At 37.2% G+C, this 123,168-nt stretch overlaps 1 protein-coding gene across 4 annotated transcripts; it reads left to right on the forward strand.

Annotated features, from left to right (window-relative positions):
- The first annotated feature begins 40,600 nt into the window (after nt 1–40,600).
- Nucleotides 40,601–121,194, forward strand: GLS (glutaminase). Of its 4 annotated transcripts, none has more exons than XM_049887709.1 (18): nt 40,601–41,262; nt 54,638–54,734; nt 55,082–55,203; nt 60,106–60,235; nt 61,022–61,101; nt 64,659–64,822; nt 71,149–71,207; nt 79,395–79,427; nt 79,519–79,577; nt 84,731–84,797; nt 85,363–85,413; nt 87,577–87,753; nt 90,235–90,366; nt 91,443–91,535; nt 114,131–114,192; nt 115,083–115,159; nt 115,266–115,329; nt 118,224–121,193. In XM_049887709.1, the coding sequence occupies exons 1-18, from the start codon at nt 40,877–40,879 to the stop codon at nt 118,378–118,380; spliced, it is 2,010 nt and encodes a 669-aa protein (XP_049743666.1). In that variant the 5' UTR covers nt 40,601–40,876; the 3' UTR covers nt 118,381–121,193. The 4 variants fall into 4 exon arrangements, with proteins under 4 accessions (XP_049743666.1, XP_049743668.1, XP_049743667.1 ...); XM_049887713.1 differs by lacking the exon at nt 40,601–41,262 and adding an exon at nt 41,269–41,820 and having other exon boundaries at nt 118,224–121,194; XM_049887711.1 differs by lacking the exons at nt 114,131–114,192; nt 115,083–115,159; nt 115,266–115,329; nt 118,224–121,193 and adding an exon at nt 104,786–105,179 and having other exon boundaries at nt 40,608–41,262.
- Nucleotides 121,195–123,168: the final 1,974 nt, after the last annotated feature.

Below are 123,168 nucleotides of genomic sequence, written 5' to 3' on the forward strand. Positions count from 1 at the left end.
CCTATAGGACAGAGTAGAACTGCCCCATAAAGTTTCCAAGGAGTGCCTGGAGGATTCGAACTGCCGACCCTGTGGTTAGGAGCTGTAACACTTAACCACTATACCACCAGGGTTTCCTAGATTCATATCAGATAGTATAATTTCTGCTAGAAATCAATACTTACTAAGGTAGTTTCCTGATTCATAATGATGACAATAACAACAACCTGTTGCCGTCGAGTCGATTCCGACTCACAGTGACCCTGTAGAACAGAGTAGAACTGCCCCGTAGGGTTTCCAAGGAGCGCCTGGTGAATTTGAACTGCTGACCTTTTGGTTAGCAGCCATAACGCCTAACCACTATGCCATCAGGGTTTTGAATAAGATCTTTAAAGTTACTCACTACTAATAGAACTTCAGTTCTCCCTGTAAATGTATGCAAATGATGTTTCAGTTAATGGATTAATTTTAGCTTATGTTTTACCAGTTAAAACTTAAGCTCTTTTCATTAAAGGCAAATTTCCACAATATTATCCTGCCGCAGTTAAAAAGGAGCCCTGGTAGTGTAGTGGTTAAGAGTTCAGCTGCTAAATAAAAGGTCAGAAGTTCAAAGCCACCAGCTGCTTCTTGGAAACCCTATGGGGTATTTCTACGCTGTCCTACAGGGTCACTATGATTCAGAATCGACTTGACGGCAATAGATTTTTGTTTCTGGTGAAAGATTTTGTTAATCCACTAATGGGAAGCACCCTATCTTCCATCGCATAGTCGCCCCTCTGGTGAGCTAGGCTTAGTAGCTCTAGTGTTTATGGATTCATTGCCTGGGTTCACATCCTCGCTCCATTGTCTTCTGTCTTTGTAATCTTGGGCAAGTTAGTTAGCCTCTCTAGGTCTCATTTCCTCATTTTTTAAATAGAGATAATAATTAATTGCCTATAGACCTGTTGTGAAGATTAGTGAATTTATATAGCTAAAACCCATGTAAAATATTGTTAAAGATTATTACAGTAGTTAGTGGCGCAGTGGTTAAGAGCTATGGCTGCTAACCAAAAGGTCAGCAGTTCAAATCCACCAAGTGCTCTTGGGAAACCCCATGGAGCAGTTCTATTCTGTCCTATAGGGTCGCTATGAGTCAGAATCGACTTGATGGCACCTAACAACAACAGCAATAAGAACCTGAATAATTTCTCCTCAAATTTGAGGAATGATTCAGATTAAAACGAACCTCATTTTAAGGTAGGTAAGCCGGGCTTAGTAAGGCTTACCTAAACAAGATACCCCTAAGACCTGAAAGATATTTCATAGAGTGGAAATCTTATCACAAATCTTCATTCCTTGTTGTAGTTGTGTACAGTCAAGTTGATTCTGACTCATAGAAATGCCATATGACAGAGTAGAATTGCCCCATAGGGCTTCTTAGGCTGTAAATCTTCACAGGAGCAGATTGCCAGGTCTTTCCTCCTATCGAGCCAATGGTGGGTTCGAACTGCCTGCTGTTCGGTTAGCAGCAAAGGGCTTAACCATTGCACCACCAGGGCTCTTGCTATCTCTCTTTACTTCCCTTTAACTCTTTCTATAATATCCCTGTTTCAAGTGCTGAGCTCATTCGGAATCAAATTTCTGTCCGGAGGGAGAGCTGCAGTGTCATGTAACAGATCTATAAACCTATATAACATATCACTTCCCTGATCTCCTGTGATTCTCACTGAAAGTTAAAAAGGGAAATTGTAGCTATACTTTCATTAGTAATACTCACATGGCTTAAGTGGAATTAGTGGAATCTTTTAATACCACAACCATGCTCTCTCATGTGTTTACCATACAAAGAGGACCACATGAATGACGATATTAAATTAACTGATTTAAAAAACATTATATAAAAAAAGAGGTTTAGCCTAAAGGAAGTGTTGAAGATGGAAGTAACAGCAACTGAGGTGTCTATCTTGCCTCATTAGGCACAGGAGAGGAAAAGGGTCCCTAATTTCCTGGGAGGCTAGTTTCCCCAGATGCCTCCCAATGTTTCTCAACTGCCTGGCAATAATCAGGGGTGGGTTATCCAATAGGCAAGGTAAGCACCGTGCTTACCTTGCTTACCAGATCATCTGTAGTGAACAATTTCACATTTTTTCACCACATCAAAGGTTCTGCTTCTAGGTATGGCTGGCATCTGTCACTCTTCCAACCCCACAACACCTTCCTACAGAATCAAAGCCTCTTTTCAAATTTACAATTCCTCATAGGACAGATGACCCAGTAAGCATGGGCATACTTGTGCTTACTTATCAATCTGTATTGAATAATTTCACATGGGTTCACCACATCTGTGATGTGAAATTGTTCACTACAGTTGATATTGTAAGAAAAGTAAGCATAGTGCTTACCTTGCCTATTGAATAATCTGCCCCTGCTTGGCATGCTTCTTAAAAATGTCAATTTCTAGAACCTAAACCCACCAGATTAGGAATTCTTCCCAGGTGATTCCAATGTCCCCAGGTCTCCTCATGCTGGCTGGTTTCTCAGAGTGATGAACAGGACACAAAAGTGTTGTTGCAGAAATACGGAAGAGGAAGACTTAAAGGTTATCTATAGTTCCTCCTTTCCTCCAATTCGGGGGTTGCATTTACACTTTCTTTACACTTTACACAAGTACATTTACACTTGTACTTTAAAGTATAAAATTTTTTAATTTTAATAAAATTTATCTATTTTTTCTTTTGTAGAATATAATTTTGGTGTGATATTTAAGAAACTATTGCTGAATCCAAGGTTACTAAGATTTATGCTTATGGTTTCTTCTAAAAGTTTTATAGTTTTAACACACTTACATTTAGTTCTCTGGAGCCAGGAGCATGGGTCCCTGCACTGAGAACTTCCTAGACCCACGGAAGATTGATGCCAAGGCACATGGAGATCTCCAGACCCACAGATGTTAAAAGGAGACAAGGACCTTCTCCCAGATCCAACAGAGAGACAGAAAGCCTTCCCCTAGAGCTGATGCCCTGAATTCAGACTTATAGCCTCCTAAACCGTGAGAGAATAAATTTCTATTTGTTAAAGCCATTCATTTGTGATATTTCTGTTATAGCAGCCCTAGATAACTAAATAGTCTGGTGTTACTATGGTACTATAGAAATGCCTAGTTATCCATCAACCATTCTCCTAATGGCTTTAACAGGTAATTTTGTTACTTGTTATCACCAAGAAGTCACCTGTTGCCTCATGCGTAAAATGGAGGGGTTAGAAAAGATCATCTCAAATGTCGCTTTCAACTCTAGTATTATTTTATTCTCTTAGTCTAAATGTTGAATTTATTTGGATGGAGCCATATCCTGTTTTCTTCAGCAGTAATAAAACAAGACTGATACTTCAAATGACAAAGAGAGTGATGATATAGCCCCAGGAAAAGGGTAGCTGTCCCTTGGTGAATGACATTAATTTTAGGGAGACAAACTATTCTTTTTCCTATTTTTGTTTTGTCCTTCTATTCTTTTATTGTGACTGCTCAAAAGACTGATGTGATAACAGCCTTGGTTGGAGAGTTTCATATTTTAAGGTCATGGCACTAAAACATTTGTGGTGCCAAGTCTGACTTCCAGAGAAATGTAGAAAGCTGCCTTTTAGATGTGTCAGCATTATAACTGATAGAGTTTTTGTTAGGGCTTTCCTGAAGCCTTGGAAACATTTCATGGGGCAAAGACTGGAAAAGACTTAGGAGGAACAAAATGACTGTTTTTAAGAATCTAGAGGAAACAGACCTAACCTTTGCTGAAGTAAAGATTTAAGACCAATGGGTAGAATTTACAGGCAGGCAGATTGCTGGTCAATATAAAGAAGCTCTTTCTGAAGTAAAAGCTGTTCAGAATAGAACAGGCTGCTGCCTTGTGAGGGTCTGGAAGGGCTCCAGCTGAGGCTGTTAGACCAGTATTCCTGAATACTATGGACAGGACTCCTACATTAGGCCAGAAATGAGACTTAACAACACCTAAGTCTTCTTCTGCACTTAGAGACCTGGGAGTCATCTTCACCTCCTTCCATATCATTAAACCTACCTCCTCAACATCTCACATATTTATCCATTCCCATTTTTAGGCTCACTGTCCCTACTGTGTTCAGGCCATTCTCATCTCTTGTCATAACTATTGCAATAATAACCCAGGACTGAGTAATTTTTTCTAAACTATGATTGTGTCACCTACTTAAAACTCTGCAATGACCCTGAAGCATAAAGTGGTACATAGAGGCAAAATTCTGTCCTCTGTCACCCACTGCCTACTTGGGTACAGTTTGCTTAGTGGTTAAGAGCTGCAGCCCTGAAGGTCAAGCTGCTTCAAATCCTGTCTTCATCACTTACTAGCCATGAGACCTTAGTCAAATTACTCAATCCCTCTAAGCGTTGGTTTGCTCCCCTGTTAAAAAAAAAAAAATTTTTTTTTTTTTTTAAGCAGGTATAATAATAGCACCCACTCCCAAAGACTTGTTCTGAGGATTAAGTGAGATGATCAATGCAAAGCAATTTTCCCAGTGACTGGTACCTGCTAAATAATACATGCTAGCAATTTCTGTGATTATTCTTCAATCTAATCTCCTACAAATCTTCTATATAAACTCCAAGCCTGAGGAAGACTTTATGGGAGTCATTGCTCCTGCCTCCTCACTTGTTGTGAATTCCATTATTTATCATCAGTCAGCTAAAAATCTCCTCCTCAGGAAGCTTTGCCTTACCCAGTCCAGGAAAATCATTCACTACATCCACTGAACAAAAAAATGCCTTGCATGTACTTCTACTATGTACTCATCACTCTATATTGCAATTTTGTGTTTACACATCTGGCTCCCCCACTAGATGATAACCTCCTCCCAGGCAAAGATCATGTCTTACCTTTGTATCACCTGCACCTAGAAGAATGTTTCCTATAGAAGTTGCTCAACAAATATTTGGTGAGCAAATAAATGTCTTTGAATTATGGTGTTAGCAAAAACTACTGAATAGGCCATGGACTGCCAGAAGAGCTAACAAATCTGTCTTAAAAGAAATACAGCCAGAATGCTCCTCAGTAGTGAGGATGGCAAGACTTAGTCTCACATACTTTGAACATGTTATCAGGAGGGATCGGTCCCTGGAGAAGGACATTATGCTTGGTAGAGGATCAGCCAAAAAGAGGAAGACCCTCAACAAGATGGACTGACACAGTGGCTGCAAGAACGGGCTCAAGCATAACAATGATTGTGAGGATGGCTCAGGACCGAGCAGTGTTCTCTTGTAAGCAGGGTCACTCTGAGTTGTAACCGACTCAATGGCACCTAACAACTACAAATAAATCAATGAATGAATTATTGGGATTCTATGTTCCTATTAAGAGTTATTATAATCACATGATACATTTGAGGATGAAAATGGAGTTTTTGATGACTAAAGTCAGGATTTTTATTTCTAAACTAGTACTTCTTAGGTTTAAAAATTTTAAGTTCCTCACCTCTCCCCATGAGGGGATGAGTTTGCTATGGGATGACTAAAAGGAAGAGTTGACTATAACAGTAAAGAAGAAAACAAAAAGGTTTTGCAGTGGACTTTTGGCTCTCACAAGGCCCTATCTGAAGAATTAATTAATATTCATGAGGAAGAGAAAAATCAGGAAGTGCAAAAGATAGCTTTTGATGAATGAGGTGAAGAAGAGAGAAATAGTAAAGAACACATGGGCAGGAGAATTTAAACATCAGAGAACAGAGAGGGTGACCCACAACTTTGGATTATACATACCAGTTTCATTTTTGTGGCACACTTATTAGAAAGCCTTGTTTAGAGGACTCTGAGAGTTCTCAATCTGTGGTGAAGAATAGAGCACAAAGGGTCACAGCCCTGCTTCTGGGAAGGTTTTATAAAGATCAGGCAGCTTAAAGATGTGCGCTAAAGAAGGAAGCTCAAACGGTTGAAGCGAGGTTTTATGCCCCCTTCTGGCATAAGCAGACTCCCTTTGCCCCTTTGCCATGGGAGATAATTTTTGGCTCTCTTGGCTAGGACCAGTCTGAGCAAAATTTGGGAAGTAGGTAAAATTTTAAATTTCTCCATTTTTCTTTATACAGCCTCTGCCACCTTCTCCATTTTTCTCTAATTCTTCCATTGCCCCTTAATTTTACCTAAGCAGCCCTCTCCCCAGTCTGTGACACCCCATCAGGGCAACCCAGTGTTCCATTCTCTGGATTGTATCCTCTCCTAACCTTCCCCAATGGCCATGGAACCATATCCATTCCCTCTGACAAATCTGCTTGACCTGTCTGAGCTAAATTGTTAATGACTGATAATGGCTTTGGTTCCTAGTGTGTTATTCTTCCCACACACACATTCTGCAGGGATCTTCAATAGTTTAATCAAAAAAAATCAAAAGGCAGAGTAAATATCAAACAATAAAGGAAATCTTTTGAAAAGTTGAACCACACTAAGCCTTGTGTTTAAAATGGAGGTCTCGCCCTTAAGGAGCTTGGGCTGTTTAAGAAATAGGTTTTATACTTCATATTTCATTAAAAGAAACAGGACACACAGTACTTGAGATTTTCATTTCACTCTAAAGATTTGATAGGAGCTGTTATTTGGGGAGGAGTGTATTTGTCTAAGCAGTTAATTATCCTGTGTTCCCCCCCACCAAAAAAAAAACCAGAATGTAAGGGGAATTTGGAAAGCTGCCCAGTATGCTTTTCGAGAAGTGGATGGCAATGGTTGACAGACATCTCTTTTTTGTGCCACTTCCTAACACTCCCTCACAGGGGCACACCCTGGTCATTCTCTGGGCGAATTGTTGTCTCATACTTCTGTGACACAGGAATGTGTTGTCTCCAGACTATACTGAAGGAGAATCAAACGAAGCAACCACTAATTCTTAACTGCTGCTCTTCTGAACCTGTTCTTCAAGAATATTAACACTGGTTACTTCTAACAGTGGCTGGCAAAACTTTCTTCTGTGTTAAGAGATGGGAAAAGAAAAAAAAAAAAAGAAGAAGAAGGAAAAAGGAATAGAGGAAGAGAGGGAGGGAGAAAGGAAGAAAGAATTACCCCAGCTCTCTACTGCTAAACAGTTCTGTATAGTCGAGATGTCAACATTTTGAAATGAAAATTTTAAAATATCATTTTTCCCAAGATTTTGGCCAAGGGCCTTGCTTAGCAGTACTTGCTTACTTTATTTTCTAAATATTTTTTAATCATCACTTACATATTTCCCTGTTTCATCATATCCCCCTGGGTGGCCCCATGTGGGGTCATCTGAAATAACTATTTAAAGCATCAAGTTTTTTCCCCCCTTTCTTTCTAAGGCTATCTCCACTGAGTCTCTTTTTGCCGTTGCCAACTTTGTTTTGACATTATTTAAAAAAAAAAAAAAGCTACTTGCATCAGTGGACACTTGAGACTATGTTGTCATCTCCTGTCTAGAGGGGAGATGGGAGAGTAGAGGGGGTTAGAAACTGTCAAAACGGTTAAGAAAGGAGAGACTGGGAGGAGGGAGCAGGCTGACTCATTAGGGGGAGAGTAAGTGGAAGTATGTAGTAAGGTGTGTACAAGTTTATATGTGAGAGACTGACTTGATTTGTAAACTTTCACTTAAAGCACAATAAAAATTATTTAAAAAAAAAACATCTGTTGATGGGTTTTGTGGGGGGTGAGCTGCGGAAATGGCTTAGGATTCAGGAGTCAACAAATTATGGTCCTTGAGCCAAATCCAACCTGCTGCTTTTTTTTGAAATAGTTTTACTGGAACACAACCATGCCCATTTGTTTACGTATTGTCTTGGTAGCTTCCACGCTACAGCAGAAAAGTGGAGTAGTTGTGACAGACACTGTATGGCCTGCAAAGCCTAAATTTTTTACTATTTGTTCCTTTACAGAAAACGAATTTGCTGACCCCTAAAAAAAAAAAAAATTTTTTTAAGTTATAGGTCCACAGACTGTAGCTGGTCTATAAAGTATTTATTACTGGTTTACAGTGATGTGAGTAGCTTGCACCAGAATAAAAACCAGCTATGTCAGTATGCACACAATTTAATTCAGCCGACATTAGTCAGTAAGTTGTTAGGTGTGGCATGGATAGTCTCTGGCATAAGATGGCAGTGACTCAACTGCTAAAGATTTCACCCTTGGTGAACAAGGAAAAATGTCCTAGTGAAGGAGAATTTAGATTAGGGTATCAAGCCCAAAGTCCCCTTTTCCCTTTTGCTTCTATGCTGTTTTCTCCTTGCCTTCTGTGAGGTATCTGTCATACCTTTTGTGAGATGGGAGCAGATCAGAGGTGAGCTCATGGAAAAGTCCCCAATCCTATCACTCTCCTACTGGCTGCCTCATGCAACCAGACAAATCTTGAATGGTGAGTCAACATGCTCACGGAAAAAGGAAAAAAAATACCAAGAATTCCATACAGAGTTATTCACTTTTAGAAAAAATAACAGAGATAAAACTTGGACATTGTTTAAGAAAAAAGCAAAAAAAAAAAAAAACTAAAACAGGCCATTAAAAGAACCCTAAAGCGTGGGAAAAAAAATTAAACAAAGGTTCTTTGGAAGTTAAAAAAAAGTATGAATGACTGACAAGAGAAGTTGCTATAGGAGGAAAGACATCTTTCAAACGATGAGAAGTTTGCCTTCACAAGGTAGCACAGAAGCATATTAACTAAAATTTAGACATGTCAAAAAAAGAATTCAAAAAGTACACTTGAGTGTCTTGACGGACTCAAAGATCAATACCAACAGAGTTTTAAAAATCACTAAATTGGATAGTCCAGTCAAAAAAACAATATAAGCACAAATTTAATTAATGTTTTGCTTTAGGAAGAGATCAGGGAGCCTCCCAAGCCCAAATTTTCTTCCAAACAACAAACTAGACCTATTAGATCAAATCATGGTAATACTTAGGTCTTCTACAACCAATAAGCAAATCATTTGTAGGATGAATCCCTAGAAACAAATCTTTTTCCAAGATTTCACCACTTCCATTAAGCCTCTTACCAAAGGCTATATCTAGTCCTTATGGCACCTTCTTGAGAAGGAAAAGCTGTCCCTTCTGGAATGTCAGCTTTCACTCACCCTTATGAAGGGCATAACCTTACTCCACTCATATCCTCCCTCCCTCAGCAGATGAACTTACCGCCTACCTCACAAGGAAAATTGAGACCAAGATTTGTGAACCCCTTCAACTTCTGTCCTCAGGCTCACCTCTATCTTTGGTTGTTCCCACCTCTTCCTAGGCTTATTCCATCTGCCCTGGCTCTTCCTCTTTCCCTTCAGGGCTCAGTTATACTCTATGCACACTTTTACATCTTTAGTCCTGTGCTTTCTATGCCTTATTTTCCTCAGCCTCCAAGTGGGCTCAACTCTCCTTATTTAAAAAAAAACACAAAGGCTTTCTCTTTACTCTGTCACTCCTTCAATGCCAAGCCACTTGAAAGGGAACCATACATCTTTATCCTTACCCTCTTCACTTCTCGTTTACTTCTCAGCCTTCTTCACTGCTGCATCTCACCTCATCACTCCATTCAAAGATGTTCAAAAATGTCACTCTTGGCTCTCTAAACCATAACCATTTCTTTTCTGTTTTTATCCTTCTTGACAGCTCTGCATCATTTGATTCCATTGACTTTCCGTCTTGAAACTTTCTCCTTCAGTGGCTTCTCAGAGATGTCTACCTCTCTGACTTCTCTGTCTCAATTTATTCTTCTCTAATGATTTTAAAAAAGGCCTAGTCTCTATCTAAGCTTTAATAATGGAATCTACCATGAAGGGTGAGGTCTCTGAGGCCTTGCGCAAACTTCACATATTGATAGAACATATATTTTATTTCTTTAAGGGGAAATTGTATTCAACTACTACGTTAGACTTCTTTGAAAACAATGAAATATCTTAAAGAGGGCGTAACAATAACTATGTAATTTTTAAAAGTCTTTAACAACATTTTATACTAAAAACACTTAAACGACAAAAATCACCATGGAAAAAAAATTGTGGATAACGAATTGTTTTAAAAGCACTAAGTAAGGGATAAAGATAAAAGGCAATTTGCACGTCTAATCAGTGCATTGCAGAAACGCAAACTTGTAGGATGTAAGCAGAAGAGCAACTTTATTTTTTTCTCCCATTGCCCATTGAAATTTAATTAGTGGGTCTAGTCTTTCCCATGGCTTTCTTCAAAAACTTGACTTTTCTTCATACTCTTGCATAATAAGGGTTCACTTTGCTGGTTCATGTTAAATCCTCTCTTGACTTGAAATAAAGGGGCAGGTGGTATCCCACAGCTATTTCTCTCTCTGAAAAAAAAAAAATGCACCTTTACGAATCCCCAGTAATATCACCCTATTTATTATACCCTTGATTTGGGTCAGGGCTTTAAGAGCGCTGTAACTATTTTATTGAACTCTAAAATCCTTAAGTTCACAATTCACCTAGATACACGATACCTTCCATGCTAGAATCCCAGCGGACATTTCTATTGTAACATTTCATTAGTCCTGGATGGACAGATTTAAATAGTGAGATACACCAGGGGTAGGCTCTAAGGCGTTCTTCTGTAACAGTTCAGTAAATGATTCAGAGGTGAACATATGCATAAAATCTCCAAAGTGGCATATGACACGGAACTTCCAGTCAGTAAAATGCCAAGTCAATAGAACAAACTGCAGGAGGATCATACCAGGCTGGGCGAGTGGGCTGACAAGTGGCAGATGAATGTTCAAGGACAAGATAGCAGATGCTTTCCGGACAAATAATCTAAACACCACTCTCAGTGAAATGTCTCCAGGGTATCAGTCATGACGACCTTCTGGGAAGCATGGGCTTCAGGAATGCTAGTACAAACCTGCACCAAAATAAGGTTCCTATTTACAGTTTTAACGTCATTGGAGTCTTTTGCACACTTGAACTAAGGTTCTTTATCTCCATTCAAGTCATTTCTTCCTTCAGTGAAGGACCAAGTGCTTGAATTTCAGAACAAGTCATGAGTTTCAGAACAGCATTATATAGCAGAAATTTACCTTCAGCCAATATTTCTATGAATATTTGTAATTGAGATAAAGTTTTTAAACCTAAATTTATTATTCTTCACATAGAACTACTTGGAAGGCCTTTATTATAAGTGTGCTAATTTATTTTCCTTTTTGTTTTTACAAAGAAGTGTGTATGTCTTCAGGAGACTCTCTTAAGACCTTTTTTTTCTCCATTGAGCAGGAGAGACATCGGATAGCTGGTACCATTTCCACTAATAAAAATAAATGCCCTTCAGACAGGAACTAGATAAGCCACTTGTTTTACAAAAGTTGAACAGCAGCCAGTCTTGTACAAACTCGTTTCATAAATATTTCTCTCTTCAAAAAAGAATTAAGAAGATGGATGGATTCAAAATTTTCCAGAAAGGTACTGAGAATTCTGTTTATGCTTGTCTCGGGGGTGAAGTTTCCATCTGTTCTCTCTCTAATAGTTTAGCTTGCACTAATTGTTCCATATTTCTTAATCAAGACTTTGAAATTTCTGCATAAGATCAATATTTTCTCATTCCCCTCTTTTATTAAAATACTACATTTATATGAAGGATGGTTGCTCTGCTCTGTTGCTTACAGTACTGTTTTAGGGTGGAGAAAACATTTTGAACATTTTGTGACAAAGGAAGATTTTATGACATCTCTATGGCTTATGTAAATACATATATATATTTATATTTTTAAACTTCTTGATTGATCTTGATTTTGGTCTATCTCAAACGCCAGCTGATTTCTTTGCCTCCCTGAAAAAACCTTTTTCAGTCCTTGTATAACTTCCTAATTAATCCTGCTTCCTGGCCTGTGAAGTCACCTTGAAAATATTATTACCTTTATGTAATGATTAGATGCAAAGCCTAAGCAGCACCTAAATGATTTCACTATGAAGCGTGACTATAAAACAATGTGAGTGATTTTCAAAGTGAATAGGCATTGAAGACAGTTCAGAATCTTTTGAACAATAGCAGTAGCGCTGGACTAAGCACCTAACTTTTTCTGCTGGCTCCTTTGAATATAGAAGTGCTGTAAAATTTGTTTACAAAATCAATCACACTGCTTATAGTCTCACTTTATACTTGGTATTAATATGCTATACTCTGTTTTCTCTTTAGAATAAAACTCTTTCTCACTTTAATACTCATATTAATAGCTCTTATAACAAAAATGGGTAGATTTTAATTTTTAACAGTGCCTTGTTTTTCTTCATTATACCCTGACATTTAAATATGAAAGATACGAAATTAAATGTCTGGTAGCTCACTGTATGAGATTTTTTTTTAATTAGGGAATTTTTTTTTTTTTTTTTTAATTTCTGGGCCTATTCATGGTTTTAAACGATTTGTTTGGACTTTTCTTTTGCTTCAGTTTCCCAATTTAAAAAAAGAAGAACAAGCAGCAAAGTCTATATGAAGGCACTCTGAACTCCCATGGAAAGGTAGTACTTTATAATAATGCTTTTCTGAAGGACTCCTGTAATTTTCCATCACAAATTAGTATTCTATCTTCTTTCAAGCGGACACGTCTTTCATATGCTCTAAATACAGGGTTGACATGGGGGTGGCAGTGGAAACCAGCCCAGATCACACACACTCTCCCATTTTCTACTCCAAACAATTTTAAAGGAGAACATCAGGTTAAAGGAAATCAGCCTTAAAGAAAAGAATGCGGAGGTCCCAATAGAGCCGCGTCCATTCTAGGGGGAGTATGTGCAGATAGGGTAAGCTGATCAAGGCAATGGCAGTAGGTTGAACTCACTGCATGAAAGTATAAGAATTAACCCCCCTCAGGTCTGTTGAGGACATCAGGTCTTTGTGGTCCTATGAAGCAGGTAGCATAATTATCCACATATTTTACAGATGAGAAAACTGCATTTCAGGTCTTTTTTAGCACCAGTTGAGGAATTGGCCAACTGCCTCAATGAGTCATGGCCCAGCTGCTCAACCCTGCAGCCACAAGGGCCCAAGACAATTATACAATGTTTTTGGTACTCTTTGCTTTAACTGTGCCCAGGACAGATTCTGAATATTTGCTAATATATGCTGAAAAATGACTCCATATTGTACTGATTTTCATACCAATATCTGTGTTAATGAATATTTACTTTCAGTATTTGAGTCACCAACTCTCATTTCAACGCTGATTTTTATTACGCCATTTGTGCCAATATAAAGAAGCATTGGCACGGATATTGGAAGTGGGCAATTCGCCCACCCAGCAGGATCATACTCCTCATACAAATGAGCCAAACGCTGAAATGTGCTGTCACCTCATCTCCTAAAATTAAAGCTAGAAGTGAGGGACACTACCACCAGGGGGCAAGCCATATCTTATCACATGGCCGGAACCGAGTTGGTGGCCAGAAAAGAAGAATGTTTTATTTGGTTCACACAGTTTTGTTGACTTGTTCATTTTAAATTTGAGTCAACATTTAGTATTCTGAAGAGCTCACATAAAAATATGGATTTTCAGTTTTTCTTGAAAAATCAGAAAATCTAGTAATTACTGGCTCCACAGTTCCTCAAGGTAACAATTGGCTATAGCTGAATCCAGCTGCTCCATTTGAATAGCCAGGCGCTCTCTGGCTCTCCATCCGTCACACAATACATGCACATTCACTTCCACGTAGGCTGTTTCAGGTTACCTGTCTGGCCTCTGTGGTATTTGAGTTTGTGAACCCCTCATCCAAATAGGAAGTATGGTTACAAGAAAGATTATATTCACTAACTTTTTAGGCTTAAGTAAAAATATTAATTTTGTTATTAAAAAATAGATGTTGTACCATCAAGGAACACAATAATTAAACAATGATTAAGATATTTAAAAATGACCAGATTTTAGGTATAATCTAATACATTTTTCACTAACCCTTAACTACTTTAAGTTGGCTTATTCTAGTTCTGTTGCTATCCTCTGACCAAATTAGAAATTTGGATTTTCATCCTGAATCCGCATCTTGGAGGAGTCAGGATCCTCCTGGAGATGTTATCTATTTCGCAAATCCAAAACAATTTGGCATCTGAGCATTCTCTTAGTTGCAGGTAAAAGCAAGAACCCTTCAGCTTCCACAAGGAGCTTGTTTAGACAGCAGTTTCTCATCTTATCTCTCTATCTCATTTTTTCTCTAGAGACAGAAGAAACTGCAGGAGAGGTAAGAAAGACAGCATCCTCTCCCAATTTGCCTTATCCTCACTCTTCTTGCCTTCACTCACAATCAGAAGCAGGTGCAGAGAACGGGATGGTCTCCATGGCCAAGGATGTCCTTGGCTGTGAGGATGCTTCTCTTGAAAGACTCCTATACTGTTCTCACTTTTTAGGGTCAAACAACTTTTTGGTTTCATAGAGAAGCTACTGCTGTTAATAGAGGCACTTTGGAATGGTGGACAGAGTTCTAAGTTTGACTAGGGAAAGCTAAGTATCCTAGGACAAGTAACTTACCTTTTAGTTGTATTCTGAGTCTCAATTTTCCTGACTATAAAATGGAGATGATACTATTCGCCCTTACACTTTCCGCATGTTATCACAAAGACTCAAATAAAATAATACATGAGATAAAAACAAAGTATAGAGAAAAAAAATATAGCACGGTATAAATATAAGGTTGGCCTTTATGTTTATAAATTTGGAAAATGTGTCTCGGAGGTAAGCTGAGCTAAGATGGCTCCTTTTCTAGCCCTGCAGATTTAGTAATTAGAATGCAGGTGAACAGGGTTCTTCTAGAGAAGGAGACTCTTCAGTGAGAGTTAGTGAGTCCTTGAAATTCTATCAACTATCTGAACTTAACTCTGTAGAATGACGTAGACTCTGAAATGCATCAGATCGTAGGACTTCCCTGTCATGTGGAATCTTCATTGATCAGTAATCGAGTAGGCAAATTGAACCTTAGAAATAGGGTTCTTAAAGTACAATCTCTATCAGCTCAACTGGAACCGGACCGGAAACTTTGTTACTAAAAAGTGAAAATCGTTCAGAATTATAAAAATCAGATGATACTGAGTTTTTCTTTCACGTTCAGATCGTTTCTTAGCAAAAATCTTCATCAAACAAATATAGCTTCTCTTGCATTATACTTAATATATAATCATAAATTTAGGGATTTCAAAACAAACCTATAGCAAAACACGCTTTGCTGGCATTACCGGGAAGTATTTATTACCTTCCCTCCCCCCCTTAACTCCCCCACCTCACATTTTAAACACATAAAGAAACTGAAACACACTATCTCATTCTGGGATAAAATATGATAGTGCATCATAAATAAGCCCTGTTGGCAAAGGCTGGTATCCAAAAGTTACTGCTGAGATATTTAAAAACTTGATATTGGGGATATAAGAATTCTGCTAATTTCTGGAAAAATGTGTAAATTTTAGTGGAGACTATTAGGAAAATAATATTTTCTTTTGGTAATATCAAACACTGTTTCATAGCACTGAGGTATCAAAATGAGACAGGTGCACCAATATGATGGAGGATTTGGCCCTGCCTTTCTGGATCCTCTGTTCCCTCTTAGGCCCCATCCAGGACTGGGTAAGGAAGAAGTCCGCCTTACTCATAGGCTTCATGTCTAATTTGATTCAGCCTTTTCTATCCTGCTCAGAACTGCCTCCCAGGGGATCAATCCCGTAAAATAAAGTATTAGCATTTCAAATCCAATTCATTTTCCTAGGAGAACTGAAATTGCTGTTGTACTCTGATCTGGCCTTGAAATTTATTTAGTTTTTTTATTTATATTGTTCATCGTGATTCTTCTCTTTCTCTCATGCCTCATATCTAATCCATCAGCAAGTCCTTCTGGCTCATGCTTCGAATGCAGCCAAGCCCACCCTCCTCTCTCCATTTCCACCATTGACACCATCATCTCTTGTCTAGGACTTCATCAACACCCTTCTAACTAGTGTCCCTGATCCCACCTCCAGCCTTCCCTAACACATTCTCCACCAAACAGTCCTGTCAGATCACATCACTACCCTGCTGAAAATCCTCCAGGGGCTTCCCACTGCACAACTTCTTAGGCTAGCCTCTGCCTCTCCCTTCCTTGTTCACTATACTCTGGGCACACTAACCTTATTTCTGCCACTGAAATACACCAAGCTTGTGATTGTCTTCACTTGCCGTCCCTCAGCTTGAGCGTTCTTTCTATGGTGTGTGCCTTGTAACATCCTAGGCCTCACTCTAATGTTGTCATCTCAAGAAAGCCTTCACTCACTATTCAGTCTAAAGTAATGTTCCCCTCCCACTACCACATGTTTGCTTCCCTTTATGGTACTTAACCATTCTCTACAATTACTTTTTTCATTTCTTTGTTTATATGTGTATTGATGTTTCCGCCTCCATTCAGTGAGAACTCTCTGAGAGCAGGATCTCTCTGCCTTTTTTATGCCTGTTTCTCCAGCATACAGAACAGTGCTGCCACATGGTTGTTGTGCTATTATTGTGTGCCGTCTAGACGATTCCAACTCAGAGCTACCCTATAGAACAGAATAGAATGGCCCCATTTGGTATCCTAGGCTTTCCCTTTACAGGAGCATGGTAGGGATTCAAAAATCATTTGCTTGATGAATAAAAGAAAATCAAATTTGATTTTGTTGTTAATGAATGCAGGGGCCATATTCATACTTTATCCCCAGTGTCTGAGCATAATGCCTAGAGTGTAGAAGGCCCTCGAAGGGGTGGTTGAATTGAAACGTATTTACTCTTTTCTTCCAGTGTGACAGCCACAGCCTTTGGTGATTCTCCTCCTGAACCATACTCAGCACAACAAACTCTGATTGCTAATCGCTAGGAACGTATTTATTGTGTGCCAGACACAAGATGACCATTATTTCATTTAACTATGAAATCAACCTCATGGCATGGGTAGTATCATCATTTTTAGATGAAGAAATTGAGTCTTAGAGAGGTCAATAAATTGCTCAGGATTACATGGCACCAAAATGCAAATCCAGGTCTCAAAGACCTGGACCTATTTATTGAGTTCCTATTACGAGTGAGGCACTGAGCTAGAGGGTGGGGTTAGAGACATCCCTGAAAGGAGCCTCTGATCTCTACCGAGGGAGCCACGTAAACAAGTCATTCCACTCAGTACTAAATGGGCTACACAGAGGCTGGCAGTTTGAATCCACCAGCCACTCCTTGGAAACCCTACGGGTCAGTTCTACTCTGTCCTATAGAGTCACTATGAATTGGATCCAACTCCACGGCAATGAGTTTGGTTAGTAAAATTTAAGGAAGAAGGTGCAATTACCTGAATTTAGAGAATTTTTGACAATGATAAGAAAACCAAACCCATTGCTGTGGAGTCAATTCTGACTCATGGCAACCCCATGTGTTGCAGAGTAGACCCGTGTTGCATAGAATTTTCATGGCTGTGACCTCTCAAAGCAGGTTGCCAGGCCTATCTTTAGAGGCACCTCTGGGTGGGTTAGAGTGGCCAACCTTTCATTTAGTAGTCAAGCAGGTAGCTCAAACAGTTTGTGCTTTTCTACTAACCTAAAGGTTGGTGGTTCCAACCCACCCAGTGGCAGGCACCACAGAAGAAAGGCCAGGCAATCTAGTTCCATAAAAGATTACAGCCAAGAAAACCCATGGAGCAGTTCTACTCTATAATACATTGGGTCACCATGAGTTGGAATTGACTCGATGGTAACAACTTTTTTTTTTTAAGTTTATATAAAATGCAGACAAGTTGTGCAGGTTGAGCAACACCGTCCCATCTGGTGCCAAACAATCCTGTCCCTGGATCCTAGTTCTCTTAGGGCAACTTTATACTGCTTATGAGTATTTGGTGGGTTAGCAAGTGTATATAGAACAGAACTGCTAAGTGTGTCAATGTTTACCTGCAATGCCCCCAATAAAGTTCTTATAGGATAGCTGGACTTCACACACTACTCCTACCGACTTGGAAAGCATCTCCCTGTTATTTCTGAGAGCCACGGAAGGGGTGTCTTATATGTAGAGATAAGTGATAAGCCAAGCCCTTCCTCTCCTACTTGGATTATCTTTTGCCAATGTCCACTGCCCTTGAAACTTCCTTAAGGAACCTTACTACTACCACTGCTGAGGATTAGTCTTTCAAACAGTCCATTATCCACGCTAAGGATACCCACTTCTAATTCTCCCTAAACTGTCTTCCTAATTCTGCCTAAACTGTCTTTGCCCAGAAGAGCTGTGGGAGCTGGGCAGAAAGCCTCACTCTGTGTTTCTTCCATGCTGTCTGTCTGTCAGCTGTGCTCCAAGGCCCCACTGCTAGCACCCAGTGTGCGTCACAATAGACTTTCTTCCTGTCTTCAGCACCTTTAAGCAAAAACTTTTCCCATCGGGAATAAGAAGCGACAGTTCTCCAAGTGTTCCATCTTCCATTTATATACATCCAAGAAAAATGTTTTCTTTCCCTACTATTAAAATACAAGTAAACACACATACACATAGAGGACTTGAAGATAAAAGTCTGGGCCAAGAGCTACACAATCTGATGTTTCCATTGCCGAATCAGAACGCTTAATACCCCTTACAGGTTAAGGGGTACTTGTTTTATACTCGAATAACCAAAAGAAACCATTCTGGGTTTTTTTTTTTTTTTTAATCTAAAACAAAGAAACCATTTAAATTAAAGGTCAGTGTTCAATTGTAGAGACTGAAAATAAATAAGCCAAAAAAAGCTTACAAGTTTTAAAGTTCAGCCTCAACTGAACTCCCAGGTAAAGAAATCAAGAGTAGAGAAGGTTAAATTTGGTGGTTAAGATCATACAGGTAGTAGGAGAGCCAGGCTTAGAATCTAGGTTTCCTGATTCCCAACGGACTGCTCTTTCTTGGGGGCAGGGAGGGAGGAGAGGGGACAACAGAGGAGTAGTTTGAGCCCAGAAGGTGGCTCACTTTTCCTCTCTGGGAGAAAGAAGAATGGATTCCTCTGTCCTGCCTCAGTTAGTTTTTGGTTAGTTTTGGGTCATTTTCTAGGTATGTGCCATTTCTGGCCCTCACATTTTCAACACAGCAGACTCCTGTACACTGAGCTCAGAGTCTCAGTGGTTTTCTGGAATGTTCAAATGAGCCTCATTCAAAGGGGATGTTTCACAGGCTGTCTAAACCTGGCACAGCCCTCCTTATTCTAAAAATACACGGTCTGTTTAGGTTGAAATGGTTAAATTACTATTAAGGCATGTTTTATTATAGCTTGTGTTGCATCTGAATTCCTTTCTTTTTCTTTTTTTCCTTTTTCAACTTCCTGTGTTTTGGCCCATCTTTCTGCCTTTACATTTTTATCTTTGAACAAATGGGCTATTGTATGCTCCAAATAGCCTAGAATTATTTACTTATGCTTCCTAATACATCTGTTTCTCCAGATTTTTGTTTATGTTCAAACCTTTTCCCTGAGAGTGGTTGCCTAGCTATGCTGCTAGAAGGCCTGGAACACGATTACACCAGTACTAAGTACAGTATTAATATTCTGCTCACTCACGCTCTCTCTCTGGTCCAGGGAGCGGCTCCTTTTCCTCGTCTTCACCCAGAACCAGAAACCCACGCATTTGTCAGCTTCATTAACGCCCTTGGCCACTCTGAGTGTGAAATGGAAAAAAACCTGTTGGGGGTAGGGTTGTAGCAGCTGTTTTACCACATTCCTGTAAAAATGCCTACAAGCATGGACTGCTCTCCTCCGGCACAAAAAGGCCTTCTCTTGCCCTGGTAAACCAATTAGCTTATTCCGTTTAGAAGGCAGGGTCTTGGACTTCAGTGTGTGAAAGAACCTCGTGGAGGCGCAGATTCCTCAACTGTACCCCCAGGCCTTAGGATTCTGTCCTTCTTCAGTAGAACCCTAGGACTCCTCAGCAACAACCTAGGTGATTCTGATGCAGGTGGTGTGCACAGCATTCTTCCTACAAGTGCTGATCAGGGTTTTAGAATTAGGCTTATTAGCCTTTATAATTTTCTTTTCTTAGAAATGTGGATAAATGGCCAGTTTTGAGGAACGCACTGGAGAGGACTGACAAACAGATGGGGAAGTAGATCAGATTTCTCTAGTCTGTTCCTTTTCACCTCCGAGATTCAATGATTCTGCACTTTTCCAGATTATATATAGTACATCTGAATCCTTGGAATTCAGGCTTAGTCTAGAGAGATTTCTTGGCATCTTTCTTTCCCTATTGAAGTTCCTGCAAGGTGAAGGATTGCACTGAAATGTAGGAAATGTGTGCACAGAAGCTTTGGTACCTTTCAGAAGTGATTCTTTGCCTATTAACTAAACAAAACAGTTTATGGTCTCTTCCCATTCTCACCTCCTGGGCATGATTAGCTTGGTTTTCCAAGATTGGGACTAAAGTGGGCAGCTTCTGTAAATAAGAGAAGATGGGGAACGTGCTCAGGGACTTGAGAGGGTCCTTAGAATCTAAAGTGGAAGGTTTGGAACACTGTGGCAGGGCAGGGCTCACTTATGGGAGGAGCAGGCAGATTTTATGAGGTGTGACTTCAGAGGAGACAAGGACACATCTGTTTGAAATTCCTGTACAGAGGTAAAAGTGCTGAAGAGGAGTGACAAAGCCTTGAACTCTGTTAAAGATAAAACATTAAAGACACGTGCTTAGAAGATGGTTTCTTAAATTCACACTATTACATCTAAAGGACTTTGTCTTAATTCCCTAGTGCTGCTGTAACACAAATACCACGAGGGTGTGGCTTTAGATAACAGAAATATACTTTGTCACAGTTTTTCAAGCTAATGGTCTAAATCAGGGTTTAAGCCATGTAGCTCCTTTCCTTGTCAACAGCCCTGTGCATTCTTTGGTATCTTGGAGATCCTCATATGGACTCTGTCTTCCTTTCTTTGTATAACTCAAAAGTGATTAGATTTAGAACCTGCCCTACTCAGGCATAAAATATTTAATGTAACAAAAATCCTCTTTCCAAACAGGATTACATTCACAGGTATGGGGGTTAGGATTACAACACATATTTTGGGGGATACAATTTGATCCATAACAGACTTCCATAAAAATTTCAAGGAAACTGTTTTTAATGAGGAGGGGGGAAATTGAAAAAGAATGCAAACGAACTGGGAGCATAAAAATAAGTCTTTGCCAATATGACAGTTCTTATTCTGCTTATCTTATTTAGGAGGCAAAACACAATAGAACACTGGGAAAAAAAATCCTAATTGTACGTCAGCCTTAAATACAAGGAAGGAAAGAAAATCTGAATAAACCTAAAGCACAGAGCCCTTGGCCCTGCCAAAACAGATGCTCTGCATTCTTATACTTCAGAGTGGGACCTCAGATTGTGCTTTTAAATGGCAAATATACGTTTAAATACAGACATGAAAATCTCTCCAAGAACTTTCCTAGGAGTTACCTTTCACATGCCAACAGATGTTGTGGATTTCTGAACAGGGATATTCTAAAGGGGAGTGTGAGATCAGGCTGGAGAGAAGAACTTTTAAGAAAAATCGAAACCTGATAAGAAGAAAGGAAACCTGGTGGCGTAGTGGTTAAGTGCTATGGCTGCTAACCAAAGGGTCTCTAGTTCAAATCCTCCAGGTGCTCCTTGGAAACTCTATCGGCAGTTCTACTCTGTCCTATACTATCGCTATGAGTCGGAATCGACTCCAAGGCACTGGGTTTGGTTTTGATAAGAAGAAAGACTAGAAGTAGACAATAAAATTCAGGAGAGACTTTTAATCTAGACAGTCTACAAAGGACAAGAATGCAAAAGGGATGGCACCTAGCACAGTGCCTGCCACTTTGGGACACTCCATAAATATCCACGGAATAAAAGAAGAGAGGACAGGGTTTCCTAGTAAAAGCTTCCTAAGTTGTTGGAAGAAGTAGCTACCAAGAGAATGCTCTTGTGAATCTAGAACCCAAAGAGAAAAGGATACTAGTATTTCTTTCAGAGGCCAGTGCGGAAGCACAACTCAGGACAGGAAACTAAAGCTCAGCTCAGCTTATCAATAAGTGATCTAAAGGCATGTGTAACAAAGAGGAACGATGAAGGTTTCAGGCAGAGGAAGCAGCATGTGCAGAAGCAGTAAGACAGGGAGCAAAGGCCCCGAGATTGGAGGGTGCCTGTTTGAGAAATAACGAAGAGACTGTTGTGGCTAGAGGAGAAACAACTAAAAGAGAAATAGACTGTACTACCAGGGAGGTAATAGGGGGTTGAGTGTGGAACCTAGAGACTTAGTAAGACAAGGAACAGAGGGACCCCCATATCTGCAAACAAAGTAACAAGAAATAGGCCACGGCGCAGAAACAAAGCCATTCCCCAGAATAACGGGGCAGGGTATCTAAAAACAGCCCACAAACTTCTTTAAAGTTGCCTTTCAGAAGCAGCTGGAGAAGACCAGGCCCAGGGACATGCACAGAACATCCGCCTGTGGCCACTGTGTGACCTTCCACCAGGGGCAGTAAGAGGCTACAGCCCCAGCTATGGAATTGAACCTGGGGAGTAAGAGACTGCGCAGGTGTGACACCCTATAATAAGTGCTGCTACGGATCCCAGAGGCCTCCGGGACAGGAGCCACCTTGGAAAGCTGCTGCACACGCACCTTAGTTGACATATCCCCGCCTGTGTCTATGAATAAACGTGAATCTTTTCCCATCTTAGAACTTTTTAAAAACGTGGGCCTGTCTTTTGTTCTGTGAGATGAGGGTATGCGTTGCTCTAGGCCCTCTTCATCTCTGCTTGCAAGCCTCTTCAATAAAGCTTTGCTCGTGTGGAAAACTACGTGCCTTATCTGCTCATTCTTGACCAGTGAGAGGCAAGAATCTTATTCTGGTAACAGCAGCAATAGTTCCCAAATTACAGTTTAGGAGGGGCCTACAGGCAGCAGAGGAAACGCTGGTGGCCTAATGGTTAAGAGCTCGGCTACTAACCAGATTGTCGGCAGTTCGAATCCACCAGGTGCTCCTTGGAAACTCTATGGGGTAGTTCTACTCTGTCCTAAAGGGTCACTATGAGAATGGACTGGATGGCAACGGGTTTAATGGGTTTACAGGCAGCAGATGGAACCATGGTGGCACAGCGGTTAAGCACCCCTTGTTCAAAGGACACACTCAGCTCCTGGAGGTGCTTTCTTGGTGGTATGAGGTCCCCAACTCCCTGCTTGCTTCCCTTTCCTTTCATCTCTTGAGAGATAAAAGGTGGTGCAGGCAATACAAGGAAGGTCAGCCTAATTGGACTGGACTAAAAGCAAAGAGGTTTCTGGGATAAAATGAAAGCTTCAAAGGTCAGCGGAGCAGGGGCTGGGGTCTGGGGAACATGGTTTGAGGAGACTTCTAAGTCAAAGGGCAAAATAATTCTATTATGAAAACATTCTGCATCCCACTTTGAATTGTGGCGCCTGGGGTCCTAAATGCCAACAAGCGGCCATCTAAGATACATCAATTGGTCTCAACCCACCTGGAGCAAAGGCAAAGGAAGAACACCAAGGCCACACGACAACTAAGAACCCAAGAGACAGAAAGGGCCACGTGAACCAGAGACCTACATTATCCTGAGACCAGAAGAACTAGTTGGTGCCCGGCCACAATAGATGTCTGCCCTGCTAGGGAGCACAACAGACAACTCCTGAGGGAGCTGGAGGCCAATGGGTTGGTGCCCGGCCACAATAGATGTCTGCCCTGCTAGGGAGCACAACAGACAACTCCTGAGGGAGCAGGAGGCCAATGGGATACAGACCCCAAATTCTTATAAAAAGACCATACCTAATGCGACTAGAGGAATCCCAGAGACAATGCTCCCCAGAACTTCTGATGGCACAGTACAGGAACCATCCCCGAAGACAACTCATCAGGCATGAAAAGGACTGGTCAGCGGGGGGGAGAAAGATGCTGATGAAGAGTGAGCCAATTAAATTAGGTGGACACCGGAGAGTGTGTTGGCAACTCTTGACTGGAGGGGGGATGGGAAGATAGAGAGAGAGGGAAGATGGCAAAATTGGCATGAAACGAGAGACTGAAAGGGCTGACTCAATAGGGGGAGAGCAAGTGGGAGAAGGGAGTATGATGTATGTAAACCTACATGTGACAGGCTGATTGGAATGGTAAATGTTCACTTGAAGCTTAATAAAAATTAATTAAAAAAAAAAAAAAAAGTGGTGCAGGCCACACCCCAGGGAAACTCTCTTTACATTGAATCAGGGAGGTGACCTGAGTAAGGGTGGTGTTATAATCCTACCCTAATCCTCTCAACATAAAATTGCAATCACAAAATGGAGGACAGCCGCACAATACTGGGAATCATGGCATAACCAAGCTGATACACACATTTTTGGGGAGACATAATTCAATCCATGACAGTATGACCATAATGTACTTAGGGAATTTTACAACAAAACAGTCAGTGAGATTATCTTGGTGCATCGCATGCACTAACTGCAACAATAAGAAGGAAACTATGCTTGTTTCCTTGCTCTATCTGTTGACTCTGGGCTACTTAAATAACCTCAAAGGGCCTCAATTTCCTCGCTTTTAAGATGAGGACAATAGTACTCACCTCTCAGGGCTATCGTGAGAATTGAACGAAGGAATGCATGTGTATTGTTTAATGAGAAGCACATGCCGAAAGTCAGCATATGTTAGCTCCCTGTCCCTGACAATCCATTTCTGTCCAGGAGCCAGAATGATCTTCTTAAACTATAAATCGGATCATGTTACCCTCCAGCTTAAAACCCTTAATGGCTTGCCACTACACTTAGGACAAAATTTAAAAACCGTAACATGCCCTACAAGGCTTCATCTGGCTCTGCCTAAATGTCAGCACTATCTTTAGCCAATCTCTCTCTGAAATTCTATGCTATGCCCATAGTTGCCTTCTTTCAGTTCTCCAAATATCCAGACCTATGACTCCTACATAGTAGGAGCACAGGAGAGATGGAGGGAGGGGTTAAATATGTACCAAGCCCATCTCCCTTGATATGCATAATTGATATTTTATAAATCTTATGTAAAATGCTATGCACACCACTCAGAGTCAGATTGCTGCCTTTACCAAACCAACACATTGCTGTAGAGTCGATTCCGACTCATAGCGATTCTACAGGACAGAGCAGAATCCATAGGGTTTCCAAGTGTGTAATCTTTACCGAAGCAGAATGCCACATCTTTCTTGGGCGGAATAGCTCGTGGGTTTGAACTGCCCACTTTCCAGTTAGCAGCTGAGTGCTTAACCACTGTGCCACCGTGGTTCCATCTGCTGCCTGTAAACCCATTAAACCCGTTGCCATCCAGTCCATTCTCATAGTGACCCTTTAGGACAGAGTAGAACTGCCCCGTAGAGTTTCCAAGGAGCACCTGGTGGATTCGAACTGCCGACAATCTGGTTAGTAGCCGAGCTCTTAACCATTAGGCCACCAGCGTTTCCTCTGCTGCCTGTAGGCCCCTCCTAAACTGTAATTTGGGAACTATTGCTGCTGTTACCAGAATAAGATTCTTGCCTCTCACTGGTCAAGAATGAGCAGATAAGGCACGTAGTTTTCCACACGAGCAAAGCTTTATTGAAGAGGCTTGCAAGCAGAGATGAAGAGGGCCTAGAGCAACGCATACCCTCATCTCACAGAACAAAAGACAGGCCCACGTTTTTAAAAAGTTCTAAGATGGGAAAAGATTCACGTTTATTCATAGACACAGGCGGGGATATGTCAACTAAGGTGCGTGTGCAGCAGCTTTCCAAGGTGGCTCCTGTCCCGGAGGCCTCTGGGATCCGTAGCAGCACTTATTATAGGGTGTCACACCTGCGCAGTCTCTTACTCCCCAGGTTCAATTCCATAGCTGGGGCTGTAGCCTCTTACTGCCCCTGGTGGAAGGTCACACAGTGGCCACAGGCGGATGTTCTGTGCATGTCCCTGGGCCTGGTCTTCTCCAGCTGCTTCTGAAAGGCAACTTTAAAGAAGTTTGTGGGCTGTTTTTAGATACCCTGCCCCGTTATTCTGGGGAATGGCTTTATTTCTGCGCCGTGGCCTATTTCTTGTTACTTTGTTTGCAGATATGGGGGTCCCTCTGTTCCTTGTCTTACTAAGTCTCTAGGTTCCACACTCAACCCCCTATTACCTCCCTGGTAGTACAGTCTATTTCTCTTTTAGTTGTTTCTCCTCTAGCCACAACAGTCTCTTCGTTATTTCTCAAACAGGCACCCTCCAATCTCGGGGCCTTTGCTCCCTGTCTTACTGCTTCTGCACATGCTGCTTCCTCTGCCTGAAACCTTCATCGTTCCTCTTTGTTACACATGCCTTTAGATCACTTATTGATAAGCTGAGCTGAGCTTTAGTTTCCTGTCCTGAGTTGTGCTTCCGCACTGGCCTCTGAAAGAAATACTAGTATCCTTTTCTCTTTGGGTTCTAGATTCACAAGAGCATTCTCTTGGTAGCTACTTCTTCCAACAACTTAGGAAGCTTTTACTAGGAAACCCTGTCCTCTCTTCTTTTATTCCGTGGATATTTATGGAGTGTCCCAAAGTGGCAGGCACTGTGCTAGGTGCCATCCCTTTTGCAACCTACTAGACCGTGAGAAAATAAATTTCTCTTTGTTAACAACATCCACTTGTGGTATTTCTGTTATGGCAGCTCTAGATGACTAAGGCACATACCCAGAATGCAGTGATCAGGGAAGGGTTAATAGATGTTTTTGCAGCAAGGAAGCTTATGATTCGGGCTGCTCATCTGAAAACTACTGTATATAGCCACATATAATGGAAGTTATTACAGGGTTTCGCTCTTAAAACCTCTCTTATCATTGTTGAATGTGCTAAAGACCTCTTTTCACTGTTTTGATTGTTTTGTCAGGTTGTTTTCCAGGAAGTGGTTGCTAGGAGTGCAAAGAGTTTTATTATTTGAGATAAATGGAGCCTAGACACTGCCCCCCCCCCTTAAAAAGCTCTAGGAAAAAAAAAAAAACCCATCATAATCGACTTGAAAATTATATTTGCAACTCCATTTGTACCAGTCCATCTGCTTTCTATTTACTTGTGGTTATCTTCCGTCTCTAATTCTCTCTAAAAGCACATACTAAGGTTTGCACCAAAATACTATCTTGGAGACTGCTCGAGAAGTCTGGCAGCCAGGGCTCTTCAGAGACAACAGCTGTCTCTAATGACAGTGAGCACGCATACTCTCAGTGACTAGAGTCTCCTGTCATGACTATGCGTGCCAGTTGATCGCACAGCACATGAACTACCTTCAGATATAGTTGTCTTTATATTCTGATAGTGCCCACTACTGGAAGGGAAACCCATGGACGATGGGAGGCTACAGAGACACTGTCTGATACCCTGGGACAAGTTCCCACCCAGGCTCTGAGGTTCTTGATGGTGATGGGTCCCTTGGCTGGACATCCTTAATAGTATCTTAGGTTATTAACCTAAAAATGGGTATAGCCTTTATTGCTCTTACAAAGCTACTATATAAAAAAAAATAGAGGTTGTTTATTGCTTTTTTCTAGTCGTCACACTTAAAACATTTCTTAACCTTGTTCAGTATCTACAATGTGTCACCTGCAATGCCCATGGTATCTACTAGAAAAAAACAAAAATGTAGACATGAGATTTCACCAGTTAGAGCCTAGTAATCTCCAGAAAAAAGCCTAATTGTATGTAACTAGTGCCCAGAATCACAGTTCGAACCAAGGTGGCCCCTTTGAGGCTACCTAGGCCAAGCTTCCATTTTATAGACGTATGAATTGAGGTGAGGCATTGACAGTTCAAGGGACTTGACCAGGTCAACCAGCTAGGTAATGGCCAGGCTGGAGCTAGATTTCCAGTCTCCTGATGCCCAACTCATAAAGAACTATGCTGTCGGGTGCTGTTGAGTTGATTCTGATTCATAGTGACCCCATGTGACAGAGTAGAACTGCCTCATAGGATTTTCTTGGCTATAATTTTTATAGAAACAGATTGCCAGGTCTTTCTCCCACAGAGCTGTTGGGTGGGTTCAAACTGCTGTTGGTTAACTGTTCGTGCCAACAGGGCTCCTTATCTATTTAGAGAGCTAAATTGTTAAGCCAGTTGCCATTGAGTTGTTGCCGTCTTTTTGACCCCATGTGTGTCAGAGTAGAACTGTGCTCCATAGAGTTTTCAATGGCTGATTTTTCAGAAGTAGATTGCCAGGCCTTTCTTCTGAGGTTCCTCTGGGTGAACTCAAAAGGTTAATGTTAGCAGTAGTGCATTATATGTTTGCACCCTCCAGGGACTCCATATACAGTGTTAATTTTTTTAAATGAACATAAATTTGCTCTTCAGAATTGGTCTTAAAATTTATTTATTGGATTTCTCACTATATAAAGACTTGATTTTCCTCTCAGCATTTGGACAGATCCTAGCTACTGTACATTCTTGAGGCATTTTCCTTGGCCAACTTCAGAAATCATTGAGGAAGAAGTACAATTGTGAAGAAAACCAAGTTTGTCTCCAAAATCTCCATCTTTGCTCCCAATACTCTTCTTTCTTTGGTGTTCCTTTCAGTGTTTCTGATATCTTAATATACATATGCCAATCTATCCTTGGGCCCTAAACCAAAACCAAAAACCAAACCCGTTGCTGTCGAGTCAATTCCGACTCTTGGCCCCTACACATCTACAATTCAGGGTGGCCCCTCATGTCCAGGCCTTTCTCTACCTCATTTCCTCCTTTGCCTGCATGAACAACCTATCACATATATACCATTCCCCTGTCTGGTCCTTCGCCATCCTCACAATTGTTGCTAATGCTTGAGCCCATAGTTGCAGCCGCTGTGTTAATCTATCTCATTGAGGGTCTTCCTCTTTTTTGCTGACTCTCTACTGAACATAATGGCCTTCTCCAGAGACTGATCCCTCCTGATAACATGCCCAAAGTATGTGATACGTAGTCTTGCCATCCTTCCTACTAAGGAGCATTCTGGTTGTACTTCTTCCAAGACAGATTTGTTTGTTCCTTTGGCAGTCCATGGTTTATTCAATACTCTTTGCCAATACCACAACTCAAAGACATCAATTCTTCTTCGGTCTTCCTTACTCATTGTCCACCTTTCTCATGCATAGGAGGTGACTGAAAACACCATGGCTTTGGTCAAGCGCACCTTAGTCCTCAAGGTGACATCTTTACTTTTCAATGCTTTAAGGAGGTTTTTTTTTTTTTGCAGCCGATTTGCCAATGCAATGTGTCTTTCTGTTTCTTGATGGTTGCTTCCATGGATATTGATTGTTGATCGAAGTCAAATGAAATCCTTGATAACCTCAATCTTTTCTCCATTTATCATGATGTTGCTTATTTGTCCAGTTGTGCAGATCTTTGTTTTCTTTGTGTTGAGGGGTAATCCATACTGGAAACTGTGATCTCTGCTCGTCATCAGTAAGTGCTTTAAGTCCTCTTCACTTTCAACAAGCAAGGTTATGTCATTTTTGCATAAGGCAGGTTATTAATGAGTCTTCTTGCAACCACGATGCCCCATTCTTCTTCATACAGTCCAGCTTCCCGAATTATTTGCTCAGCATACAGATTGAGTAAGGACAGAATGAGTACATACGGTAAAAGGATACAACCGTGATGTGCACCTTTCCTGACTTTAAACCTTGAAGTATCCCCTTGTTCTGTTCAAATGACTGCCTCTTGATCCATGTAGAGATTCCTCATGAGCACAGTTAAGTGTTCTGGAATTCCCATTCTCTGCAACGTTATCCATAATTTGTTATGAGCCACACTGTTGAATACCTTAGCATAGCCAATAAAACACAGGTAAACATCTTTCTGGTGTTTGCTGCTTCTGGCCAGGATCCATCTGACATCAGCAATGATGTACCTGGTTCCACGTCCTCTTCTAAATCCGGCTTGAATTTCTGGCAGTTCCCTGTCAGATTTAATATAGGTGGTTTATGAAGATACCATCTTTTTCTTGACTCGAATTACATTTGTCACTTTGGAGTTAGTTGTAGAAATAGAAATGGCTTGTCAGAAATGGAAAACATTTGGAAAAGTATAAAATACGTTTCCTTGAATTCACTGATTCGAATATTTTGGGCCTGCTCTTAGGCAAATAGCTGCTTTATGGGTTGACCATTTCATTACGTATTCCATCAAGAGAACTGGCTTTTCTAGGATCCAGTACTCTCTCTCCTACCCTCCCCTTTAATGTATTGGCTGAATCAGCCAGGATAGCATGAACTCTGCTGTGCTAACAAGCCCTAAATCGCAGAGGCTTAAGCCATTAAGGCTTCTTTCTCTGCAGTCAGTGACCCAAGCAGACATAGCAGCCATCAGCTTAAAGCATTGCCAGTTACAGTGCAGAGGGAAAGAGAGAGTAGAAAATTGTGCGTTGGCTTTTTAAGCTTATAATCATATTTCCCTGGATAAAGCAAGGTGCATGGATACATTCAACTTCAAGGGGGCAGAGAAATGCAATCTCACACAGGCTGAAACAGGAATTAGGTAGATAGTGCTAACAAATACCACACTGTTGTCGTTAGGTGCTGTCAAGTTGGTTCCAACTTATAGCAGCCCTATGTACAACAGAATGAAACACTGCCTGGTCCTGTGACATCTTCACAATTGTTGCCATGTATGAGCTCATTGTTGTAGCCACTGTGTCAAATCATCTCGTTGAGGGTTTTCCTCTTTTTCGCTGACCCTCTACTTTACCAAGCATCATATCCTTCTCCCGGGACTGGTCCTTGCTGATAATATGTCCAAAGTATGTAAGACGAAGTCTTGCCATCCTTGCTTCTAAGGAGCATTCTAGCTGTACTTCTTCCGAGACAAATCTGTTCATTCTTCTGTCAGCGCGTGGTATATTCAATATTCTTCACCAACACCACAATTCAAAGGCCTCAATTCTTCTTCGGTCTTTCTTATTCATTGTCCAGCTAGATTACTAGATTACTTGTAATTTCCTGAATTTTCCACGTAATTTCACTCTTTTTTGCTCCTAAAACAGTGCCTTTTTCACCCTTATACCCTTCTACACCTGGAGTTCTACTTAGCAAGTATCACCTCCTTTCTAGAATATCCTTTAATCTCCCTGGTAAAATTCTTTTCTAGATTATTTACATCCACTGGAAAAAAAAATGTTGTTTATTGTGTCCCTAACACTGTATTTTAATTAGGAGTTTCTGTACCTGTCTTTCTTCCATGTCCTCTAACTTCTCAAAGCTAGAGACCATGTCTTATTCATTACCTAATCTTAGTTTCTAACATGAAGCTTGACACAGATAGGTAGTCACTAAAAACAAGGTATCAATAAAGTTCTTTTGCAGTTTGAATTTTTAATAAATTTCCTCCTTTTTATGAAATGCAATAGAGAGGGAATTTACTCAATTCAAATAAAATTGAGGAAGGTTCATTTGTCCTAATATATTTCCTTTATTTTCCAATTAATAAACTCCTACATTGTATGAAACGACCTCAACTGAGTTTACTTCTTGAACACCGTGCTTTTGCATTTGCTTATCATTTTTATGGTCAAAATGTAGAGATCAGATCATGCTGTTCTCCTGATAAAAACCACCAGTGACTTCTCACAGCACTTAAACTAAAATCCAAATTCCTTACTCTGGTCCTCCAGGCCCAACATGATCTGTCCCTTGCCTCTCTGGCCTCATTTCCTTCCATATTCCCTATTCTCTCTGTCTAGCAAGGCTGTAGCAATAAATTATATGAGACTGCCCCCACCTCAAAAAAACTTATCTCCTTTGAGTGATGTTAAGACTTGTATACATTTATTTATTCATTTAATAAACTGTTAAAAAGTATCTCTTATATACTGGGTATGCTTCAAAGGTCAGGAAATATAAGATCAGTTTTAAAAATCTTCATCCTCACATCTAATTGAGAGAAAGATGCACACAAATAATTATGGTGATGTGATAACTCCATGCATAATCAAGTGAACCCCAATGTATAGAGGAAGAAACCCTTAACTCTGCCTAGTGAGGTCAAGAAGGAGTCCTGGTGGTGCAGTGGTTAAACACTTGGTTGCTAACCAAAAGGTAGGTGGTTCAAACTCACCAGCCGCTCCCCAGGAGAAAGATGTGGCAGCCAGCTTCTGTAAAGATTACAGCCTTGGAAACTCTACAGGGCAGCCCCACTCTATCCTATAGAGTCATTATGAGTTGGAACCAACTCAATGGCAACAGGTTTTAGTGAGGTCATGGAAGGCTTCCCAGATGGATGACATTTGAGTAGCGTTTTAGGGAAGGGAAAATGTATCCAGATGGAAATGATAAGGGCAAAAGCCACAGAGTCAAGAAATATGTGGTAATTTTTAAGCTAAAATGTTGGAAAAAAATCATTTAACTTCTCTATTTTCTTACTTGTGAAATGAGATTACATCTACGTACCCATCTCAAATGGTTGTTACGAGGATGATATGAAACATGAAGAGCAATATGAAGACGTAAGTTGGGGACCTTGAAGGATGAGCGTAATTTTGACTGGTAGAGAAAGGGGCTGAGGGCATAGAAGGTGATAAGTAAAAGATAAGCAAAGACTTCGAGGAGAAAAGTTGGTTAGGTGAGGAAAATTGATCTTTCCGGCTAGAATGAAGGATAGCAAGATGAGGTGGACTTCAGATACTAATCAGTCAGGAACAAACATGGAAGTTTAGTTTAGCAGAAGGGAAAAATGGGTTTGTTCAATTTAGCTGTCTTAATGTAGTTCAATATTTTTTGTTGTGGGAGGAAGGAAGCAAATCTGGAGCTTTAGAAGCCAGTCAAGATTCAAACGGAATATTTAGAGCAGGTTCCTTAAAGTTTACTGTATCTGTAACTCTATGACTTTTTATTTTCAAACCATGCAAGGCTATTATGCATAGTCCCAAACAATCGAGGGTCATATAATGTATAAATAGGTCAAAATATAAATACATGGATATGTAATTTAGCAGATTTAATGTGAGAGAGAAGGTATAATAAATTGCACTCAAGACAAAGAGAAAGATATAGACAGAGCAGGAATTGTCTGTGGTGTGGCATTGAATCAACTAGGATGCCTTAATGGAAATTCTGACTCCAGATGATTTAATTAATAAGGAAATGGGTCTCATGTAACAAGATGTCCAGTGGAGGGCAGGCATCAGGCTTGGTAGAGTCAGAAGGTTAATAATGTCTTAGAAATGTCAGGTGCTTTCTGTCCCTCCACTCATTGGCACTGTTGTTTTAGGTTTGCCTGAAGGCTGGCAAGATGTCTGCAGCACTTCCAAGGGGAAGAGGGTGTTTATGATCAGCTTGGATGAATCTTATTGTGTAGAATCGGTTCTGAAGAATAAACCGCAAAGAACATTATATTGCTATCATCACCTGATTATTCAGGACCGAGTTGGGAACTTTGTGGCCCACAGGCCAAACTATTCTTACAGATGTTTTATTTGACCTATATAGTTAGTGATAAAGGAGCCCTGGTGACAGTGTTTAAGAGCTATGGCTACTAACACCAGCCGCTCCTTGGAAACCCTGTCAGGGAGTTCTACTCTGTCCTATAGGGTTGCTATGAATTAGAATCGACTCAACAGCAATGGGTTTGGTTTTTTTGGTTTTATAGTGATTAAAAAAGAAAAAAGTGACCTGCTTACATTTAAAAGTCAGGGAATTTTATTTATTTTTAAAAATCCCATTTCTGGATTATCTTGAAGAATCCAAAGGTCTAGTAATTGTGCTGGCATTCCCATTTAGCTAAAATTGGTTGGAGCAAGTTTGTTACTGCCCCATTAGACAAGAGCATTCCAATTCAAATTTATTAGAGTCTCACTATACCCTATTGTATTACAACTGTTTTGCTTTACTCGGTCATGCTACCTACCTGGTTCCTCATTTGGAAAATTATTCCCAAAGATTTTTAAGAGCCTTGTGTTTTTGTACCTACAGACATGCTTCTTGTAGGCATTTGTCCAATCGTTCAAAAGAAACGAGGGCAAGGGCCAGATCTAGCTGGAGGGTGTGTCTTCACCCATTCTGTTATTTATTAGCTGTGTGACTTTATTAAGTTATAATTTCTCTAACTGTAACATTTAGTAATTGACACCTGTCCCCAACAGAATGTTACAAAGGTAACATAACTTCTTTAACCTCGAAGCAAAGAAGGACATAGTTTCTATTCCTATTTTGTTACCAAAGGAACTGCTTTCATATTTATGATTGAGATAGCCAAGAACTAAGTATTTTTTTCTGTAACTATTTCAATTAAGTATAAGCCATCCCTACCTTTGTATTTTGGTTGTCCTCTTGAAAAATATTTACAGGATAGCTTTATTGTTTACCAGTTCTATTATTCAGCATTGGTTGTGCAAATTTTTTTTTTAAAGTTTAAAAAGACCATTAAAAATATAATGTCAGATTTGTAACATTTTCTTTAAATACCATAATTATTAGAGAGCTGTAATGGCTTTCAACTTTGTAAAAAGCTCCTTTTATTTTGGTTTATTTCAAACATGGAGGTAAAAAAAGAAAGAATATAACAAACACCATTGTGTTGACCACCCAGGTAACATATTTGCTTCAGATTTTTCAAAATACTGTTTTAAGAAGTCAGTATTTGCAAATACAGTTAGAGTTCTGTTTTATAACTCTTCAAGCTCATTCCCCATTGTATATATCCAGAGATAGTAGCCATTACACTGAATTTGCTGTTTTTCATTCCCACGAGTGTTTTTAAACTTTTAAATTACACATATAGAATTCTGTCAATAATGTATTATTTTACCTGTTTTTATATTTTATATACATAGTCACGTAATACATATATTCTTCTGTAATTTTTTTCCCCTCTCAGCATTGTTTTTGAGATTTCTCCACTTTGATGCATGAAGCTGTGGTTCATTAATTTTAAATAAAGTATTATATATCATAATATGAGAACATTATGATATTTTAATCCATTTTCCTATTGATAAGCATTTGGCCCTTGGCTGCTAACCAAAAGGTCGGCAGTTCCAACCCACCATCTGTTCCACTGGAGTAAAGATCTGTTCAGGTAAAGATTCCCAAACCCATCGTTTGTTGTACTATCAAGGGCACATATGAATACAGTCCTGCCTCAGAGCATACCACATGGCATCGTCCCTGTGAGAAGCTGCTCAATCATAAATAAACTTCTATGTTTGTTAGGGAAATCCTGGCGGCGTAAGGGTTAAGGGCTATAGCTGCTAACCATAAAGATCGCCGGTTCAAATCCACAAGGCACTCCTTGGAAAGCCTACGGAGCAGTTCTACTCCGTCCTGTAGGATTGCTGTGAGTCAGAATTGGCTGGGCAGGCATCTTGTTTCTTGTGACTTAGGATTGTGCAGAGTGAACTAGATGCTGACTGCTTAAAAAGTGAAGATGTACTTTAATAGAACCAGTGTTATCCAGAGGATGCATACAGATTTGCCTTTTAGACCAGTTCATCAAAATACATTTTTGTGGATTCTGATGTTACTTTTTCTTATGTCTGAATTTTGGATTTAGCTATACAAATAATGATTTCAGTGAAGTTCAGTAATTGGTTTCAAATGATCTTACCATTAGATGAGCATATATAAATAAAAGTTAGGCTCATTTTTCTTTTTCCAGGGCTTGGAAACTGTGGCAAATTTCAGATGTTATACGAAAGCTGTTGCTGTGTGCCCTCAAGTTGATTCCAACTCATAGAGACCCTATAGGACAGAGTAGAACTGCCGCATAGTGTTTCCTAGGCTATAACCTTTACAGAAGGAGCCCTGGTCCTGCAGTGGCTAAGTCCTCGGCTCCTAACTGGAGGTCAGTGATTGGAACCCACCAGCTGCTCTGCAGGAGAAAGATGTGGCAGTCTGCTCCCATAAAGATTACAGCTTTTGAAAACTCTATCGGGCAGTTCTGCTATGTCCTGCAAGGTCGCTGTGAGTTGGAATCAATCTGAGGGCAATATGGGAACAGATCACCAGGTCTTTTCTCCAGAGGAGTGGCTGTTGGGCTCAAACTGCCGCCCTTTCGGTTAGCAGCCAAGGGCTTAACTGTTGTGCTGCTGAGCTCCTTTGAACCAATATCGGATTATTGTAATTGACATAGGGCTCATTTTCAAACCACTATTAACCTTCCCTTTTTATAGCATTAAATGCATGTGGCACGTTGAAATATCAATCAAGTGTCTCCTACCTGAATTTTAATTTTGTCTCTGAAAGGGAATGCTTATTCTCATTGGTACTCCCATTGTTCTCTCAACAGTACTCAGTTTCAACTGCTATGAAGGTAGATTGCCTGTTTTTTAGAGTTCTCAAATACTCTTCATAGTACGTGTTGGTCTCATAGCTGCCAAGTGTTCTTCATTCAAGTTGGACATTGTAACAATCAGTTTAAGCTAAGTCATGTTCTGGTAATAACTCCCAAATATAAATGACTTGTACCCTAAGGTTTATTTCTCTTCATGTTATTTGTCAATCACAGTCATCTTTAGTTTTGTTCCATCATTCTGGGACTCAGGTAAAGAAGCAGCCCCTGTCTGGTATGTGCTGCTCTTGTCCCAGAAAGAAAAGAGAGATGGCGGAACCAAGTGACGGCTCTTAAAGCTATAGCTCAGCAGCGGCATGTCACTCCCTCTCACATTTTATTGAATAAATCAAGCACAAGGCCAAACTTGCCATCAACAAATGGGGAGGTAAAGTCCTTCCAGTGGAAGAGAGAACAGTCATCCTTGTGACTGACTTTTGGGCTATTTACAAAATCTAATTATTTTTCTTTAAATTTTGCTAATATACAAATAAGACTTATTTCTGGGATGGGGTTTAGTTTCATTTAATTTTTATATGAATCCATAGAAACAAAAAAAAATTAAAATCATTTTGAAAATTAACAAATATTTGGAGGCCCTGACCATATAATTGTGAACTAAGTTCACATAATATTAATTTATGATTTAACTAAAGTCTTTATGATACCCCTCTAGATGAAAACAAATAGCTGATTCCCTTCCCTCCTTATTCCAGCCATCAGGAGACCCTCAAAAAGAACCTCATATAGTTAATATTTTAAATCAGACCATCTCAAGTATGTCCTTCAAATTTGGTAAAAGTCTAACCATTTTTGTGTGATGTAGCAATGAAGGGAGGTTTAATTTCACTTACACAGACTACAAATAATAGATTTTTAGATCTAACTGCACTGTGTTGGGATATATATACATGACATGTACGTCCAGTCCTACTGTTTTTTTCCTAGCAACTCATCTTCTTTAGCACTTTTTTTAGTTGTTTGTAAATAGCTGGCACCTCGGGCACTAAGCCCAGCTTTGCTCTTGCTATCTTTGCAGCATTCCCTTTCAATTTTAGGATACTTTAAAGAAATTACCGGTTTGTATTCTAAAAATGGGAAACCCATCGTGGTGTAGTGGTTAAGAGCTACTGCTGCTAACCAAAAGGTCGACAGTTGGAATCCACCAGGTGCTCCTTGGAAACCCTACAGGGCAGTTCTACTCTGTGCTATAGCGTCGCTATGAATTGGAATCTACTCGATAGCAAAGGGTTTGGGGGTTTTTTTTGGTTATTCTAAAAACGAAGTACATGATCTACTCATTTTGGGGAGTTAGCTTGTCCTTAAATATATTTTACAATTAGTTTAAAACAGTTCTCAGTTCGGCTTTTCAATAGAGGTGACAACTGATCACATTTCACAACAAAACTTATTCACCCATGGGACAATAAGAATAATAATGTCTAGTACTTACAGAATGCTTTGTCTGTGTTGACTCATTTAATCCTCACAACATCCCTATGAAATAAGTACTAATATTATCCTCATTTTATAGAGAAGGATTTGCTCTTGCTGTAACTCAGATCTAAATTCAGCATTGGAAAAAGAAGTCATGGTGGCAAGGTTTATCAGTGAGGCTAGGAAGTTCGCCAGTTAAAACTGGAAGCCAACAGATGAAAGGGAAGTAGAAAAAAAAATTTAGAGGTTTCCTGAAACTTACTCTGTCCTCCAACCAAAAGAATTTCAAACAACAACAACAACAAAACTTAGACAATTCTTTTAAGCCTTGGGTCAAAGGAGAAGTATTTTCTGTTTAGCTCTAGGTCAACAAAGTAATAATCTTTTAGCTTTTGTGAAGAGCAAAATCTGGAACTTATATATGGGTTGTATTATGATCTTGAAACATGAACCTTTTTGTGAGCTTCAAAAATTCCTTCAGAAAAAAAGGCTATGGAGCACAGCTCTACTCTTCCACACATGGGATTGTCATGAGTTGGAATCAACTGGACAACAGCTGTTTTTTTAAATCTTCGAAAGAACATAGAAGCTCAGGAACAATTCTTCTAGTTGAAGTAGAATCAAAAAGGCCAATTTTTCCTTTCAATGTTACTTACCTTCACAGTGGCTGTGGGACCACAATCCATTATAGGATAGCTGTACAAAGAGGAAGTCTCAGAGTAGCTCTGACAGTGCGGCCAAGTGTTAATCTGGAGAGCCTTTTTCTATTTGTAGATATTTTGGTGGGCTTTAAAAAAAAAAAAAAAAATTTTTTTTACTGTATGTGTATAAAATGTTTTATAGTGATTTATATGATGATATGATTTAATAGGTGAATAATTAACCTAACTGAAAATGATTACCATATTTTTGCACAAATAATGCACGTGCTATACACTTCTTGCCAACTGCATAACCCCCTCATGAGGTACTTTCCTAAGCATACTATCAGTGTTATGTGTGTGGGTGCATCATTTATATGGGTGTGTTATTTGTGGAAAAAATACGGTAACTCATACATGGTTCCAAAGTTGTATTTGATTAAAACATCACTAAAGATGAAAACGATATAAGATGAAGAAAAGAATTAAATGAAAGTGTTAATCAATCACATTTTTTTATATTTATAATAATTTCAATTGCTGCCTATTACTTTTTCATTGTCGTTCTCAAAAAAAAATTTTTTTTTTTAAAGAAGGGGTTAAATTTCATAGTGTACCTTACTTCTAAGTGTTGGGAATAACATCTCTTTATTCTCAGCATCTCATTTCCTAAGGTAGAAACTTTAGAAAATAATCTCCTGTTCCTGTGTTTGTTTTCTATATTTATTAAGTATACTTGGAGTGGTTGGTAGATTTGAACTGCCAACCTTTTGGTTAGCAGCTATAGCTCTTAGCCACTTCATCAGGGCTTCATAAGATATTTACACCTTTAAATACCTGAATTTTTTTTTTCCCATAGGAAAATTAGAGAAACCAAGAGAAAAACTGGGAGGAAAACAACTGGATTTTTCAATAGCTTGGATGTGGTTGAGAAAAAGGAAGCAATCAAAACTGATAACTAGTTATATCTAAGAGACTTCAGGACACAAGCGTTTATAAATTATTAAAAAGGCTAAGCAGGGGTAGTAGTTTTTACTGTTCCCCCAACCTCGATGTTCCTTTTTCTGAATGTATCACTAACTTAACTCATCAATTTGACGAGTAATACTTAATACTGATAACAACCCCCCATGATTACTTGCAGTAGTCTTAACAGCCTTTTAAAAAAGGTGATTTCATTCTTTTTTCATGTTCTTCCTGTTAAAGAGCAAATACAAAAAACTTAAACATGGCAAGGCTGTGACATGACAAAGGTCACAGACTGTAGGTACAGCTGGGTTTCCTAATTATTAATCTAGTGCAATATTTTAAGATTCATTAGATTACTAAATCTGGTGATCAGTTCATGACACACTCTTCCGGATTCATAAAAACCATCCCAGTTAAGCTTTGTGGATCTGGGCATTTAAACCTAATTGTTTCAGGAAATCGTCTGAAAACATTTTTTGTCCTGGATGGAGGGTATATGTGGGCTCAAACAACATCTCAGAGTTTATCAGATCCTTCGCTCCTTTTCTACAGGTCCAAAAGGATAAATGAATAAAGGGACGCTGGGCTGAAAAGACTCAAGGAACCAGTATTTGGACGTTTATTTTTTAAAACAATAAAGCAGATTTTAAAATAGAAAACGTATCTATGATTTTGCCTTCAAGAAAACTATTAGGAGAATCATTGCTGTTCAAAAATATTTTTGTGGCATCGGTATGTATAATTTTTTTTTTTTTTAAAGCAAGCAATCTTATTCTGGACCTCCCCCTTTCATTGCCCTTCCTCCACTCCAACCCTCCAAATGGCTTAAGTCGCATAGCTAAAAGGATTTTGCTCATTTTTTCCAAAACACATTCGCATCTGGGTAGTAGCCAACCATGGAAAGTTTCAAGCACACGTAATATTTAGGAGAGAGAAGGGGCTCGTCTGGGGCAGACTTCGCGGGACCGAGGCCCTTGGAGGCGTCACCACACGCCCTGTCCCGATAGTTGGGGGCCAGCTGCAGGCTCCGACCAGGGTCGCCCCAGCCAGTCCCGCCGTACGCCCGCTCCTCGGCTGCGGGGCCTCTCGCCCATCATTCCTTCCCCCCTCTCGCCCGGTCCGAGGCCCCAGAGTCCACAGAGTCCATCCGCTGGAAAACGACCAGAGCTCTGGGCCCGCACTTTCCAACCAGGACAGGCTCGAGACCTGCGCAGAGCCGGAGATGCGGCTCCTCTGAAGCCCAGCCTGGCACCCCCACCTCATACGTCAGTTTGACTTCTCTCCCCGGCGCCCGCCCGACCGACCCTTCGCGCACCCGGCGCCGAAAGAAATTTGACTGCTCCTGTAACCAATCGGAAGAGAGGTCGAGGGTCTAAGCCAATCGGAACGGGCGAAGGGGGCAGGCCGCCGGCGTCGTCCCGCCCCTGGGTGGGTGAACGAGGAATGTCTCCGGCCCGCCCCTGCGCTTCAGCCTCAGTGCGGAGCCCTCGGCGGTGAGAGGAGGAGCGGCCTCGGACAGCATAGCGCGTAGCAACAACGGCAGCCGGAGCCGGAGCCCTGAGCTAGAGCCACACCCACGTCGCTGCCCCTTTCGCCGCCCCCCTCGGAAGCCGCATTCCGGCAGGAGAGGCGGCCGCCCACGCCCGGAGCATCCTCCTCAGTCGAGCGGGCGCTGACGGACCCGGCGGCATGATGCGGCTGCGAGGCTCCACGATGCTGCGGGACCTGCTCCTGCGTTCGCCCGCCGTCGCTGGTGCGGCGCTGAGGCGGGCGCAGCCCCTCGCCACTCTGTGCCAGCGCCCCCGGAGCGGGGGGAGGCCGGCCGCGGGCTCAGCGGCCGCTGCGCGGCTCTACCGGTGGTGGGGCGGGGGCGGCCGGCCGGCGGGACCCCTTGCGCGGGGCCTGTCCAGCTCCCCCTCGGAGATCCTGCAGGAGCTGGGCAAGGGAGGCGCGCAGCCGCAGCCCGGGGCGTCGCCGCCCGCGGCCCCGCCGGCGTCCAGCCCCAAGGACGGCCCCGGGGAGACGGACTCGTTCTGCAACAGCGAGGGCAAGGAGCCGGCGGCCGCAAGCGAAAAGTGAGTGTTCCAGGGAGGGCCCGGGCCCGACCGGGGCCTGCAGGGGTGCGGGATGGGAGCAGAGGTTCGAGAAAGAGAAAGAAAGGGATGCCGGCGGCCTGCGCCGTCTGCGCCATGTGATTAGGCCCGACCCCGCCTGCGCCTTCCCCGCCCGCGCCCCTCCGCAGGGCCCCCACTTCCCTTTCCCGCCCCGGCGCGGGCCGCCCGGGCTGGGGGGGGGCTGTCCCCTCCCCAGAGCGGCCGCCGCGGGCTCCACGCCGCGTCCCCGGATCGCCGCTGCGGCAGCTGGCCGCCGGCCCAGCCCCTGGTGGGTGATGCCATGTGAACGTCTCCAGCGAGTGACATTTAGGAGAACGGTATTGAGCAGAGGCCGTGCCTTCCTGCCTCGTCGCTTTTCCAGGCTCGAGCTTTCCCTCTGTCTGCCCTCTCTCGGTCTCTGCCACCACCTCCTTGGAAGCCTGATGTGGAGGATTATTCATCTTTCGGGGGTGGCTCTCTCAGGCATGTGTGGAGCCATCTGGGGCACCGGAAATAATGTTTCAGAGAGGAGATGAGGAGGTAAAGGGTCACGTGGCCGCGAGGCTCGGGCATGCAGTTTAGACCACCTGTTTGTGCTGGGGACTAGCTCTGGCCTGTCTGATGTCGTCCATGAGATGGGCGAGGTTTTCACAAAATAGCCAAAGTGAAATATGACGTAAAACACTAACTCAGTGATAAATGCGAGTTAAGTAGCTTTTGTAATTTAAATATCTCGTGATAGGTTGTTGAACCATCTATACGTTCACAGCAGTTTAGTCTCAAAATAAAATTGGGGTTTTCTACATATGAGAAACAGTTTCCTTAATACTTTATAGTCTTGTGTAATATAAATGAACACAAACTTTTGTTTTCCTAATATGGGTAAAAGTTTACCTGTCCGCTTTCTTTATATCCTACTATAATTCTGACTTGGTATTGACACCATGTGACCCATTGCCACCCTTTTACATCTGTTATTTCTGTTTCCAGGCCCCAGAGTACCTCAAGTCAAACCGAAAGTGTGATTCTTATAATTTCGATCTCGGACCTGTTAAAATGCTTCCTGTAATTGAAGTTGGCTCCTCCCTAGAACATTCCAAGTGATTTTTTTCCCAGACTGAAAAATATTACTAAAAAAAAAAAATTACTAGGTGATGGGCAAAATTGGTGATATTCTATGGTAGTGATTTGGTGCCAGGAAGTAGCGTTATTATCGAGAGCAGGTCATTTAACATCGTGGGTTAGACTCAAATCTCCTATAGTTCTAAAAAGGTAGGCTTTAGTTAAATTTGTACCTTTCTGATGTTTTAGGAACTGGAATGTGTATGTTTCATCTCATCTGGGACTCACTTTTATTTTAGATCTTCTGGCTCACCAAGCATGTAACAAGTTTAAATATGTGTGCCCAGAGTTACTGGATTGCAGTATGCAGTTAGTACCATTTAAAAGTTATGCTTAAAGGCTACAGGATGAGAACTGCTTCCCATTTAAAATGTGTCTTTGGGTCTGTTTCTCTTCATTGTGTTAGTGTCTTTTTTTTTGTTTGTCTGATAGGAACTTGAACTCTTTTTGTAATACACATGTTTCCCAGAAGCTTCTGTTTTTTTGGCCCTATTAATAAAAAGTCATCTCTTAGCAATAACTTTCAGATCGGCAACCTACTAAAAAAAAAAAACCTCCCACTTGACCTCCCCCACAAAAATAGAAAACCAGCCTCAAGAGGGAAGCTCTCAAGAAGACTTGCTCAGAAGCCTTGGAGTTTGAGTGGCCAATAAAGTTAACCTAGTTTGCCTTAGTTCTGTAAGTTTGGTTTTTGCCACCAAGTTTGGAATAATAGCTAGACTGGTTCAGGAACAATCTAGGTATATGATGATCCTGAGATCTTTCAAAGATTTGGGTCAAGAGTGAACCTCAGCTGTTAACAGTTTAACACATAAAGTGAAAAACACTGGCTTTTTAAAGTGAAAAAAAAATTTTAAATTCATGAAAATTTGTTTTGATTCCCGAATGATGTGGCTGCCAAATGTAACTTTCTTCCTTTGGCTCCTTCCATTTTGTCTTTACATGATGAACAGTTCCCCTATTTTGTGAGGTAAGCTTCCATTTGATCCTGTTATCCTTTCTAATGCTTAGCTTCCAAAGCAGAGGTCATCCTTCAATCAGCAAGCCACCTGGAATGCTAGCACTCAGGACTCTGTCACATTTTACAGGGATTTTTAAAAGAAATAGTCATGTGAAAATTAAATGACGTTTTATAAGAGGCTTAGAATCATATTTGGAACATATTAAATGCTAAGTGTTTTCATTAAATGAGAATAAAGTTGCTTCATTTACTGCAAAACCTGTCAAGGACATTGACCATCAATTTTCAGGTTCACACATGAGAAATATTTTTTATTTCTGGAAAAAGTTTCTCTTGAGAAGTTTCGTACTTTTTTCTTACGTGAAACTATGATTTGCTCTGTTTACCTTTTTGCCCAGTTTACCAATAATAAGCTCAGAGTGAATTTAATGCTTAATCCAGCAGTTTCATTAGTTCATATTGCTGGTTCATTTGCTTTTCCTCCTTTCTTTGGTTCAGATTTTCTGTTTTATTGTATTTACTGTGTATTATATTCTGGAGGAAGTAGGATATAAACAAATTACCTACTTATGTTAAATGGCTACACTGTCCCCTTCAACCTAAATCTGATTTAGTTTCCTGGTTTAGGTTTGGATTCTACTACTAAAATTTTTCCTTACAGAAAAATGATGTAATGTTCTTTCTTTGCTCAGTTTTCCCTGCAGTGCCCTTATTTAATTTTGTTACCGTCATTCTGTCATCTTGAAAACCACTTTGGCTGTCTTCATTTTTCAAACTCTTCTGCGTTTCTGGCTCCTTTTCTTGGATTTCCTCACTGGATGTACCCTGAGACTGGGTCCTTTGCTCCTTTTCCACTTGGTTGCTTTTTCAACAGCATATCTCTTCTCTTAGCTTTGACTGTCATCTTTGTGTAGGTGATACTTCACCTCTCATCCAAGCTCTGTTAACTTATGTGTATCTCCCTATAGCTGGTAACTTCAAATTTAAAATCTGTAGCCCTACACATATCCATTCTTTTTTGTAATTTCAATCTATTTTGCATGCTTTTGCCCAATTTATTTTAGAATTTTAATTTCAAAATATCACTGTATTTCCACAGAACTAATACAGATTGGAATGAGCATTTTATCAGCATCACAAACCATGTTGTGGCATTAAAGAGCCATGATTAACTTCTGTGCCAGCGCTTGCCTAGCACGGACATTTACCATGTTTCACTTCTGTAAAGCCCAGAAGTGTATAATATGTATATGTAATAATCCCCTGGGGAGAGGAACTATTAAATGACTTTTTATTTGGGCATTTTATTTTTTAATTAGAAAAGAGATAATATAACAAAGATAATAAAGATGAATTAGGATAGAAAATACGAGCATATGTGTGCTCTTTAGAAAGTATGTAATTGCTACAGGTCTCAATAGTGAAGGTATTCCATTAAAACAACAATGAGATCATTTGCCCCTGATTGGCAAATGTTGAGGTACATCAAGTGATGAAAAGGATGTGGGAAATAGGAACTCTGACATTGCTGGTGGAAGTATAAATTTAGCTACTTTCGAGGGCAATTTGGTAGTATCTGTTAAAAATTGCATACCCATGATGCAGTAATTATACTTTTACACATCTGCACGAAGTATAATGCTTACTTTATTAAAAGATAAAAGTGCAAGCAAAGATTATTTCAGCTCGCGAAGCACACTTTTCAGACAAAGATTAGACAGGCCTATAAAACAATAACACACATGAAGAATGTGCTTCTTTTCTTAATTCAGTCAAATATATGAGACCGAATGGGAAACTCTTGCCCAAAAGCAAGGCAAGAAGGCAGGAAGGGACAGAAAAACTGGACAAATGGACACGGGGAACCCATGGTGGAAAGGGGGAGAGTGCTGTTACATTGCAGGGATTGCAGCCAGTGTCACAAAACAATTTGTGTATAAATTTTTGAATGAGAAATTAACTTGCTCTGTGAACTTGCACCTAAAGCACAATAAAATAAATTTCAGTTAGCTTCAGATAGTGTGTCTTAATGCTTTGGTAGGTCATACTTATTAATAAATGGGAAGTGCAGGCCAAAGAAAAGCATTCCATCATATACCATGAGAATTGAATTTCAAAGTAAGATTGAATGGTACATTTCAGTTAACACTGAATTAGGTCTATAGAACAGTCCTGATAATGAGGCTGAACCAGTGTTTGGCAAATATAATGTGTTTTGAAATCGAAAGACAGAACCTTTGTTGAGATAGATGCCAAATGCTTTTGTGATCTTTCAGTATTACATTTAATTTGTAAAACTGAACATTTACAGTTCACTTAAACTAAAATCAAAGTTAGATGTATATTTAATTTTTTCTTTTGACTTCTCAGTCAATCCCTCGGTCATTTTACTTGTGATGTCTTCCATATTATAAATTTTTTCTAGGTCTTGGTAATCAGTGAATTTTGGATTTCTTTTAATGGCCGATCAGAAAAATGCCAGTATTAACATTTTTTTGCTGCCTAATACTTACACAGAACCATGTGTATCTGTTGAGATAGATGCCATTGGTATATTGCTATTGATGTAAAACCACTGGTAAATTGGTACTTGTGCTGTAATTATTAAACTGCATATTTTTTTTTATGTTATTAGTTTTACTAATATTGAGAGGAAGTTCACTGAAATAGAATGGAGTAGATCCAGAAGTTTAGTCTCCTTGAGTTTGAGTTTGTTTTCATTAAATCAGCCAACTCAGCAAACGCCTATCAAATAGAACTCAGCCTTTTTTCATGAGGCAATATTGCAGGCCAAAAAGGTGGGGGCGGGGGAGGGGGGCACACTATTTCATTTTGAAGAGAGTAAACGTCACCTTGAAGAGAAATTTGCTGAAGATAACGTGCATGTTTCTTGCAGTTTAAAAAAATTATTTGAAAGAAATCAGTAAAATCAAAGTACCCTTGTGATATTGAGGTAAAGAAAAATTATGGTTGTAGAAACTGAAAGTCTAATTGTAGGATTTGCATTCTTAAAAGAGCCCCAAAAAACCAAACCAACTGCTGTCGAGGCAATTACGACTCATATCGACCCTGTAGGAACCCAGTCATAGTAAATCCTATATAAACCAAAGTTATATTTTATAGCTGCCTTTCTCCTTTTTCAATCTCTAGCTCATTTGCTAGTAGGAGGAATGCTTAAGAAATCCGAGTCAAAAGATATTTATGAAATAGTTACTAATCATTGATATCTCTGAGTGAGGTAAATAGGTTTTAGCCATGGACACTGTGACTACAGTTTTACGCTGGAGGGCACTCACATGTAAAATTGCTTTGATTATGAAACAGTGCATTTTACTGCAGTCGGTGTTTTCTGATCCCTTTCAACATAGAAGCAGCTGTGTCTTGGCTTTCTCTGAGAAGTATCCTCTGCTTGGTATATAACATTTGTTATTGCTTACTGATTTCTAAAGAAGTGCTTATAATGAAAGCACTAATTTCAAAACATTAAAACTGTTGATGTCGCATAATAAAAAAAATTTTTGATACCTTTTAGGATTTAGAGACAGGAAGGCTGACCCCTTCTAAAGCTGTGCCCATAATGGACAGTTGCCCTCAGCTGATATGGACAGCCTGACCATTTCCTCATTGAAATCTGGCTTTTGTGCTTGTACTTTGGCTTGTTCTTGAGTAAGTTTCTTCAATAAAGTGCGATCAAAACCACAACCCTAATTTAATACAATGTCATCCACACTTTGTACAGGATGCAATTTTAATAAGGCAGAACAACAATTCAGTCAACTAACGTAAGCAATTCCTCTATTAAATATTTTGGTTAAAAATTCTTAAATATGTAAGGACCAGCTTCCTGGAACCAATTCTGGTTCAGCCACTTAAGAGTTATGTGACATTTGACACACTGCTTGACTTTGATACTCTGTCCTTAATCTGTAAATTAGGGACAGTTATACCTGGGAGTCACAAGCAGTTAAGTGCTTGACTACTAGCTGAAAGTTGACAGTTTGAACCCACCCAGAGGTACCTGAGAAGACAGGCCTGGCTGGTGATCTGCTTCCAAAAGGTCACAGCCTTGAAAACCCTATGGAGCAGTTCTCTGCACACTTGGGGTCGCTCTGAGTTGGAATTGACACGTCTGCAGCCACCAATCAACCAATACCTACCTTACAGGGTTTTAGGATTAAATAACAGAAAGAACTTTTTTTTTTTTAACATTAAATTCTTAAAAGATGTTATATTTGGTTTTTAAATTCCACCAATAATTAATCAACTTTGGGGTAAAATGCCTTGTAGGGTAAGCAATTTTGTTAGACTTAAATTAATTCTGGTATACTAATGGTAAAAAAAAAAAAAAAACCCGTTGCCATCGAGTTAGCTGCCACATACAGTTTCCAGGGAGTGGAACTGCGTATAGGACAGAGTAGAACTCTCCCGTAGGGTTTCCATGGAGCACCTGGTGGATTCAAACTGCAGACCTTTTGATTAGCAGCCATAGTGCTTAACCACTACACCACCAGGGTTTCCATACTGATGGTCTTATATGGGTAAAAACCCTTTACCGTTGAGTCAATTCTGACAGCCACCATCAATGGAACTTTCAACCTAATGGTTAATTTATTAATTTGCTGGTGTTGGTGGACATTTACTATGAATTTAATCGCTCTAAGCTAGAAATGATAAACTGATTTAAAAACCAACCCCAATATCTTTTAAAGATTATTGTTTTAAAATGAAGACATGGAAATAAAAAGATCAAAGCATTCTTTTATGTTCTGTTGGTAGACCTCATGCTTTTTTATCCCAGTTATAGTGACCATATAGGACAGAGTAAAACTGCCCCATGCGGTTTTCTAGACTGTAAATCTTTACGGGAGCAGATCACCAGGTTTTTTCTCCTGCAGAGCCACTGGGTGGGCTTGAACTGCCAAACTTTAGATTCCCAGCCAAGCATTTTAACCATTGCACCACCAACGCTCCTAACCTTACTTTATTCATCTTTATATACCCAGTGTTGACACAAAATAGGCTGTGTAAGCAAAGTACAAAAATCAGTAATGCAGCCACTGAGTGCTAAAAAGGGTCTAGAGAATCTGGTCGGGGAAAGCCCTATGAAACAGTTGGAATGATCATTGATACCTTGAAGTTTGGGGAGTGGAAGATTATACACAGAATAATAAGGGTGAAATAGCAGGATTTATTTATAGGGCAATGAGTATAGTCAGTTATATTGGGGAATTATAGATAATAAGTTAAGAACAGATAATGCAAAGCCAAATTATAAGAGAACTGAATACTGAAGAGTTTGAATTATCCTTTGGTAAAAAAAAAAAAAAACACTTTTTTTTTTTTAATTGGGAAACTGGTTGAGCAGTAGAGTAAGCAGATGAAGAGTGTCTCTTCAAATTGCAGAAGTTGGCTAGGCTCTTAATTTAAACTCTGTATATTTCTTGGGTAGTCAGTCTCCTCATTATTGGTTTATCTATATCTCTCAACTATGAAAAGTAGGTCTTTTAACATTTTATGAGTAGAAACAGACACCTTAATTCATACATCCTGTGCTTTAGCTGTTTGTAGTTCTTTGTAAACACCAGTGAATGCTTACACTTTGTGTCTTTGGTCATTCTGTTTCCTTTGCCAGAAATCCTCTTCTGTTGCCCTGTTTCCAGCTCCTACCCACCTTTCAGTTCCAGCTCAGATTCCACTTCCTCTAAAAAAAGCTTTACCATATTGACCCACAGTGAAGTAATTTTTCAGTGATTAGATCCCATAGCTGCTTTCTCATAGTTCCTCATTAGTATATATCTTGTATTTCCCCATCTGGACTATAAGCAATGCCTAACTTAAAGCTTTACGTGTCATAAATGCTAGTTAAAAGCATGAGACTTTTCTTTTTCTTTCTTTCTTTCTTTCTTTTTTTTTTTTGAGAAATCATTTCTTTCGAAGGTAGCTATGTTGTGATGTTAAAGAAGTGGAAAGAATGAGTAAATGAAGGAACAATGTAGCAAAAGCTTCTTAAAGGTAGAAATTAGGAAATGGAGGAGAACAAAAATTAGGGAAGGAATGAAACAGGGTCATAATCATTTTATGTTTTTCTCCCAGGGAATCTGAAGAGCTCACCAGGGTTCATCAATAATTGTTGATTTTACTTATATACTGCTGATGGGAATGTAGAATGGTACAGCCACTTTGGAAATCTATGTGGTGCTTCCCTAAAAAGCTAGAAATTGAACTACTGTATGATCTAGCAATCCCACTCCTTGGAATATATCCTAGAGAAATAAGAGCCCTTACACAAATAGATATATGCACACCCATATTCATTGCAGTACTGTTTATAATAGCACAAAGATGGAAACAACCCAGGTGCCCATCAGCAGATGAATGGATAAACAAATGATGGTATGTTCACACAGTGGATGTCTTAGTCATCTAGTGCTGCTATAACAAACACCACAAGTGGATGGCTTTAACAAAGAGAAATTTATTTTGTCACAGTCTTGGAGGTTTCAAGTCCAAATTCAGAGTGTCGGCTCCAGGGGAAGGCTTTCTCTCTCTGTTGGCTCTGGAGGAAGGTCCTTGTCCTCAATCTTACCTCCGGTCAAGGAGCTTCTCAGGCACAGGGACCCAGTGTCCAAAGGACGCGCTCTGCTTCTTGTGGTGCCTTCTTGGTGGTATGAGGTCCTCAACTCTCTGCTTGCTTCCCTTTTATCTCTTGAGAGATAAAAGGTGGTACAGGCCACCCCCCAGGGAAACTCCCTTTACCTTGGATCAGGGAGGTAACCTGAGTGATGGTGGTGTTACAGTCCTACCCTAATCCTTTAACATAAAATTACAGTCACAAAATGGAGGGCAACCATTCAATACTGGGAAGCATGGCCTAACCAAGTTGATACACACATTTTTGGGGAGACATAATTCAATCCACGACAACGGGATACTACGCAACGATGAACAATGATGAATCTGTGAAACATCTCATAACATGGATGAATCTGGAAGGCATTATGCTGAGTGAAATTAGTCAGTTGCAAAAGGACAAATATTGTATGAGACCACTATTATAAGAACTCAAGAAAAGGTTTAAACACGGAAGAAAACATTTTGATGGTTACAAGGGTGGGGAGGGAGGGAGAGGGGTATTCGTTAACTAGATAGTATGTAAGAATTATTTTAGGTGAAGGGAAGGAAAACACAATACAGGGGAAGTCAGCACAACTGGACTAAACCAAGAGCTAAGAAGTTTCCTGAATATAACTAAACACTTCTAAGGACAGAGTAGAAGGGGGGGTGTCTGGGAACCATGGATGCAGGGGACATCTAGGTCAGTTGGCATAACAAAGTGTAGTAAGAAAACATTGTGCATCCCACTTTGGTGAGTGGTGTCTGGGGTCTTAGATGCTAGCTAGCGGCCGTCTAAGGTACATCAGTTGGTCCCAACACACCTGGAGCAGAGGAGAATGAAGAACACTAAGACGGAAGGAAAATAAGAGCCCAAGACACGGCCGCATAACCAGAGACTCCATCAGCCAGAGACCAGAAGAACTAGGGTGATTGCCCTGACAGGAAACTCAACAGAGAGTCCCTGATAGAGCAGGAGAAAAGTGGGGTGCGGAACTCAAATTCTAGTAAAAAGACCAGACTTAATGGTCTGACTGAGCCTGGAGGGACCCCAGAGGTCACAATCCCAGATTATTAGCCCAGAACTAAAACCATTCCCAAAGCCAACTCTTCAGACAAAGATTAGGCCGGACTGTAAGACATAAAATGATACTGGTGAAGAGTGTGCTGCTTATCTCAAGTAAACACATGAGACTAAGTGGGCAGCTCCTGTCCAGAGGTGAGACAAGAAGGAAGAGGGAGTCAGGAGCTGGTTGAATGCACACGGGAAATACAGTGTGAAGAGGAGGACTGTGCTGTCATATCATAGGGAATACAACTAGGGTCACATAACCATGTGTGTATAAGTTTTTGTATGAGAAACTGATAGCAACTATAAACTTAAAGCACAATAAAGTGCTAAAATTTGAAAACATGCTATAATCTATTTTTTGTCAAACCTTCTCAAAGATTTTCTAGTTAAACTATAGTTCCTAGCTATAGTTTTCTGCTTTCAAATTTTAAAAGCAAAGTACATTGTTGTGATAGCGTTGCCATAAGATCACATTAAATAAGGGCAAGAAACATCTTTGGAGTAATTTCTCTCTCTTTAAAAGTTTGGAGTGAATCTGCATTCGTTTGTTCCCCAGACCGTTTAAGCTAACTCATTCTCAGATCAGAGTCCAAGCTATTAAATGCTGAGATAGGTAGTAATTTATTTTTTATAACTATTATTTTTTCAATCATTTTTGACCATGTTTTGAGAGCATATTATTTACAGATGTCTTAAATTTTCTCTCCTACGGATAAAAGTTAGTCTCTTGTCTCTAAAAGCAGGTAAATATTTACCTTTTTTGCTAACTATGGAATAACATGATCATTTTAATGTTTTTGTGCTGTGTGCCATAAGGTAAAGAAGTACATATTTTACGTTATTTACCTAGCTTTTAGGAAAAGCAAATACCATTTACTCGTGTGATAAATACACAGAAGGCTTATACTGCAGTTTTTTAAAGTGAGAAACTATCGCTATCTGCAATGTACTTGATGAACCATTTTCTGTAAATAATTGGTATGTTATTATCCACTGATATTTTGACAGCTGGTTCAATTTTTCTTTAAATATTAGGTCATCAGTATTACTGAAGTCAGAGTAGTGGTATTAGATCAGGGTAAGGTTTAGAAAATGTGTTTAGCCTTAAAAAAGTAGTAGCAGTAAGTTCAAGAGCCAGTATAGTGTAGTGGTCAATAGTTTGGACTCTGGGTTCAGAGAATTGGTTTCTAAACTGAGTCTGCCACTGTGCAACCTTAGGAAGTTTCTTAACCCCTCTGAGCCTCTGCTTCCTCACATGTGAAATGGAGATAGACTCATTCATTTATTCAACAAGTAATTTATTGAGCTTTTACTATGTAGCAGGAATCATACTGTATTTTGGATAACAATCTTACCTTCTGTCATAAGATCATTGAAGGCCTTATATTAGAATATGTGTAAAACAGCACAGTATTTGAAACATAAGTGATTGATAAATTTTAGTGATTAATATTAAAAGATCCCAAATATGTATTTTAAAGTTGTCTAAGAACAAAAATGGTTTTAGGGAATAACTATATCAGGATATGTCATTAATTTTTTTATGGTAATCCTACTTATTAGCTTTTAAACAGAATTGGCATGAAATTCCTATATTTTTAGATTGACTTGAAAAATGAAAAGTTGTTCTAACAGTTTTGAAAACAAGTATACATGATATTAATGCCAATATTAATGTTTAAGAGAAATTTATATGTATATGTATAACTATACATACTCTGTCAATCAACTCTGTATTCTGTTGCTTTTTAAGATAGTAATATAATACTAGTTTGGGAAATAATTAAGTACTTATGGTTCTATTAAAGTAGGGAAATTTGATACATTCTTTGGGTAATCAAGGAAATATTTAGACACAGAGAAGCTTCTTTAAATAATACAAAAGTGCAGTTTTAAACAGACTTGTGGCAGTTTTTTTATTTTTTATAGAAAATAACAATTTTTGCATGAAAATTGTCATTATACCTATGGCTAGTCCAGAACCAATTATATTATCAACTATATTAAGTTTTAAAATTTAATTTAAGAAAATGAATATTTTCTCCTTGTTCCTCTGTCTCATTCTCACTTTCTTTCTTGAAATACAGATCAGGTAAAATCCTTTTACGGTATGTGTGTTTGTGTATATACACACTTGGCGAAAGCTGAAAGCTGTGTAAGGAGGAAACCTGTCAGAGAAGGAAACTCAAATATTTTCCATTAATAGAGAACAATAGAAAAGACTGCACCCTGTCAAAGGCAGAAAACTTCTGAAACCCAGAAAAACAAGGCAGTTCTGTCGAGTTCTGACTCTCACAGGTTTCACAGTATCTGTGTATGTATGTATAAGTATTACATTGATTATATAAGGACTACAAATCGAAAGCACACCAGTCCCTTTTCCCCATTCCTATTTAATAAAATGGGAGGGAAATGATCAGGAGAAGGGATTCGTTTGTTCTGTAGTCCTTATAACATCAGCATAATACTAATGTCATTGATGTTCAGAATAATAAGTTATTTTCATTTCAGAGCTTAGAAAAAGACATTTAATTGGTTCATTATAGTTTGTTCACTTGAAAGCTTTTCAATGGATAAGAAAAAATTTCTTGCTTAAAAGTTTGGTTAATCATAGCACCTCATTGTTATTCTATTTTAGTTAATTAAGATTTTAATGCATTTTATGATAAATCTTACATTCTAATCATCTTTATGATTTGTGGAATTTGGTCTATATATGTGAACCTAGATCACTTTAGAAATAATAACTACCAAAACTAACATCAGTTGAGTACTTACTCTTTGCCAGGCAGGGTTCTAAAGGTACTTAAATATATAGAATTAACTGGTCCTTACAACCACTTGGGGCCCTGGTGATGCAGTGGTTAAGTGTGGGGCTGCTAACCAAAAGGTCAGCAGTTCAGATGCACTAGCCGCTCCATGGAAACCCTATGGGGCAGTTCTACTCTATCCCGTAGGGTCACTGAGTTGGAATCGACCCAATGGCAATAGGTTTCCAACAGCTCTATGAGGTAGGCACTGTTATCCCCCATTTTTAGATGAGAAAACAGGCACAGAATGGTTAATTCATTTACCAGTGGTCACTCAGCTAGTAAGTACTACAGACACAATTCAGAATTTGTGCTTTTACTCTTTTAACTGTCCATTACTTAATTGCCACTACCACATTTTACAGTCAGGTTAACTATTTGAATAACATATAATATATAAATATAGCTATCATATTTAAAAAATATTGACTCTTACTTGAATATTTGCTGGGCTCTTTTTTTTATAGTTGATATTGAGTGAATGTAATGGGCCATATAGGAAGTCATCACCATAACAGATGCATTAGCACAAATAGAGAAAGTAATCACAATTTCAAAATCTGGTATTAAAAAAAGATCTGTATTTATTAAGGAATAATATTTTTACTGTTTTATCAGTGTGGCTTTTAGTGGTACTGTTTTGATTTTGGTAAACATAGCCTTGATGAGTAGATTAGCTCAATTGTAGTCGGATTCTGTGATTATTTAATAATAGATTTAACTAAAATCCATTACAGTGTTCACACAAGGATTAATTTTGTCTTCTTTCTCATTCTTTAGTAAAATAAAACAGGGCCTGTTACCTAGTTTGGAAGACTTGCTGTTTTATACAATTGCGGAAGGACAAGAGAAAATACCTGTTCATAAATTTATTACAGTAAGTTTTTATATTTTTCTACAGTAACGTTTTTAACAGTCAGTAATACTGAATCAGTAATACAGTATTTTTGAAATGTAGTCTTAAAGGTCATCTGGCATGTAGATTCTGACTGACCCTATTTCTCTCATGTTTTCAAATTTTTATCACGCTCATTTCAAGGTAATCTGTGAAAGAAACAATGAGAAACTTGTCCAGAAATTGGGTAATAGTGACACTAAAGTGGCATATAAATATTCAAACCTTGGGTAGAAGTTTTTATACACAGGAATAAAAACTTGTAGTTGGAATAAGCATATACATTATTTGCACTATGTATTTACAAACTCTTATTTTTTCAAAAACAGGCACTCAAATCTACAGGATTGCGAACGTCTGATCCCAGGTTGAAAGAGTGTATGGATATGTTAAGATTAACTCTTCAAACAACATCAGATGGTGTCATGCTAGACAAAGATCTTTTTAAAAAGTAAAAATTTCTGCCAAACCTCTAATGATGATTTGCTATGCTATGTGGTGGTTTTACTTTAAAACAAAATTGCATCTTTGAAGGCCAATGCTTCCCATGTAACTGAAAAAAAAGGGGAGGAGGGGATTTACAAATAATTGTTTGAAGAAGTTGGTGTACATTGCATTCTTTTATACACTGGAGCTAAGAGTATACGTCCTTTCAATCTGTTCTAAGGAGATGTTTCCAGTTTACAGTACCTGGAGCTTGCCTTCACTGTGAATACAGTATACCCTTTGTCCTGTCATTGCTTATGTTGATCCCTAATTCATCTGCATGCTTTGCAGGCTTTCTCAGCGTGGTCTCTAGGTCTTTCCTATAAGATGATTTAGATGACTTCATAAAATGAGAGGGCTTCGGACAGCCCTGTGTTCCTCAGATTTTCATATCTGCATCATCTGCTTCTCTCCCCTCTCCAGACATCAATACATAGATTTTTGCCTATTTTCATTACCCTCAAAACAACTAAAAACTAAAGACAACCTTGGAGATGAATGTCTTGATTTAGTTAAATGAGAATATTTTTACATTCCTGTATTTGCATTTCTGTTAATTATTGATCTTCGTTAATGTGTTCCTATTTAATCTGATTACCTAATGATTTAATGGACTTCACGCTGTAATAGATCCCAAAGTTAAATGGTATTTTTTTTAAACTACTGATAGTTAAATGAAACTAGTATAAAACTATAAATACTAGTATAGGATATTGACTTTTCCCAGACCATATGCTTAGGTTGAGGTGGACACAAAGAATTCCTGCATTTACTTTGAAAGTTTATTTACTTTTATTTTTTGTGGGGTGGAGGGGCGTGGGTAATAATTTGTTCTAAATATCTCCTGGAGATATCCTGGGTTGTTAAGTCATCTGAAGGTACACATATTAACTAGGGTACTTCAGTGTTTCCTGGCATGCTGGGAAGCACTGTGTACAGTTTTGGATTCTTACCTTTCACAATGAGGTTCTTGTTTCTATTAACTCAGCTGACCTTGAAGTATAGATTTCAGGTCCCTGTTAGAATTGGTGTTAGGAATTTTGAAACTCCAGAACCTGTGTTTTTGTGTAGAGAAGAAAATCATTTCTGGAGTTATCTGTGCCTTTGCAGTAAGGATTGTTTTATTTTTAATATTAATGCACTATCTGATTATGGTGCCTTGTGGGGAGTTATTTTAGTCTGTCCCTGAAAGAAGTTGCTGGAGAGATGATAGGTAGATCTGTTGGTAAATCGGTATGGGGCATTGGCTTTGAAATTTAAGTGGAAACAGTATTTTAGACATTTTTAGTTCTCTTGAAGTTTTTTGTGCTTTAAAAACCTGTTGCTGTGTTTAAATATGAGATTAGAAGTAATATTTCAAATATATTATTTACAAAGCCAGGAAACACAGTTATAAAATTTTGTATATATAATTATATTCAAAATAATAATCACCATTACTTTAAACATTTTTTAAGAAAAATTGATGATTGTAATACAGGCAGTTCTCAACTTGACAAATACTTAGCAGTATGTATTAGCAGGCAGTGGAAAAGTCCAGGTCTGTAGGTATAATGATTGCCCCTTTCATCCTTGGAATGAAGTAATTCACAACTTCTGACTATTAAACTTTTTGGGTCACCTGGAAAGATGATTGCTCCAGAGAAGTTCTTTCTCTGTTTTTAAATGTAAGAAGTTATCTCATTAGCGTTGTCAGAAACAAAATATCATACTTCTCTGTAGCTGGGGAGGAGAGAGACATTAAAACATGAAATTCATTTTCCAAGGCAAATAATCTGTAAAGGTGGGTAGATTTGGTTGGATTCAAAGTGTTACTCTTATACCTAAAATACATTGTCAGTAATTATATTTAGCCTTTGTGGCTAATCTGAGAAACAACTCTTTATATATGACATTTTTTTTTAACGGGAAAATGAGTACCAAGCATACTTTTTGGGGCATAATCTATTTGAAAGTTGGAGACTGCCTGTACCCATCTAGATACTCACCTGTTTTTAATGCTAATTATGCTTAAAACTGATAGTAGAAAATTTGTGTTGAAAACTAATGCTTTATATATTTATGCTTTTTTTTTTTTTACTCTTTTAAGTATTAGAACTACTTTGGTGTAATAGTGCTCTTTGGGGGGAGAAAGTGAATGACAGTTCCTCACATTTGTATAGCATTTGATTTTTCTAAACAATTTAATATCCATTATGTTATTTTATTAATGAAATATATTTGAAGAACATTTTGTGAAACACTGAAGTGCTTTACAGTTGTTAGTCATACATAATAATATTTAAGAAAATTATTATTCCCAGTTTACAGATAAGAAAACGGAACAAAGCACAGAGAAATATGTAACTTACTGAAAACGTAAATACTTCCTTCTCCTCAGAGTTCATTTTATATGGTTATGATTTTCTAGTTGGCTTAATGGTATCTGTGGTTAAAGTGATTGACTGCTAATTGAAAGGTCGGTGGTTTGAAACCACCAAGCAGCTCCTTGGGAGAAAGATGTGGCAGTCTGCTTCTGTAGAGATATAAAGCCTTGGAAACCCCATGGCATTGCTATGAGTTAGAATTGATTCGATGGTATTAGGTTTGGTTTTGGGTTGGGTATTAAAATAACTTACAAGAAAAACATTACTATATAGATCAGTCATCAGTATACAGTTTAAAACCATTCTGAGTGGTAAGGCTGTTTTTGCTAGCCCATAGTAGTTCATCAGGTAAGGCTAAGTTGCCACAAGCTTTATTTATCATCACCTTCTGATAGAACCAAAAAGGCCTCAAAATTTCACTGGCTGTACAATAATTTTAATTATAAACCCTTTTAGAAAGTGCTGATTAATTTTGAATAGTAGTTGGTAGTAGGTTAATCAAAATTCGTTTGGCAGTCCTCATGTATTTCTCTTTTTTAACTTCTTGAAAATGAGGAAATAGATTTGATATTGATGTAGATATAAATAATTGTCTTAATTTTTTTTCCTCTAAGAAATGTATGTTTTAGGAATATATTCTTTGCAGCTCTCATATGTGCAATTTGAATTTTGATAGCTATGTGAAACATTTTTATATTAAATATGAAAGCAATGGCAAAGCTTAATATTTCTTAGGTTAACTTTGAAACATTGCTGGAAATTGATTAATCAAAAGTATTGAAGTAGATACTGACTAGTGTTCTAAAAGATCAGTTATTTATATGTCTACAGGTTAATTATGGAATTTAGGGCTATAATTTTTTCATGTGAGAGGGAGATGTCCTTATCACTGAATATTAATCTTTTTTAATTAGGATTTTAAAAAATTTTAAACCAATGTGCTAATTTTATGTTGACCCAGATGAATATACATTCTGAATTTTTATTAATAGTTAAAATGTGGAATCTGTTTTTAAGTTTTAATTTGATGTTTCATCTAGAACAATTTGAATTATACTGAGATTTAAAAACATTTTTTTTTTTAATCACAGACTAAAAAAGAAATACCAAAAGTTTTTACTTGCTTGTTTTTCTATTTATGATTAGTGCAAGTTACTTGACCTCGCAAAGTCTCAACTTCTTATCTGTAAAGTGGGGAAATCATTCTTCTCAAAGTGTTGATATTTTGAGTATTAAACAGGACGAATAGTACTTGAAACTTAGTGTACTTATTTAAAAAAATGCCAGATTTCTTCTTTTTATTTTCTCTTCCCCAAATAAACTGCTGATATATAGTATCACATCACTTACCTGTAAGGAATCCAGTTACTGTGCATAAAAAAACTTCTCACAGTTTTACTGGTTAGACTTTAAAACTTCAACTATGAACATTTGGTTTTTGTCTGTTAAGAGCTTAGCCTTGAGATGTATTTTATTTGATATTGTGCCTGGATGCCCATGTCATAGCAAGTCCCCCTTTATCAATGAAGTATTCTTGATAGTGTTACTGAGGCTCTTTTTAAGATAAGCTCATATTATAGGTGCACTATTTATAACACTCTTCTCTAAGGTTACGTTAAAATATTTTCTGGGTTAAAAATTTTTTTTTTTCTGAACAAAGCAGAGTACTGGTTCAAATCATTAAATTTCGTGCCCTCCCATCCACATTTTGATGTCTTGTTTACCCTGGCCTTTAAACAGTTTTTAGCAGTGAAACATTTTTATTCTACAATGTATTACATATCTTACATTAAACAGAATAATTTAATACTTTTGATGACTCAAATTGTATAAAATTGTTACACTATTTTATAGTAGTTTTTTTAAAAACTATGTTAGTTTTTACAAACATTTTAACAAGTATTTAATTTGAGGTAAATTAATCTATTGACTTTATCTCCATTTTTAACTAAGAAATGTAAGTTTTTGAAAATGGAATTCGGGAAAAATGCATTAAAAATATAAAATGTTTCAGGTTTTTTTTTTTTTTTAAGTACCAGTAATAGTAGTATAGAGGAACTAAGAAGTATGTTTCTGAGGTTACTTAATTGAAAAATAAACAGAACGTCAGCCATGACATATTAAAGCCTGATTTTTTGCTAACCGCAAATCAAGCTGAATGCTTATCAACCCTGGCAGGTTAAGAAACTTGTTTCAGATGGTCTTAATACTTACCTGGTATAATGCTCTTGTCATTTTAATCTTTGACCTAACTTTTATGTACATTCAATTTATTCCTTTAGCTGCTTCAACAGCATACAAGCAACTACATCAAAGGCTGCTGGGAGGAAAGAAAATAATGTGGAAAGAGTATTACTTGTGGAATTTAGTTTGTTGTATAAAATGATGACTTTATTGTTTATATATAGGGTTAATATCCTCCTAATTAATACTATTTCTTATTACCAATATTAATATTTGAAAGGCACCCAGACTATTAATTTTTTTCTCACATTTCACAGATGTGTTCAAAGCAACATTGTTTTATTGACACAAGCCTTTAGAAGAAAGTTTGTCATTCCTGACTTTATGTCTTTTACCTCACACATCGATGAGTTATTTGAAAGTGCCAAAAAGCAGTCCGGAGGAAAGGTAATTTTTCTGATGTGCGTGTCTTCCTAATGCAGTCACTTAGTGTGTTAAGCTCAACTTGAAGTACAGAGAGTAAAAGTATATATTTTTTTAGTGTTTTGCCAATTAACAAATTTAAGTGAAGCCACTGAATTTAATGTTTTTGAAATATTTTCTATAGTTACTCTGGCTAAAAGGAAACCTAATTTTAAGTATTACTATTTATTCAAATGGTTGTGATGGCTTTTTAATCAGTGAAAGAATTTTATAGCAAATCTCTACAGATCTGATATCCTTCAGCATTAAGTGAAAAGTTTCCGGTTTAAAAAAAAAAAGTCTTAAATAATACTAGGAACTGTATCATTAATTTCTACATTTTATTTATTTTTTGTTTAGCTTTGAGTACAATACTTAGCTTCAGTATATTATTAGCTCTTGATAATTATTTCATTGTAGATATTTATTGCTTGTTTTTAGGTATTTGGTTTCTATTTTTTTTACATAGTACAACCTTATCAACACCCATGACCCTGATTAAAGAAGTTCTTCTTTCCCTTAAAAAAAAGAACAAAATTATATCCAAATTCATGTTTTAGGCTCTCCTTTTCTAGGTAGAGAGAATGCATTGGGAAAGATAAGAGATGATGGAGACTGAGAGAAGTCAGTTAGATCTCACCCATTCCTCGATTTTGTGTGCCCTTAGCTTTTTTTAGTAATTGGCAGAAGCCAAATTGAGATAATTTTTTTGGTAGAAGAAGAAATTGTTTGCCTATATCTGTTCTTTTTTTTTTCCAATGTTTTGAATAGGTTGCAGATTATATTCCTCAACTGGCCAAGTTCAGTCCTGATTTGTGGGGTGTATCAGTTTGTACAGTAGATGGACAGAGGTAAGTTTAAGTCCATAAAAACGCACTTCTAAGCCTTAAATTTGTGTCACAGTGAGCATGGGATAAAAAAAGGCCATCTCCAATAAAGGAAGTTAGCCCTAGTATGACATAAATTCAAGAAGGTAAATAAATGTAGATTTTAATTTAATTTTTAAAATAACTCAACTGAGACAGTAACTGTATATGCGGGCGGTCCCCAGGTTACGAACGTCAGACAACTTGGATAACTCATACGTGCCCTTTAATGTTACGTGAATTTCCCCTCACTTTGAAATGATTGAACCACCCGGCTTGCAACACGTTCTTCATCACAACCATCTTGACTTGCTGCTGCCTGTTCTCACACCAAAACGCGAAACCAAACCCACTGCCATCGTGTCGATTCTGACTCATAACAACCATATAGGACAGGGTAGAACTGCCGCATAGTTTCCAAGGCTGTAAATCTTTACGGAAGCAGACTAGATATTTATTGCTTGTTTTTAGGTATTTCTAATTTTTTTTTACATAGTACAGTACTATCAACACCCATGGCTGGAGCAGCTGGTGGTTGTCTGCCTTTTGGTTGGCAGCCGAGCACTTTAACCACTGCACCACCAGAGCTTCCTGTCTTGCAGTAAAGTAAGGCTAGATAAGAACCGAATGCACCTGTTCTGACTTACCTACAAATTCAACTTAAAGATATAGTTAGGAATGGACCTTGTTTATAACTCGGGAACTGCCTGAACTAAGTTATATGAGGCATTGCGTCTATCTTCATAGTCGTAGTCCTGTTATTCAAGTATATATTTAAATACCTGTAGTTATGAAATTGTTTAGGAAAAGCAGACCTGTCAGAACATGGAATTACTCAGTAATGAACTGACCACTAAGAAAATGAGTCCTCATTTCTCAGCTTAACATTGGTTACCCTTGCTGTCAGTATCTTTGTTCCTCATGCTCCTGATGATTAGCGCGATAGTTAGACAATGCAGCGTAACACATCCTGTTGTTCATCAACCATTTGCAAAGTACAAGGTGTAGCTTACAAAATATGCTGAGTTTCGTGAAGTCAATGAAAGCAATATCTGGGGTATGCTCACATTGCAGACACAGCCACTGACAAATGAGAGTCTGACAGAATGATGAAAAGGACAGTGATGTGAGGGCGCTTCAAAGAGGCTGATTTAATTTAAAAATCAAAGAATTAAGAGAGACCCTTGGAAAAATTAATAAAGTTGTGGACTATTTTTTCAAGAATAATGCTTTTTATTATTGTGCTGGAAGTCAAACATAAAGATTTATTATCGTAATTAGGTTTTTGAGAAAAATGATGCCAAAAAGAAAAATCAGTATTCTTTTGTCTAATCTGTAATTTTAGGGTTTACTTTTCAAGATAATGTCCTACTTAAAGCCTCCTCCCTTCTATTTATGAAAGTTTGATCTCTTCATTCTAAGTGATCATTTTATTTTTTTCTAATTATCTTCAAGTATTTACAACAAAAACCATATGGCTTAGCCCATTCACTTTGAAAATAAGAAACCTGAGGCCCGGAGTTCCCATATTATTGGCAAAGCTGAAACTAGCATGTAGGTGTCTTAACTTCTAGTGTGGTGGCCTTTCTTTTATGGCACACCTTTATCTTCATCTGAACTCATGGTACTAAACACTCAGTTGTGTAGAAGTGAATGTTGGGTGCTAGGAAAGGACGCAAATGAAAAACATGGTTTTTTCCTTGTAGAGCAAATTCTAGTAGGTAGTTACATTCCTCTTTTTTGGATTTGGAAGGAATGGTTTATTATCATGTAATGCTTGCACATGGTATTTCTCTTCTCAAACATTGCCTGTTGGTGGAGATGATTCTTTTAGTGTTCTTTTCTAGAGAATTTTAAAAACTGGCATTGGAACTAGAACGTAGATATCTTTAATTCCAAAGGTAGTAAGATAATTTTTTAGAACAATTATCAAGTTGAAGTTATACTCTTAATTAAATTGTGTGTAAATTTGATAGAAAAAGTATTATATGATGATACATACACATGCATAGGCATTTATATTCTATAATATACTTGGGACTGAGATGGCCATAGGTTCCTGTTTGTCATAGGACAGTCGCTTTTAAACCTCTTGCTTCTGGTAGTTGTTAATAGTGCCAGTTTCGCTTTCAGAAGTATCCCAGTTTGGTCAATAAATGTACCTGGTCACCCACCTTAGAGGAATTAGTAAGTCAAAAGTGTCCAGTAGTTCTTCTTTTTTTTAATATTATGTTCTCAGTTTTATCATATTAAACTATATATTATTGCTTGACTTAAATGTGTATTTGTTTATGCTTCCATATGTGTTGTACAGTCCTGAATTAAAAAAAAATACTTTTGTAATCATTTAGAGTACTATGTTTATTCTTATTATAAAATCTTTTGACAAAGTTTCTACAACATGTTAGAAAAACTTTTGCGATAAAGGATTTATGCATCCATTTATTGGCACAGGACCAAGCATCTTTTCATTCTGTTATACACAAAGTCGCCATGAGTTGGAGCCAACTCAACAGTAACTAACGACATTTATTTATTAATTCATTCAGTATTTACTGATCGCCTGTAATGTGTTGGTACATTAGGGCACTAATGGGATATGTTAGTGAATAAAGCAAAGATCCTTGCCCTTATGGAGATTGTAATGGAGTTGGTCAGACTCTTTTCATTCCCAAAGCTATGCTGTACCTCCAAGATTGGTAATAGATTAAGCTTTCTTTTTTTTCCTTTTGTCTGTCTACATGGTGATGATGACTGTCTAATGTAACTTTAGTGCCAGCTCTATCAGGTTCGTAAAATTGGATGTTATTTCTCTTAATGAGGTTGGAATTGTGAGTAAATATGGTTCATAAGATGAGACATTTATAGGCAGGCTCTCAGAGAATGTATTGAATCTAAACTGAACTCCTTTCAACTCCAACTAATGGTTTAGCCATCGCTTAAGGGTTTGAGTTAAAAAAAAAAAAAAGAATAATTTTCTAAAAGGGCTAATTATTTTATATGATTGAATATGGGTGGCAGCGATAGGGAGGGTACCTTATTGCCATTAAAAAGGAAAATTCTCACATTACGTAATTGTTGATGAGTCAATTTAGAATCGTTTCATTACCTGAATGCTTTTGGGCTTTTTGTCTTTTTTTGCATTATCCCTCTTAAAATAAACATACTTCTTATACTTACTAGGAGCCCTGGTGGCACAGTGATTAAAGTGCTCAGCTGCTAACCAAAAGTTTGGCAGTTTGAACCCATAAGCTGCTCCTTGGGAGAAAGATGTGGCAGTTTGCTTCCATAAAGATTTACAGCCATGGAAACCCTGTGGGGCAGTTCCACTTTGTCCTTATAAGGTTGCTAGGAGTCAGAATCGCAATGGCAATGGGTTTGCTTTTTTTATACTTATTATTTAATATTAAAGTAAACTTTTGTGGTTGAATTGTGGGAAAAACTATGTAAATTAGAATAACATGTAAAAATAACAACTCCAGTTATGCAGTTGTATTTTTTTCCGAGTGATCTTAATTATTTTTAAATCTGTTTTTAAATAGGCATTCAATTGGAGACACCAAAGTTCCCTTTTGTCTTCAGTCCTGTGTAAAACCTTTGAAGTACGCCATTGCTGTTAATGACCTTGGAACAGAATATGTGCATCGATATGTTGGAAAAGAGCCGAGTGGATTAAGATTCAACAAACTATTTTTAAATGAAGATGGTAAGAATTATGTACAAGCTGGTTGGAAAAAGAAGTATCTCATTTTCATATGTAAATCTTTTTTCTATATTTTTTGAAGGAAATTAAAAACTTTCCATACTTTTTTTCATTTGCCTTTGGGTTTCTGTGAAATCCATAGAGACAATTTAATCACTTTCTTTTAAAAATTACTATTTTGAGTATCTTATACCTCTGGGAAGTGGGCTGGTATGAAGATGAGGGCAAAGTGTAAGAGCTTCACTTTACAACCACCTATAGGTCCCTGAAGGAGCCCTGGTGGTGAATGGTTAAGTGCTCAGCTGCCATCCAAAAAAGTCAGTGGTTCAAACCCACCAGTCACTCCACAGGAGAAGGATGTGGCATTCTGCTTCTATAAAGATGTACAGCCTTAAAAACCCTTTGGGGAAGTTCTATTATAGAGTCATTATGAACTGGAATCAACTGATGGCATTGGGTTTGGATTTTTTGATTTGGATAAGTCCCTTGGTGGCGCAAATGGATTTTGCTCGACTGCTAACCTAAAGGTTGGTGGTTGGAATCCTCCCATAAGCAGCACAGAAAAAAGGCCTATAATCTTTACGCTTCGGTAAACATTACAGCCAAGAAAACCCTGAGGAGCAATTTTACTCTAATACATGGGGTTGCCATGAATCAGGATTAACTCAACAGCAACAAGTTTGGTTGTTTTGTTTTTTTTTTAAATAGGGGAGTCACTTGTAAATCTCAGTGTCTGGGATTTGCTTTAAAATAATTTAGTGGAGGGCACCTGGGAGTACAGTGTGGTATAGATGAAGCAAGGTTGCTGTATGTCAATGAGTATTGCAGCTAAATGATGTTACATAGGTATTTTGTGTACTCTTTCTACTTTTGCATGTACTTAAAAATGTCCTTAACAAAAAGTTTTTATTTTTATTACCAGCTCAAACCCTGATTAAGCTAGTATTTTTGCTTTCTTTCTCCTTCATAACATTTAAGATTTGAAAGACTTACCTTGCGTTAAACAGTAGGATAACTGAGAAGTATTATTACTTTACAAGAATCTAAAAGAAAAGGGGTGGACAAAAGTAGAACTTTTGATCTGATACGTGTTTTAAATCTAAGCACTAGCGAAATGAAAATTAGGTTAAACTCTATTCACATAGGTTGGTTTCTGTTTTTTTATTCTTTCGAGCTGTGATAAGGTAAGAAATAGAATTGAAGAAAATAAGCATAAAAGAATTCAGTGGTTGTGATAAATAGTTGTAAGAAATAAACTTTTGTATTTTTTTCTTCCTGCTAGATAAAGAAAAAGAAATGTACTTTATACTTACTTTATTAGTGTTTTTATGAAGTTATGAGACTGGTATTTTCTTATGCTTCTGTTTCTATTTGTTTTGAGAGCAATTAGATTTTCTTACCAACTTTAATCTTTCTATTCTGATACCAAATTTAATTATGTGGAGATTACCATAAACTATCCACTTCAATAAGAACATGATATGCAGAAGCACCTTGTTTATTAAATAGCTCATTGGCATCCAGATTTAGTAGAGAAAGAATCAGTACTTTTATTTCAACATGACTAAATGTTTTATGAGAAAAAATTAATGCTCTCCTATTGTAATGTAGCACAATGAATTAAAATTCATGAGGGATAAGAAACAGGATCGGCACAAAGCTGGTTCCTTAGAGGTGGAGGTCAGGTGTATCTCTGCCTTCCCACTTCTTCATTATTTGTGACACCAGCTGCTTCTCCAGGGCACTGTACTTCTCTGTGGAGTTTCATAATTCGTTGCAGCAGCCACACAGAACTTAGAGACCATACTCACTGTTATGTGGTTTATTAGGGAAGTAACAGGCTACAGCTCAGCTCTGGATCAATTTGGAAGCACCAGGAACAACTGACCAGGACAGTTCTCAGAGCAAAAAGGCTCATGGAGTGGTTAACCTCTAAGACTTCTCAGCCAGCACCACTGCCCTCCTCCAGTGAACAAGCCCTCCGGGCAAGGAAGCACCCTGGGAAGTCTCCCAAGCAATTTTTCTGAAGAACCAAAGGCAAAAGGCCACATAGAGGAACTCATTATGCCATACCTACGAAAGGCACAAAAAGTAGTTCTGATGGATTTCTTGATTTTTGAAGGAGGTACTTAAATAATAGAAAATAACAAATGGATTAAAAAAATAAATAAATAAACTCCATTGCCATGGAGTCGATTCTAACTTACCTTAACCCTATAGGACAGAGTAGAACTGCCCATAGGTCTTCCTAGGCTGTAATCTATACGGAAGCAGACTGCCATAAATTTCTCCGGTGGTGTGGCTGGTGAGCATTTCAGAAACAAATGAATAAAATGAGCTTGGGGTAAATGAACTTAATATTACAAGTGATAAATATTTATGCTATGTACATGTATGATTTAAAAAATTATGATTTATTGACATTATAGTCTTATAAAGAAAAAGTCATGATTCGAACTGTGCTTTATTTAGTACTGGTTTATAATAAAAATGAAATGTAAAGTTTAACAAGAAGTTTTGCCTTGATGCTCTTTGACTTTTTCCAAGCCTGAGCCAGCACGAAGAATCTCGAGAATAATGGTAAAATGAAGGCCTCGAGATAATACACTTTCCTCAGTTCTAAATAGGTTCTGTGCTGTACAGTCTTGGTTTTAGGCTAACCCCAGCAAAAACCATTTGTATGTCTTTTTCATATTTAAAATCTTAAAGGTAGATTTATGATGAAACTATACACTCTGTGGAGCCCTGATGGCATAATGGTTAAGAGCTTGGTTGCTAACGAAAAGATTGACATTTTGAATCCATCAGCTGTTCCTTGGAAACACTATGGGGCAGTTCTACTCTTTATAGAGTCGCTATGAGTCAGAATGGACTCAACAGCAATGGGTTTGATTTGGGTTTGGTTTTTATATACTTTGTGTATGTACATGAGTGTATCTGACATTACAACATTTTCGTTAATGAGTGTGTTCATATTGCCCTAGTTTTATAAGATTGTGATGACATATTAAAATTAATATGAATATAATGAATTAAAGGAATTATAGCTGTTATTCTTTTACTATTAGTAATTTTAAAAAGCTTTATAGCTTAAAAAGTTTTGATCCTATGGTGAGGAGTTAGCTGATGTTGTTGTCATTATAGATGAAGGAACAAGTTACTTTATGGAGATAACAGTTTTGGACATCACCGATTACTAATGCAGTCTTCTTTTCTACCTTTTAGTGATTAAGTCAATCAGTAAATATTTATACAGTACCCTCTCCTCACACAGCCTCCCATGTTGTTAGCAGCTATGGAGGGTACAAAGTCCTTGGTTCTTGGAGTAACTTGGCTAGTTAGTACTGCACAATACAAAGAGCCTCTTATATTTGGAAAAGAAGCCCTGGTGACACAATGGTTAGGCTCTGGGCTGTTAACTGAAAGGTCGGCAGTTCGAACCTACCAGTGGTTCCACAGAAGAATAGACCTGGCAATTGGCTCCTATAAAGATTTCAGCCTAGGAAACCCTGAGGGGCAGTTCTGCTCTGTTGTATAGGGTCACTATAAACCAGAATCAACTTGACAGGACCCAACAACAACACTTGGAAAAAGACCCGTGGTGACACAATGGTTAAGTGCTAGGCTGCTAACCAAAAAAGCTGGTGGTTCTAACCCACTAGTGGCTCCATAGGAGAAAAGACCTGCGATTTGCTACTGTAAAGATTCCAGCCTAGGAAACTTCATGGGTCAGTTCTACTCTGTCCTGTAGCATCACTGTAAGTTGGAGTCTACTCCCCACACAGTAACAGCAACAAATACTTGGAAAGAGAAGACAAACTTAAGGATTACATACTGCTAATTATATTATCTTAGCAAGCTTGTGATTGGCAGATGCCAAAATGTGTTTGATATTATATGGTTAGAGCATTTGGAAGAGTTGAATTAATTTATATAAGGAAGATAAGACTCAATTGTATAGAAAGGATGAAGTTTTAGTAGTTGAGAGAAGTCTAAGTGGACACTCCAGGATTATACCATGTATAGAATGTATTGCAAATATGTATGTAATGTGGTGTAATTAGGTTTCCTTAATTCTTTAATTTTTATATGGCACTATAAAATTATAGTATGATAACTAAGATATAAATATCCAAATTAAACTGAACATATTTTTTAGTTCTTTAGTATATATATTAGCAAACTTTAACCTAGCAAAAATTAAAAGCCACGTCTTTGTAAGGTTCCTATGCTTAGCATTTTGAAAAGCCTTTTTTAATATAATATGAAAGAACTCTGCATGTTTTATTGCCTTAGGGAGAATAAAAACTTGTTAAAATTGATGAGTTGTGTATTCTAACTAAAAACATATCCATGAATTTCAGATGTTACCCATCTCCATTTTGTTAGTATACCAAGCTAATATCTCATTATTACAAACAGTAGCCTTTATTAACTAGCTGTGCAAAGTTAAGTGCTATTGCTGCTGTTCATAAATATTTTTTAATTAAGTAAATGTTCTAAATTGAACACTTCAACTCTCCCCTCCTACCCATGGCAGAGGCAGGAAATGTGCAGATCTCATAGATCTTAGACAGGTTTACTTCTGCAGTAAGGATGGTGCTAAAATTATAATAATTCTGTTGTATTTCCAAAATGTTCAGATGTCTGGCTTTTGAGCCAGAGGCAGAGTGAGCAGCTGCTTACATTTGAAAATTACACTGTCATACCATGAAATGAGTGAATGCTTTACATGTTCTTTGTAAGGTCTTTTTGAATGTAGCTTATGCAGTGTTTGTAGAATATTTATGATTTTATATAAATACTTGCTCTTTTGTGACTGTCTTTATTAACATAATGTTTTAAGGTTGTAGCATGTTATCAGTACTTCATTCCTTTTTATTGCCAAATAGTATTCTGTTATACGGCTGATTCCACATTTTATTTATCCATTCAACAATTAATGTAAGTTTGGGTTGTTTCCACTTTTGAGCTATTATGAATAATGCTGTTAGAGACATTTATGTACAAGTTTTTGTGTGAACATATGCTTTTCATTTCTCTTGGATATTTACCTAGAAGCAGACTTGCTGAGTCATATGGTAACCATGTTTAACATTTTAAGGAACTGCCAACTGTTTTCCAAAGCCCAGAGTTAATCCTAAAGGATCAACTCACAGAATATAGCTTGGTTAAAATTTAAGGAGACAAATGATATTAACTTAATGCACTCTGCTAGATTTGTCAAATTAGATAAGAACTTGTTCCCAAAGAAATAAATAACCATAACAAACAGATAAATTAGGAAGTGTGCTTGCAAATAAGTATTCATTGCTTAAGAGTTTTGTGTTTGATGTTTTTTGTTTTTTGCAGTGCAGTGAGTGAGAATGTAATCATCTGCAATTTGAAATCCTGTTTATTTTAAAAACTAGGAGAGGAAATAGGATTTTGGTTGAACTTAAAATTTTAAGTAACTTTTAAAATTACATAAATAATCCCTATTGTCAGGAAAGGAGCACTGGTGGCACAGTGGTTAAACGTTTGGCTGTTAACCAAAAGGTCAGCAGTTCGAATCCACCAGTCACACCTTGGAAACCTTATGGGGCAGTTCTTCTCTGTCTTGTAGAGTCACCATGAGTTGGAATCGACAGCAGTGTTTCTTTCTTTCTTTTTTTTTTTTTATTGTCAGGAAACATAGAAAGCATCACCAGTACAATTTAAATTCCCTATTTTTTTTGTGATCATAGTATCATGTGAGTATCACTTGATAGTGTTTGTATGTTTTCTTTCTCTGTGTATACGTGTGTGTATACACATAAACACAAATGTAAAACACTTAAAAAAAAACAAAATTGGGTTCACATTAGATGTGTTTTATCAAAGTTCGTTATTGTTCAGTGCTTAAGTACGTGCAGGTACTTTCTAAGCATTTCATGTGTTTAATTCATTCAATCACAAATCGACAAATGTAGATACTATTATTTCCCCTGTTTTACATCGAAAAAATTGAGAAACAGTAAAATTCAGTTACTTACCCAAGGACACGAAGCTACTATGTAGAAGAGCTTAGCTACTAAGTAGAAGAACTAGGAAATTTGGATATACTCTTAACACCCCTATTTATTGCCTGTCTGTATATAAATCTTTGCCTGTATGATTATTAGAGCAGCATTCTGGAAGTGAGTTACCAATTTGATACTGATTTAAATCACCCTCCCCCACAAATCTCTTAAGTGTCTTACATAAAAAAGAAAATATTTGAAGTATGTATGCATTGAATGGCTGGGTTTTTTTGCATTGAAGAAAATGATATTATTTTTAAATAATGCTACTAATTTTATGTTTTACAGACAAGCCACACAATCCTATGGTAAATGCCGGAGCAATTGTTGTGACTTCCTTAATAAAGGTAAAATGTTGACATTTCCTTTTAACCTATCAAAATTTTGAAAAATAACTAAGCATAAAGATGGGTTTGGATTATTTATGTAGAGCTGTGAAAAGTTATCTCTTGGTCTTAAAAAAATATTCTTACTGTATAAGGTTAGGATGTTTATTTCAAAATAAGTGACGTAGTAATTTCAAGGGGAAAATTTAAAACATGACTGAATTCTAACTTCTAGTTACTCTTGAAGATCTGGCAAAAGTGCAAAAAGTCTACTGAACAATAAGCATAGGAGTTAAAGTTTTAATATTTTTTTTTTATCGTCCTCTCCCTTTTGGCTCTTCTAGAGTGAGCAGAGGAAAACAAAATTAAATGCATTTACTGTATAATTTTTATCTTAACCATATGTAGGAATAAATGTTCTGGTACTTTGAGACAAATATTTTACCCTTGAATATTCTCAAGTCTTTTGTACTCTCATGAGCTGGAATCACAATTTTCACTTGAACTTGTTTCATTTATTTTAATTAAATCATGCTATAAGTAAAATAAGGCTTATTCCAATTATTAAGTTATATTATTATCCTTATTATGCTTTGAAGTTCACATTGTCTTTAATGTTCTGCTTGCCTTATAATTGGACATTTCAATGTTTTGAAATAAGCATTTGAAAGTGGTTCTGTTGTGAGATACTTAGGTTTTTAATTTCTAGTTATAAATTTCGTTTATATTAAAGTAAGTTTAATTTGTACTGAAACATTTATATGGCTTTTCCAGTAAATCTGTGCCTATTCCAAGTTAATAGACTTGAAATAAAGCATGATTATGTGGCCTTGTAGATACATGACTGAGGATGGGGCCCTCTGCTACACAAAGGGTATAAATTACACCCTTGGCCGGTTCACAAAAATTCATCTCATTTGTATACTAGAAATCCTCTCTTAACTTTCATGAGTTTTATATATTCAAGAGATAAACCTTTAAGATAGAAGACTTAAAATACGCATATGTACACACACACATATATTGTTATTTTTGGGCAAATGCTGCATAATCATTGGCTCATTCAATCCTTACAACTCCAGTGAGATAGATACAGCCAAGTGTTATTTTCTAATGTAACTGATTTTAATAGGCTATGGAAATTTTCATTTTGTCCACTATAACATCTAGTTATTTATGGCTATTTTAGGTAAGAGAAAGTTGTCTGCTTGAGGTGAAAGAAACTTTGTTTCTTATAGAAATCTTTGTTATTGTAGAAAATTACGATAAGAATATGTGCTAGGTACAGTCCTGCCTTCAGGTAGCTTATGTGGTAGTGTGGGGTATGCATGAGTAAATAGGCCTTTACCATGACATTAGAAAATGTTCAGTGAGAGAAAAGTTGTGTTAATAGTTGTTCAGATTTGAACAGTAACTTAAATTAGAGGTATGAAAAGTTATGATGATACAATGTATGCATTAATGCTTGGTGGCCACTAGAATGGTTCTGAGCTTTTTTCGGTCTTTCCAGAAAAATGTTCACATACAGTGATTTTATATGCAACTTTAGTGGGTTCTTGCAGGCCCGTTAAAGCTGATCCATGGACCCCAGTTTAAGAACTTTTATACTGGAGAAAGATTAACATGGCACACGTTCTCAAGAAAGGGCGTATGTGTAAATGATTAATTGAGGACTTCCCTAAGCGCACGCGGTTAAAAGTCTCCTTTTGTTTAATGATTCACGGGTGTAATGCACTGCCCTGAAATGCTGCGTATGGAAATTGTATGTCTGGTCATATCACACAATCCCTTCATTAGGTTCACTTACCGTGGTCACAAGCCATAAACGATATAACTGAGTCACATTAATACGAGCCCTTAGAAACATAGAGTTTTTTTAGAAAGCTCATACACAACTTAAGTGTGGTTTATTGTGAAACAGTGCATAAATTTAACTGAGTCATCTTGTATTTACAAATTTGATCAGTTATTTTAAATTTAGAAAAATTTTAAGGAGCCCTGGTGGTGCAGTGGTTAACTGCTTGGTTGCTAACCAAAAGGTTGGTGGTTCACACTGGCAAATTTGGAAGTAAAGATTTTGGGGTATCATTCATATTTAAGGCAACTTCTTTGAGTTTTTGTTTTTCAGATGTGTCTCACAAGTGCCTTTTTTTTTTTTTAAATGAAGTTCATACAAATCGTCTATGGGGAAGTTTGATATAAACCTTTGTAATACTGACTGCCCCATAATGTAATATTTAAGATCTTTTTAAGAAAGAACTAAAAACTTACAAATATCTGTATGCGATCTCTGCAAGTTGTATGATCACGCAGTATTTGTGAATTAGGAATGATTTTGAAATTGAGGTAATAAAACTACAGCTGTAAGGTCCTTCAGCTGTTGTCAAGCCAGCCCTCTTACTTTATGTAACTGAGGAAACTGAGGCCAAATAGCTTGTGATAACAGTAGAATCGGGCCTAAGCTAAATCTCCTGATTTAGATTTTTGTTTTTCTGTTTGCTGTTTATTAGACCTCACTCTTCCATGTTTAATACAGGTGTATGTTATTTCTTTTGATGACCTCTTTGACTTTATCTATAGTTATATTGTCTGAAAAGCAGAAATGTTTTTTTCTTAATTTTAACTTGTGTGAAAGATACCAGTTTTATTGCTTTAAAAAGTTGCATCTGTTTTTCAGTGGGTCTGTGTAGTTATTCTTTGGATATCAGTCAGTGCCTAATATCTGTAAGGAACCAGGCCTCTCCCAATGGGCTTGCAGTTGAGTACCAAAGTGGGGCTATTTTACCATGGCTGTTAGATGTGAGCTCTGTTTTTTAGCTCTTTTAGTTGATGACCTTAAGCCTATTAGTGATATTTTTTCTTCCAAAATTCAGGACTTTATTATGATGCTATTAACACGTTTTCCTCACATTACTTCAAGCCCCCAGGAAAAATAAAATTTAACCGGAGTCTTTAGTAAGACTCTTTATTTCATGATTTTGTAGTATTGATATTTTTTCCTTGTAGGATTGGTGGTGATCCTCAGGAAATGGGGGAAGAGGCAAAGCAAATGTTCAAAAGGATTAGCAGATTGTGGAAAAAAGGAGGATTTGGACAGAAGGAACCTGTTGCATAAATTCTTAACTACTAAACTTATAGAAAAACTACAATATTTAAAATTTTAACCAAAGCTATAGGTAAATACCTTTTTAAAAACAAATATCATTTTATACTTAAAATGCACATTTTTGGGGGGAAAAAAAATAAGGGTACTAGTTTTCTTTTTCTCTCTGGTAGCTACTAACCTTAAAGGAATATTTTTGATGCAGTCTGTTTTATTTGATGATGATAGTGTGTGATTGCCGGATTTAAAGAAAAAAATAAAAATAAATTTGAAAAGGAGCACAGTTATTTCTGAATAAAATAGTGCTATTTTTTATTCTTATGTACTTCTTTTTCTCTTTGGAGATAAAAATTTCACCTAGTATGAATTTAATAGTTAAGGTCTATGGATTACTTGAGGGGTAGTGTGGAAAAATGAGGGCAACATATTGCAAAATAATTGCCATGATTCTGCTTTTTCTATTTTAGAGATCAAGAGTAAATTCTACTGTCTTGTATGTTTGTCTCTTTTTATTCTAGTTGTAGTTTTCAGTTTTGTTGTTTGAAGAAGCTCAATCTTTTTCATTAGTATTTTTAATATTTTGGAGTTTAGAAGTGGAGTTATCTTTTTTTTTTCCCACAATTTAATGATGCTCCATGAAAATCAAGACACGTTTAATTGTATAATGCTCAGTTTGGCCGTATTAACAAGAACCTGTTAGACGTTCTTGTAAGCCACATACTTGAGGTACTTTTTGACTGTGGAGAGTAGTGGATGATGCATTAGATGTGGTAGCATTCAGAAGACAGAACTGACTATATTGATTTATTTACTTTCATGTTTATACCAGTTGGTATGTTTGAGGTTTTTGCTTTATTTTAATTTTATAAAGGACAGATAATTTATTGCCAAAGGAATTCATTTTTCTGTTGCTTTTTTATTAGGGTTAATTTGTGAAAATACTAGATCTAGAATATTATTTTTTATCTGTAATATCTATTTTAATTCTCCCAGTAACATTTAACTTTAAGGCATTTCTGGGGGAAAGATTAAACTAAGTATTTTATAAGATCATTTTCACTTACCTCTTTTGCCTCTTCTGTTATCCCTAATTTTTAATCGGCTTTTATACCTCTGTATTTTATTAATGGAATCAAATGATTTATTTACAAAAAAACTGATTAATATATTGACTTTAAATGTGCCATATTAATTTTAAATTTATTGGTAGATCTCTGTGTTAACAATAGTGTTTTAATCTGTATTGTGATATATAATACATGAATCAATTCATGAATATGTTGTAAAAACCGACCATAAAAACACTCGAGTACAGTTGTTAATTGCCAGTGTTAAAACTCAGTGTCTCTATATAAATATTTCATTTATAAAGTTTTCTTCAAAAGAATGTAAATTCTGTAGCATGATAAGAATGTTTATAGGAAAATAAATATTTATTTGTAGTACTGGGGTCTGATTATACCCTTTTTGAACAAATCAGATAGTTTGCTTTTAAAAGTCATTTTGATGATTGGATTAGAAATGTTGGTAAATACTTTTTTTCCAGTTTAGTCCCTTTTAAAAAGTTTTGCCTACTGTATTTACTACAAATTAAAAAAAACTCATTGCCGTTGAGTCAATTCCGACTCATAGAGACCCTGTAGGACAGGGTAGAACTGCCCCATAAAGTTTCCAAGGAGCGCCTGGTGGACTCGAACTGCTGACCTTTTGGTTAGCAGCCGTAGCTCTTAACCACTACACCACCAGGGTTTCCTTACTACAACTTACTGTTAAGTTATTCAAAATTAAAATAACACAATATCTACTAATGCTTATGCAGTGATCTTCAAGTTGGCGTGAATCTTTCCGAGGAGTAAAAGGGAATTGATAGTTTTAAGACAATTTCCAGATCTCAGTTTCCTATATGTGCTCTTTCTTACAATTGATATTCTTTTAGTTCAGGTATCCTTCCATTTTCTAAAAGAAGGGCATATACTTCTTAGCATCCTGAATATTTCTGTGGTATACTGCTTCAGGCTGTAAAAACCTCCTGGGCACCAACAAAAGAGAACATTTTGAAATACGGAGTCAGAACATTTTGAAATATTAGTGTCGGTATCGAGGATATGAATGACTGTAATGACTGGGTAACAAATCCTTTTCTATACCAGGTTGTTTCCCGTTCTTTGGTTTCAACAAAATTGAAGGAGAATTGTCAGTTAATAAGAACATTAAGTGTAATTTTTGAGGGCCGATCGCTCAGACTTTTGGCATATAATGAGGTACAGAACTGAGTGACAATGCTATAACAAAAGTTTTTTTATTCCCATCAATTTATAGATTGTCAGCAAGGTCCCTCAGCTCATACCAAAACCCACTGCCATTGAGTCAATTCTGACCCATAGCAACCCTATAGGACAGAGTAGAGCCGGCGCATAGAGTTTCCAAGGAGCACCTGGTGGATTCAAACTGCCGACCTTTTGGTTAGCAGCCATAGCTCTTAACCACTACGCCACCACGGTTTCCCTCCCAGTTCATATACTGTAAAAATCAAAAGTAGGTAGAGAATTAAATGCGGTCTCATTCCAGCAATAGAGAGTATTTTTCCAGTGATAAATGAGCTAATTAAAAAATCAATTACTATTTAAAAGGGTAAAGAAAATACTGTAGAAGAACAGTTTTCTCAATTAGTGCAGTTAATTGTTAGCAAATAAATATTTTTCCTTTAACTTTTTTTTAATGAAAATTTTCAAATATATACAAAATAAGTAGTATAACCAGCCTCTGTGTACCCATTGCCAGCTTCAGTTTTTTTAACATCTATTCCTCCACTCCACTGCATTCCCTTACTCACTTGATGATGATAATGGTTTTACAGCTCTTTTTTTTGGCGGGGGGGGAGCGGGGAGAGGAAGAGAACTCTCTTTTGTACATGTATACGTGTATGTGTGTATGTTTTCCAACATCTTTGCAAATAAACTTTTTACTGTAACTTTTTCAAAGTTAAAATTACATGATATTTAATAATGGTTATTAGATCCCATGTATACTTGCAGTAAATGAAATCTTTCCAAGGAGTACAGGGGCAAATATACTTTATTAACTTAAATGCCACTTCCAGGACAGATAATAAGAATGAACATTAATCAAATGCCATCGAATTTAAACAGGGTAATTTTGGGAAGAGACTTCCTTGAGTTAACACACAGTAATTCAGATATTTTGTTTTGCTCTGTTTACATAATCTGCCTAGGCATTTTAAGTAGTTTACCCAAAATGTTGTATAATGACAAACATTGGTAAACACCAGTTGTTTTTCGTAAAAACAAAATAGAAACAAAACATAATTGTGCTTTAATTTAGTAAGCGAAAAAATAGACCAAGTGTGTGACCATACCCTAGAGTTAAAACAGTTTTTATTTATTTTTTTCGTACTAAACATGACAGCTAAATAAGGGAAATTAGTTTTACAGGCACAGTTTAGGTCAGTGAATGAAAGTTTAATATAACTTTTGGTTATTTACATTGATTAACTACATAACTAGTAGTTATCCACGTGCCATCCCAATGCAAATACTGACATCTTTTTCCGAAAGAGTTGGTTTTTTTTGTTTGTTTTGTTTTTTGTGCTTTTTCAAAGGTTAAAAAGGTTTTTATGGTTTAAATGTTGTTACATATTTTACAGCATTAGGATCTATGGAATATTTTGACAACTGCAACAGTTCAATGAAGTTGGTAATTTCTTCTTTTAATTATTTTTCATTGAACAGCTTTGGAGTTACATTTCTCCCTTCTTATTTCTGGTGTATTATAAGGAAAGAAAACTTAAAATATGTCAAAGGATGCTTTAGGGAAAATATATAGATTGTGATTACCATATGGCTAAAGCTAAATTAATTAACCTTATATTTGTAAGCTTTATTAACACTTTTGATGACATAGTGTGGTGTTTCTTTCAGTTACTGATTGACTGGTTTCAGTGACTACACATCCTTTCTCCAATATATTCATTGGTAGGGTTTCACACATTATCCACCACAACTTAATCTACTTGTGAAGTGGAGAATGAACCTAGCTTTATACAGTTAAATAATAATCTAGTACAGGTTTCCCTTCCCTAACCCCACAATAAATATCTAAAGTGTAATGTTTTGGATCTTTTGAGGGTAAGGTTTAAAAAAGTACATTTTTTAAAGCTTTATATGCCAAATTATTTTATTTTAAAACTGTTTTAAAAATTAGAGATGTATTGTTTCTATTGGGGGCATATCACCAATTAATACGTTTGATTTCAGATCTACAACTTACTGCTTTGTAAACTTCGCCGAGGTAAAATGAAACCATTTGGTTACTTGAACTGATCTACGTTACATAGGTTTTTCCTATTGACATTTGCGGTAGCGAACATGTCAGAAATAGAGGTGCTGAAACAATACATCTTCCATGATCTGAATTGGCACAATGCTAAGTATAATTGTAGTTAATTTTTTAGATAGTATAAAATATAAATTTTAATTTTTTAGTTCAAGTGTTATTGTAAGCAGTGAGAGATATTAAGGGTAGCTCTTTTTCTGCACTAGTTAAATATACCCAGAATGTTTGTATATATTAGAATTATAAAAGATTAATTTTACAACATAACTCATTTTTCTAACACTAATATTGGTATAACTTTATATGCATATATAGGTAGATCGTTTTTAGTTGAAAATTATAATATATGTATACTTAATTCTTTTCTAAGGGTGAAACTTTATTTTAAGTTTTTTGAATATGAAATTAAATAGTGTACGTTCTAGTAGATTATGTGCTCTCATGAAAGATAAGGGGGTTGGGGTAACTTGTATTTTAAATTCTGTAACTTTGGGTTGGGTAAAGATACACTTAAAATAAAGCATTCCCTTTGTAAGTCAGATCCATTCTCAACATATTGGTGTTAATGAAAGAACATTTAAAAGAATTTATGTAAATACTAAATTGCTTTAGAAGTATTTCCTAGATTTAAAAGTACTAATGCAGTGTGTCAATTATAATGGTAGTAGTTTGAAAGTTTTGATGTTACATTAGCTTAAAATTTAACTGTACTGGTGCCTATACTAATATATTTATGTCTCGTTTCTCTGCAGCAAGGAGTAAATAATGCTGAGAAATTTGACTATGTAAGTGGAATACATAATTCAGTTTTTTATGCCACATTCTCTTTGTATATTTGTCTTTTGATTACTAATATGTCCTACTTTTGGTTTATAGGTGATGCAGTTTTTGAATAAGATGGCTGGTAATGAATATGTTGGATTCAGTAATGCCACGTGAGTCTTATTTATGACTTAAATTTTTATAGGGGAACAGGCCACTCAGATTAGTGGAAAAAAACTGGATTACACAATTTTATTTTTGTTGTTGTTGTTCAGTGCTGTCGAGCTGGTTCCAGCTTGTAGCGACCCTATATTCTGTGTACGACAGAATGAAACACTGCCTGGTCTTGGCGCCATCCTTAATATCATTATTATGCTTGAGCCCATTGTTGCAGCCACCACATCAGTCCATCTCATTGAGAGTCTTCCTCTTTTTCGCTGACCCTCTGCTTTACCAAGCATGATGTTCTTCTCCAAGGACTGGTCCCTCTAGATAACATGGCCGGAGTACATGTGATGAAGTCTCACCATCCTTGCTTCTACGGAGCATTCTGACTGCACTGCCAAGATAGATTTGTTTGTTCTTCTGGCAGTCCGTGGTATATTCAATATTCTTCACCAGCACCATAATTAAAAGGCATAAATTCTTCTTCAGTCTTTCTTATTCATTGTCCAGCTTTCACATGCACATGAGGTAATTGAAAATACCATGGCTTGAGTCAGGCATACCTTAGTCATCAAAGTGACATCCTTGCTTTTTAATACTTTAAAGAGGTCTTTTGCAGCAGATTTGCCCAATGCAATACATCATTTCATTTCTTGGCTGCTACTTCCATGGGCATTGATTGTCAATCCAGGTAAAATGAGATCCTTGACAACTTCAATATTTTTTCCATTTATCATGATGTTGCTTATTGGTCCAGTCGTGAGGATTTTTGTTTTCTTTATGTTGTGGTGTAATCCGTAGTGAAGACTGTTGCCTTCGATCTTCATCAGTAAGTACTTCAAGTACTCTTTGCTTTCAGCAGGCAAGGTTGTGTCATCTGCATATTACAGGTGGTTAATGAGTCTTCCTCCAATCCTGGTGCTGCATTCTTCTTCATATAGTCCAGCTTCTCAGACTATTTGCTCAGCATACAGATTGAATAAGTATGGTGAAAGCATACAGCCCTGACACACACCTTTCCTGACTTTAAACCATGCAGTATTCCCTTTTTCTGTTCAAATGACTGCCTCTTGATCTCTGTACAGGTTACTCATTCGCACAATTAAGTGTTCTGGGATTCCAGTTGTTTGCAATGTTACCATAATTTGTTATGATCACAGTTGAATGCCTTTGCATAGTCAGTAAAACAGATAAAACATCTTTCTGGTATTTTCTGCTTTCACCCAAGATCCATCTGACGTCAGCAATGATATCCCTCATTCCATGTCCTCTTCTGAATCCGGCTTGAATGTCTGGCAGTTGCCTGTCAGTGTGCTGCTGCAACCGCTTTTGAATGATCTTCAGCAAAATTTTACTTATGTTTGATAGTGACGGTATTGTTCAGTAATTTCTACATTCTGTTGGATCACTTTTCTTTGAAATAGGCACAAATATGAATCTCTTCCAGTTGGTTAGCCAGGCATCTGTCTTCCAGAATTCTTGGCATAGATGAGTGAGCACCTCCAGTGCTGCATCCATTTATTGAAACATCTCAACTGGTATTCCATCAATTCCTGGAGCCTTGTTTTTCTAAGCTGCCTTCAGTGCAGCTTAGACTTCTTATCTTCACTACCATCTGTTCTTGATCATATGCTACCTCCTGAATTGGTTTAACATTTACCATTCTTTTTGGTACACTGACTCTGTATTCCTTCCATCTTCTTTTGGTACTTCCTGAGTTGTTCAGTATTTTCCCTGCAGACTCCTTCAGTGTTCCTACTCGAGGCTTGAATTTTTCTCCAGTTCTTTCAGCTTGAAAAGTGCCGAGCATGTTCTTCCCTTTTGATTTCTATCTCCAGATCATTGCACATTTCATTATAATACTTTGTCTTCTTTTCGCACCCTTTGAAATCTTCTGTTCACGTCTTTTACTTTATCATTTCTTCCATTTGCTTTAGCTTCTCTACATTCAAGAGCAAGTTTCAGAGTCTCTTCTGACATGCATTTTGGTCTTTTCTTTCTTTTTAATGACCTTTTGCTTTCTCTGTGTATGTTTTTGATGTCATCCCACCACTTGTCTGGTCTTCGCTCGTTAGTGTTCAGTGTATCAAATCTATTCTTGAGATGGTCTTTAAATTCAGGTGGAATATACCTAAGGTTGTATTTTGGCTCTTGTGGACTTGTTTTAATTTTCTTTGGGTTCAACCTGAATTTGCATATTAGCAATCAGTAGTTGATTTAATTCCTGTGTTTTCCATCTGGTGAGATCCATGTGTATAGTCATAGTTTATGTTGTTGAAAAAAGTATTTGCAATTAAGTTGTTGGTCTTGCAAAATTCTCTCATGCAATCTCTGGTGTCATTTCCATCACCATACTTTGCAACCGCTGATTCTTCTTCTTTGTTTCTAACTTTGGCATTACAATCACTAGTAAGTATCGATGCATCTTGATTGTGTGTTTGATCAATTTTAGACTGCAGAAGGTGGTAAAAATCTTCAGTTTCTTCATCTTTGGCATTAGAGGTTGGTGTGTACATTTGAATAGTGGTCATATTAACTGGTCTTTGTAGGTATAAATATTTTCCTACCACTGACAGCATTGTACTTCAGGATGGATCTTGAAATGTTCTTTTTGACAATGAATGTGACGCCATTCCTCTTCAATTTGTCATTCCCAGCATAGCAGACCATTTGACTGGCTGATTTGGTCTTTATGCAGTCCATTTCATTTCTAACTATTTCCCATTTTCCTAGAATCGTACTTCGTACATTCCACATTCCAGTTATTAATGGGTATTTGCAACTGTTTGTTCTTGTTTTGAGTCATGTCACATTAGCAAATGAAGGTCTGGAAGGCTTGACTCCATCCACATCATTAGCTCTTTCTCAGTTGTAATTCGAATGCCTTCCAACCTGAGGGATTCATATTCTGGCGTTATATTAGACAGTGTCCTGCAGCTACTCATAAGGTTTTCATTGGTCAGTTACTTCAGAAGTGGAAAGCATAAAGATTGAAACTGTGTTCCAATAAAACTTAATTTATAAAGACAGATGGCAGGCCAGATATGGGCTGTAGTCAGTAGTCCCTGTTTTGGATTTGTCTGATGGTTTGCGAAGGAGCCCTGGTGGGGCAGTGGTTATGCACTAGGCTGCCAACCAAATGGTCGGTGGTTATCAGCAGTCTGTGGTTTGAACCCACTGTCTGCTCCGTGGGAGAAAGATGTGACAGTTTGCTTCCCTAAAGATTAAAAAAAAACCTTGGAAATCCTATGGGGCAATTCTCTGTCCTGTAGGGTTGCGATGAGTCGAAATCAACTCATTGGCAGTGGGTTTGGTTTTTTGGTTTGGTTTTCCTTGTGATTAGATAAAGGTTAGTTAGTTTTGGGATTAATAATGACTAAGATAGGCTTTGTCCTTCTTACTGCTTTATATTTTGGGAAACAGAGAATGTCATGTGGTTTGCCTGCCCGATTTTTATTTATCAGCTTAGGTATTTTTTTTTCTCATCCTGCCTCTTCTGTGCTCTCATATCACCGTATTTTATTGGACTTATTCTCTGTCTCCCTTTGCCCAGTCACCACCATTACACTCTACCCTCCTTAGGATCTGGTTAGAGTTTCGCCTCTTCCAATTCATTTCTGTATCACTGGTATCTAGCAGAAAATAAGCACTTCGTATAGTGTTTGATGAACTGAACTAAGTGCCAGGCACTGTAATGACTGCTGAGTAGTTAGTCCTTTTTCTATATTGTATTAATGTCTGAAACAAAGTGTGGCAAATTGATACACATTTTGAAGAACTTTTCCATTTCCAACATTGTTTTTCTGACAATTTTGTTGTTGCATGCCATTGATTCCAACTCCTAGCAACAGAGTGGAACTGCCACATAGGGTTTCCTAGGCTGAAATCTTTATGGGAGCAGATTGCCAGGTCTTTTCTCCCATGGATCCGTTGGGTGGGTTTGAACTTCTGACCTTTTGGTTAGCAGCCCAGTGCTTACCCACTATGCAACCAGGACCCCTTTTTCTGAACATAGAGGCATTGAAATGTGTCCACACAGTGTATAAATTTAGAATGTGACATTGTAATCAATAATACAAAGAGTGTAACCCACACTTGTTCTTCTATCCTCAGCCTTCTGGACACTTGTATACTGATATGTCAAGTATCTAAACTGAATCTAAGTCAAAACTCAGTTTCTTTCTAAACTGCCCTTTGCTCCAGGAATCCTCTAAATACCCTATGATAGAAATCCAGGCTTTGTACCAGACTTCACCCTCTTTCTCTTCCCAGTCAGATTAGAAAACTTATCCAACTGCTGTCGTGTTTAACCATACCTCTCCTTCCATTCCTGAAACCACTGCCTAAATCCAGGCTTTCTGCAGCTCTCATTACTCTCTTAATACGTCACTCACCCTTTCTTCTTCTCCTTTCCCAAACTGATGTCAGAATATCCTTCTAAAATATAAATCTGATAAGGTAATGGTGCTGTTGGAAAGGTTTCAGGCTTTATTTTGTAGGCAGTCAAGAGCCATTTATGCTCTTTGGCATTTATCAGTCTTGATAATGTGGTCCCAGTCTCCATTTTTAATTTCATGTCTGTCCACCCGCCTCCATGAACTGTGTTCCAGATACATCAGAATATTTGTCACTCTTCAATGAAGTTCTGTCTTTTATGCCTTTATAATTTTGTATATGCTACTTGAATTTGCCACTTCTTAGGCTCTCTCTCCCCGAAATCTGTAAATCCAGTGAGTCCTGAAAGTCCAATTCATGTGTCCCTCTCTCAGTGAAATTTCCATGTATTCCCTCAGTTGGAATTGATTATTTATTGTATTTTGGGGGGAGCCAGAAAGTTTTGCAATTTTTTTCATGTATTTTAAAGGTGAAATATGTGATAATTTTTAAATTAACTTCTTTATTCATGAAATCTGAGAACTAGAAAGGGTCTGAGTTCATTTCCGTCCTATTATAGCTGAGAAAAATTATGGCTGAAAGAATTGTCGTGTAAATGACTTGCCTAAGGCCACGTAACTAGCCTGTTGATGGAACTGGGCCTGGAACCCAGCACTCCTGAGTAGTTTAGTATTCTTTATATTGTACTTTGCTATACACATTAAACTATAATCACAATTTTACAGACAGTAAATAAGTAAAACAAATTTTTTTTTTCCCCTTCCAGGTTTCAGTCTGAAAGAGAAAGTGGAGATCGGAATTTTGCAATAGGATATTACTTAAAAGAAAAAAAGGTTTTAAGTTTTGTTTCTATTTCAAATTACTCTTTGATTTAGTAAAATATATGAAGATTTATGCTAAGAACTCAACAAAAGCCATTAAGCAACTACCTGTTACTATTTAAGGTGCACAGGATTTTGCAGAGTAGTGGAGTCAGTCCTATCAAATTGTTAATGTTATTAAATTGATTTGTATTGATCAGTGCTTCAAATATTTTATCAGTTCAATTAATGTAAATTTTGCTTGGGATTTAGCCTCTTTTTTCCAAAGTATAATGCCTGTTTATTATTGATTACTTGATTTTTTTAAGTGGCTAGTCCAGGAACATGAGATATAAATTATAAATCTGTTCATCATTGTCAGTTAAACTAGAATTTATATGATGTGTTGTAATTTTATTTTGTTTTTCTTAGTTATTTCATAGTTACACCCTTTTATAGGTTACATGCTATTTTATTTTCAGTTAAAATGAAATATTTGTGTGTGTTTTTAATCTTCACTTTTCCTTTTACTCATGTGCATGTATTTTTTCCCTGTGTTTCTGTATTTTTAACAATCTCTCTCTTTTTGTTTTTTCAGTGTTTTCCAGAAGGCACAGACATGGTTGGTATATTAGACTTCTATTTCCAGGTAATTTACTTTAACTGTATGAACTGTGTTCATAAATGGGTGTGCCACATTTTGTAGAATATAGATGTCTCTGAAACCTTGACTCTAGGCCAAGAGAAAATACATTTCCCATGGACTTTCAAAAAACGCCCTGATAACAGGAAATAGTCTGGTGCCCATGTCTCAAAAAAATTCATGCCTCAATGTAATAAGGAGACTTTTTCTGAAACAATGTATTCAAGAAAGGTCAAAAACAATGTATAGTCCTAGAGATTGGTTTCCTATAAGCTGTTTTATTAGCTTATAAATTTTCTGTGGGGGAAGCTGTTTCTTTATCCTGTTTTTTTGTTTTTTTTTTTAAAAAAACACATTGCTATCAAGTTGATTCCAACTCATAGCAACCATATAAGACAAAGTAGAACTGCCCCATAGGGTTTCCAAGGAGCAGCTGGTAGATTCGAACTGCTGACCTTTTGGTTAGCAGCCAGACACTTAAACCACTGCACCACCAGGGATCCTGTTTATCGGAGGGCTCATATTCAGCATTGTAAAGTGGCAGTTTCTTAGCTGATTTGATATCTTTTGTAAATTGTTTATTAGTACTATATTCTGATTTAACTGGTGCTAGGGAAAGTAATTGTTAATTTCTGCAATCACACAGTAGATTTTTTTCTAAGGTAGAATAGCCCTCCGTATTGGTGGAGGAGGGACACTCACATAATAATCTGCTGTGGTATTAAACTCAATTTAAGATAGCTTTCCTGAACACCCTCCCACCCGCATATTTTCAGTTTGATTCATTTTTATAGAGTTTACGCCGTTGGTACCACTGCACTGATATATCTGTGTTGTGAAGCTATATAGTAGGCCACATTATTGCTACTTTCTTGTTTACCTTGCATTTACCTATTTCTCTTTATTTTTGAAAGTACTTTAATTTTAGCCTTTTAGTAACCTTATAGAAGATACAAGGGAGATTGATAATGAAGTAGATTTTGATGGAAGCCAGGTCATAGATTGTTACCTGCCCAAATGGATGAAGAAGTAGAAATATACCAGATACACCTATCTCCTCATGCAGTGCCCTTTCTACAATATTATTTTAAATAGTAAAGTGTGAGCAAACAAAATAATGTATAAATCTACTTATACTGTCAGTGCAAAGAACCATAATTTGAAATCCAAAGATTATCAATATAAAATTCAGTGTCTAACCTGGTCACTTATTAACCATGTGGCCTAATTTCAATTATTGAGCCATAGTTTCTTTATCCATGGCATACATCTGACCTAACTTCTCAGATTACATTGAAGATAACACGAGATGATATGTGTGAAATTACTTTGTAAATGATAAAGTACTATATAAGTGTAGTATCACTTTTATCCAGTAGTGTTTTTTTTTACCCCTAGCCCATAGGAATTTTTTTTGTATGTTAAAGTTTATTTTTCTTTGGTATACTCATTTGACTTTGCCCATTATAGCTTAATGCACTGCTTTCGAATTGATTCCGACTCATAGGGACCGTATAGAACAGAGTAGAACTGCCCCATAGGGTTTTCAAGGCTGTAAATCTTTATGAAAACAGAGTGCCACATCTTTCTCCTGCAGAACAGCTGGTGGGTTCAAACTGCCAACTTTTTGGTTAACAGCTGAGCGTTTCACCACTGCACCACCAGGGCTCCTCTATTATAGCTCGGGCTCTGTCAATCTGTTGTGAAATTTCTATACTTCAGGTCAAAAAATCAAGAGACAGCCATAGAAGCCGTACTTACTTTTTTCAGAGAAGGGCAGTATCTAATTGAACATCCATCAGGGTATCAGGAAAGTACCCTTAAGATGGATTTTGTCAAATTAGGTACATGTCACCTTATGAAGAACAACACTGTAATTAATACTAAGTATAAATTAGGAAATGATCTTTGGAATTTAATTGGTATTTCTTAAAAAAAAAAAAATCATTTTGTGGTTAAATCAGCCTTTGGGCAAATCAGGATAAATGTTAAAGGGGCTAGGACTTCAGCCAATTGAAATCTTTGGAATATCTTCAAGTTATATTTAAAAATCCCTTTGGAATAAAGATTTGTATGAAATAGCAGATAAAGTAGATTATTTTAGGAGTCAACTTTACTAAAAGTAATATGAACCTAAATTTTTGGAATTCACTTCTCTTTCTGTTTTAGCTATGCTCCATTGAAGTGACTTGTGAATCAGCCAGTGTGATGGCTGCAACACTGGCTAATGGTGGCTTTTGCCCAATTACTGGTGAAAGAGTATTGAGCCCTGAAGCTGTTCGAAATACACTGAGTTTGATGCATTCCTGTGGCATGTATGATTTCTCAGGGCAGTTTGCTTTCCATGTAAGTAATTGTTACATTTTTATTTTCTCTGGCAAAAAGCTAGTCTGGACTGGTTCTTTTAAAAATGCAACTTTAACTTTGCTTATAAGGCTGTACATTAATTTTTGAGAGAGACTTTTTTAAAAGGTTAATTTGTTACAGGATTGTTAAGTAATACAGTTAAACAGTCTTCCCAGGTGCTCTTAAGTACTTGATACTTAATTTATAGACCCTTGTCACTTCTACTTTTAAGGCATTCAAATGTACATGGTTTAACAGACTTTATTTTTAATTGTTAATGTTCAGCATTGTGGCGATTATGTACCTCAAGAATTCCTTAAGTTCAGGAAGAGTTCATAGATGTGATGTTTAACATCTTGGGCACAGCCATAAAAAAAACCAAACACATTGTTGTCGAGTCGTTTCCGACTCATGGTGACCCTATAGGACAGAATAGAACTGTTCCATAGGGTTTCCAAGGAGCAGCTGGTGGATTTGAACTGCCGACCTTTTGGTTAGCGGCAGAGCTCTTAACCACTGCACTACCAGGCCTCCAGGTACAGCCATAGATGTTTTAAAGGATTTAAAGTATATTAAAGTTAAAACTTAACGAAAAAAATGTACTTCTTTAATCTCTGTTGTGCATTTGCTGCTTTTAAAATATATAACTTGTTACTATTGGGTCGATTCTGACCTTATAGGACAGAAGAACTGCCCCATAGGGTTTCCAAGGCTATAATCTTTATGGAAGCAAACTGCCACATCTCTGTCCCATGGAGTGCCCGGTTCATTTGAACTACTGACCTTTAGGCTAGCAGCCGAGCACATAACCACTTAGCCACCAGGACTCCTTTGTAAAATGTATATAAACCAAACCCCACTGCCGTCGAGTCGATTCCAACTCACAGCGACCCTATAGGACAGAGTAGAACTGCCCCATAGAGTTTCCAAGGAGCGCCTGGCGGATTTGAACTGCCAACCTCTTGGTTAGCAGCCGTAGCACTTAACCACTACGCCTCCAGGGTTTCCAAAATGTATATAGACTCTTCTTGCTTCATTCTGCTATGACAAGTCATAATACACTTGTAAATTTTTTTTGTTTAACTTGAAAATTTTCACACATATAAACATAGGGAGATTCATTTAACAAATCTACTGTATCCAGCACCGAGCTTAATTAATTATCAATACATGGCCAGTCTTGTTCATCTGTATGTACACCTACTTCTCTGCTTGAGTCATCATATTTCAGTATATAATTCTAAATGAAAAGGACTCTTTAAAAAACATAACCTTGGCATCATTATTACATATTTTAAAAATCTAAAATAAAAATTAATATCTAATATCATCGAAATGTAATGTTCATATTTCTTGGATTGTCTTATAAATTATTGTTACATTATTTAACAATTCATTTGACTCGAGGTAAAAATAAGGGCCATGCATTGTGATTGGTTGATAATGCCTCCCCTTATTTTCTTTTAATCAGTAGGTCTCCCCTTGACCACTCTCTATTTTTCTTAATTTTTATTTGAAAAAACTGGGTCATTTTTCCTGTTTCCCACAGTCTGTATTTTGCTAATTACATCCATTCCATTGTCCCTTATATTTCCTGTAAATTAGTAAACCCAATTAAGGTGTTTTTGGTTTAATTTGTGCAAGATTACCTCATAGGTGTACTTCTTTCAAGAGGTACTCAATGTCTGCATGTTATTAAGCCATCCATGAACACTGCCCTGGTGACATTAATTTTGTCTTTTATCCTAATTGTTTAATAATGTAACATAAATGTTTTGCATAATGTGAACTTTAAAAAAAAATTGAAGAGAATTAATTTGAATTATCATTTTGTCTTTGTTCTTCACGCCTTTCTCTGGCAGTATACCACAGATAATCTTTTGGGAAGACATAATTCGTCATTGTTTTCCTGTTGTAAAATATTTTTGTTGAAAATAACTTTTCATATTTAAAAGCAATATGTGTTTATTTTAGAACAGAAAATATAATCAAGAAGAATAAAATAAAAACATCCATAGCCCCATAGTTTAGATATAATCTACTCTAACCCCTTGGAGTGTATCTTTCGAAATATTTTCCTATAATTTGAATGCATTCCAAATAGTTTTATAACTGTTTTGCATTTTATTATAAACAGATCAATAAATATTTGTCTCCAACATTATTTTTAATGTTGGAATTCTGTTTTATGAGTCACCAAACCAAAAACCAAACCTTTTGCCGTTGAGTCAATTCCAACTCATAGCGACCATATCGGTCAGAGTAGAGCTGCCCCATAAAGTTTCCAAGGAGCACCTGGTGGATTTGAACTGCCAACCTTTTGGTTAGCAGCTGTAGCACTTAACCACTACGCCACCAGGGTTTCCATGTTATATAAGTATATAATATAATTTATTAACTAATTTTCCTATTAATGGGCATAACATTTTTCATTTTAAAATGTTGACTTGAGTGTCCTTTTTTTTTCCACATTGTTTTCAGGTTGGTCTTCCTGCAAAATCTGGAGTTGCTGGGGGCATTCTTTTAGTTGTCCCCAATGTCATGGGCATGATGTGCTGGTCTCCTCCTCTGGACAAGATGGGCAACAGTGTTAAGGGAATTCATTTTTGTCATGTAAGCATATTTCTTTAATAAAAATAATGATCAAATAAGTTGAGCCATCCATCGATTCTGTTTTTTACCCATTTCTGTGGTTGCTTGATTCTTGGTGCATTGCCTGTGTGCCAGTTACCAGGTATTCACAGAAGCCATAAGGTGCTTCTGGTTGCCTCTATCCGACAGCTTCCATATAATCATTCTCATAGAAAATTACATTTGTTTGATGTTTTAGTTTTCATGGTTGTAATTAGTTTTCAGTTTTCAAAAGCTCATCAAAAGATTCTAATCTTGGAAAAGTAATTTGAAATCCAACATAGTTTAAGAATTATTACAGTTTATTGTATCACCTTTAATCTGCATTTTTTGAATACTTTTATTCATAAGTACCTTTATTTTATATATGTATTTGGAGGAAATAGGCACTGCCTTTATACACATTACTGAAATTTAATTCTAAGTATTAATTACAGGTGGATTGGAGGGGTATAATCAAAAAGAACTGACAGCTTTTAAAAGCATCGCTACTCTTTACTGGTTCTGTATTTTATATTGTCACCCAGTTCTTGCTAATATTTCAGTATCTGGTTTTATTTATATTTAGTATTTCCTAGGGCCTGCCTTGTGTATCATAATTTTTCATCAGACTTTATTGATTAAAATTCTGGTTTATTTTTTAATCTTCTAAATTTTACAAACCAGAGAATGACATTGTGTTACATATAAATTAGATTACAATAGATTGTAACCAGAATATTATGTTTTTGTGATGATTTACAGTTATTTGGTAGATATATTTTGGTAGAAGAATTCTTTCATTTGGTCTATTATTATAATCCCCATTTTATAGAATATGAAAGTTAGACAGTTTGGGTGGCTGAGGTCTTGGGTAAGCAGTCTTCTCAAAACTTGTATGTGTGTCTTATTCTCATTTAGTTCTCTTCTCAATGCATCATGGTGCCTTACTAACATGCAGAGGTGGTTTCCATGAGATAATTAAGCTGAACAATATTAGCACAGTTTGTTAAAATACAAATAAATAATAGCCGATGAATGGCTAATTTCTCATACCTGTTCTGTTTAACTATTTGCAGGACCTTGTTTCTCTGTGCAATTTCCATAATTATGATAATCTGAGACACTTTGCAAAAAAACTTGATCCTCGAAGAGAAGGTGGTGATCAAAGGGTAAGCTCTTATTTAGATTATTACATAACACTTTTTTGAGAAAGAAATGAAGTTGCTTAAATAAAATTTAGCTTAATGTTTTTAGTGGTCTCATGGCTTTGCTAATCACAAATAATTGTAAACAAATTGTTGACGTTTTCATCCTGGACCAGTAGTACATAGATATTAAATATTGTTGCTTTATTATTTAAATTAGAGCTGGTCAGCCTAGTAGCATGGTCCCTCCTTCCCCTGTGTTCTACCATTTGAAGCAATATTTTTAGAATTGATTCTGTGTAAAGAAGTCACGTTGGAAAGTGCTAAAGCTATACGTTTAGCTTAAAAAGTCTCGTTTTTACTCTTAATATTTGTCATAGTCCTGAATTGAAGTTTATTTTGACTTCTTACCTCCTGAGTGGATGGATATGTAAATGGAGAAAGGGATTATAGTGTTAGTGAGAGACCTTATGAAGCCTCATAATAAATTTTGTAGGCCACTATAGATTAAATATTTTCCTGTAAAAAGAGTTTAATGCAATATTCCTGATATTTTTACCTTAAAGTCATATTTGTTCATTGTCAGTAGATTAACTTCATGTTATTGCACATATGTACTCCTTTTTTCGTGTGTGCTTTTTTTTTTTTATTTTAGTATTAAGAAATCAGAACTTAAATTTCAGGGACAAGAGTTTTTGGACTGTATAGTTCATTGGGCCAAGGGACTTAAGGATTTTAATTCAGTTTCTCTGCATCCCGTATAGAAAATGTTTATAGTAAAATTATCTAATTAAACTTGAATATTGAGCACTTGTAAATAGAAACTGTTTTTAATACATGCTAAGTAAATTTTTCTATCATTAATTCCAATCTGAATAACTTCTGATAATATATGAGGATTAATCCAGAGCCCGACAGAATAGAAACTTCCGTGGAAGTACACGAGTAACATGGGAACACAATGTCAAATAGTGGTGGGTGAAAATGTTAATAGATTTTAATAACATTCGTTGAAAAATACCATTTTATAGCTTGGACCTTTCTTCACTCAAGTGCACTAATAAATTATGTATGTTGCTTGAACAACTAGCATTCCTTTGGACCATTGGACTATGAAAGTCTCCAGCAAGAACTTGCTTTAAAAGAGACAGTATGGAAAAAAGTGTCACCTGAGTCAAATGAGGACATCTCTACAACTATAGTATATAGAATGGAAAATCTGGGAGAGAAAAGCTAAAGAAAGGAGTCATAGTTTCAGAATGTTCTTCATTTAACCTTTCAAACATATTTAGCTTTTTGCATACTATAAATATTTATTTGAGTTTTGTGTGTGTGTGTGTGTTCTCAACCTTGGATGCTAGAGCCATAAATCTTTTTTTTTAATTTTTGTGTAAAGGTAATAGATTAAAAAGTGGATTTGTTGGTCTTTTAAAAAGTATTTACAAATAGAGCAAGTTGCTTTCTTTTAAAGAAAAAATACAAAAAGGAAAATTTTTCTTCAATTTTTTTCTTGGTATAATTAAAATTTTAGACTATGTAGTCAGATAATTTCATTTTAAAATAATAACAGAAAACTGTAATTTCTTAGATTTGAAACTCCCCATGTTGGACTTGTAAGTTTCATTGCATTTTGTTTTTTCTCTTTCAGTTTTAAAACTGACATGATGTCTATAGTAGCAGTAGAAAGTAATTGTATGGTAAATATATAACTAAAGAAGCAAAAATAATGAATCCCAAATTATTTTACTTAAAATAGCAGTAAATTATAAAATTAGCTTAAATTTACATTTATACTATTTTTAATGATAGATTAGCTTTAAATTTTTTAACATTCATTTTAAATTTTATCAAACATCGCTTGGTTATTTAACCCTATTAAATATGTCGTCTCCTCACTTTTTTGCTTTGCAACTTCTATGCTCATTTATTCTGTAAGAATTGCCATATACAGGAGTGTCTTACCTTACCCAAACATTCCAGCCAAAGAATTTCAGATGTGAAGTAATGACATTTTCGTTGTTAAAAAGCTATAATGGTTAGTTACTCAGAAGGAAAGACAGTGTCTTAAGTGAAATGTTCACCTGAACAATTTTATTTTCATATTATCCACTTAACTTTTTCTGTTATATTTAAGTATGAATGGCAAATCTTGGTTTTTAGCATTTAATAATTTTATTATCCTAATAATTTCATAAATGCTAATGAATATTTCTTTTATGATAACCTATAACATCTCAAAGTCTGTTTAATTTGAATTCTTTTAGAGTACTTAAGAAATGAATTCAGTCTGAAGGTAGTAAGTATACTACTAAAATATCTATTAGATTTGAATCTTTTCGTTCAGTTATGAAAATGCAGTATTGAGAATCAACACTTTTTTAAGAGAAGAACTTTAGATTCTACACAGCATGGTTTCAAATAATAATTCACAGTATATAAAGGCTCTCTTAGCAAAGCAATTGTAAAATTCTGTAGGAGCTATTCACACTTCTTCCTCCCTCCACAGTTCTTTGAAGTGTTTTTTGTTTGTTTTTTAATTCATTTTTAAGCTTGTAAATTTTTTATTTGGGGATTAGTGTCTTTAGATCATGGCATATATATGGTAGGGCAAAGTCTGTAAAAAGTAAATACAGTATAGCAAAAAAGATTTCACTAGGTAATTTAGGTACTAGTGTAAATATAACCCAAACACCAAACCCACTGCCGTTGAGTCGATTCTGACTCATAGTGACCCTATAGGACAGAGTAGTACTGCCCTGTAGAGTTGACAAGGAGCACTTGGCGGATTTGAACTGCCATCCTTTTGGTTAGCAGCCGTAGCACTTACCCATTATGGTAGCAGGGTTTCCAGTGTAAATATAGATACAGAAAATCCTGATCATATGAGGCCTTGAGTTTGAGGACTGTGATGTTAGGAACAGAAATTCTCTCCCAAAGGTGCTGGTAAAAAACCTTTTGGGCTAACTTAAAGTATTAAATTTATGTATTTAAATAATTAGGTATTTAGTTTTAGAGGATTTTACGGTTACTTGAATGTTCTCATGTACAGATGCATATCCTAACTGGATGATCTGGTTCAGCCATTTACAATAGAATGGTTCTTCATGGCCTTGCCACTGCTCTGCCTTTGGACAGTGCCATATTTGTACTAGTTCCACCAGAGCTGTTTGTGGTTTGGGCAAGTGAATGCCCTAATAGTTTGGAAAGAGGTCTTTAGTTTTTTTCCGCTCTGCTCTGAATTCTAACATTTTGTTATTTCATTTAGAGGCTAGTTTTACTTTATAAAATGAAGAAGTGGTAAAATGACTATTATTAAGACAGTAAAGCAAGTTGTCTTCTGAATAACCGTTATATTTGATGTTTCATATTGTGTGCATATTTGTTTAGATTTCAAAATTAGATTGTTAATTTGTAGTACTTCTAAATGCTTAAATACATACTTATAAATGAAGTAGTTATCTAAGCTATTGTGTTCGTAGAATGTTAGAATGGCCATCTAGAAATTAAAAAATGGACTTTTATTATTTTTCACTGGAGGAAGGAATGAATGGAAGGAGGAAGACATTGTGAATAGGCTCCCAAACATTACTTTAAAAGAAAAGGAAAAAAAAAAAAAAAACTTTGCCAGATTTAAGGACATTGAATCCTTTAGTATTTTTAATACCTTTTCAAATAAACTTCCTGAAAAGTACTCAGTATTGTTGGGTTTAATTAATTTCTTTTATGCCATTACCGATTCTTGATATTCAAGCATTTAGAAATTAGCATATTTGTTTTTCTTGGGGGGGCATCATTAACATTTCATTTGAAATGCAAATTATCCCTGAAATACTTTGTTTTCAGCATAAATGTTGTGCATTTTATCTTAGTGTTTGGATTAAAACATTTGTGTTGTTTAGCTTTCTTTCATTTGCTTTGTATATTTAATAATGTATCTTTTATTTTCCAGTATGCCTATTTTTTGTATTGTACAATAAATTTGTTTTAAGCTGATTTTATTGTTTTTTTTTTTTTTTTTTTTGATGAAAGAAACTCCAACATTTTAAGTACAACAAGCAATTGGAATTTTAACTTAGAAAAAATTATTCGTTATGAAGTTACTATTAAAATATTTTTAATGAATTCTGAGGCTATTGTGAAGAGAAACTAGAAATACTCAAAAGGTCTTCATTTGATATATATAATTTTTTTAATGCAGACGAGTGTTGGGACTTTGGCGGGGGCGTTTTTTTATTAGATGTACTATAAGTATTTAAATAAAGACTTTTCTCCAAATTTTTGTTGTTTTCCATTTGATAAGTCTGAAACAAAAAATACAGCCCAAATTTACAGGTTCTTTCTGCTTTCTGAGGAAAAATATTAATTGATATTATTCACTATATGACCTTACTTTATCTGTTGTTGCCTAAAACTTAGAAAAAAACATATTGCTAAATTGAATGAAGAGTATCATAATATTGCTTTAGACTAAAAATGCATTGCCATGGAGTCGATTCTAACTCATAGTGACCCTACAGGACAGAGTAGAATTGCCCCACAGAGTTTCCAAAGAGCACCTGGTTGGTAGCAACAGCCAACCTTTTGGTTGGCAACCATACCACTTAACCACTCCACCACCAGGGTTTCCTGCTTTAAAAAAAAAAAAAAAGAACTGTTAATTCCAGTAGAATTTATATTGAGTAGAATATCTATTATAAAGATATTCACCTTTACTGTCTTCTTAAGGGATTTAATTTTCAGAAGGAATTTAGTGTAAACTGCTGAAGTTCATCCTTTCAAGATTGTTGATGTACTTTCAATTACTATGAATCTTATATTTTTTTAGAATCATAAAATTGAGCTAGAAAGTGATCTCAAAGGTTATCTGGTGCAGACTCCCTGCCGTCTTCTTTTTTTGTTTTAAAGACAAGAAAACTTCTCATCTTAACAATTTAGTTACAGATGTACGACTTCTCTCCAAGTTACTTAGTGCCATGCTTTCTCTATTAGTAATATTTACAATTTTTTTTCTCTTTTCTGTTTTTTGGGGTTGATTGGTTTTGTGTTTTTATGTGGAGAGATTTGTTTGTTACGTATTTTTTATGAGAAGCATAACTGCCAGTAGTTAATATGACTACAAGTTATTTGGCAGACTGTCCCATCAGCATTTATTAAAACTACTTAATTGTATCTTCCTAGTAATAGTAAGCAGCCATATGCCACAGTTATTAAAAACTAGTAAAGTCACAAGTGAATTTTGCAATTAATACAGTAATTCTAAAAATAAAACATTATCCTGGAACCTTTGAAAGAAAGTAAATATAGCAGAAATGTGGCTCTAAAAACAGGTGGCGTACCATTGGCTTTTCAGAATCAATTCCTTTGAGAGTAGAAAAAAAAATAAGTAAAAAAGATGTTAAATAAGCAAAGGGCTATTTGAGTTCTAAACAAATGTTCTCAAAAGGAAAAAAAATTTTTTTGCTTGTTAGCTTTCCCCAGACATACAATCTATGCAAAATTCTAGGTACTTCCCTTGTTTTTGTTTATTGTTTGTTTTTAGATATTTGGATGGATCTATGAATGGCCTCAGCATAAGACCCTTGATTTGTCTGCCTATAGTGCATGTTGTCTTCAGGATCAGTCTCTACTTGACATGGATTTGGGAGTTTTATTTTTTGGCCTTGTTAACTCTCTTAACCATTCAATAAGTTTAAGAAGGAAATATATATATTATTTCTAACATACATTTTATTTTTTTTTTAATCTTTGTTGATTTTAGAGGAGCCTGTGGCACAGTGATTAAGCACTTGGCTACTGACTAAAAGGTTGGCAGTTCCCGAAAGAGAAAGATGTAGTAGCAGCCTGCTTATATAAAGATTACAGCCTTGGATCCTTATGGGGCAGTTATACTCTGTCCTGTAGGATCCTATGGTCAAAACGAGCTTCACAGCAACATTTTCTGTTTTGAGGTTTTTTTTTTTTTTCACACTTAAATATTGTTACTTTCAAAGAGTTGGTTTCTAAATTCTCAAAAATTGAACTTTTCTACATAGCTCTTCTCCCCGTAAGTTTATAAAGGTAAGAACCTGAGCTTTTAGGAGACTGGCTTTTTATTCAATATAAACTGATTGCTTTCACATTAAGGAGCCCTGGTTAAAGCGCTTGGCTGCTAACTGAAAGGTCAGCTGTTCAAACCCATCAGCTGCTCCGAGAGAAAGAGATACAGCAGTCTGCTTCCGTAAAAATATATAGCCTCGGAAACCCTATGGGGCAGCTCTGCTCTGTCCTGTAGGGTTGCTGTAAGTTGGAATTGACTCAAGGGTAGTGGGATTGGTTGTTCCTCCCCCCACTTTCACATTATAGAATTAGAATGATGCTGAAATACTCATATATGGACCATTCCATTATCAAATTAAAATCAGGGTCTTTAGTCTCTTACTCTTAATCCCAAGTTAGAATTACCAGTTTTCATTATTTTGTGTATACCTTTTTATAATTCATCACTAAGGGGCAATTTATAAAGTGTACTTTGAGAGGGAATAACATAAAACTTAATATTTAAGTCTTGACTTTCTTCCGTTTAGTGAGGTTAATGATGTTGCATAAAACCATGGTATAAATTAATTGAACTCCATCCAAAGTCTTACTTTGTTATTTCTCACAGTCACTCAGAAGGAGCCCTTGTGGTGCAGTGGTTAAGCACTCAGCTGTTAACTGAAAGGTCAGCAGTTTGACCCATCTACCTCTCTGTTAGAGAAAAGACCTGGTGATCTGCTCCTATAGAGATTACAGCCTAGGAAACTCTATAGGGCTGCAATGAAATTGAAAAACTCAAAATATATCATTTTTAATTTTAATTATCCTACTTTATTTTTCATTCTTTCAATATCATAGTTCATTTTGGGGTGAAAATTTAGATAATTTAAAAAATTACATCATAGTTATTCATGAAATGAATTTTCATTTCCAAATCTTCATATTGCTAATACATTCATTTCCAAATCTTTAAGTAGTATTGACATTTGACAGTCAAGATTTGTTTTTGATAAAAGTTTTTAAAAAATTAAGTGTTAAAATCCAGACTTCTTTTTTTCAGTATAATGTAGCTTACTGTTGTTATTATTTTCATTGAACCTTGAGTACATTCACCTCTTCATCCAGGTCTAAATGTAAGATTTGTAATTTAAATAAAGAACTAAATGATATTGTTTCTACTTTGAGTTTGAATAAATAAACAATGTGTTTTGCACAGTGAAACTTCATTAACATCTCTTGACTGAAATTACAGGACAAGTGTTGATTTTGTTAAAATTCTATAGTGACTAATACTATTAACCCATTCTAATCATACCAATAAAATATTCCTGCCATAATGTCTCCCCCCTTTTTTTTTTTTTTTTTACCTGAAAGAGAGACTTTGGAGAATGGTTTGGAGGAGGATGGGAAATAGAGCATAACTTTCTGTCACTGATTTGTGAAGTTTTTCAACTAAAAGGTGCTATTTCAACAGAATTTCGAGAATATATAACTTTTTTTTTCACCTGAAGGAGAAACAAAGGGGGAAAAATTTTTTTTTTTATGTTTTTAGCTAAGTAATAAAACTTTGAGAAGCTTTTAGTTCAGCTTGTTATTCAGCTTTATTTTAAATCAGCCATGTTTGTCTGTCACGGGAGCAGCACTGTTGTTTCCATGTTTGGCTTTGTCACGTAATGGTTCACTTATGTGTTAGTACACTCCCCTTGTACTAAGGGCTTCTGGAGAGAAAGCTGCTGCATTATTTGTATATTGTGTTCTGTAGTTTTTTTTTCGGTGCCATTGGGGGGAGGTAGATAATTGTGTCATTAGTTAAGAATTTGGTTTTTCTTAGCTCATTAGTTATGAATCTGCAGAAATTCTTAATAGATTGAGGCTTCCAGTTAACCTGGTGCTTTTTAGTAGATGTAAGTAGCTTCAATAAATGTTGAGTTGGTGAGCCTAGGATCTGGGTGGGGTATACTATGATATACTGTAAGCATGAACTTCTGAGTACTATTTTCTTCCTTTAAAAATATGCATGAATTTTGTTTTACTTCTTAATACCTTCATGATATTTTTAAAGCATAGACTAAACTTCCTTTTCTAGAGTCTGAGTACATTTGACTTCAGGAAGATGTACCATATTTATTAAGATGCTTCTCATTCATCTTGACATAGGACAGTAAACTGTAACAGTTAATCCATAAACAATCTTAATCACAGATTTAATGATCATATGGTTTCTGAAATGACCATACATACCTAAAATTGTCTGTGATTTAAAATCGAGTAGAATGTCCCATCCATGCCTATTGCCTGTACCAAAGACCTTAGAAGCCTAGAGTTTCTTTATAGTCCCTTATCACAGGAAGCTTAGCAGTGTGCAGACCTAAAACTGAGTATACAGTGATCAGTTTTCAAAAGGATGGGCCTAAACCCAGCTAACCTGGGCAAGTGCAGCTTGGACTAGAGTAGCTCAAGCTGTCCAGTTTGCTAAAATGGACGATCGTATGGTTTTCTGTATATTTCACCTTCTGCTTCCAATGTCAGTAATTTTAGTCAACTTTACCAAAAAGACACACACAATATACTACCAGCAGCAACTTACTAACATCAAAATTTGAATAGCACAATTTTAGGCTCAATTATAATAAATGGACTTAATATGGATTGGTCTCCAGTACAAAGCATATCTTGAGAATAGTCCTCATAAAAATTATGAAGGTAGGTACTGCTTTATTATCTCTATAGATTCAGATTGATCATGTAAGTTCCCTAAGGTCACAGCTTTTAAGTGTATAGTACCAGGACTTAAACCCCAGGCAGTTTTGATTCCAGAGTCCATCCTCTTGACCATAGACCATACTATTTCCCGTTCCCATTGTGTCTCCTTATTAATAAAATTGGGATAGTCCATGAAAATTAAAGAATAGTAACAGTAGTTTTAAATTGCCTTGATAGACCCAAAACTGAGGAAATTTCATATTAAACAAGGTTATTCTGCGGTGAGTTCATTTTTTATTACAACAGTGGTGTAACATGGGTATTGTCTATATTCTGTATCACCAGTATCTTATGATTTTAGTATATTCACATATGTGTTTCACTCATAGAAAGAAATTCCTTTATCCCAAAGTTCTTTTACCAACAGACAAATCACTGTGAAGGGAAACCACTGGGAGGGGTTTTCAGCACACACGATAAGACATCATTGGACATGATCAGATTTATTTCTTAAAGTGTTGATCTATGTAGGAAAATTAACTCCAATATTACTTGACTGTAGAAGGTAAAAAACCTTAAATCTTGCCATTAAAATCATTCCTTACTAATTCTTGTAGAAGTGCATCAAAGTGGTTTTCATTACTTAATTTTTTTCTTTTATATTCCCAAAACACTAAATTGGTATGTTAGCACTAAAAGCTGATGTTTATTGTAACTCCTCAGACTTATTTTGGAAGATGCATTTAAAAACCCTATTGTTTACCTCCTCTAAATGTCTATCAGCTACTCTAAATTTATTAAATCTTGCTAAACCCTGACTCCTTATAGCTTCTTACAGAGCTAAAAGAGTGTTCATTTATCCGTAACAGTTCTTGGTTCTGTTTTGTAATTTATTATCCAAAATTGAAGGTATCTTTGTACAATTCTGTGCTTGTTCTTAGGATAAATTTTTGTAAACCAACAAAATTAGAATAATTCAGTGATGAAGCAATGAAATTTTCTATCCTCATCCTTGTAATATGTTTGCTCTTGAGTTTAATGACTTACTGGTAAACATAAATAAACTGTAACACAGGGATATGCTGTGTATACTGGACTACGAAGAAAGAGAATTCAGCTGTTAAGTATATCTTAAAAAATAACAGATCTACCTCAGTGCCCTTACTGGACAAATTCCTATTGCACATGTACTCACTTCATTTAAATTGCTCTGCTTTCCTTCCAGTATTTCTTTTGTAATAATAACGCATGGTACAAGAATGGTCAGGTAGCTCATTCCTTTTAAGAAGTTGCTTGCCCACGTTAGTGGCTATTAGCAAGTTGGCTGAAGGCCTGAACTCTTCCGGTTTCCATTTCAGTATTCTCAATTCCTATTTTACTTTGTTACCAGTTTTTGTTTTTCTTTGTAGTAGGAAATTTGTTTTGCTCTTGTGTTTCTTCCTCTTTATTTCTGATACCATAGGTCCCCCACTGGTGTCCAAGGTCAGCTCCGTCTGTATAAATGAAAATGCTTAACTGTTAAAGCTCATTTTATTTCCTTTTATTTAAGGTTTCTTCCAACTAAGTAAAAACCAAAACGGGTTATTATCCCTCTCTCACCATTTCATTAGTTTTTGTTTAAACAGCACACATACAGAACAAGGTCAAGATATTTAGCCAACTTAATTTAATGGAATAGTTCAGATTCCACCTAAATTAGATAGCGTTGTTCAACTTCATTTAACCAATATTTATTTATTTATTATGTGCCAGAAATTGCAAGGTGTTTGGGATATGCAGTGGTAAAATAGGATCCAGTTTATGGTGTTTACAATCTAGAAGAGGATGTGGATATTGAATAAATAATTATTAAACTAATTAAAATGGTGATATGTGATTTGTTCATACTGATACATATAGATTAGTTCATTTTAACTGCTATAAAGGAATATATACCATATGATGCTATTTTTATACATTTATAACAAACTTAATGAGACAAATACACAATGTAGTTTAAGAACATGCAGTCCAGTCTTCAAATGAACCTTAACTGTGAGATGAGGGAAGTGGATGCAGGAGGAGTAGTTAGTTTGTATCTTTAATGTTTTATTTCTTTTTAAAAGCAAATACAATTAAATGATAGAAAAGTACAGTGTTAGGAGAGAGTATAATGAGAAGATCTCTTTTAATCTGGGTGGTTAGGTATAGTTGGTTTTCTCTGAAAGGTGATACTGATAAATTAAGGGTGGAATAGGATTGATTTAAATAGTCTGACTTGAAGGCCCCAGATCAGGAAAAAGTTTAGCACGTTTGAGAAAGTGAAAGAAGGTAAATGTGATGAAGTAAGAGCGAGGAGAATTTAGTTTTGGACTTCATTCAAAGTGCAAAAGGAAACTTGGAGGCGTAAAAGGGGGGGTAGCATGATTTGATTTTTAAAAATTGTGGAGATTGGATTAGAGAGTGGTGAAAGTTGAAGCTATGAGACTGAGATGTGATCGGTTGGACTAGAGCAGAAGAGGTGAAGAAGGTAGATATGAGTTGTATTTTGGAGATGGAATTAGCAGCACTTGGTGGTAATTTTGATGGATGAACAAGAATGAAACGATATCAAGTTGATTGAAGTATGAGCACTGGTCAAATACTGCTGCTTTTATTAGGGTGGAGAATACTAGATAAGGAAATGTCTGGAGTATGGGAAAAAATAAGTTTAATTTTGGCTATTGTTACAAGGATCTGTTTGGCTACACCTATCAGGAGGTTGGTTAACGGTGGTTTAAACAAATAGGGGGTTAGTTGCCTAATAAAACAAGAAGTCTGGCAATAGACAAATCTGTGATTAGTGCCATCATTAAGGTAAGCTGCTCCGCCAACCTTATCACATTGGCGTTAGACCTCATGCACGTCACCTTCTAGTGTCCAGATGGCTGTTCCTCTTGAGCCTTGCTTATATGAAGAAAAGAGTGATACCTAACCATGAAAACAAAGCTTGCCCAGAAACCTGTTTGACGCACACTGGCGGGGTTAGCTTCAGGGAAATTTAGGGAAGTTTTTTTTTTATTTTTAGTTGAGCACATCACTACTCCTAACAAAGTAGAGATTCTGTTAGTATGGAAGAGTCAGGAAGTGGATAACAGGTAGGCGATTAGCAGTGTGAGAAAGCTAACTTCTGTTTGAGGTATCTCTATATTTGTGAGGTTTCAAAGTAGTGATGCTGAGTAAGCGGTCTGATACAGGCCTAAAACTTAGGAAAGTGAGCTGATCTGGAGATAGTAGCATTTGAAACTATAAGGGTACTTGAGATTGCTGAAGGAGACAGTGTAGAGTAAGATGGAAAGGGGACCTAAAGATGCAGCCCTAAAGAACTCCATTTTAAAGGTAGGATAGACTAGAAGAGGCCCCCACTAGGCAAAAGTGTCTAGATGGGAAAATCCAGGATAGTGTAGTATTAGGAGTCAAGAAGAAAAAGTATTTCAAGGATTTTGGAGCAGCTAACTGTAGCAAAAATGAGAGCTATCCGTTTGTGTAATGTCCTTCCCAGGTTTCATTATTTTGTTGTTTGGTGTTAAAATATTCTTCTGTTTAGTAAATGATGATGGTAGTAGAAGGTAGGGTTGCTTTTATTCTTTATACTTGGGGGGAAAAATGGACAGCTCATGCTGGTAACACCACCTTCTCCCCACCCACACACGGTAATTTTTTTTTTTTTTTTCCATTGGCTTTGAGATTTAAAAGGTCAAGGAACTTTTGGACTAGAGAAGTTTTGACTGCTGATAGAAAATATCTAGTAAAGAATGAGAGCTGGAAGATAAAAGAGAGGCAATGGCCAATAAAGTGACATCCCTGGAAAGAGATTGGGCACAGGCAAAGGATTAGCTGGTGGGAGGAAGAGCACTTCCTCCAATAAAGTAGGACAGAGAGGCAGTTAGGTTTCCAGATATGATGAGGTAGGTTGGAGTTTCTGTCCTTGGGCTTCCATTTCCCTGAAGAGTATGAAGCAGGGCTTTTTGCTGGGAATGAATTGTGGAGTTTGAGGGAGACTTTGAAGTTTCAGGGGCCTAGGAAAGATAGGAAATGATGATTGTTCCTGGAGTGGGAGAGGGAGCTGCGTAGGGAAACACGGCCATGTCAGAATACCAGGGATTTACAGTGTGTGGCAGTCTGCTCCGCTGTGATTAGCCCCAGTATCTGATGGCTGCATCCAGTGTCTGGGTTTATAAGCAGATAGGAGTGTATGACAGTTAGGCAAGGGATTTTGTGGATGGATTTTGGAATCTACTTTAGATCCTCCCCACATAAAAGATGTGCTTTTAGTTCTTGGGGAAGAAGGAGAGTTCTCTGAGAATTTGGGGCTACTTAAAATTTTTTCAACCAATGTAGGTTACACTGGCAAATGATTTTTGTGTATAATTGGGCCATGTTCAACCTGCTTCCCAAAATATTGATAAGAATTTTAACTTCCAAAATAAAAATAGGTGGTAAACAGTCTCATGATAAGGCTTCTGAGAATTGTGCTAAAGTGTTCTGTGCTTTGCTGTATTTTTGAGGGTCTTAAAAATGTCCTTTTTTTCCAGCAGCACCCTGCAATATATGCTGTAGACAACTTACCTGAAATGTTTTACCCGAAACGAAACATTGGCTATTGTTACTGAACCTGTTGTGTGCGTGATCAATGACAGGTTGAACTCTTCACAACAGAACTGTGAAATCAACATTAAAGAATGTAGAGAGTTAAGTATGGCTCTCTGGTGGAGACCATTGAAAGTAAAGTTTTTTGTTTTGTTTTTAAATCAAAGCAGACAGAACGTATTATAGTTCAAATAACTATAGAATACCCATCCATGTGTCTTACTTTGTTGTAGCCGTATTTAGGGCATGAATTAAAACCATAATTCTATCTATATTGTTGCCAAAACTTTTCTCCCTTTTAAGATTTGTTTAAATTGATGTTAGACTGTCTTCAAAAGAATCTTTTATTTCAGTGGCCCTGATTTTTTTTTAAAGTAATGTATATGAGTATCTGATGACAAATTCATTCTATTTCTGTTTTATTCACTGCTTTTAGGTCCTTTGACTTTTCGGGTTCTGATGCACATTTTTTGTTACAATGAAAACCATACATAAACATGATGCTTTATCATGCCTAAAGTGTGGCACCTTTTCTTTCATCGGAACACACTAATACGATGAAAACTGATCTTCATGGAATTTTACAAATATTTGTGTAAGAGAGGAAGAACAGCAGGAAGTGAACGAGGAACTTTGATAGTTGTCAGTGCAATACAAATACTCTTAGGTCTACCACATGGAAAGTACAGTTCTGTTCTTTGAAGGAATAACTGCTTTTGCCCTTGCTCGTTTCTGATTTTTGATTTGCTGCTGACTTCTTAATCAGGGATGCTGTTTGTCGTACTACACAAAAACATTGTTAGCTACTTTTATAATGAGGTAATAAAGGAGGGGTGCTTAAGGCCCCATTGGTATCCTTTCAGACTGTTCATTGACATTTAGTGGAATGATATGAGCCACTGAGATAAGAAGTTGTGTATTTGCTGCCAATATTGTAGCAGACATATTTGCTCTTATTCACATTAGCCCAGAACTTTTAGAGACTTAAGTACAAAAAATATAATATCTTTAACATTTTTCCATGTGTTCGTGTCAGTGATACAGAGATATGAACTGTATACTTTGTTCCCTATTTTCATTAAAACAAAAAAACCAACAAAAAGCTTTTGGTTAGAACCTCAATAGAAAATTAGTATCTCTGATTTCCCTATAAATAGTTTCATAGTTGCTTTTTTCTAATTTCCCATTATAACACATTTTCACATTGGTATCATACTGTTGAGGAAGTTGCAGGTGTAGTGTTAGGAAACTTCTTGGCCTGACAGATACCGGGTAGTGCTCGAGAGGCCTGACCCTGGCATCAGGCTGACTGGTCTTGAGTCATTGCTGCTCCATTTGCTCCTCCCCTTTGCAGCTTTATTACCTTGTGCAAGTTATTTAAATGGTCTAGACTTTAGTTTACCATCCTTTGAATGATAATAACAGGGATGATTATACTTAACACACTTAGCTCAGTCTGGGGAGAGTAGGTGCTCAAGAAATATTAGGTGTTACTGTAAATCTAATTTTTTGTCTTCATGGATTGTCAGATGTCTTTGATATGATTGTGACTTCTTAGTTTAAAAATAAGTGAAACTATTTCAGATTAATATACTCCTTGAGAAATTTTGAAAATGGTATGCTTCAGAGAATTGATTACTTAGCCAGTCAAGAGCAGAATGCAGAGTTTGGAGCTACCATTTTGAGGTTCAATTTTTTTTTTTTTAAGTGAACTTTATGAAATAAAAGTCTTCTGTTTAACAAGATTTGATTTATTCCTCCATATTAAAATTATCATATGGAGCCTTCTGCATTTATGTAAAAATTTGGAAATATGGTCATGAAATTAATGAATTGCTATTCCCCTAAAGGATTTTCTCTAGTTCTTTGAAGGTGTCAGTTTGGATTAGTTCTGTCTATATATAGCATGTTAATAAGTGTCTGAATAAGTCATTGGAAAGCTTAGCAATGTGTGGCCTCATACTCAGACTGTCTTGTCATAAAAGTACTATAATTTTCGTTTACACATTCATACAAATATTAAATAAGCTCAGTAGTAAAAGAAAGAGGAAATATCTGATCACATACACATTGTACAGGTTTATTTTTCTACGCTTGTTCACTGCTGAGGCAGTTAATTTACATTTCGTGGCAACTTGTAATTTTTCTTTAGCTGCACTTTAATAGGTTCATATTTTTTAACTTGACCTTAAAAAATATTTATGAAAGAAGGCCGCATGCTTATTTTCATTTAAAGGCTATAAAAGGCCAAGTTGGAGTGAAGCTTTTAAAACAAAATTGGATCTGGAGTCATGATGGTTTATTTAACAGATGAAAAGAGTATCCATTCCATGGCAACAGATACTGCAGTGAGCTCTAAATGAGAGCAGCTTCAGCTTAGGTAAAACTGGAGGTGGTAGGAGCAGAAGGATAGTTTTTCAGTTAGCTGTCCCCCCCCCCCCCCCGCCCCACCCCGTTAAAGCCTTTCCCAAAAGGCCTGAATTAGTCTTTGTATGAAGACGAAAACTAAAGATGAAAAACAAGAGAAACCACAGTCTTGCAGTTGGAAATAAAATAGTTCAAATGGAATTAAAACCAGTGATCCTTCCCTCCCTTCTTCTGCCTCCCTCCCTCCTTCCTTCCTTTAAATATTTAGCGGAGGACTTTTATGGACTAGAGCAAAACTGCAGTTTAATCCTTTCATTTCCTTTTATCCTTTGGATAACAGTCTGAGATCTATTAAGGACTTGCAGCTTCGTGGTGCAGTTGTACGGAAATGAGAATCCAGATACCCGAGTTCTATCCCAGCTACATCACTAATTCATATGTGACCTTGAGCTAAGGCCCTTAGCCGCAGTGGTAGTAATGAATAAAATATATCTGTAAATATATTTTACCACCAGCCTGTCAAAGATGTTTAAAAACAATTATAACTTTAAAATGTCGAATTTTTTTAGTTATGCAGTATGTAAATATAGTGATATGATTATATGAGGCTATAATTGCTACTTATACACAGTTATCAGAGCATTTGGGAGGAGGAGACAAAAGAGAAGTCATACAGTTCAACTTTTCAATAGATTCAAAAAGAATAGGAGAATGATAGGAGACTTAGACATGTCATGTTTTAGACTTAGAAAACTCAATGTCCAGCTGCTTCTAGCTGCTTTGGGAAATGAGATTTTGATACGCCAAGTATGGAATCAGCAGTGTTAAATGAACTCATGTAAACTGTAACATTTTTGTCCCACTGTTACGACCTTGTACAAATAAACTGAGATAAGATTGTCTGGTTTTAGCAAGTTCTGCCAAAGAGATTTGATAAGGAAAATGTAGTAGTACTGGAAAATCTACAATATGAAGTGAAAACTTTTTAACATTTATAAATTTTTACTGGCTACATGCCCAAGTGAAGTTTCTCCTTACTGTGGTAGGCATACCCTAAACGTCAAGAGTCCTTAATTTATGTAGCTTAGTGTTGCTATGTATGGTCTGTTTCTTCGTACTAAGGCATGATTCATTCCGAATGATTCATCAAAATACAGTTTCCATACACTGAAAGTCACTTAACTCATTTTCTGGACCTTGGCTTCTTGAAAGGTATTTTAAAATTAATTTAACTCAACTATCTATCGGGGGGTTAGAAGAATGAGCCTTGGTCAAGGGTTAGCACACCTACATCCTTTGCAGGTGTTGGCTTGGGGTTGGGTGGGCCATCTTACAGGTTGCTCCTCTCCTTCAGTTTGTTCGCTGTGGTACTCATTCCCAAAGGCATGTCAATTTAGTTGGAAATATTTCTGGAACTCTTTCTTTTTTTTAAACAGACCAGGAAGCAGACTGTCCCCAAATGAAACAACACTCCATCTGCTGTCTCGAAATTGTTAAACCAATTTAGTTTTCTTTCTTGGCATTCTACCTATAGCTCATTTCATGATTTATGCAAACCTTAAAAGTACGGGTAGCTATTTGCTGGAGTTAAGAGGCATTTGTAGTTTTAATTTTAAATGGTGCCTGTGCATGTGCTAAGGAGCCCTGGTGGTGCAGTGGTTAAGTGCTTGGCTGCTAACCAAAAGGTCGGAGGTTTAAACCCACCAGCTGCTCCATGGGAGAAAGGTGTGGCAGTCTGCTTCTGTAAAGATTACAGCCTTGGAAACCCTATGGGGTAGTTCTACTCTGCCCTGTAGGGTCGCTATGAGTCAAAACCTACTCAGCTGTAATGGGTTGGGTTTTGGTTTTAGCTAGCCTTTTGCTTTTGTGGGAAGAAACAGAGCTTCTGTGTTACTCTTCAGTAACTTTTTTAAGGCAAGCTGGTGTCTTTTGGCTCTGATTAATCACAAAGCCTTTGTGCAAGTGTTCTGATTTATTCTAACTTTAGATTTACTTCTCTGAACTTATACATGCTTATGAATAAAGTATTATTGTACTTTGAGTAAACTGGTTATATTCTAAAATCAGCCTTTCTTGGGCTTTACTTGTCATTAATAGGAAATTTTCTTGTAGAACTTCAGATGTATTGAATAATTAAGTGACTAATACACACACATAAATGAAATCTCAGTTCAGGTAGCTTGGTCTAATTCAGAATTTTAAAAATAAATGTAGTTCATGCATACAGTCACTGAAACACATTGAGGATTTATTGCTTAGAAGGACTAATAAGAACTATGTGTATTAACATACTAATGGTATGTACCTCAGAATTCTGGATCTCTTGAGTAGTGGGGGAGATAAGATACATATAAGTATGTAATACTATGTGGTTGTGTGTGTAGTTAGTGCCATATGTGAGGCAAACACAGGAGAAAGATTATTTCTAGGTTAAGAGATTGGAGTAGAGCTCAGAGAGGAAAAAACAAGAATAATGGCTTAATGAGAAATGGGTGAAGAAAAAATACTTCCAGAAAATCAGTAGTCTGTACTGTGGCTTAGAAGCAGCAGAAGGTACATTCAGGGTTGTAGTGGGCATCCAATTGATGACTTCTTTCCTGGCGCATGCTCTCACAAGGCATTATGTGGTCAGCTGGCAACAAGCTACATGGATAATGCATGCTGTGATGGCATGGTCTGGGAAAGTATGGTAGCAAGGTAGGGGCATGATAGCTAGGGCTTGAAGCAAGGGAAGGATTTTATTAGGAATCTGGGTGTTCTTAAAAGGAGAGAAAGAATAGACACTAAGACAAAAACAAGGGCAGTAAGTACGACCAATTTGCCCTACTGAGGTTGAGAAAGAATAAGTTAGCAAGAATGAAGAACCTTGCCTACAAGGCTAAAGAATTTAAATTTTTATCAGGAATGATTTTACAGTTTCTTGACATTCCCATTTTAGAAAACCTTTAGTGATCAAAACAATGTTTTCAGAAGATGGTTAGAAGTGTGTGGAAAAGTTCAGGAAGGTGTAAGAAAGACTGTAAGCAGAGGCACCAGTTAGAAGAATTGAATAAATTTGAAAATGTAAAAGTTATCGGAGATGGAAGAATTAATAATGATTTACAATTTCATCCCCAAATGGTGGTAAGAAGCTTTAGAGTGGAACATTGATTTAGTCAGTCAACAGATATTTAATGAACACCTATTATGTGTGCTAGACCCTGGGGTTACAGTGGGAACACAAAAGGCATGGACTCTGCCCTCGTGGGGTTTACATTTATTGGTGGAAAGAGACTGGAAACAAAAATATATCTATCTATTGAAGAGGAATAAAGCAAGGTAAGGGATAGTGATAAAAGAAGGAGAGTTTTAGAATCTGTGAGATAACATTTGAGCAGAGACCTGAATGAAGTAAGGGGGACATTCTCACTACCTGGGGAAAGCATCCCCGCAGTGAAGCTAAGTCAAAGCTCTCTCTGTTTGGAAATGTGCTCCCCGCAAAGACCAGCAAGAAGACTTTATGGCTGGCATAAAGGGAGAGTGGTAGGGAATGACGTGCAAAATGTAATCAGGGAGCAGAGCATTTAGGGTCTTGAAAGCCATGGTAAAGAGTTGGAGTTTTGTTCCAGGTGTAATGGAAAGTCACTGGAGTGACATGACCTGTGGCAGCTGAGGAGAGCAAGAGGATTAGTTAGGTGGCTACTGCAGTCCTCCAGGTGAGATAAGGTGACACCTCAGATTAGGCCTATGTTGTTAGCTGCAGTCAGGTTGGCCACAGCTCACGGTGATCCCATGCACCGCAGGATCAGACCGTTGTGGTCAGTAGGATTTTCATTGCTGATTTTCAGAAGTAGATCTCTAAGCCTTTCTTCCTAGTTTGCCTTAGTCTGGAAGCTCCACTGAATCCCGTTCAGCATCATAGAAACATACAAGCCTTCACTGACAGAGGGCAGTGGCTTGCTTGGGGTACATTGGCCAGGACTCAAACCTAGTCTCCCTCAAGAAAGGTGAGAATTGCACCTCTGAAACATCAGGTGAGGCCTAGAGCAATAGTAATGGAAGAGGTGAGATTCCAAATTTATTTTGGAGGTAGAGCTGAGAGGATTTGTTGATGAACTAGATGTGGGCTATGAAAGAAAGAAGGGAATCAAGTACTAACCCCAGGGCCTATATGGTGGGTTTGTGTGAATTAGAAAAAGCTAACTCTACCTCTGGGGGCAAGCGGATCCTCTCATCACCTTTGTGTGAAGAAGGCAGCTCCTTTCCTCCCAGCAAATGTACCTGGGTGCTAAGACACCATAGGTTGGTGAGAGGAGCTGGGGTTGGGCACCCCTATTTGGCCCTGGGGCTGGGCATCTTTGTGTACGACTAAAACCTGTTGAGTCAAACACAGCAGCCCTGGATGACTTCTGAGGTCATAGCCTAGGCAACTGGGTGAATTGTAGTGCCATCCCAAAATGGGGGAGACTGAAAGAGGAGTTAATGGAGCATGGGGGAAGGTGGTGGAAATCAAGTTTTGGACATGGTAAGTATGAGATGCCTAGTAAACATCCTGGAAGTGATGTCCAGTAGGCAGAGGGTTATGTCTGGAGCTGGGGAAGGGAGTGGTCAGGGCTGCAGAGAGGTTTGCTGTTTTTGAGTTTGTCAAGCTCCAGTTTGACAAGCAAGTTGAGCTTAAGGTTTGAAATGGGATTTAGGTTAAAGATGTAGATTGGGTAGTCATCCTGCCTAGAGGAATGCATGAAATCTTTGAAATTATGTTGAAACACAAGAAGGATGAAGACTGGCAGTGGAAAATGGGGAATGAATATGCAAAGCAACATAAACAGCAAGATCAAGCAATACAGCTTCATGGAAGACAAGGCATTAGAGGGTGAAGAGTGTTGGAGAGATTAGAAAATCAGGGTTTAGAAAAGATACAGGACTTTGGTTTTTAGAAAGTTGTGTTTGAGAGTACTGTTTAGAGATAATAGTGAATTTGCAGGGAATTAAGAATATATTCTTATATATAATATGCACACTGAAATATAATATGCACACTGAAAGGGGGAACAATAGGGTCAAATGGTTTTTCAAAATAGAACGAAGTCGTGTCTGCATTAAGGCAGCGATGAGGGAACCAGTGAAGGAGGGAAAAGTAGATGTTAGAAACGGGGTAGTGAGGGAGCAAAGTTAAGGGATCTGGGGACATTATGTTTGAGGGAGTAGGTAAAGAAGTTAGTCTCAGGAATGAGGAAGGATAACTTTTTGCTTTGAGGCTTGGAGGGAAGGAAGAGAAAATAGGTATTAAAAATAGTTATTTTGCATAAGAGTACACAGAGCGATGAGAACCGATTTTTATCACCTGGAATAGTAATTCATAACCCAGAAGGGCGCATCTTAATATCACCTCGGAATTTTTTTCCAACTACCTTTTCTCTTGTGAAAGGTGCCAAACTGAGGGGTGGGAGTAGAACTGGGAGTGGAAGGATACACACACACACACAGAACATTCTGGAAAATTCCACCAAGCTCCTCCTCCACCTCCACTGAGAAAACTGAACTGTTAGGATTAGCGGGGTGCTGACTAGAGAGTGCAGGGTGGGCAGGAGTAGTAAAGGGTAGCTGGTGGACTGAAAGAGTAAGGTTTTTTAAAGTGTGATCCATGTCATGGACAATATCAACAATAATAAGTAGTAGTAGTGTTTCAGGGATGTGCTCAGTAGTTCAACAGGTTCCTTGTACTGCAGAACTTCACAGAGTATTTCATGAATCTTCAAGAAAGGGATTCAGTATTTTAAAAACGTATCTGACCATAGGACATTTTTTTCATGAAGCATCTTGAGGACTAGTTTCTGCAGAACACATTTTGGAAATACTGAAGGAGAGGAGTAGAGCAACGGTCAGTTCCAGTGAGATTGAAAAGTTCACAGGTTGTGGGAAAGGGCAAGCTACAGTAGGAAAGGAGAATGTCCAGGTTAAAAATCTTGAAAGCATAGCCTCAGGGTAGTGGCTTTGTTGGTAGATGGCTGCATTACTTTCCATCCCTCCAAATAAACTTTATTTCTGTTTTCTAACATTGAGTCTAGTATCAGTTGAGTCATCATCATGAATGTTGAATGTGCAAAGTATAAGAGACAAAAGTGGGAATTTATGAAGTATTTACAAAGATTGTATAATCAATAGCTTAGTTTCTCATAAACGATTGGATAAAGTCTTTATGAAAACAGACCAAAATCCAGTGATCTTTAGGGTAATTACCGTTTTGCTTAGAAATAAACAAAAAATCAGAAAAGTGGATAATTGTCAAAAGTAGGTATACCCTGAAGTCTCGGAACACTGGGTCAATGGCAGTGACTTAATATTTTGGAAGTTTACTTACCTTTTTAGCAGACATAGTATCATAGGCTCTGAGAATACCCTAATTTGTATGTCATGGTCATTGAACCAAAGATCATCTTTCCAGTGAACCACCACAGTCCTCTAATTCTGCGAGGTGGTCTCAATATTAAGATTTCCAAAGAAGCACGTGATGACTACTGTGGATATTGGCAGGGATTAGACATTTATATACCATGATTTAGTTTTTAGTGATGTGGGTTTTTATCAGTATGTGAACCTGCTCTCAGTATTGAGATACTAGACAGGATGTGTTCTAAGCAATTTTCAGTTTCCCCAACTGTGTGAGTTTCACAAGTCTCAAGTTTCCATTCTTTTGTTCCAATTGACATTCCATTCCTTCCCTCATGTGTCTTATCCTTCCTGTTGAATTTTCCCTCACAACCCACTATTAAAGAAGGAAAATGTTGTCACACACGTGCATTCTTTTGGTTAAAGAGTGTACTCGTGATACCTTTTTCCGTGTGGTCCAGCTGAAGTGTTCAGAGCACATGGGAGACCACTTACCAGTGACAGTTGTACATTGTTTATTTTCCCCTGTGGATGCCTGAACTTTCTTTTCTTCACAGGTGAAGTCAGTGATAAACCTTTTGTTTGCTGCATATACTGGAGATGTGTCTGCACTCCGAAGGTATGCTAACAGGGTGGGGCAGCATATGGTTTACAGATGTTGATGAAGTTGGCTCTGGGCATGCAGCCATTTGAAGGCTATCTAAGGTCTTGCTTCCATTTCCCTCAGAATAAAAATAACCTGAACAACATTTACCTTAAATTTCCACTTCCAGTGCCTTAGGCCTGCTGTCCAGCCTGGTACTTTTCTATAAAAAGCCTCATCCTCTGTTTTCCCAAATGGGTGTTTGTATTTTATTGGAATTGGACAATGTCTTCTCAACCCCCAACAACCCTTCCCTGCCCCTCACCTTTGGGAGAGGGAGACAGGGCCACGTGGTGTCCTGCAGATGACCAGGTTTGGAAAGACCATATAGAATTGTATGTTTAACTTAGGGTCTCTTGTATAGAGCTGCATCTGATCTTTAAAGTGGAGAAAATGTCTCTGCTTAAATTGCCACCTTTGTTTAAAAATCTGATTTGTAGTTCTTGTAAACAATAGACTGTAAAATGTTAAAGAATAACAGTTTGTGAAAGCATACAACTTTGGTGTTAGTTTCTTGCCCTTCTAAGACAGTCTTCAGTATAACTGTGCCACTATTCTTGACTCAAATAACGAAGTTTAAGAGATGATTGTTTCACTCCTTACCCCCAAAAAACAAAGTGAAGGAAGAGAGATGAAATGGCATTTTCCCTGGGTAAACACTCAAAATACTTGATGCAGAGGCTTGGTATGTATGATTAGGAGTCTGGATTTGGTATTTGTGGACTAGACTAAGTTTGGAGCATGTGAGTAAACCTCGTGAAGGATGGCACCTGTCTGACAAGCCCTTAGTTTGATCTGATGGAGTAAAGGTTACAAGTGCTCATCAAATGTATATATAATGAATAGCTATGCTTCCAACTTTTCAGGTTTGCTTTGTCAGCCATGGACATGGAACAGCGAGACTATGATTCTAGAACTGCACTCCATGTAGCCGCTGCAGAAGGTAATATGGGAACACTACCACTCATCCATTTTTTTTTTTTTTCCCTTTTCCCCAGACTTAATTTCTACTCAAGACTAAAATCTGTTTTGTTTTTGTTTTGAATTAGGTCATGTCGAGGTTGTTAAATTTTTGCTGGAAGCCTGCAAAGTAAATCCCTTCCCCAAGGATAGGTGAGTACTTACATTACCTTCTAACATGTAATTGCCAAGTCACTATTTTATTACAGAGTTATAATATTCAAGTGATGGTATATTTAAATTTATCATGTGTATATCAGAGGCATTCTTGAAGTTGTTATGATGACTTAACAAAGGCAACAAACCTTGTTTCTGCTGGGTAAGTCATTCTCTTTTATATCCTATTTCTTATCCAAGAATGGCCTCTTATTTAGAATTCTGCAGGTCAGTTTGACAGTCAGTCAGTACACTGTATGAAGAAAACAATGCTTTGTGCTTGTAAAGAGAAAATAGGAATTTTGTCCTCATGGATTTTTTAACCATATGGGGTAGACAAGATTAACACTTACAGGAGCATATAAAAAATGTGTAAGAAAATTACTGTTACCGAACTCTGAAATGAGTATATTGGAGTTTGCTCGAATTCCTGGATTTGGGTGGAATCAGTCTTCAACGGCTTTGTAGAAGTTGAATTTTAATCAGTGCTTTGGGGAAGAGAGAAGATTTGAAGTCACAGGAAGAATCAAAAGAGTATTCTATCTATAGTGGGAGAAATCTGCTTGGAATATATTCTGCTCCTCTCCTCTCCCTCTTGGGCCACATGGCAAACTGCTATTCATCCTGCAGCAAATGCTATTCACAAAGCAATAGTCAAGGGAGGAATAAGAATATAGCTTCCTTACATACATATAGACTTAACTCTATACTCATGTATTCATGTTATATAATCAGTAGAACAGATGAGTCAGTGAGTAAGGAGAAATAAAGATTTAAAAAATGGAAAGTACAAATACTTGTTATGGATGATTAGGAGTTTGGATTCAGTGTTTGAAGACTCGGAGCTGTATTAAGTTTTACTGCCTAGCAATTAGATCTTTGTTACTAAACCAGACCAGTTGACTTCAGCTCATGGCGACCCCATGTGTGTCAGAGCAGAACTGTGCTCCGCAAGGTTTTTAGTGGCTGATTTTTCAGAACTAGATCACCAAGCCTTTCTTCTGAGCATTGGACTGGAACCTCCAACCTTTCATTATCCTTTTTTTTAAATTAGAGTTTTATAATTTAGCTTGGAAGAAATACAAAAAAAGTTATGTCAGCATCTGAAAACTGTTAGCAATTTTATAAGCATGATAATTTATATCTAACTTTATTCCTAGTTGTTTAAAAGCATCATGATCAAAATGATCTTTATGGGCAGTATTCTAAAACTTCATATTAGGTTGACAGTCCTTCCTTTTATCTTCAAATGTAATGCCCATACCAGCTCTTTGCAGAAGAAACTGAAATGTTTATTTTGTCCTCCTGCAGTCCTAATCCCAGCTAACACAATTTAACACATGCTGGACATATTGTGCTTTGTTTCTCTAAGGATTGATTCCCACCCCCCCCCCCGCCCCAAACTGGCCTCTAGGAACGTGGAAGTAGAGGTACTCAGCTGAGATGCCCAAGTTAGCTAAGTAACTAACTTGGTAACTGGGTATTCAAGAATTATAGAATGAAAGCTAGAAACCCAAGACAACTCTCTTCTCTATTTCATAGAATCAGTATCTCCCGAAATTATAAAACAAGCTTGAGCAAAATTATTATATTCTTTAAAGTTGACATTTTGCATTATTTCATAGAAGAGTTGTAACAAAAAAATGTAACTTAGTTAACATTCAATTTTTCCATAATTACATGCTACAGAGGATGGTTGAAAAGTAAACCCCCCCTCCCCATTTAGGGCCACTAACTCTCCATATTATGAAGCCCTATACAGAAGTAAAAATAACTTAATTCAGCTGTTTTTGAGAAACACACAGGTACATGTAAAGTGTCACTTACCTGATTTTAAAAATTAAAAACTGGCTACCAAACTTTATCCAAAATATAAAAAAATAAGACTTTTAAAAATCTTCCAGTTCCATATGGTGACTCCAATTAAGAGGGTGGCAGATTAAGGACAAAGATGGAAAGGAATAATGTTCAGGAATGGAAAAAGAAGGAAAAAAATAGAAAAAAGGTGATGAGAATGGCACATGAACAAAATGGAGTAAGAAAGATTGGCAACTATGGAGATGTTAAATATAAGTAGAGAGTGAGTGGGAAGAAAGGCTTAATAGTTTATCAAATACTGAGGATCTAATTATCATACCCTGTCATTTATTTGGGTTGTGAATTTTATAGTGCTATCTCCTGTTAGTGATGTGTTTCAAAGGGCTAATTAGCTGACTAACCATCCTTGGTAACTCTTCTTCTTTATCCTTAAATCCTCAACTACATCATTCTGAATTGCATGGCCCCAGAAGTACACTTACTATGGAAAGGGTAGCCTTTCTCTGGTTGTGCAGTGGTCCAGCTGAGCCCATGGCTTCTAGTCCTTTACTGGATGATTAAAACATCAGTTCCTCTGTGGCGGATCTTGTTCCTCCAGTGTTATGTTTCAGCCCCAGTGAGGTCATGGTTATCTCTAGACTTCTGAGATTATGATTTTCAACTGACAGGAACACAAATTTTTTGTCAAAGGTTCGGTTGATGGATGTTACATACCTAAACTTTCATTGAACATTTTACTTAAAAAGAGAGACTGAGGGCTGTTCATGAAATTAAGAATGCTAGAGTCATCTGTCAACACTAGAGCTTCCCTTACAAATGTACTCTCCATGAGCATTTAGACATGTAAACAAGATCCTTCTGTAGATTTTTTTTCTTTCTCACCATCTCCCAGCTTGTCTCTGAGACCACTTTTTGAATAATCTCTTTCTACAGTTAATTTTATTTGTAATATTGCTAAAAGGCATACAGTTTGAATGTACATTTAAACTTCATTTAAAATCTATAGATGCTTGATTATCTTCTTTGTCCAGAAATTATCTAATGACTCAATCCATATTATGCTGCTTGCTTAGGTGGAATAACACTCCTATGGATGAAGCACTGCACTTTGGACACCATGATGTATTTAAAATCCTCCAGGAATACCAAGTCCAGTACACACCTCAAGGAGATTCTGACAATGGAAAGGAAAATCAAACCGTCCATAAGAATCTTGATGGATTGTTGTAACGGTCTTAATCCCAAGATTTAAATCACTTACCTATTTAATTGTGGAAAATGATTATGAAGAAATGAATGTGTGTATTTCTATCTGGTAGCAATGTATATTTTACAACATTTGTCATTTCAGTGTTACTGGTGTTTTCTTCACACTGTTACGCACAGGACAAATTTGATCTCTTTGGAAAAAAACAGAAATAAAACAATCTCCCTCCATAATGTGAGCAATATTTACCTTGTAGCATTGTACAATTTGATGTAAAAGAAATAGTTACCAATGCTAGCTTAACTGTGCGGTCTTCATGATTCTGTGTGTGTTTTGTGAATTTTCAATTTGCAGTGATGTTTGCTGATACCCATTTATAAATTAAGTTCTGTTGTTCAGTCTGTCCAAATGGATCAAGGCTGCCTTCAGAAGCAAATAGTGTGATTTTTCAAGACTTCAAATATAGATTTAGGTTGAGTGTTTGAACAACTATACACACTTAGGGTTGTGTGTGTAAAATGCCTATCACCCTAGCTTTATGATGTGACTCTTTAAAGACTATATTAGTTAACAACTGTTAATAGGATAGACCAGTTGTGATTAGACTATCAGGGAATCTGTTTAAGATATGTTTGGCGACCAAAACACGTGTGAATGTAGTTATAATACTTTTGAAAATTTTTCCTTTTTCTATATTCCCTTAGTCCAGCCTCTCTTCCCAGACATTTAGCTACTTGCCTCTTCCCTTTAGCTGGGAAAGTGGGAGCTGGCATACTATGCAGTTTCATGTTTCCCACAGTTAAGTCAGAAAATGCCTCATGTCTCTGGCATCAGAGCTGTAAGTGCACCATTTGTCTACATAAGATGCAGCAGAGAGAAATTACTAAGCAAAGTACAAATGAGTCAAATGCATCGGTCTTAACGGTGAAAGGATATGCTACTTTAAGCAGGTATTTTTCAGCTCTAGAATAAAATGAGAAATGCTCTAAGCTACCAAAGTTATTCTGATAGTATGGGAACTGCTACCAATAATATTTGTTTTTAAATCAGTCATGAAAAGTCTGTATCAAGGTATTTGTTCTCTTTGGGGGGACCACTAGATCACTCCAGTTTTCTTCTGATTCTCTATTGTGTCATTTTTGGTGGGCTCTAAATTCAATACTAAGAAGAGGCCATTTCATTTTAAATTTGAGGCCCATCACTTCTTTGTACATGATTAATTTGGAAAGGAGGTAAAAGGGACTCCAAAAATGAAAGAACAGAATTGCTAGGAATTACACTTATACTTTAATCCTGTCATACCTCAAAGAGACGGAGGTATGTTAATGAGGATTTCAGCTATTAAGCACACATACGTACACTCACACAAATGGACTTCTTTGAAGCTGTGTTAAAAGTGAAATAAATAGGATTCTCAACTATATGAATGCTAGTCATTACAACGTTGTTATAGAAATTTCCTCATTATTTTTTCTCTGTCAGCACACACTGCTGCTCCCAAGCATTATCATGCCCAGTGGCATCTTATATACTCCAGCCAGCCTGCAGGGGTTTGGATTTTTACTTCCAATCTAAGTCAGTGGCTCTGATCATCTCCCGCCCCGTACCTAGACAGTAGCTCCGTTGGTGAAACATGGCCAATGTTCTTTCACTGAACCGTACCAGGCAAGAAGCCCATTCTTGCTCACTTCTGTGGGGAGGGCAGAGGGTAAGGCAACCAGCTCTGTTGCTGCTTTCCTGCCCCACAGATCAAGCCATGCAGAGAGGAGGCATGGGACATAAGTTCCTTCCCAAAGATATTATCAAAGATATATTTTTAATTGAAAACAACTGAAATAACTTTGCTCCAACAGCAGCTTCCTTGTGTGATGGAAAATTAAGACAGTTTACTTGTGTGACTTGGCGATTACCACTGATAGGAGACTTTAATAAAAAGAGGTTCTAACTATTCTTTGGGAACAAGGAGAATTTTCACTTTCTTCTCAGATCAAAACTGTTTTTTAAATTCTTTGTGGTTTAGCTAAATGTGTCCTGATTTACCCCTGTTATTTTATGACTGTATACTGGTTTCTGCTCTGCCTGCTTGCTGTTGGCTGGTAATAGTGAGTGCATTTTGTTTAAGTGCTTGTTGACTGGACTGGTAACTGCTGCCATCAATGTAACAGCACTCCAAAGATGTTTCTGTTTGGGTTGTAGGATCACGTGTGCTTGTTACGTATCACGAGAACTCGATATGGTCAGGTCAATATAAAGCTTTGAATACACTTTTGTTTTTGCGGTCTTGGTTCTAATGAACTCATCTCTGAGTGTGACATGCTGTACCCCCCCAACCCCCCACACTGCCCTTTAGCTGCAGAGCTTGGTGAGCAGTCAACCATTTGACACTGTTGTCTGCCTGGCAGTGACTGAATGATGTTGGATTTAGGTTCTTCCTGGGGATTACACGGCTATGAATGTATTTGCTTCCAGAACCTCCCGTAAGTGAATCTAATCTTAAAACTGTAAGTTGTAAGTATTCTGAAATTGGGAAATATTTATTTTAAATGAAATCAGGTAGTATTGCTTTTTACAGCAAAATAAACACATGTATCAAAAAACTGTGTGAGAAGTTAATTTTCTTAATATAGCTAAGGTTTTCTCCTACGTCAGTGGGATGGGAACCCCATGGGCCATGTCTAGTTGGCTCAAATCAAGAAACCATTTCTAATGCCTGCTATAAGCCAAGTACCACGTGAGGTGTCAAGTGGAGGTGCCACAATGGTAAGACAAGAATCCTGTAAGGAGTTCACCCTTGAAGAGGAGAGGATGGGCAGGCACACTTCTAGGCCCCAAGAAGCTAATACTACCCTCTAATGGTTAGGAAGTGCTCAGTTAATGCTGAACTGAATCATTAAACATGCCCTTCCTTCTACAGGAGTGGTTCTAACTCCTTCATGAGAGGAAAGGTTATATTCACAAAGCCTGGAGGTCTGTCTGGAGAGAGGACTTAATGCTGCCACACTAGGATCTGAGCTGGAACAGCTGGCAAACCTCAGCTCCCACCTGCTTCATTTATGTGCGGGAATGGTATTCATTTCCAGCACAGGAAATCCCTGGTTCCGGCACACTCAGCACTCTTTCATTTCAGGTTTAGGGTTAGTGTGCAGTTTTCTAACATCGATGAGGTCCCTAAAAACCATGGCTGTTCCATTTTCATCCATCAAAACTGGTCTGTCACAAAGTAATTTGCTTTGCTATAGAAGTCTAGCGTTAGGCCATCTGTACTACTGACATTTTAGAACTGGAAGAAACCTTAGAAATTCTTTAATCTAATCCCATTCATTTTTATAGATGCAGCTCAGACCCAAGAGTAGGCTGCGATACAGAACATGCTCTTTACCCACGTCTGCAACATCCTGTGCCCCCCATGGATGCGTTATCTGGCTACATGCCCATTAGCTAAGACCTTGCCTCTGCAGGGTTTCAAAGAGATGTAAATGCTACAATATACAGTCAACTTCAGCTGCACATACATACACCCACAGATAAAGTACAACCTCAGTGCAGGGGAAACAAACTCATGAATAATCCCAAGGAGTGAAAAATGAAGTCATATTTATTCTGGATATGACTTGATCGTTCTATTTTGGGGGGACTTTTTTAAGGGAGTGGAATAATTTTCCTCATTTCACTTGCTAATTCTTACAGTAAAATGAATAAATTCATAAATCATCAACCAGCCAGTGTGGGGAAGCAGTCCACAAGTGTGTCAGGCAGCACTTAAAAAGGCGTTTTGGGAAAGGGGGATTCTTACAGTTAAATACGGAAAGGATGTGATTTACTAGAGAAGATACGTGTGTTCTCAGATGAGAAGGATTAGAAAATTAAAGCCATTGTAAAAAAAAGAATGAGATAAGTAAAACAACTGCGTAGAGAGCATTAAAGGCAAAGATTAGTTTATTTCTATTCTGAAGGCTAATGGCACAGCCCTAACCTGACTTCAGGCGCTGTGTGCCCCATCCCTGTGGCTCCCTCCCTGCCCCTCCAAAGTCAATACAGAGCCTGCTGGAAGGTGAACCAGACAAGCAGTTGTAACAGCAAAAGCATATCAAAACTGCTTCATTCACGTACAAGAAAAAGAGAAAGGGTGAAAACAGATACCAACAACCAGGTATTAAAGTAGTATAATACCATTAATGGAGTATTAGAGAAGAATTTGTAGTTTGATAATATGTATGTGACAGCTTTCTACCTTCTAGGTACCTATACGCAATATAAATTTGCAAAGTTTAAAACTGCTTAAGTATGGGCTTTTTTCTTCCCAATTAGGCAAGTAAAGTGCTTAATTTCTCAACGATTATAGCAAACACATAACCCTAAGTTAGTTCACCAAAACTTGGAAGCTGAATTTTATTGAGTCAATACCATTTAGGAACTATATAGTCTTAGAAGGCTCTAAAAACAATATTACCTTTAGTCTTTCTAAAACTGGTTTAAGGGCCATTTTTTTGAAATTGTGTACTAATTAAATTATCTATAGCTTTTGGCTATGCACACTTTACAAAGTCTTTAAGTTTTAATAAGTAAGGTACTGCACCAGAATATATCCACTATCTCAGAACATCTTACTAGAACGTAAGTTCCATGAGAGCAGGGATCTTTATTTTTGTCTACCAGTGTTTCCCAAACATCTAGACCAGGGGCTCACAGCATGTGCTCAATATGCATGATGAGGGAATGAAAGAATCTTAAAAGAAGCCACTCAAGGAAATATCCCTTACTTTGGGAACAACATCCCAGTTCAAAGGGAGGTCCAAGAGTTTCCAAAACAA

The sequence above is a fragment of the Elephas maximus genome, chromosome 6, assembly GCF_024166365.1.
Source record: "Elephas maximus indicus isolate mEleMax1 chromosome 6, mEleMax1 primary haplotype, whole genome shotgun sequence".
Taxonomy (NCBI): domain Eukaryota; kingdom Metazoa; phylum Chordata; class Mammalia; order Proboscidea; family Elephantidae; genus Elephas; species Elephas maximus.

Coding starts and splice junctions, on each gene's coding strand:
- GLS (XM_049887709.1), top strand. CDS start 40,877: ATGATGCGGCTGCGAGGCTCCACGATGCTGCGGGACCTGCTCCTGCGT. Junction 41,263..54,637: donor CCGGCGGCCGCAAGCGAAAA/GTGAGTGTTCCA, acceptor CTCATTCTTTAG/TAAAATAAAACAGGGCCTGT. Junction 91,536..114,130: donor GAGAAGGTGGTGATCAAAGG/GTAAGCTCTTAT, acceptor TTTTCTTCACAG/GTGAAGTCAGTGATAAACCT.